This window comes from Fringilla coelebs (genome assembly GCF_963513975.1).
Source record: "Fringilla coelebs genome assembly, chromosome: 2".
NCBI classification, from domain to species: Eukaryota; Metazoa; Chordata; class Aves; order Passeriformes; family Fringillidae; genus Fringilla; species Fringilla coelebs.
In genome coordinates this window covers 66,827,698-66,960,381 of record NC_140029.1, presented here as the reverse complement: position 1 = coordinate 66,960,381, position 132,684 = coordinate 66,827,698, and the positions used below count along the sequence as shown (strand labels likewise).

Sequence of the window (132,684 nt, the reverse complement as noted above, 5' to 3'; positions counted from 1 at the left end):
CAGTATGGACTACATGGAAGCCAAATCCTATTTGTAAAATGATTAAATGTAGACATAAAGGAAAGGAAAAACTGCACCAAATTGACCAACTTCAATTTAAACCAAACAAACACTTGCTGAGCAAGCATCGTTACTAGGCTGGGAAAATCACCACACCTCTATTAGGGTTCCTCTCATCTATTTTGAATGCATCCAGTGTAGCAATCTGCATTTGAGCTAATGACCCTGAGTTCCCCTTATACTCAGTGGGAAGCATGCTCAGGTAGGAGTGTATTTCACCTGCTTGAAATACCTTGTGATGAAACAAATAATGCCCCAGAAGAAGCTGCTTCTCTTCACTGGCCATCCAATTTTTCTCTGCAGTATTGACAGAAAACTGAGTTCTGGAGCTGCCCAAGAGCAGACACACCTCAGAACATTTCCCTTTGCTCTCTGTGAGGAAGATGACAATGCTGGGAATGTCTAAAAGGAACTCCTAGGCTTCTCTCTATATTAAGAGGGAGCGAGGCTTCAGCCTAAAAGACAAGGAAGAATCTAGGATAAGAGACAGAGCTAGATCCTGGACAGTAAAGGTGATATCCTCTGTCCCTAGCTGCTGAAATAAAAAGAATGAGCAAAATCAAAAGGTGCTCATCCTGGAGCAAAAGTGCAACTGGAGAAGAGGGGCAATGAACATGCTAAAATACGTAACCAGTATCTGATCACTTAGAGCTGAGGAAAATGCATTTTTCCAAACTGATGTCTCTAAAGTCTGCTAAATAGTAAATGGCACACCTGGAATTTCTGTATATGATTATTATTGTTATTGGATTTCATTGCTGCAAGAGACTGTACAGTTTTTCCTATCTCGCAGTGACCCTGGTGACGTCAAATGGTGACAGAATAGGGTTCTTTGCACTTACAAATTTTCTATACAACTTGCTATTACTGCTCAAACTTAACAACAATTTATCCTGTGCCCTGCTAAAGCTGCAGGCAGCTGAAGATGCATTCAAATGAAATAACACTGTTAGTTTACTCACTGTCTTTCCGGTGAATGTTATTTCCTTTTGCATTTGTGATCCAGCTGAAGATTTCAGGAGTACTCTTCTAATTATGCAGCAAAATGTCTAGCACCAGATATTGTGTGAGAAGAAAAGAAGTATTCTGAAAAACATTTTTTTCCACTAATAATTCTACTTGTTCTACGGAGGAATGATGTTGCAGATGTTTTCAGTCTTCCTGACCCTTAAATAAAAACTATTTTCAGTGGACTGTTATGCTTGGAAAGAAATAATCTCAACTCTTTCAGCAAAAGGAAAGGCCATCAAAATGTAGTAAGAGTTTCACCTGTCTTCTCAGGAAAGGTTTCCAAGTGAACAGCATTTTGCAAGGATGGGATTAGGGTATGGCCAATAGGTTTCCCTGCTTACAGAAGGAGCACAGACAAGGTTCTGCACATAGGTTCACTCTTTACTTGTTCATGGCTTCACCATGCCTCACCATCCTCTGCAGGCAAGGCAAAAGCTCAGCAAATGAAGAAGCCTGTACCTAAGATGAGAAACCATCCACAGGGATGTATGGAATGGCAGGGAAGGAGGACTGGCCCAATACAGGGGATGGACATGGCTGACTCCCATCTCCTTCTCATTGCATCCTTTGAGTGTGGGGCTTTCTGTTCCCAACATGAATGATAAAGTTAATTATTTGCTTCTTCAATGCACAATTAATGTTCCTTTTCTGAATCACAGTTCAAATCCCTTTTAGGTGTACCTTGATATCAGCACAGCAGTCTAAATACAGACAGTCCTAACTTTAAAACAAACTACATCAATACTGTAGAATGGACAGGATTTAGTTTACATGCTAGACACATATGCAAGTATGTATGTACTTTGCAAAAAAAGCCCTGGAAGTTAATTAGTTTTTTTAACTCATGGCCATATATTTAAATTATTTTTTTTTTTCTTAGGAGCTTGTTGCTTTTCAGTGCAGCAGTACCATACCCTACTATGTTAGCAGTATCAGACTACTCAGATTGTCCAGAATGCTCTGAGATAAGGTTCCTGTGCTGAACATGCTCCCTTCTCCTGCCAAATCCCAGGAGAGACAGTGTGCATCAGCTCTTCAGAGGATTTGTTGTCTCATCGTGCTTTGCAGTAGGGAGACAGACTGGAATGGCAGTTTAGTCCTTCAGTTCACTAGATAAAAGTCATCTCTATGCATAAGTCCTGTGCACCACCTCAGGTCCTCTTCTGGACTTGAAATCAGGATGTAAGATGAATATTAATGGCACAGAGATCTGATTTTGGTTGCCTGCAGAGGGGTGAATTTCACCTGCTAGGAGCAGCGACAGACAGGTTTCTGAACCCACGTGAAAGTGCTGGGAATTTGCACCGTTTACTGGCTTGGCTGGGGAATGAAGATGCTCACAGGAAATGTTTGACACTTTTGCAGGAATTTGGCTTATTTTGTCCTAGAGAACAGATACGCTATACCTGAATTTCTAAACTTATTGTACTGGCATCAGAGTAACTAGAAACCACAAAATGGAAAAAAAAAATTTAAAAAAAGAGAGTAGACTATGTATAGATATATTTACATCTACATACATCTACATATAGAAGCTTCTGTTCATCGGAATTCTATAAGCCACTGCCTGCAATAGCATCCATCCTAAGGGAATTCTAGAGATGATTCTTAAGAGACTGAGGAGATGGGGTTGTGAGGTGAGCCCATCTGTGTCAGCACCTTATCCAGCCATTGCAATGGTCCATGCAGGTGGATCTCAATCCAGCAGGGCGTGCTTGTAACATCTTGGCGATGATACTCTGCTCCCCAGCCCTATAAAAGGACCAAAAAGTGAGGCGGGTCTTTTTTAAAAAACACTCAAAACATTAAATCATAACTCCAGTGCTGATAGTCTAACACAACTGCAGACAGTCCACCACCCAAGTTCCCAAGATTTGCTGCTATATCCTAAGGATAATTTTCTCTAGAAACTTAGCTCCTTTTTAAGGTCATTGTTATCATAATTACCAGGGACTCAATGCTATTAAATTAAAAATCTCAGTCACACTTCCAGGTGCAGACAACAACTAACATGGAAAGGCCTGTTTCCAAGCCTGGATGCCTGCAAACAGCCAGGAGAATGGTCCCTGTTGTTTGCACCCCAGGGACATGTCCAGGGAAGTCTGGCAGACTGCTGTCTGGCACCAGCAAAAAGCAGGCCAGCCTCTTTCACTAACAGGAACTAGGGATGGTCCTGGGCACTGCTTCATGTATTGGTAGAGATTCATCCTGTGATTCTAAGCATTTAGAAATTCTAAGTATTTGTCTAACCTCTGGAAACTTCCAGCAGTTCCTATGTACCATTCTTAGCCTATGTATAAATACTTTCCACAGGTTTTCTATCCTTGAACATGTCCTCTTTGCCAACAAGAGTTCCCGGCTCTCTGCTGTGGGAAGTCCTGCAGTAATTTCTCCAGCTCTCTTGGGGAAGATAAGGGATATGAAGCACCTCAGAGAAGGTGGGGATGGGGTGCTGGCAGGGAGAAGAGAAAACCTGAAGTATCCGTGCTTCAAGGTGCAGGTTTAAGTTAGGAGAAGACTTTTCTCCCAGAGGGTGTTGGGCACTGGAACAGGCATCCCGGGGAAGTGGTCACAGCACCAAGCCTGACAGAGTTCAAGAAGCATTCAGATAATGCTTGTGGGTGTGATTCTTGCGGATAGTGCTGTGCAGGGCCAGGAGCTGGACTTGATGATCCTGATGAAACCCTTCCAACTCAGCATATTCTATGATTCAAGCAGGCACAGTGTCTAAGCAGTGCTAAGCAGGCAGCCTGACGTCAGAGCAACACAAGGCATGCGAGTCACAGCCCAGAGTCTTGCAGCTCACCAGATGTCTCACTGGCAGAACTGATCTCAGATTTCCATAGGGCAATGTGCAAAACATGGTCCCACTAACAGGATGAGGATCTTCATTTGTGGGATGCTGATCAGACACTGAGTCATACTGTCATTATGATAAGCGGGCAGGCTGGTATTCTTGTCACAACAAAAGGACATGGAGGGATATTAAGATTGATGGCTGCCAAAGTCACCAAAATTTGAGAGTGCTGAGCAGCTCAGACAACTGTGGCTGCCAGTGCAGCTACTTCTTTAGACGATAGCTAGAAAACTAGGATCAACACTAAAATGAGATGTCACCATAAGTGGTCTGGATAAAATCCATGCTGATTAATGAAGAAAAGGGGAAAGAAAGCAGAAGAGTAAGATATGGACCCACCAAAGCCCAAAGAGTACTTTCAAACAGACAGCATTTTTCTGAACTGCCAAGCATTTATCAGACTAGAAAGAGCCTGCATTCACAGAACCTCAGATTGATCTGTAAATGTTTGCATAAAATGCCAGCACAGTCAGACTTCTGAGATGGTGAAGTCAGAAGTACTCAACTGCAGTGAAGATCCACAGCCAGGAGAGCAAGTGTCAGAGGAGCTGGCACACCTTGCTGACAGCCAGGACAGAAAATCTAGAGGTACAGCAATTACAGGACTCAAGACCAATGTGCCAGATTTAGGGGAGCCTGGCAGGTGGCTGGCCTCTCCCTCTGCTGGCAACTCCCAAACACTCCCAGCGATGCTGTCTCTGGCTGGAGCAGCCCCAGGGGAAATGCGAGGAGGGCAGGGACCCTGGTGCTCTCTGTATATCACTCTTGGGTTGCAGGTAGCCTCCTTCACCCCAGGACTGAGAAGAGCCCAGAGCTGGAGTTCTCTTAACAAGGGAATGAAGTGAGTACAACTTTCAAAGCTGCAGTGGTGTTTTCCACAGATGGTGGGAAGAGGATACTGGCACCCTCATGTGTCCTGCTGCTCCTGCCAACACTTCCCTCCTCCTGTGGGCAGCAGCTCTCTCCAGCCTAGGCTCCGTGTCCCAGAGTGCTGAGCCTTCAAGTCTGCTGGGTGTTCCCCTTAGCTCCAAGACCTGGAGAGATGTGGGAAGGATTGAGCTGGGTTCAGACCTCGGCTTGGAGAAACTCTCCATCTCTTCCCATTGTGCTTCAGCTGCCTCAGCTGTGGAGAGGTGGCAAGAGCCATCCTGATTTGGTTATCAGCAGTGCTCAGTGGGTGGAAGCCGCTCTCACTGATGATACACCCACATTTGAGCTCCTCTCAGCTGCTCTGTGGGCACAAAAAGGGCATCAGAGGGGACAACGCCTTCACCTCCCCCTGTCCTATGCCCTACATCCAGAAGATGGCACAGCCCCGTCAAGTTTCTCATATCTTGGTCCCTACCTATCCCTGCCTCCCACCTGGTAGCTCAAGCATTGGTGGGGTCAGAGGCAGGGTCTCCAGCCCTTTGGGCTGTAGGTGACCAGCAGTATCTGGACACGAGTCAGCAGAGAAGCCACAGCACTGCCCTGCACATTAGGGCTCTCTTGGACTATGGCTCTGACAGACAACAGGCCCCTCTTGGCACTGCATCAGCAACATCCAGGATCACTCCTGACCCCAGACTGAACACAGGAGGGCTCACTCCTTGGGAGGGAAATATTTTGGGAAGACTGAATAAAGGAAAGTGTATTTGCAGCTCAGGAAGAAAGAGCCTAGATGAGATTTGCATAGCAATTTTCCAGACGTCATGGGAAAGAGTTCAAAATAACTCCTTGCACTGGTCTTCTGGTGCCTGAGGCACAATAATAGCTGCTATTATTTCAACAAAGCAAGGTGATAATATGGCAGCAGCATTATATAGTGCATCAACACTGCCATTTCTGCTGCCATGCTGGGCATGGAGGCAGATAACACATCAAAGAGCTTGCCCCTGAATCGCTGAGATAATGAAAATATTGTGTAACTGGCTACACTGCCTTTACAAACAACATGTCCATTCATGTTTTCCATTAAAGAAAATGCTGTTTGTTGGGTTTCTTGCTTTCGTTTTTTTTTTTTTTTTTGCCCTAATGCTTGTATGTGAATAAGATACCAGCTCACTCCCAAGAACAAAGCAACAGCATGGTCATGGGCATGGAGATTTTGGCTTGGACTCCTGGGAGAGAATACAGGGCACTCCTAATGCTCTTGAAGACTTAAGAAGATGGGTCCCTAAGGATGGCTAGTAAAAGTTAGACCAGAAAGGACTCAACTCATCAGCTCTGTAGAACTTAAGGAAACTGGACTTGAGCCTCAAGCACTTTTTGGTACCTTAGATGAGAATTCAATCATCTCAATTCAGTCATTTGTATAAAAACAAATCTGCAAGACAAAGAAACATACTCAAGCCATTTTTATGGTACCTAGCAGGACCAAGAGCTTCAAATGGTGCAGCTGCTCTAGTTTCCAGGCTGAACATTGCTGCCAGCTCTCCCCTGCAGCGCTATAGCAAGTTGGTCTAGCATCATCTGGAAACTATCTCGAAACACTTGCCATTCTTTGGGGGTTAGATGCTACAACAGGCATGAAAATAAATCCTAAGTGCTAAAAGGAGTTGAGAGATCTTATTCTGGTGAGAAGGCCCTTCAGAAGACTTGGGAAAGTTCCACAAAGACTGATAGATTTCCCACAGAGCAGTCAGACTGTGAAATTCAAATATGAAGGACATCAGAACAAATATGAAGGGCAACAGAACATCGGATTTAGTAACCTCTTGTCTCTTCCAAATAACAGGGGGAAGGTAAAATATTCTTTTGGGTTTTCCATTCTGCTTGCAAGAAGCCCTTCTGGTTGTGTGGCTGGCCAGATGAACGTCTTCAGAAAGTAAGACAATATTTGTCAGGGATTGGGCAGATGGCAAACAACAATTCTCTGCATGCTCAGTGAGGGATGAAGAAGGACCCAGTGTTCCTTAATTAAGACAATACATTAATTAATTAATACAAGTCTGTGGTACTGGTGAGACTGTAAATTAGCCTAAATACATAAGGATATTCTTTTCAATGGCTCTTTTAAGCTCTATTGCAAACCAGTAACAATAGGAGAGATCACAACTGCCTAAGATATGTGCTACAACATTTATATGTTGCTAAGCTCTTCTGAGTTGAGCTTTTTGAACAATCAGTGGGGGAACACCACCATGCATTCTCTGCCTATTTTCCACAGAGAGTCTATGAAGCACCTGAATTTTGTAATCGAAGAGATTTTCAGGTTGACCACAAAAGCTATTGATTTTGAGCACCTGTAAGTTTAAGGCAATACTGGAAAACAGGCAATATCTACCTGCCTTTATATACATCCTCCCTTGGAATGGATTTGATGTGATCTAATTTTGCACCAAAGGATACAAGAGAAAGCAAAAGCAAGGATGTGAGAGAAAGCAAAGAATCCTTACTTTAACAAAGCTCATTCGAATCGTACACATCTTGGTCAGCTCATACACCACTTCAAAACCATGATTGACTGACTGGGCAAGAAGCTGGGCAAAGAGCTGGTTGTTGAAGATCTTGAGGCTGCAGCCACTGGGGATCTTGCAGACCGTGGCTGGATGGAAACCATGCTGGTAGTTACAGTTGCGGCTTTGCACAAAAATACTGCTGTCACTGACACATTCAGCATAAACCTCCCCACCGACGTAGTAAAGATGAACACCTTGAAAAAAAAAAAAGGAACATGTGTTATGTCTCCATTTTTCACAACACACTTGATGCCTGTAATTAATTATTTTGCTGGTTTGGGGATACAAGCCCAGGATCCTTCCAGGATCTTTGTTTCTCAGTGCTGGTTTCTTTACTTTTACCCAACAGCATAGTTGTACTAAAGTAGTAATTTTATGCCAAAATACACATACATAAACATCAAATACATGTCAACAATATCTTAAACATCAATCAAAACTATCCAAGAATGCAAGAATCACTATTGCATTACACAGCTAAATGTATTTTTGCTGTTAAGCAAATGCACACTGGCCAAGACCAACTTCACTGCACGCTGTTGTTTTACTACAGGATCCTACTGTCAGACATTTAAAACACATCATGGCTGTACTTAAAATACTTTCCTGTATTTTGCTTTATCTGCCACATCAGAACCATGTATTTGTATTTACATAATGTGACTTACTCATCAGATGGTGTTCCAAGTGACCTTTAGCAAGAAAATGACTGATTCTCTTCTGAACTTTTCAGTGACTTACCAATACTAACTCAAATTTTGACTGTGACTTGGGGAAATTAAGGTGGAAGCACTTCTATCCCTTCAAATATTTTGATCCACCAAGGATATCTGCTTGCATGAAAACATACCTGAATTGGTGGGAGAATTTATCTTAGCCTAATCCAGCAACCTTGAATTTGGGGATCATCTGTAAGATGATAACTATGTAGATGTCTTCTCTAGCTGATAGCTAGAGAGAGGCACTGTGACCAGATAATTCACTCCATCTGCTACAGAGTGCAGGCTCAGAGCCAGCTTAATGCCATGGAAATCTGTGCAGGTGCTGAAAAGGCTCTGCCATTCCCTGCCCCTGCTGACACACCTGCTCTCTTGCTGGCAGCGACAGCTGAGGATTGGGCTGCTGTCCAGGCTGAGGAACTGAACCAGCTAATAAACTTGAAAACAAACAAAACAAAATTTATTTTCAGTGAGATCTTGTGAGATCTTCATCAGTACAAGGGTGGCAATGGGCACCCTGACTGCTTGAAAAGTGAGCATGAAGCCACAAGCTGAAAGGGGACAAATCATCCTGTGAAAATGCCCAGTCACCCTTCCCATGGCTTGATTAGGGGAAATGAATCCTTCCCAGGGCCAAGAGAGGTGTAAAAACTCAATTCTTTGTTCTTGTAAAAACCACCACTAAATAAAAATAAAATCCTCCTCTCTAATACTAGGTATGCTCTTCAAACACACACAAATGTTCACAGAGCCTCAGCAGACTGCCTGCAAAGCTACTGGTAACTGGGCTTTAATAATGCAGCTGTAATTAGTTTTATTCCTGCTGTCTTTCTTACAAACAGACTGGTTACATATTCCCAGTCTGTTCATCATTCTGCAGTCATAACAACAAGGGGCAGCAGCACATCCTTAGGACAAAACCAGCCTCTAAACAGAAGTGGGAATGGCATGGGGGAAAGCAGGTTGAGTGGGAAAAGAATCTGGGAAAAAATAAACTCTCCCGTAGTCTTCCAGGGTGACTCAGATGGGAACCTTAAAGTCTGTCTTCAAGCCATCACTTGACTTCTGAGCAGCCGCAAGATCTGAAATGGGCTGTGAGTGGCAAGGCTGTGGCTCGGAGCACACTCTGGTGCTGCACTGGGAACAGCAGCGACAGGAAAGCATCGGCTCTAACTGCACCAGGCACTGTGGGGTGCTGCACACCATGACTGTTACCACTTGACCTTCCTTCCCATGGAAATGGATAAAAGGGAAGGACAGAAAGGATCTTTATGGAGTCCATACAGCTGTCTGAAATAATCAGATGAAGTGAGAACAGAGGGTAGGGACAGAAGGATAAGGACATAAATGTGCACCACGTTTCAAGTCTTCAGGAGTAGCTACTGACTTAGGGTCACCACAGGGGATGCTAAGGTGAAAAATTTTAAAGGCTGAGTTTTCAAAGTATATTAAGTAACCCATTTTCTGAAAAAAATGAATGCTTTCAAAGGCATTGCCCAAACATTGTGCTACAATAACAAAAACATCAATGCCACTTCTTAAAGCAGAGGTTACAAATTGTTTTCTTCTTGTGAACTTTTTAAAAGCAGTAAATACAACACTAATCAGTGTGTATTCCTATTATTCTAGAATTCATTCACCGGAGGAAAGCACCCTAAAGGAAACCAAGCAGTTAAATACATATTTGTAGAAGACCAAATCAAAGTTCATATGTTTTAGCTGTATTTTATTGCCTCTACAGAAACTGAAAATTCAGCAGTCTCCAAGCATCCACATCTTTTTGACATGGAACAAAAGTTACATTTTTGTCCTTGAAGTCTGACTGCTGAAACAGGTCCAACTGCTCATAGATGTTGCATTGTGTTCTGGATTGTTTTTAGCTTTGATGTGGTATTTCCAGGAAATGGTTTCACGCTGATACTCTAGATGACAATTCAATCACATATCCTTATCCTACTGAGCTAATCTTGTTTACTCACTCTTTTTTCTCCAGTGTTAACATGTGACAATTGTATCCATTTCAGCAGCTTTCATCTGTCCACCATGCCTTTGAACTATAGGCTTCTGGAGCTGCTCTGTGCTCTTCTGCAGGCCTGCACTGGTGACACTTCTATTCCACTTGTATATGTTTTTTTAGGATTTGTATAAACAGGGAAGAGCAGTAAAATTAAGGATCTCTGATATATTAAGCTCCTCTCTGGGCAGTCTGCTCCCTTCCCTTGGGCACATTCCTAGTGTAAGACTTTAAAGGACTTCCAATCAATTAAGACAGATCTTCACATTTAAATGGATGAAGACCATTAGCATTTACCTAACTTTATTTCTGTTCTGTCTCCTCATCTTTTGGGGCAGAAAGTCACAGACTGTAACATTGCCGCGTGACAGCTGGGATCTTTTGTCATTCTTTTAGGGCCAGGCTCAGCTTTGATCTACATCCCTCTGACGGCTTACACTGATAGGATGTAAGGCTTTGCTTTATTTTCTAAGTTAGAACTAGGTGTACAACACATTTGCACTCCACACAACAAACCACTATGGCACACACTTGTGGCACCTGCAACATAAGTGTTTTTCATCCTGGGGAAAAGTGCAAGAGCTTAGCACAGCATTGGCTGCTCCAGCCTTCAGGTTCACTGCTGTCTGCAAAAAATGTATCACATTTGTCTCAGAGCTTCCTCGTATTCAGTCATTCAACACTAGACTATCAAGAGCCAATTAAAATATTGCTCTAGGCCTGGGAAATGAGGTGAGGTTGACAAGATAATAGGAGTGGAACAATTAGAGTTAATTAGCCCAGTGGGAAATGCATTCCCAGGCAGCTACTGGTGAGAGGCTGGGTTGGCAAGATAATGAGTCTAGACTGGATGTACCAGAACAGGCAAAGCTTCATCTGCATGGAGAAGTGGCTGGCACAGGGCTTCTGACTCACCACCACAAACAGCAGTAAGTTCTGGGAGAGTATCAAACCCTACACATCCCTGGGGAGCTGGTCCGGAGTGTGCGTGTGTGCAGGTGTGGTCTCCTCCAGCTTGGCCCCAGCAGCATGTCACACTGCATGCTGAGGGTAGGGTATATGTGCACCAGAGCTGGAGCACACAGAGCTGCACCAGCAGCCACGGGTGGGAGAATACAAACCTTAGTTTTACCCGGGAAAAGCTGACAAAGCAGGGAATCGGACAAAGCAGGGACGGGGGGGAGGGGAAAGCTACAAACACAGTTCCACCAGAGTTCTTCAGCTAAGTAACTCGGCTACTAAGTGTTTCATCCATCTCTCTTTGTTATTTGGTGGGAGGAGAAGCAGCCCTGAGGCACCAGCAATTATCCTTTTAGTGGCATTTCAATGGCAATATTCCCAGTTGCCAGAAGCTCTAATAAATAAAATGAAAATACATACTGCTAAATTAGAACACACAACTATAAACAACATTTTTCTCTTTGCTGGCCAAGTAAATAGCCTTTGTAAGGAGTTACTCTGTTGATTGTTATCCACTCAAAAAAGAATCCTCTGCTTTTCTTCTATTTCAGAAGTAATGTCAGAGGTCTGATTTTAAGGCAAGCACATCTGATGAATCAGATAGGTTTGTTCATGCAGTGCATGGATCTTCTGAGCTCTGAATATTATTCCTGAGGAGAGGGGATTCCCTCTTACCTTTTCCTATGTGTCTCCTGGTGTTTTCTATAGTAGAATTGCGGTTTACATTTGAGAGCAGACCCAGGCAGAACCTGTTTTTGTTATTTGAAGGATCTGTAAATCCATCTATAAGGATACTTCGAGAGGAGGCCTGGAAAGTCTCCCCTACCCGGTTGTTGAGTTCATAGTAGGCAACTGAGCACCAGTGCTGGGGTTCCTCGTAACAAACAGGCCGAAAGTCTGTAGGAAAGAAAGTTAAGCAGCTGCTCAGGTTTCAGCAGTATTTTTTAAACAATCTTTCTCTGTTTTCTTTCATTCCCTCCCACTCTCAGCCCCCCATCTCTTTATCTAAACAGTTACTTATGTCATACTTTATCCCAACAGAAGCTTCCATTGCTTCTTGATTTTATGACTGAAGTCCCAAACATGCAAAAGGTTGGTGCATCAGCTTAACTCTAAGCCTTGAGGAGCCCCACTTCTTCTTAAAAGTGGAAACTCCACTGCATTAAATCAACGACACTGACATTCCTCACTGAACTGGGGCCCGAACTATACACTGAAAATAGTAAGGGATACATCTGCTCTGCACACCAGCAGGAGATAGGGATGACAGATGGGCTCAAAGCAAGTCAAAACTGAGCCAAGTTTTTGGTATTAAGCCTTCAGCCTAATACCAAACTCTGGAGTTCAGAAGTAATAAATCACTCCAATTTTTGCACGCTTTCAGGCTTTCCGCTTCCATGTGGGACCGTAAGCAGAAATGTCAGCAAGGTCATTTCTTTTGGATCTATCCCTGCCCAGGTTTTCTAAATCAGAGACAGAGAAAGACTCAAAAATGTAACAGAATCTCTGGCCTCATTTGTCCTACAGGAATTAGTAGGAAACTTTATCCTGCCTGCTCACCACAGGCATGTGAGCCCGCCTGCCCCCAGAGCACCTCTGTGCATAACCTCTAATAAACTTCCAACTAATATTCCCTAGGATAGTGATCAGGGATGGTAGGCTGTGATAAAGAGATTAAACTAGCTTGACAATTTATTTATAAGTATTGGTGTCTGATAACTTGTTATTATCCAGCCATTCTGTGTCCCCATCCATAATTAGCACCATCCCCTCACATTCCTTCTGCTCCAGTTCCATGCTACATACACACTCCTCACTGTTTCAGAAGGCTGGCAATATTTTTTTAAAGTGCATGTGTATGCAGTGCTCAGTCCTCATTCTAGAAATGACACTTCTTTAGGAACACAATATGATGGACTAAAAGAACAACAGTGATTTTTCATTGCAGTAGCCGGAAGCCAAAGCAAAAGCCAGCAGAGGAACTCCATTTTCCCTTCCTACTCTGCAGCAATGGGCTCTGAATGGTGGGGGCATCAGCACTAGCCAGTACTAGCCCAAAGGTAGGAGAGGCCATCAAGAGGAGACGTCATCAAGTTGTTTGAGGGGTGCAAACAGGGCCCCGGACCCTTCTTTGACCATTAATGCCTCTCCCACTAAAGAATTATTATAAGACTTTGGAGTTCTGTCAAAATATCTTTGGAGTTCTGTCAAAATATCTTTGTACTCCGCTAGAACATGTCCTTTTCTTTTCTAGCCAGCCAGTACCATAACATTTATACAAGGATGGCAGAAAAAAGGTCCCTACAATAAGCCTTTAAAGTACTTGAAACCTAGAGCTGAAGGTGATAAAGAAATGAGTTCTGATATTGATAATGCTTTTGTGTGTTATATTGCCCCACCGTCCCTGATTTGATATGTTTATCTTTACAATGTAGATAACAGTGTTTGCTTGCATTAACAGCTTTTTAACTGTAATACTTCATGGATGCAAATAAGGTCTAAACTCTGTAACTTTGCACATAATTCATGGAAATATTACATCGACCTCTCCTGCTAGCTAATGGATGGGTCTAGCACACAGCCTTACTGCAAAACTGACTGAAACTTATTATTACAGATCACTAACACTTCTTGTGCAAATAACAATTTTTTTTTTAAAACAATTTTTTTTTCTTAAAAGTTTTTATTTAAAGAATAGTACAAATGGTATTTACTTTCAGCTTCTCCATCGGCAGATTTACCTCCATTGGGCAAAGACAGCACTAGCTGACTTTCAGCTATTGCATCCATTGACCGTCCATTGTGGATTCCTGGAGGTTCTCTTGCATGGTAGGGCGGAGGTGGAGTTTCCACTACAGAAAGAAAGAAAAAAGAAAGGAGAAAGGAAGGAAGAAAGACACCTAAGTCAGTATGTTGGTAAATTCCTCCTGCTTTTTTTTCCTGGTGAGTATTTTACTACTTCAGTACTGTTTGGCTTGAGAAGACTGGAAAAAACACAAATCTGAATCTGACCTCCCTTCAGTCTCCAGATTCAGACCATTGCATGTTCAGCAAAGATGGGAAGGAAAAGCTGTCATGTTGGACATGCAGTGCTTGAAAGAGAGAGGGATGGTCACAATAGTGCCTCAGGCCTAGACCCATCTAAAATCAAGTTCTCTGTTAACACCAGTTGTTACCCTAAGAAAGTAATGCAGTTTCATCTGTTATTTCCAGAATTCTGTCTTTAATTTAAAACTTGAGGAGGACAATTTAAGAGCAGAAACTAACTTTATTTCATCCTCTGGGAGAAAGCTCTCTTTCTTCATAATCCATAAAAAAAGCCTATGGAAAGCTGTAGAAATCAGACTTGACAAAACTCCCTCCAGACTTGTCTTTTTTCCTCTGTCCTGCAAGGGATATCTGTCACTCTCCTGGTTTGTTCTGTCTCCCATCAAAGAGCAATAGATGTCAGGAAAACTTTGAGAGGAAAAGTATCAAGTCAGGACAGCTCAGCTCCTGATTTGTTTCATTTACAGCAACGTGAGCTAGAAAACAGAAGGTGACTCTACAGTGGGGATTATGCAGAAAGGCTGGAGGCTTTAGAAAGATAAATTAAAAAGGACTTCATTTTCATATTATAAAATGACAACATTCAGTGCATAAGCACTAAAAGTGTGTCGTTTTGCCTCATTTGAACAGAAACTCAAGGGGCTTATATGAAAATTATAGCCATGTACAAGTTTGCAGGACCAAGGGCTTCTTTAAGAAGGGTTTAACTTGGCTCCAGACTGAAATTCCCTCTTGTGTTTGGGGTCTGTTAGCTGGCCCTCAAAATAAAGCGACTTAACCTGGAGTGGATAACTAAGAACTGTATCATGAGACAACCACTGAATCTTCCAAGTAAGCCATGTTATTCTATTTTATTTAAGCACTGTTCAGGACCTAGGAATTTCATACACTACATAATATTTCTAACACTTAGATGACATAACCCTCCAACAAAAAACAGTAAAACAAAGTCAAGAAATAGTGGAAGAGAAAATAAGTTACAGAAAGGAATATAATCCCGGAATCATGTGGTTATATGGATATTTTTGATGGCTGCTTCTAAACTAACCACATTTAGGTGTCCTTATATCCACTAAAGAAAATTAGGAACCTGCAGGCACGGTGTATTGGACATATACAAGAAGATGCAATGAATCTTTTACTAGGAATGTCTGTTTTCCTCCACTGGTTACAGGGAGAGTATAGACAATTCCATGAGATGCAGAAACCTGCATTGCTGACACCTATATTTGGTCACAGCAATCCCTCTCAAGGTTCTTGATGTAACTCCAGTTTGCTTTAGATAGCCTTCCATCCCTAATTGTTACACAGGCAAATTATGCTTATCAGTGTGCCGGTGCTGTGATATACTGAAGCTCAGGTTGAGCCACTTCCATCATTAAGTAGCTTTACGAGGTCCCAGGTTCAGTTAAATGCACGAGTCAGAGTCATTACACAGCTGGAATGGGCCTGATTTACCTGTCAGGACCAGCTCCACTGAATCCAGCTGAGTTACACACAGGTGAAAGAAAATATTGGCAAGAGAAACAAGTCCTGCTACTTGATGAAATGTTTCAGTGTTGCTAAATATGATATAATCAGAAATAGAGATCTAGAGAAGAAATGAGTGAAGGCACATTCAATGAATGAAGAGGGAAGGAAAAACATCACACTGTGTTGAAAGTATTCAACTTAAAAGGAAGTTCAAATGCTACAAAAACCTTGTAAAATAAACTTCTTTCTTAAAATGAAATAGGCATATCATTAAGGACCTGAATTTAAATGCTTCATAGCTGAGACACTAAAATCTTAAATTACAAGATTCTGACCTGAATTCATCTTTGTGAAAAAGCTGACATAACTGAAACTATTTGAAAGTTAAAGTGCTGAAGTGAATCTGAACCACGTTTTGATATTAAAACTAGGTCTTAGCTGTGTTGCATTAACAGTAAAAGCACAGGTCAATTTTCAGGTAATTAGAGCTGTACTAAGTCAGGAGTTCACAACACAAACAATCTGAGTGACATAAGCCTGCTAACCTCAGAACTGTGGAACATGTTCCAAAGTCACAGGAACTTGCCTGGTGACTTTTCCAAGTGTTGGGCCAGTTTGTTAAACACCTTAACTTTCTGAAATTTATACAGTCAGCGGGATTGCCATAAACTTAAAAAAACTTTCTGCACACCAGTTTCCCCATTTTATCCTGTCTCCTTGATGGAGTTTGTAAACATTCGTACCCTGACCATCCTAGGTCCCTAACTTAGGTCTGGCAAGTGCTCTTTTCTGCCATGACTGCTTCTCTCCTCAGTTTTTCCCCAGAGTAATCATGACATCGCACCCAGGCACTTCTAGGAGAGGGACAACTACAATTCTCAATCTCTAGAGCATCTGTCAGAAGGACTGAGAGACAATATACAGGAGACAGTCATGAGAAATCACATTCCAAGTCCATTCTATCCAACAGTTCAATCTGCAGCTACAGTCTGTGGGGGAGCACAGAATTGTCACCTGACCCCAGGCCCTGGCACGACCCGCAAAAAGTGAGAGTCTCCCAAAGCTCATTCTTACCTGTGAGCTGATAGGGACTTCCTGGTCCAGAAGAGCTTTCTGGTGAGTTGGGGTAGCTGATGCTGTTAGGTGACTGGGAGAACATGTGGCTGGGGGATGATGGGAAAGGGGTGCACGGAGGATGCTGGAAAGAATCCGGATAAGTGGCATTGTGTGGCATCAGTGGCTCGCTGTGCAGAGAAGTGTTTCGAAACTTGGCAAGGAGGCTGAGGTGAGGGTTAAATTCACTGTGTCTTGGAACAAGTACAGGAGGTAGGACTGAAAACAAAAACAACAGGAAAAATGCTTAAAGTTGTGTTCTTGAAAGTATATCTTGTTGTAGGTTAAAAAGAGGCATATTCCATGATGCTCAATTATTGCTGTCTGCATACAAGTCGTTGAAGAGTAACAAATCTGTCCAAGCCCAAGAATCAAAAGCTGAATTCTTGGACATTTTTCTCCCGATCTACAGCCAGTTACAGCAATTCCACATGCAAAATAGAGAATCTTGACTTAAGCAAGGTACCATAAAATTCACAAGTGCAGCAGGCAGAAATTCAGGCGGTGCATCTCTCCCTCTCAAAATTACCTCTTCATCCCTTCTTCAAAAACTGAACACATCAGAAGTTTTCTAAATATTATCACCAGGATGTGCCAAATTCACAGCCAAGCTTAATAACAATTAATAGTGCTCTACAATACACTGCTTATTTTACTATCAGTGTGTTACAGATGGGCGAAAGGAAGTACAGACCTGAAGCCAGACACCAGATCTAAAATGTTGTCAGGTACTTGGAAATGCTGCCAGACAGACAGTGGCATCTTTGAAAGGAAATGTAAATGGCAATTCAAACATTGCAGCAATATCAATTTAGGTCTTGCAATATAGTTAGAAAAGATCTAGCATAAAAAGGCATATGTCAGTGGTTGGTATTTAAGACATGAAAAATCAGGCCAGAAAACTGAAATCCAAATTAACCCATTTAAAAATTATTCTAGTAGAAGATACTGCCTATCCACAAACTCTCTTCACTTTCATCTCACACTGTCAGCACTGCTAACAGCACTGCCCCTTTGAGAAACCCAAGGTTGATCCAAATTACCATGGATTCTGACATATGAGAAGCAAGAGTAGAATTAAGACTCAAAACACTTTGAAAATCCTGACTGGTGAGATACCTATGAAGATGCAGTCCCTAGGCTGGAACACAAGGAGGCTTGCTGAATAATTTTCCGTATGAGAGTTCAACCTGAGGCTTTAATCGTGTCTTCCATAGTCCTTGGTGGGGAGAGCAGCCCCTACAGTGGGTGATTCCTGTATCCCAAGATTCTCTATTAGTTACTTGCTCACATAGTGCCTAATTATCTTAGTTAAGGCACAGGTAGGGGGAACAGATTCCCAGTTGGTATCGTGCAGATCTAAAAGCCACCAAAGAAGATAAGGAGGAAATTTGAGTTATTGTGAGAAGGATGTATTGTCCCAGCATCAGGGAAAATTCAGCAGGCTTGTATTGACTGACCTAGTATCGAGAGCTCCTCTGGCCTAAAACCCAGCAGCACATCATCTTCCAGTCTATCCTTACTAGTATATGGAAACAAATAGCAGTGTACGCTCTTGTTTTTAAATGCTGATGGGAATATACAGTTTGAACATGTTTTAACATATTGCTTGGGCCAAAAAGCTGTCTAGGTAAGGCAAATTATTTTTAGGTAGGTTAGCTAACAGCTTTTAATTACAGCAAACTCTCCTTTATCCAGCTTAATGAAAGAGTGGAGCAATTGCTATTGAATAAAGCAAATAATGTATATATAGATAATGCAAAACATGTGCATGAGAAGAGGCTGCAGGAACACTGCTTGGAATGCACATCAGTTCCTCAGAGAGCTGGGGCATTTACAGTGCCTGGTACCAACAATGGGTTTACAGCTTCTTGCTCAATGTAGCACTGTGCTGCAGTGGAGGCAGGGTTAAACAACTTGTCTGCCCGCCTACTGGAATATACCACTGGGAATTTGCTAGTCCCCCACAACCTGAAGAACTGAGCCCTAACACTGCAAAAGACTGGACTGATGGCAGGGAGTTCACTGCAGAAGTTATCTCCTCTGCCTGGAAAAACAGGCACTGGGATACCTGTTAAGACACCACACACACATGGTTCTCTGGCCCAATGCATTGCTAATTATCTCTGGCCATAACAGGGATTGGTGCTGTGGAGACTACTTTCTTTCCTTCTGCCCCTCATACGCTCCTATTTGTGGCATGAAGAGTCTGCTGCCACTTTCTTAAGTCATTTGGTAGAGAAAGGTATTTCTGCTTCTCTTCTGCTCTTTTAGCTTTAAACATCCAGGTAGGACTCATACAGGCAATATAAGTATTCACATCTGGCATTCACTGCCCAGTCCTCTGTGGATCTCTTCACAGCCAGTGGAGAGGAATAAACTCTTTAACCGCTATATATGGGGACAAGACTAATACCATCACTGCAGATATAATTTTGGTGAGCTGTATTTCTCCCATCCCATGCTCCTGTGAACAGCTCCAGGCTGTGAACTGTTGCTGCTTCTGGAGTTTTCCTTTGCTGCTTCTGGAGTTTTCCACAGCAGCTCCATGAAACTGGTATGATGCTTCTCAGGTCTGCTGCTGATCAGCCAGCTCTGACCAGCAGCCTTCAAAACTGATGAGCTGGAGATCGCTTTGCACCCAGCAGAGGTGCACAGGCTGCTGTGTGTGCATCAATGTCCTGCAGTGTTGAGAGCTGTGGTACCCACCTCACTGTAGGTACCACAGCTGAGGGAGCTGCTTCCTTCAGCCCTGTGAGAACTCAGCTCCTTCTCCAAATGAAAGCTGAGAATCTGGATGTGTGAGCAGCGCTTGCCAGGGAAAGCCTTTGATTTGCCTTGAGTGAGTCAGCAGGAAGAATTTTCAAGCCTTGAACTCCTTCCTGGCTCTGACCATGGCACTCTTAATTTCTGCTCTGCTGAACAGTTTGTTTGCCACCTCATTCACTCTTTCCACTGACTGTTCTGTGACTGCCTAGAGGGATAAAGCCTCTGTGGTGGGGAGGCATTCCAAGATGTTCTTGTTTGTGGCTAAGAGTGTCCCCCAGGGCCTCGTTCTCCTTGTTCTTTTGGTAACATGTCACTCTCCAGGGCTCAAGCACTCTGAAGGAAGTGTGACCAGAGGCATGAAACTGAGTAAATGTGTTGGGACCTGTCCTCATAAATTACCCACATTTTCTCCACTCATTGGGGTCCTTTTCTTCTACATGCTACTGTCCACCAAGAGCCAGTGGTAGATCCTTCCTTCTGTGCTTGCTGAAGTGTTCATGATCTTCATCCAACTGAAGACAAATGTGGTCATGTCCTAAGTCCTGCCACTGCTTTTCATACCTTTCTCCCATTCCCTTTAGCTTCAACAGTTCTTGCTGGGAACCAGCTGTGCCTGTGACTTCAGATGCTAGCAAGCAAACTTCTCTACCTCATTTTAATTTCAGGTACAACATCCACACTGCAATTTCTCACACATTAATCCATCTCTGCATTGTTTACTACTCTTGGAGACCACTCACTGGTGAGATCCATCTCTTCCCTGGGCCCATGACTACTCCCAAACACATGGCCAACAGTGAAGCCATCAGGTGGTCTTCCACCTGGGAGCTATCACATCTTAGTCCCACTCAGGCTTCATGAAAGCAATCAGTTGGTCTAAATCAAAACTTCTGTCTACAACAATGGTGTGCCCTCAAATTTGCAATATGAATGATCTCCCATGAAAATGATAGGGTACATGTTTAGGCAGCTTCTGCTGACAACAAACCAGAGAAAAGCTCTGGTCTGGTCAACAAACCACTGAGGTCTTTGAAGGCGACAGTAAAGGGGGAAGCACAGCATAACCAACATACCTACCTCTTTCAGATTAGGTGGCCTAACTCCTCTCTGAAGTGGGATGTTGCACACATAGAGGAAATATTTTCTACTTTTTATTCCTAATTGGCACTTGCTATTCAGCAGACTGGAGAAGAAATCTGCCAGAAATAGTTGTAGCAGCAATAAAAGCCATGTGTAATCTGTGCAGTTTCAGTAGCAGAGCCTAAAATGGGACTGGGCAGCCTGAGGACACAGCAGAGGTAATGAAATCCTTGAATCTCTGACCAGATTTCAAAGCTGTACTCTAGTAACAGAGGTCTAGGGATTTACCAGGCTGTCAAAGAAAGGATGAGGTCCTCCCATCTTTGACACAATTCATTCATTCTGGATTGAAGTTAATGGATCTGGTCATGGAGTGGTTGACTCAGCAAGAAAGACTGCAGTGATGGAAAATGATCCCCAAAAGGGTGGACATTCATATAAAAATAATGCTGGTATGTGGATTATAAAAAATACAGTGTTGACTTATTCAGTGGGGGATTCTTCAGCTCCAGAGGATGAAACTCAGAGAATCTCATACAAGCCTAAGATCACCAACAGCCAAGATGCAGATTTCCCGCAGTTAAAAGAAGGCTGCTGTTTAAACAGACTGGCACCTAAATCACCAATTTCTGTGGTGATCTCACTGCCACCACTTTCTCATGAAGCTCATTTGTTCTCTTGCCTTGCCCACACCTCCTTGCAGCACTTCTTTCCAACTGGAGCTGCATTGCACCACTTGCAGTGGTGCAAGTTCTCTCTCCTGCCCCAGAACACCCGAGTGGGTTGCACTCTGCTGTACTGTACAAATATATACTACAGCTGTGAGCTTCAGCTTCTGAGTTATCCCTGTAAGCAGAGTTGTAGTAGTGAAAACAACAGCCTGAGAACAATTCCTGGGTCCTGTGGAGAACTGGCACAGCACAGCTTGTATCCTCACAGTTGCACTCACTTCCACCTCCAGAACAAGGTGGCCAAGTCCAGAGTGCCCAAAGTCCCTCCAGTGGGCAAACCCTGCACTCTGAGAGCTGCAAGTCCACACGAGTCTGCATGGGTGAAAGCCGCTCCTGGGATCATGTTACCAACTCAGCAGTACCCAGACCTGCACCTTGTCCCCTTCCACTTTACTAGCTCAGATACTGCCAGTCTGCTGCACAGACAATAGAGACACATTCACAGCTGAAAGCTTCTGAGTTTCAGGATCAGAACAACAAGCTTTGGCAGCCGTTTAGCAGCTGCTGGACTATTCCATTAGCAGTGTTTGTTAGCTGGCACTGAACAGATGAGAAAACCAGGGTTGAAATCAGCACTGTTCAGCGCTGTCAGCAGAGTAGACTCCATTAACTGCACCAAAGTTATACCAGAAGAAATGAGAAGACACTAAAGACTGCAGCCTGCAAATAAAGAAGTGCAATAAAAAAAAAAAAGGGATATTTTATGAGCATCTTTTCTTAAATTATTGCAGAGTTTACTTTAGCAAGGCGTGAGATCAGCATTTTCCACTGAAAACTGTTGACAACAAGCACCACTCAGTGTAGCTGTAAAATATAAAAGTTTTGACAATGTTTAAAGCAGATCGGATACAACTTCACAGTGACAGCTCTGCTGCACTGGAAGGATTATCAGAAGAGGAAGCAGCCCCTGGTGTTTAACAAATGTTAACAAATGTCTTTCCCTTATTTCATCTGTGCGAAAAGAAACATCCCACAGTTCACTTATCTGATCTTAATGTCACCTCAGAGTAAAATTCATGCCAGACAAGGAGTAATCTCAGAATAAAAAGTATACACTTACCAACTGTATCCATTAGTAAATGAAATTACCGTGATTTTTTGGCAGTAAGGGAGAGCTAGGTTAGACATTAGAAATAATTTTGATCTGTAAGGATAGAAGAGCAATAGCTTCACTTGCCTGGGGAGGTTGTAGAGCCTTTATCACATGGGATTTTTAGAGCTCATTAGGAAAATATCTGTCAGGAATGTACCTGGTAATTTGGTTTGGTTCAGGAGTCTGGGCAGAGGAAAACAGGATGACTGCTCAAGACCTTTGCCAGCCCTGCTTTCCAAGATCCTTATAGAAGTCAACACTGAACACTACGATTTTTTAACAGCTGTTTCATTGACATAAAGCCCAATTAAATGACCTTTCAGTGAGGTCGTAAGTTTTTAGCGCAGTCCAAAGAGGGCTATCAGTAGAAAATGTCAAAGTTTTATGGGAACCTGATGGATTTATTTCACATAAACTCTCAATTTAGGTAAGTAAATCCCACTTAAGGCAGGGCACCAGGTATTTTAGGAAGAACCAACTGACCTGGTTTCATATTCAGTGCAAAATATGCCATTTTACTGCAAACCTTATCTTTAAAGAGAGGGTGTTTCCTGGGGCTTAATGAGTTGAAAACCAACCAGACTGTTGGTTTTCAATAAGACATAAATCTCACCCCGGTGGTGAGGCCAGGCTGGTGCCCAGACTTCATGCAAACCAGTTCAGACGGGGAGGATTAAGGACCCGCGTCCAGGGAGAGGAAGATGCTTTCAGCACCTTGGACAAGATCCAGGCGCCCTCGGGGGTCCGAAGGGACGCAGACCCCATCGGGAGAGGGGCTCCTTACTCCCTCCCTAGTCCTGGCTGCCAGAGCTAGGATAGCAGCAGGCAGGGTAAGACCCAGGATCCTTCCATCAGACGGAGCCTGCCTTTTCACATTTCAGAGCACTGCTGTAGGATGCGCCAAGACTAGACCTGCCGGAGCAAGAGCTAACACAGAGATGCGAATCATCTGCAGGTGACATAATTACCTGGGGTTTCCACCCGCCGGTAGTGGTAGGGGTTGATGCACACTTCTTTCTGTTTCGAGCCAAAAGGGAACTCACAACATTCCAGTGGTTTCAGCTCATGGTGAGATTGTAAGTCAGGCCAGCGCCACACTCTGCAGTATATGACGTGGGGAAGGCCCTTGCGGTGAGACACCTGCAGCCGCCCGTCCAAGGAACGTGGGATCGTGACGCATTTACTGGGCTGACCTGGGCAGCTCAGAGCCCTCTCCAGTTCTTCCATGGCTCCTTTTTTCTTCTTTAACTTCTTCACCAAGGAATCAACGGCTTTTTCTGCCCACTTTTCTTCTTCATCTCCTTGTTTCCAGCCCAGCAGCCTTTTCACTGCTGGGCTGGTGAAGGAGAACAAGGAACTGATAGGGGTGCTGGAGTGCATAAGAAGCAGAGATTGCGCACGAGCGTCGACAGAAGCACAAACCGTTCTCCTGCCTTGAAAGGCCTGCACAGAGTTTCCACAGTGTTGTGATGGACACTTCCTTCAGAGGAAGGAAGGAAGAGAGGTTCTTTCACACGTATGTTTTTGTAGTCTTAGGCACTGGTCACAAGTAGTCCAACAGGGTGGGTCTCAGAACTTTCCAAACATCAAGAAACTGCTGATGAAGCCTGGAACAGCAACACAATACATGGTTAGGCTTCACACACTATTTCCATTGTTCCTTCAATAAAATGTTTTGAAAGAGAAATCATTCAAAATGTGTAGTTAATTTTCAGTGGTTTTCTGTTTGGTTTTTAATGTTTACTTTGGGCCCAAGCCTCTCTTCCACACTATCCACCCCACTCATTTTAGAGTTGGACCATGGAAATCGTAAAGTTTCCAGTCACTTTAACTTGTGTTTAGAGTTTAATGCACCAGGCAAATGGTTGCAGAACTAAGATTATTGTTAGTACAAAATTAAATTTACCCTCTTTTTTATATGCTGGTAGCTGTACGTTCAGTTCAATCATCTTCTATGAAAATAAGTCTGTGATATCAAATTCTATGGAAGCAATGAGTAGAACACTGTTCTGTTTTCAACTCACTCTCTGCCACTCCAATCTCACTGTACTGTCAAAAGTTGTAAAATATTAACTGCAAAATTAATTTAAACTTCTCCTAGATTTCATTTAAAGCTTTTGAAAGATTTACTAGTATTCTCTAAACTTATTTCTATTTTCTTACATGGAAGAGAAAAGCCTTTTTTGCCTATACAGTCTGTTTCTCTTTCTTCAACAGTTCACAGCTTTCTGGATCCAAATCACAGACTTTTGGACATGGTTTGTGCTGGATGGATCCTGAGTTATTTTTGCTAGGAGTTGACAAAGTCCAACAGAAAGAGTTTAGCTCTTGTAGCTCTTGAGGGCTTTTCCTTTTTTTTTTTTTTTTTTTTTCATATAGCTGGAGCCAGTCTAATTTTAGCTGAAAATTACATATTTCCACTGACTGGAACTCTGAGGAAAAAATGTCCTTGTATGTCAAGCTATTTACTGCTTTAAATATATTTCATGGACCCCCTGTGCATAGCAAGTCCAAAGGTCTGAACTACACAGAGGACACTTAAAACAGGAGATGGGGCCAGCTTCCAAATGCCTCTAGAAAAGCAGCTCTGTGACTGCCCTAGTCCACCCTTGTGGACCTTTTTGCCCCACCAATAAAGGCCTGCTCACAGTCCTCAGCACCACTTAGATGCAGCCACTGAGGAGACAGATGTTGCCCAGCACAGGGAGTGGCAGAGCCTTGCAAACCATATTTTTGTGCAATTTCCTTGAATATACAGGTCTTGTAAGAGTTCAGAGGGCACCTGGGGACACCATGTGCAGGCGCAGGTACAACACAGTGAGACAGGAGGCCAATCCCAAGGACTGGTTCCTTGGCATACTCGGATACCCTCGGCGCCACGCAGCTCTGGAGCATGCTGCAGTGTGAGCACACATGGCCCAGGGCAGCACAGCCTCTTGGACAGGCTGTGATGTTTACTGAGGACCAAGGACTGCCTAGAGCTGTTTTTCTCCCATCTCTTCTATTTTGTTCTCATGCCCATCCCTATGCCCCACTGCATTTCCCTTTGAGAGATGCCGATCACCCTGAGAAATGCAGATACATGGAAACATAACAAGCTTTTTCCCTTCCTCCACAACAGCAGCAGTGGTGGGGGAAGGAGCTCAAAGTCCCAAAAGCCTTCCACTGCACTAGGAGGATGGAAGCACTTGGCCCCACAGAGGAGAAATCATGATAGCAACTCTTTGGCAGCAGGAGCTGCTCTTCACCAACACTTTCATATGCCAAGCACCATGAAAATATGCACAGAGGAACTACAAAACAAGAAAGCAGAACAGGCACACCTTGCTTCAGGCACCCACTGGAGCACTGAGCTCTGGCTTATGCAATTTCTACATTATCAATCTATGTGTGTGCCCATTTGTCCTCGACTGTCAAGAGAGGCTCTTGACAGAGCATGGCAGAAACCCCTCACTCATGCCCTTCATCAGTCAAAGATTGATTCCATGGAACTGTGGAAAACCACCATGCAAAAAGAAACTTCAGATTCCAGATTTTTTTTCCCTGCTCTGTATTAGTAAAAGTCCAATGACCTGGAGTATTTAACTGGATAGTTACTAATGACTAGACAAAACCAAAGTCTATTCCAAACACTTAGAGGGTACATGTGAGAATGAAGGAAAATCAGTGTGATTTATCACAGGGAAAAAAAAACTCAATCTGTTTGTAAAACATAAAGTGGATAAAATTTAGGCAGGCAGGCTCCAGTCCTTGCAGGAACAGGCTCAGGCTACAGAGCCCAGCACCAGCCCCATCCAGACATCCTGTGCAGTGGAGGTGTCTGTCCCTCGCTGCCCTGGTGAGAACCTGTGGAGGACCCACCATCACACTCCTGTCATTGTTTGGTGGCAACAAAACCCATCCTCACATGAGAAAATAAAACAATGCTGGGATCACTGTGGATCAACCCTGAAAGCAGCAACAGAAGCAAGGAAAGCCTGGGATGAAAGCCCACCGGACCAGTAGCAGTGTAGAAGACTCTGCTCTATGCTGAGAGGGAAAACGGCTCACACTTCTTATCTGAGGGGGTCTCCTGGGCATTGGCATGTGTAAACAACTGCTTCTGATAAGTTAATCCAACATTACAATCATCAGATGTGAAAACATACATGTTCACATAAAAGTATTGTCCCGAGATTTTCTTTTCCATTTTGACCAAGGTTTTAAATAAACACATTAATCTCGTTCAGTCAAATTAAATAACTCAACAGTGACATCAGTATGAGTCTGAGCACTATTGTTGCTGGTGGGAGAGTCGCCAAGACTATGTGTATAAAAGAAAAAGCCGTGCTTTGCAGACCATGTGATGTAGTCTCAGATAAGTACATTGCACAATTTCCTACCGCGCTCCCCCCGGTTTCTTCTAAAATCTTTTTTCCCCAAATTCAACTGACATATCAAATATAAATGGTATTAAATAAACTAAACAGCTTTCAAATAATATTATCAGAACATCCTAATTTTATGTTATTAAATTATATAATACTGCACACTATTCACAGACTAAGCCCTGTGTTGCTACGCTTAGATTCTCCATTGCGAAACAGCGAGGCAGCCACTTTGCTCCAGGGCTGCAACGACAGAGATGTCAATTCACAATTCAATTTTAACAGTCTTTCAGGACAGCAGTTGCTTAAGCCATATGCCTTTGGTAACAAGCAACTTGACTACCCAACTGGAATGTTTCAAACCCACACTTGATATATTTTCTGTGCTGACGATCCATTGTGTTTCTTGATGCTCGATGCAGTTTAGAGTAGCAGTGGGGAGGGAAGTGTTACAGTTTTGATCCATACATCCCAGCACATGTCCATTATACAATGATGGAAGTTCTGGTCTGGTCAGCTCTATTTCCCTCAGTGACAGTATGATGTGCTATCATGAGGATGAGTCAGGCATCGTTCAGGATACATTCCTAACACAATTCCCTCCTCTGGGACTACAAGGAACGCTCTGTCTATCTGTCAGCTAATGAATGGGCAACACTAAACACGGTCAGTCTTCCATGCTGTAAATCTTCATTCCATCACTGAGTATAGCCTAAGATCTGAAGCTTGATTTAGGGAAGAGGTTGAAGACGTATGGGACGTGAGCATGGAGCCACCCTTTTTTTTTCTGTGGCCTGCAGGAGAAGGTGGGACTGGAAAGATGTCAGCCCAGTTCACTGGCTCCATTCTCCCTAAACATAGGGTTGCCTACTGTTGCTGTGCCGCAATAGTGTGGGAAACATCTCTGGACACAGGAACTTTATTACCTGTAGCATGTTGTTACCACAGCATCTGGAACGGCTTTGGTCTGTGCCAGCAGCACTACCCCAAACCACTTATGTGCATAGTTCAAGAGTTAGGAGGGAACAGGGGTCACTCCTGACAATAAGTCAGCATACAGCCACCACATTTTGAAGGGTGAGACAACCATTGCACAGAAGTAAGCCTCAAGGCCAAGAACAGTAAAAGGCATATTTCATTTATTAATATAGGAGCAGTCTTTCAGTAGGATTTACATGGCCACATAAACATGTCCAAATTTTTGACACCCATATCTGACCTACTCATCCCCAAGTCCCTAAATCTGTATTTGAGAAAACTATGTCTGTACATAGCATGGACCATTCCACATAAAGGTAAATATCTAGGGAAAAAAAAATCAAAATCAGACACTGCATGCAGCTCATGCTGTGTGAGATGAGGCACCTCAAGTCTGAATGACTGCAAGGCTAAGAGTCCGCAAAATGGACATGAAGTGGAAGGCGCTAGGATCTTTTCTCTTCCTCCTATGCCCATTTTTCACCTTCTGGTGCAGAAATAGCCTGTAGGTCCTCAGGTCAGCAGGAGAAATGTGTTCCTCCAGGAGCTTCACTTCAGTAACTTCTACTGTAGTACTAGAGAGCCTGACACACCAGGAGCAGAGGAACGCCCACCATTAGTGTGGGCTTACAATTTCCTGACTGGAGCCACGTCCTGATGAAGCCAATAAGAGGGGTTCCAGAGCTTATGGAAATTAAACATGCCCTCCTCTCTGTCAAGTGCAAACATGTTGACATCTCCACTATGGAAAGATTTTGTTAAGTTTAGATTTTATCTAGGGTAAAAACGATGCATCGTGTCAGGGAAGATTCACATCACGCCCCAGCAGAATGCCTGTGCAGTCCAACATGCTGATGAAGTTTCAGTTGTCACAGAATCACAGAATCATAGAATACCCTGAGCTGAAAGGGACACACTAGGGTCATCAAAGCCAACTCCTGGCCCTGCACAGACCACCCCAAGAGTAATGCCATGTGCCTCAGAGCGTTGTTCAAGCACTTCTTTAACTCTATCAGGCTGGTGCTGTGACCACATCCCTGGGGAGCCTGTTCCAGTGCCCAACCGCTGTCTGGGTGAAGAAACTTTTCCTGATATCCAACCTAAACCTCTTCTGACACAGCTTCATACCATTCCCTCTGGCTGGGGGAATTTCACTCCCATAGGCACAGCAGGGAAATTGTACCAGTCCTTGTTAAATTTCACTCTAAGCTTTCTGCAGAAGTCAAAAATGAAAACTTTCATGGATGCTAATGACAACAGACTTCAGACACCACTGTGTAAAAGCAAAGTGTCCAACATCCCTCAAAAGCGTATCTGTGTATGTGTATGGTGTAGGCAGATGTGTATCTGCTTCTGGTCTCAGCATAAAGCTTCAAGGTGCTGCCCCCACTCCAGCCCTTGCCTGGTGAAAGGCATGGCTGTCTGTTTTGAGAATGCCTGACATCATCAGTCTTGGTGTCACTGCAACAGCTAAGTAAGGCCACAGAGGGAGATTTCTCAGAGGGTCGTCTAGACATAAGCCATGCAGTTCTTGGAGATGCATGCGGCTGGAAAACAGAGCAGCGAGACAATTATAGCTGGAAGTCTGACACTCAGCAACTAAATCACAACAGAACTGGAAGGGAGAAAATTGTTTCAGTCGATCAGTGTGAGGAGGAATGCAGTGAACATGCTCTTGGTTAGTTATTTTTACCTAGCACTGAGACAGTTACTTCTACCTGCTATGAAAGAGAGAAGCATGTGAGGTTTCTTAAATTAAATGATTCTTGGTATGTTTTCAAATGTGCCCAGCTGGCAGCAGCCTGCACACATGCAGGGCTGCCAAAGGACCTCCTGAGTCAAATCATCACTGTTACTCATATGGGGATCTTCTACACATCAGCAGGGAAAAGGGTTTCAAAACAAACAAACAAAAGTGTGTACAAATACATGGGTCTTAAATGAGTGGCAAACCTCACCAACCTTGCCTTGGGCCTTATGCACCAACCCTTTGTTTTGTTTTGTTTTGTTTTGTTTTTATTTGTTTGGTTTTTTTTCCCAAAGAGCAACTTGGAGCTGGGCAGCAGATTTCACATTGTACTCTCATTCCAGAAGAGCAGTGTGAAAGCACAGCCTGAGCAGCACAGCCAATAATCAGCTCATGGCTCAGCAACAGTGGCCACAGGTTATTTTTGAAGCTTGTAAATCACTTGTTCCACTCATGGCACCCTCTGCATCAGTTGGAATCCCTCGAGGCTTCTTGTTGTTCTTGGGACCCCTCCTTGGGACAAGGGTGCTATTGTGAACCTATCTGAAACCACTGTCTTTCACACACAAGAAAGTACAGTGAATGAATTATTCATTACAGTGTTCCCAACTTCTTCCACAACCACAGAACCTAACACCTAGGGTTTTAATTTAATAGGATGAAAATAAGGTTGGGGTTTTTTTTAATTAAGAAATTAAATTTCTTCCCAGTTTGACCCTGGACTGCTCCAACTAAAAACAGATCCAATGATAGGAGGTAGAGTGTTTGAAGCTCAAATTTATCCATGTTTCACACAGCACAATAAACATGTTGTTTATTTGTATAAACTTAAATGAATAATGCAAACTTCTGAAACTAATTTCCTTGAGTACTTTTCAAGTTTTTTTAGAACTTTTATGTGCAGGCATCGATATCACAAAGCAAATCTCACAGCACCTCATGCTTCTCCAGCCACTTGTTCACCCTGTGGAGCCTTCACCTGAACTCACTGCCTCCCAAATAAAGTAAGAACAAAATACGATGCTAGTGACTAAAAATTTCAGGCATCCACATAATTGTTCTGAGCTCATGTAAACAATCAAGTATTACCTCATCTACTCAGCATCTTTTAGCTTCTCTTAACAGGAATAACACATTCTGATTTGATACAAAGGAGGAAAGATTCAAGTATATAAGCTGCACACTTTAACACAGCTATGTGCACTTCCACACAAACAAACCAACACCTGCAGAAGTGTTTCAGGTGCATCAATTCTGTCACAAAAGAAAATAAAGTACCCAGGTCATGTTTGGTATGCCCATGATGCCTGATTAGGAAGCAATTCCTGCTGTAGGACTGCTGTGGGACTGTGGATGAGCACATTGGCAGATGCTTCAACAAAGCTTCGTTGCTGCTGTCTGCGAGTGTATTTTACATAGCTTGCTTCAAGAATAACTGTGCTGGCCTTGGGGAGGAAGAAGGGACTGGAAAACCCCTTGAGATGAGCCATTATGACCCTACATTCCCTACTACAACCAAGTAAAAGAGTCTCTCTCTCCTGGTGTAGCACATGGCTACACTGGCTTTGACCCCTGGGCTACTTGCATCCAGCTGCTGAGGATGGCAACCCAAACCAGGGGGCTGGATGTTCCCACCAAATTTTGCCTTTGAAAATCTCCCACAATACCTGAAGGCACCCCACAAAATTACCACAATCAAAGTCTATGTAAAAATATTAAACTGGACCAATTTATCACTATGATCTCTCTCTGACTGCACTTCCTTCCTCTGTATTAATTTTTAAAGGAAACCAGTGACTGTGATGTTTATAAGGAGTGAACCACACAGTATTCCCTGTCTGGGCCACACCAAAGTTTCTAAGATGCAATCCCACAGGCACACATCCTCTTCTCTGCTGCACACCCTGCTCCCTGCAGGCAGGAAGAAGACCCATCCACCCAGTCCCTGCTTTACCCCTTCCTGAGGCTGCCTTGCTCAGACTCAGACCGGCACCTCCGAGGAAGAGCCCCTCTCCCAGCTGCTTTCCCCCAGCAGAGCTGCAGGCTAAGGAGCACTCATGCCCTGGAGGAGCTCGGAGGCTGTATCTGTGGGAGAAGGCAGGAGGCATTGGGGTGATGAGGAGGTGCATCAACCTGCCCTAGGATGACAAAATATCTTCTCGTGGCTCTGGCTATCCCCATTTTACAGCCAGTCGGTCCTGCATTCCTCACATACCCACCATTCCCAGAGAAACTGCAGCAAAGCCCATTGGTGTTTCTAAAAATGGAAGGGTTGGAAACACGCAAAAAATAGAATTCCTGCTTTTAAAATAAAAGCTGATTCATCTCTGATTTAAAGCATGAAGCCAAGTGCCTCCAGAACAAACACTTCACAAAGGAAGAAGGGGACTTGAAAAGAACATCAGCTTCCACACTGGTCTAAAGTTTACAGCCACACTAATCAGATCCTGTAATCCTTGTTATCAATCACTGGCATTCTTGGAGTCATTCCCAAATACTCATTTTAGGAAAAGGATTTGCTTAGATTTAGATGTTAAGGATGTTGTGAATAAGGATACATCTAAAGAAAATTACTTCACCAAGGATGGGGCACTCTAGTCCGACGGGAACCTATTCTGGAAATTTAGTGTCTAAAATTGTGAGAAGGTAATACACTTTTGCATACCTGGTTGTGCCTCTACAGTGCTCACAGGGAAAAAGGACCAAGCAAATGTTCTCCTCACATTGTATGGCAGCACATCCCACCTCAGGGAGGTCTGTCTGAAGCATTACTCAGTTCTGGTGTTAACATAGCAGATGTCTTTTGCAGATGATTTAGCGTCTCACAGCTTGGAAAGGGAAATACAAATCAATAGATCATATGGATCCTGGATAAAAAACTCAAGAGGAAGAACTTCCAGAAGTGCTTCTCCTCTGACTGGCAGCAGGCCTGGGGAGGAAGCAACAGTACTGCTGGCCACATCTCCTTCTCTGCAGGTGAGACAGCCTGGCCCAACAGCACAGGGGGGATAGATTTCACACACAAGACACTTTCTGTACACATCGCCCTAGCCGTTGTCCATGGAATCACATCAGCATTTCATTGTGTTCAAACCATATCACATTCAAATCTGTTTTTCCTAAAAGGCCTCCATTGTGGATCACTGTGGGAAATTGCTAATGCAATAAGATTGACATATGGATTCTCCTGCATGAACATCCGCAGTAATCTGTGCTAATTGAGCCCTCAGTGGCTTGTGAAACCCTGCAGGGGGGAGGAAGGGTGGAGCATCCACACGGCCTACATCTTGGAGAACTGCAGCAAGTAACTGTGTGGAGAAGAGATAAACACTAGGGTTAGTGTGATTTATCCATGTAAAGATCTGATTCAGTGGCAGGGATTGCCTTGGTCAAGGGACCAGGACATTTTCTATGAAAAATATCTGGATATGCTTGGACTGTCTGTGGAAGTTATTTCCCAACAACAGGGCAAAGAACAAAAGGAACAAGAACTTGCCTATCTAGTTCCCTCCTGTGGGGGAAAGAAGGAGATAGCTGGCCATTCCCAGTGACTTCAGCTGGAGATGTGGGTGCTCAGATTCTCTGTAAACCAGAACATCTTCTTAGGAGATTAAACAGGTTTCATATGCCTACATTTGAACCTGGGTATAAAAAAACAAAGACTGGATTCTCTTTAGCATGTAAGATGACATGTCATGTTAACTACCAGCTTCAGGAAACACTGAGCAGAAGGCACAAAGCAGGCCCTGAGTCTTTAAAAGAAATATTTTACTCTTCTTCAAATCCATCTCAGGATTCCAAGGAATACTCCATCTCTTCAATCTCTCCATGTCTGTTGCTGCCCTTCCTCTCCCCTCCTAACACTTAGCTCTGGCCCATGCAGCCCAAGGCTCCCAAGGAGGTCACCACCAAGAAGCCTGAGGTGGTCCTGTAGGACCATGCAGCAGGACAGGCATGGGAACTGCAGCTTCCCATGGGAACAGATTTTGGTTCCTCTACTCTAGATGTCTCTGTGAAGGTTTCATGCCCTGTGTGAAGTAATCCAGGATCTGTTGATGAGAGAGATAAATCAGCTACCTCCCATACGCTGCAGGGTGAGAAACTGCACCTTGGCAGCTGGGCCAGAGTAATTTGACAGAGACAAGTAGGTTTGGCTAGGCAAGACCAGCAAGTAACCAAAAGAGAGTTTTGAAAAGCCACATGAACTGCTTGTGCCTCTGGTCAGTTTTGTGCCCACTGAGCAGCATGCAGGATCGCTTCCTGCCACAGCCCTCAGGGTAAACAGCCTTCCCTCAGGTGCCTCGATTTCTGCATCTCTCCCACAGGTGCCCTGACAGGAATGGCTTTGTAAAGCATGATCTGATGAGTCATGCTGCAAAGAAATGCTTAAAAGAAAAAAAAGTAGGGTTTTTGGGGTTTTGTTTTGTTTGTTTGTTTTTTTGTGTGTGGGGGGGGGATTTTTTTTTTTTTTTGTTAAGGGAAGGCAAGCAAGAAAACACACATAAAAAAAGATTAGGCATTGTTAAAATGTATTGACCTCAGCTGCAGGGTTATTGACATTATAAAGGATCCTTCATTAGGTGTAGCTTTGCTGCTGGCTGACAAGGCCTTCTGGAAAGGGCACCTCCATGGCCAGCCCCTGCCTGCTGCTCTGCACAGCACGGCTGCATGACCCAGCTCACCAGCAGGCCGAGCAAACACAGAACCACCGCTATCAAGAAGTGGCCAATCTGGCTCCCATTGTGGCCAGGTAATGAGGGTGAAAGGAAGCCTGAAGCAGAACAAACTCTAATGACCCACGGGTCTGCTAATTTTCTTTCCTCCTCGTTTCTCTCTTTTAATGGACAGTGAGTTTGAGGCCAACAGTTGTGGGGAACTCAGGATGTGGGGAATATTTTCAAAACCTATACAAAGGCCAGGCATATAGAGAGACTCTAGAATGGGAGATGTTTCAGGAAGAAAAGCAAAAGATGCAGGATTTTGCATCTGGGAGCAGAACGTAGGTGGGAGAAGAGATCTTGTTGGGAAATGGGAGGTTGCAGTATCAAGCTGGAAGGTTGCCACAGTGTGGACTAATGCTTTGGCAGCTGCAAATAAAAGGAAGGAGGAATGTAAGAAGTAACACGAAGAAAAACTGTCAAGAGATATCTGGAAGTATCACAACCTGTGAGGAAACAGAAAAGGCAAAGATGATGCTAAGTTTGGCAGAGGGAGGATGGTGATGCCACTGACAAAGAAAGAGTGGGAAGGAAACAAGTTCTGGATAGAAAGATGCAAAAGATAAGGCTTTGCTTCTCCCAGTCAGAAACACACGTCGATCTTATGCTGTCTCAGAAAAACAGAGATCAATTATCAGATTTTATTCTTCTGGTTTTTTCTTGGTTTTTAATGTAGGGGTGGCTGCATAGATTGGAAAGTCTCCTTCACTCCATGTCCACCTCCACCATGTCCTAGCTGTGCCCCTGTTCAGAGGAACTGGACCTCAAAGAGAACTGCTCAACCTTACCTCTGTCTAAGGTGCAGAAACCTGCAAATGGTCCTGTAGAACAACCCACCTGATGTTTCACCTGCTTTAATTAAAATGCAAACATGTATTAGTCAGGATCTCTGTCTGGGCTCTGATCCTGCAATCTATTAAATCCACTCATCTGCAAAAGTACAACCAGATTTTAGCTGCTATAATAAATACACAGGGCCCAAATGTCTTTAAGTCACCTTTCCAACTGTAAAATTCCCACAGCATTAACCATTCAAACATGGCAGACAAAATATAAGATGGGAAATAATTTGGGATATTTTTGAAAAATTAATTTTGTTGCACTGTGTTCAAAGTCTAGTGCTTCTCACAACTGTTCTCAAAGACACTAATAGGACCGCAATGATTATCTCAAATTGTTGTTGCTATTACTATCCCTTGCTGCCCGTGCACAGTAACACTAATGGTTCTTTATACCCACCTGTACCAGGAAACCAGGCAGTTAGACAGAACAACCTTTACTACGTATATTTCTGCTGTTAAAATATGTTTCAGTTAAAATATTTGTGATGCATTATTTGGGTTTTTTTTGTCTTCCCCAGACCTGTAATTATTATTTGTAAAGGGTGTGTATTGCACAGAAAATGGAATCTCTCTATGCTATCACTGTGGGTTTTTTGCAGCAGACAAATGATAGAGCATGTATATAAATGCACATATATATATATTTGTCTCCCCTTGTTCTTTTAAGTTTCTTTGAAACAGGGTCCCCAGTACTGCTGATGCTGGAATTACTGTTAGTCAGTATCAGCACTGGTGATAAACTCCAGCTAGTGTTTTGGTTAAAGGTCACTTGTAATTAGTAGTCATTGTCCTTTGAATTTAACAATGGAAAAATAAAACTTTATAGCGACAGATTAGCCTGGCTATCAAAATTACAGCACTTTAGCACTCAAGAGAGAGGATTGCATGACACACTATCTCCCCGTCTGATAACAGCAGATAGCTAAGAATTCAAACGCGAGATGCAGAAAGCCTGTAAAAGAATAAAAGGAGAGAAAGGAGAATTAACTGTGCAGATGTTATGTGATACATTTTAGTGACACTTCCACACTCCTCTTTTAGTGAGCTGGGCCTCATCTTGTACCCACTGAAGCGAAGATGGAGCACTGCTGCCCGTTTTTATGAGAGTAGCTTTCAAACCCGAGGTGCTACCGAGTTCCTCTACATCACATCCCCGCCTTCTGTGGATACTTGGCATGTGTGTGCATGACTCTAGTGAAATACTAATTCTCAACTTCTTCACAAAGTTGTGCAGTTGACAGCTTTGTGCATATTCATTTCAGTTGCTGCAGGTAAATAAAAGCTCTCTGAACCTCGTATCAGTTTACAAATACTGACACGGATTCGATGCATCCATCAGGAAATCTCCTGGTTTGCATACATAATATGGATATGATAAGGATTTGTGATAAAATACACTTGACCCTTATTCCAGGCACTTTTCAGAATTACTGTTTATCAGCTTATGTGCAAGGTAATAAAGTGAAGAAGAAAATGTTTCTAATTCCATCACAAAGGACAGACGGGAATGGGAGCTACTGCTAAACCCAGTAAATACAAGATATCCTTCTTGATACAACTGACTTAAAATGTATTTTTGGGCATGTTTATTTTAGCTACTAAGTCAAATTAACTCAATATTTAAAAAACCAAAAAACAAACCACAAACATCCCCAGCGTCTGCTTTAGAATCTAACAGGAAGCAAAGATGAACCAGCCAGACACTGGTACTTATCAAATCTGAAAGAAGGGAGTTGTCTGGCTGGATTAAAACGGATGAGTTTTGTTTGAGTGATGACATTTGTCCTACCGTTGCTGAGGAGAAGAATTTTGCAGCCCTTTCTTCATCTTACGCTCCTGAAGATGGGAAGATTAGTCCTACCACACAAATACTTGCACATATAGAGGGGCACATTTCCACACATCAGAGATGCTGAAGAGTACTGAAACTTGCCTTATCTGCAGTGCCCTTCCCAAACCACTGCAAACTTGAATACATTCCCAAGCCGTGCACATAATTTCCCACTTCTGCCAAGTGAGAGCTCCTTCACTAAAAAGTTGACCATTCTGGGCTGAAATGTTTCTTTCACTAATTTATAAGATGCAAGTAATTAACAGCGGGTGTGTGTCTGCACGTGTCCATGTGTGAAAAGTACTTTATTTTTATTCTCACTAATGCCTCTTTTAAAGCAGACCTGGCTAGCATTAAATAAATTCACCCATAAAATCAAACTAGGAAAACACAAAGTTACCAAACAATATTCGAGCTGCTACCAATGAGCCGAACTCCGAATTTTCCCCCCACTTAGAGCTGCCTGGGCACGGAGATAAAATTACAGTGATTTGTAATTTACCATATCGAGGGCTATTGCTTTTGTAAATGTTGGTTACTTGCTAACCAACAAACGTGTAACGTTTTAACTTCGGAGCGAAAAGACAACAAGCCAATCAGAGTCACCGTTCGTAGTTGGAATAAAAACCCCGAATCCTAGCAATTCTGCTCCGTTTTGCCCGGGAGCGTGTCCAGGAGCGAGATTTCTTGAACAGAAAATAACCTCTGAAAGGAAAAGTACTTCCAAACGTGTCATGTGGGTTTCTTTTCTTTTCTTTTCTTTTTTTTTTTTTAGCCTCCCCTCTCCTACTTAAGAAAGAAAGAAATCCTGACAGCGGGAAGACTTGTCACCGTTTAGCCATCCATAAAAATGTTTTTCCCCGCGCTCCTCCTTTCGCTCGCCGTCCTGGCGTCGGTCTGTCTCATCTCGCTGCTCTGCGGCCCCAGCCCCCGCCCGCACACCGCCCCAGCGCAGCGGGGCCGGGGCCGCCAGCCGGGGGGACACCGGCCCGGGGCGCCGCCGGGGCTGCTCCGCCGGGCGCGCGGGAGGATGGATGCTGCGGCCGCCGCCGCCCCGCGACCCGGCACCGCTCGGGGAAGGATGCGGGACAGCCCCGGCGCGAAGTTTGGAGCGACGGCACTGTTCCCCGTCCCCTCTGCTTCCCCCCTCCGCCCTTCCCGGAACGCGACCGGGAGCCCCGGCTCTTACCTGCCACGGGCGCGGGCTGGGGTCTCGGCGCGCCGCGGGCGGGAGCGGGGCTGCAGCTGCGCGGCGGCGGCGGCGGCGGGGCCAGGGCGCAGCGGCAGCGGCAGCGGCAGCAGCAGCCCCGGCCGGCGTCAGTCAGGCGGGAGCCGCCAGGCTGTATTAGTGCGCCGGGCTGGAGCGCGGCCAGCAGCGCCGCGGCCGCTGGCCCGCCCCTCGCCCCCCCGCCCCCGCGCCCCCCCGGCCGCGCTCACACACGCTCACACACACACACGATCGCACACACCCGAGATCGCTCGCACACGCTCGCACACGCACAAGCGCGCATCCACACACTCGCACACGCTCGCACGCTTGACACGGCTGACATGACACACGCGCATCCACACAGATACAGATACCCACACACGCTCAAGCACCAGGATGAGCACCCGCCCATGTGAGTTACACACACACACTCACACACTCACACACTCACACGCACACTGACACCACGCACCTCCCCGCACCCTCACCCACCGTACGCCGCCCCTCGCCGGGCTCACCGCTCCGCACCCGCCGAGTTCTGCCCCTCCGGCGCACGGGCTCCCCGTGACAGAGCTCACCCGCAGGCACAGACACACACGAACCATCCCCGCCGAACCCGCCCTTCTCACACCCCCCGCTGCCGCTCGCCCCCAGCCCCGCGGGAGCGCAGCCGACTCGGGGGCTGCCATTCCGCCGGCCCGGGCTGCCCGCGGAGGGGGTCCCCCGACCGCTGCCCTGCCCGGAGCCGTGCGGGGCCGCCGAGGCGTTTGTGTGTGACCGCCGGGCCGCCCCGGGACAGGTCTTTCCCCCGCAGCCGGCCCTTCCCCGGGGTCCTTCGCGCCAGTCCCCGAGGATGGACACAGCGGCCAAGCGGGGCGTGGGCGAACTTCTGCCCCGTCCTGCGCTGCTACGGGTGCTGCTGACCCGGCTTTTGGGCACAGGAGACAAACGCCGGCTGCGGGTAAAGACTTGGAATCAACGTCGTCCCTCTGTGACGGCTGGACAGCACAACTCCAACGGGTTTGGGGATCAGACTGCGCCTTCCCACGCCGGGCTGTGCGGGGGTCCCATCATTTCTCAGACTGGTCAGAGAACACCAAACTGCAGCTGGCACTGATGAGCAGATGCATTTCCTGCTCCAGAGATTACCTATTAAACCCTCATATTCCCTAGAAGTAAGCATCTCTAGCTATGTAGTGTATTGCATTAGCCGTAATAAGGAAGGGCTGAAAGGAGGGAAGTCAAGTGCCTTCAAGGACACTAGACATAAAAGCTACTCATGAAATTGGGGCTCCAGGCAGTGCTAGGAACAGGTACTGTCTGAACCTGACCCTGGCTGCATTGAGGGGCTCCAGTTAAATTGCACTGTGCCTTTTGAGGTCAATCAATAAATATGATTAAAGATACCATCCTGCTGACATTTTCACCAAAATTTTTTACATTGTAAAACATGACAGCAAAGCTAATGTTGTTTGAGTAGACATCAAAAAGCCACAATGCAATTAGGGCTCCGCAGCGCAGTTTTATCCAAGCATGCCTGCGTGAGGACTGTGGTGCAATAGGGAGATACAATGTAATGCCCCAAAATATCTGTTTCCTGCTTCGGACTAAATCGTCTTCAAATACCGGCAGCTTCCCTCTTCCCCACTGCTTGTAAGGCTTCTCTTACAGGAGACTTCTCAACAGATGAGTGGCAGAAGAGATGCTGTTAATTTAAAATCACTGTAAATATTAATAAGGTGCCAATCAGACATCACACTGCAAATGTATACATGGGCAGTTGTGGAGGGTAGGGAGGGGTGGGTCGGCAGAGGCCTGGTGTGTAACTTACTGAAGCACAACCAAATTCTGCTGGGTCTATGCTTCTCTTTCAGGTGTTGAAACCTCTGGTTTCTCATGCCTCTGCTCAGAGTTTCTGCAACCAAAAAAAGGGGTGGCAGCACAAGGCAGGTTTTTACTCCTGCCACTCTGGTGCCCAGCCTGCTGTGTTAGCTCCAGTCTACCTTCATTGGCGGGGTACATTAAAATACCAGTACTGCTACTGGAGTGATCCCAACCAGCAGAGCTGCTGCCTAGATTGAGCAGTCTGTTCCTAAAGCTTTACTTTGATTGAAGCTTCCAGTTAAATAGGCATAAATTATTTGTGAAATTACTTAATTGCATTCCTATTAGTGCGGTGGTGGTTTCAACTATCCCATATCGTAAAAAACTTATCAAACAGAGGTCACACGTGTGTGTTTACACACACACACGTATATATAACTAGAGTTTGATACATTATAGATTATATAGCAAGCAACAATTATTTTTACATGCAGTTGTATTTCTGATCATGTGGCATGCACACATACATGTTTTATTACAAGAGCTGAATATATGCTGGTGTCACCTGTGATCTGCTTGGAACCTTTGGAATAAGGGATCTCCTCAGGAGCAGTGCTCATATATCCTGCCTGTCCTTTCCACTCTCTCCACACACACTTTCAGACCCCAAATCCCTGAGCCCAAATGTTCCTCTGCCTGGCTTTCAAAGCCAGGGTCCTCTTTGTAAGGCTCTGTTCCTCCTGCCAGGGTGACTCATCACCTGTCACTCCTCTGCACCACCTGGGCTCTGCTAATTCCATTTCTCATTTGCCATTATCTCTCTCCGGTGCCTCATTTCCCTTCCTGCCCTTTGTAAAAGCCCTCCCTTAGCCTGCACATGATGTAACTTTCTTTCTCAAATCCTCTCCTGTAGAACGTGGACCAACCTTCTTTACTCATAAAACAAAACCTTATTGGAGTATTCTTCTTATTTTGGTCTGTATTTTGTCTTTTTGTACGGAACAAATCTGTAAAGAAAATCATCAGTATAAGGTTATATAGAAAACAGTAGAGACTGGATGTAGCTGTAAAATGGATGGAAAGGTACTAATGTCTTTTAGCACTGATACTGTGTAAAACATAGAATAACATGAATTTTCCACTTGGATGGAGCTGCAAGTTCCTGAGAGCTGTAAATACACTGACTCTGTAGGTACTGCTCCAGGGCTCCAGTGGAGTACTGGCAGTGTCCACCACTGAACAAGGAGCAGCTGTTACAACAGCAGTGTTGTGTGCCCGGTGATGGAGATCACTCAAACAGCTCCACATGTGCTGCTGCAGGCACTAGAAGACTCCTAGCCACAGTATCTTGAATTTACTGCATGAGTTACATTTTCCTCAAGGGCTTTCTCCCGGCAAAGACACAACAGGCACTTGCCTCTGGCAGCAGATTTTTGGGAACAGCAACATAGTTGTGGTTCTGTTGCTCGCTTTCCCTATGCCAGAGCCCTGGAAAGTGAGGGCTTTTCCTGTATTGCAGGGTGGAGTCAGACATGTGGGGCAGCATTGCCGAGAAGAAGCTGATTATTCAAGCAGCAGCAGTCACCATCTCACTCTCTCCATGGGTGCCTGAACTACAAGCCCAAACCCTGCCAGGATGCCTAGCTCTACACCCTTTACTCCCCTTCCCAGGATAGGGCTGGACCAGCCCTAACTCCTTACCCTTAGGTTTGACTGCTTGATATTTCTTGTGATGTCTGGAAGCTTGGAGCTGACCCTGCTTCTTATTCACAGGCAGTTTGTGTATCTCAGTATCCTGACTAAGGTCCCAACAGTTTGGACACATCAGGTTTAAAAATAAGCACTTGAACCATCAGGGAGTCTTCCTTCACACATCATTTCCAGCACAAGAAGGATGAAACATTTGCTTTTACAAACATGTTTTGTGCTGCTCACATCAATTTCCTGCATGGTTCAAGATGCTAATTCTCAGAAGAAAAACAGGTGGAAAAAGCAGCTGCAATCTTGTGCAACATGGTGAATGCAGCATTGCAGAGACTCTGCTGGGCAGCTGGGTGATCTGTTCTGTCACAGAAAAGGAATTGCAATTGCTCATCTCACTGCTCTTTGCTTCAAATTCTGCAAGTGAAGCTATAAATCCAGAGAGGCAGAAGAAGGCTGTAGGCAGGCAGGTTTGGAGGTGCATGCCAAAAGGGAGAGAAGGAATAAAGGGAATCAGCAGTAGAGTGGATGGAGTAACAAGGACCACCTGAGAAATCTGAAAAACAATAGTTCAGAAATATTGGGAGACACGGAGGTGACCAGGCCGAGTGGCTTCAAATACTGCCACCAGGATGGGGATTCCTTTTGGGTCAGATGGCTAGTAAGATCTGCAATTTGTCATTTAGCTTCATGGCACTTTTCATCCAGGGTTGAAAGAGGTGTCAAGAATGAGCATACTGTGGTATGAGCACACTGTGGTATGGACAAATGAATTTATTCTACGTACCTTTCAATTACTAGATGAAAAAGACTCTGCAGAATATTTTGACTGGCCAGGTAACTACAGTTTTCATAAGTGGAAAGGAAAATTTCCTATCCAGCACCATAAGAAGATTTTTGTGAGTGTGTGCATGTAAATACTGGCTAAAAGAATAAAATCATATTTGTTATTAAATATTTTGGGGGCAATTTCTGCTCCAAGATAAAACCCTATAAATTCTAAGGAATTTCCAGGGAAATTTGTCTTCAGCTTACTATACTAAAGCTCCACATGATCCCTTGATTTTTTCCTTTTCTTTGGTGCACACACAATGACTTTAATGCACACACAATGGCTTTAATTCTCCAAAGCTTTTAGTGCACTGAGATCCAGCTACCTGTCTTGTTATTGGTGCTGAGTTGGTTCTCTGCTGCAGAGAATAAGACTTGAGATGCTCAGAACAATATGATTCCTGAGATGTCTTTCTATTCCAAGATATGTGGATTGATGCCAGACTAGCTTAGATTAGTTGGAAGAAGATGATCTTCCAGTTGACAGAGTTTGTTACTTTGTCCTCAAAACTGCGAGACCATGTGGAGGAAGAGGATAGAGACAACCTACTTGCACTTCTTGTTCCTTTAACATAGCAACGTTGATGACTTAGTAAACCTTAGAAGGCAAAGTCTGCAAGGATTCTTTCCACCCTTTCTAGCCATCACTGGCTGAAACCTGTGATAAATCACTTCCCTGATGTTTGCTTCACCTGGATGAAATATTTATGTGCCTCTGGCTCAGCTGGCATTGATTCAAGAACTGCTGTAATCCCCTGCCTTCACTTCACCTTCTGAACTTCACACCTAATGTTGAGAAGCATCAGATGAACTCTCAGCCATTTTATCTAAGTCCATTCTTTATCTTACTAATGTGAGCAGTTTTCTTGTTGCTGAGGACTTGCTTGGATGAAAAGACAGAGTATGGAAAAGAAACAATATGCAAAGATTCATTGGCAGTAAGGATGAGCCACTGTCCTTTGAGTTCACATATATACAGAGGTCCCAGGATTTCCCTGAACTTTGTCATCTGAGCCAACAGCTGTGGTTGAGCTAGAGCAAATCTTCTGGAAAAAGAGATTTTGAAATCATTAGTGATGGAAAACCCATTACAAGTCTTGCTAAGTTGTTCTGTGGTCAGGCTTATCCTTGGTTTACAAGGTAGCATAAGCACAGGCTGTAAAGAAAAATGGCTTTCTCTGCTCTGAATTTTTCTAGCTTTAGCTACTAGCAGTTTGATCTTGTGTCTTTACACATGGGACTAAAAGTTCATTATTTCTGCATGTTCCTTTACAGCCTGTGCTTATGCTCTACCTTTTCCTTCATACACTTGGCAATGGCCTTTAAATATCAGGTGATTCAATAATCTTCAGAGTTGCTGGATCCCCCTTTGATTCCCTTCCAAATTTTCAGCATTTTTTGAATGGTGGACATCAAGAACCCAGGATTCTCCGGCTCTACTAGACATCAGAGGACATACACAGAGAACAGTTGACTTTCTGTCTCTATTCCAACCTATGGAGATCACACCAGTATTTAATAATTTTGTCTCTTGCTAAGATGAAGCCCAACATTTATTTAGGTTCTAGGTTAGACTCCCCATCCTCTCACACCTTGACCTGCAAACATTCTTCACTCCAGCATGTAACCTCACAGACAGGAACAGAGTGTGCAGAAACGTGCTGGTTTCTTGACCCAGGCTTATAAGCAAGTACTAGAATAACTTCCCCATTCCTGAGGGAGAAGTTCTGCCTCTGAAGAACAGATTAGGCAAAAAATCTGCCAGAACAGCTGGTTCTTTCATGGAAATGGGGAGGGATAGAATGACTTTGAGGTCCTCACCTGCCCTACTGACAGTCTAATTACATATTCTCTTCAATTTTTTTTTCTCTTCCTTTTTCAACAATGCCATAATTTGTGTCATTGGCAAAGTTCTCAGTAACAACTTCATAGATTCTTCTGTGTCATTATCAAAAACATAGGTAAATACTGTTAGGTCAAGAAATTATCTCTTTGAGCCCTCATTAAAAATCCATCAAGCTGGTAAAATTTTCCCCGTTTATGGTGACATTTTCAGACTTAGGAACTAGTCAGTTTTTAATCAATTTAAAATAATACAAATTCAATACAGCTTACATTAATTTCTTAATTAAAATTTCAGGTAGCGTGAAGCTGAATACCTCTGAAAAGTCTGTAATATCAAGCTCATTTCCTTTACCAGCTAATCTTTTAATTCACTTTTAATTTCATCAGATGTATTTATTGAGTGGTAGTACATATGCCATCCTCCTGTTGTCCTCCCTTAATCCTTTAGCAACCATGACTCGCTTTAACTGTTTCATTGTTTTACCTGGAACTGTTTTTAACTCTGAAAGACCTCTAATCACCCCACATATTTCATATGTCTCAAAATGCTAACATAAAATTAGCTGTCTTCTGCTTTAATGTTCCTAACCTTTCCAAATCTGTTAAGTAGAGTGTGTTGGTCATAGAGCTCATTAGTGGTCACATTTAAAATGCTTGAGAACAAGGTGTTAGATGCTGAATTTTTAAGACCGGGAATCCAGTAAGCACAACTTTTCACAAGAAGCTATTGACCTGATGATTTCAAAATGTCTTTAGTCAGGGCTTGCTTTTGAACATTATCTTCAGTTACTGTTAAAATAAAAAATGTTATTACCTTGCAGTATAAGTAATTTAACTCTTTTGTTTTCCCAGATAGTTTTGAAATCTTTAATTTTATTCTCAGGTCTATAATTTCTACCTAGCACTGAACAAATAATTGTTTGAATTACTTTCATTTATCTGGAATACTTAACCCCTTTATTATTTATACTGTTACTTTTGCTATCCATGGATTTATTATCCCTTTTTTTCCCATTATGATTTTTTTTCTAAAATCTCTACTTTTTTTTTTGTCTTGCGTATTTTATAGAACATATTTGCATTCATACTCGTTTGGCGTCTGTCTGTTCTCTGTTAACCAGAATAGCCTCCATTCTCAGCTGGATTGTGGTTTTGAAAGTATCTCCTAGAATGTTTTAAGCAGTTCCTAATTATTATTTCCTTTCTATTTATTTTCTTTCTTTTCAGCTGATTTAGCTTCAAAATGCTTTCAGCTTTATAAGACTGAATTTCTGGTTTTGGTTTGTGGTTTTGTTTGGGTTTGGGTTTTTTTGTGTGTTTTTCTTTTAAATTTATTTCCAAGAACATGTAGAGCTGTCTGAACTATCTCCTGATCACACATCACAAATGCAATGAAGTCATGATACCTTGCAATTAGGCAATCTTTGTAAAGCAATCTCTGTATTTTAGTAATAGGCTTCTCTACCAGTCAAAACTTAGTCCAAGATATATTCCTTCCATGTTGGATACTAAATTTTTGAGGCCAGGGAAACCATCGTAGTGAACAGAACTTTTCATAAGAGGTCTGACAGGGTATCATTCCTGACCCTTTCTGGAAACAGATTTAAAGTGAGTCCATAGTGAGATTCTTTTCTCTTGTCCACATTGTCAATGAAGAAGAAGTATGAAGAAGATTGTGGAAATATTGAGTGGGGTCATCTTGATGTGTTAATTTCAGTTCTGATGCTCCTCCTTCTGTTTGAAACTCAGCTTGAACAGCTCCTTCGCTCTCCACAAGTGCCTGCAAGGAGGTTGCAGCAAGGTGGGGGTTGGCCTCTTCTCCCAGGCAAAGCTAGTGACAGAGTGGTTACACATTGGAACAGGCTCCCCAGGCAGCAGTGGAGTCAGCATCCCTGGAATTGTTCAAAACCTGAGAAAACGTGGCACATTGTGATATGACCTAGTGGGCATGGTGCTATTCAGTTGGAGATTGAATTTGGTGGTCTTGGAAGTCTTTTCCAATATAACTGGAAACTTTGTTTTATGTTTATCTGGTGCAGCAGTTATCTCTAAAATGCCCTTCTGAGTTCTGTTTACTTAGAAGGTATGGTTGCTTGGATTTTCACATTCTTATATGGTTTCCTCATATTCTTGCTCTAGGAAGGGAAAAGAATGGTCACAACAATAACAAGCCAGTAATTTCCCCCTCCCCCACCCTTTTTCTTTTTTATGGACTTAAAAGCTCATTAACAAATTTCTCAAAACAGAGACTGCAAAGATGTGTTTCATTTTTGGAGAAAGCCCATCTTGGAAGGTCATTTGAAACTCTTATCACTAAATGGTGTCCTCAGCCTTCCCTCTCCAGATGAAGACATGTAAAGATGTTAAAAATTAATGTTGATTGCAAACATCTCCTTAATAATATTTTATTTTAAAACACTCCCACAGTTTAAAGAAACAGTATATGTGCCTGCCAGGGGAGAAAAAAAAGACATCTTTATAAACTAGACTATTTAAAACTCAAAATATAATAAGGAAAAAACCCTCAGTGATACATGACAGACTAGAAACATTGTACTGATAAACATATCTTATTTGTTCAGTGTTGGCATTAAAGCAGGATGCAGCTATTAGAAGGGAAAATGCCATCTGTACTAGAAAACTCAAAGTATTTTAATTAAAAACTTGGTTTATATGGATCAGATTTAGCTGTATTTTTATTATCTGGCAGAAGGAAAAAGAACCTCACAAATTTACAGTTGCTTCAAGCAATAGGGGTCAAGCAGTGCATCATTTTACCCTGTGTTTTCTTTGAAACAAGTTGGGTACTGACTGAATATTTTGCTTAGGAGTTCCCAGAAGGAGACCACTGCACTCTAATCCACTCCTTGCAAATATGTTGTTGTCTTGGAGATCATGAAATTATTGCCACTCCATAGGACAAGTAGGACCAGTCTGCTTGGAGGTCTGTGCCTTTCACAGGGAGATGCATTTGGTAATTTATGCCCTGATTTAAAGTTGACTGCAGTTCATAGGAACTAACATTAAGTTATAGATCAAGTAGTTATTAAATAAGGATTGCAAGACTAAGCATGTGATAAATTCACTCCCCTGGGAAACACCTGGCACCAAATACCAGGCCTCATATTTAATCAAGTTATCAGGGAAGCTGAGATACATAAAGATCTGTTTTACTCAGCATCTGTTCAGTGACTATTAGACATCTGAAATGTACAAATCCTGAAGGATGTTTTTATACCTACAAATATTTTTAACCCATTCAATGCTTAGTATTAAATACTTTGAGATAGTTCACTAGTTTTACATTTTCTAGTCTTACCATAAAAGACCCCCAAACAAACCAAAAGAGAAATAAGGGGAGAAGAAGCTATTTCTTATGGAGGAAAGCAAATCAACATCTAAAGATCTGCCACTAAAGCATACCTGTAGGTATATCACTGCAAGGACTTCAGGCAGGAAAAGTACTTATTCCTTAAATCATAAAGCAGCTACTTATTTTCTAGAGTTTCACCACATTTGAATTACAGAGATGATGTACAGTACATGAGGCATATGCTGTTGCCATTTCATGATGTCTCTTCATCTTTTTCCATGCTCAAGACCATATTCCAGAAAAATTTCATCATTCCTTTCACAGAAACATCTGTCCAACTGTAAAACCGGCCCCTTTTTTGTTGTTGTTTTGTGGTTTCCATCACAAGACTTAAAGGCACCATATTTTACAATCTAACACATTTAGATTCAGTGAAACTCCATGTTACTGCACACTAATGTAATAATGAGAAATGTAATTAAAGTCACTGCTATAATAACATCTTATCGGAATGCACAATGAAGATAAACTTGCTTATTCCAGAGACAGAGAGCTTATTGCATAGGAAGCATTTTGTTCTGATGGGTTCTTTGATCTACAACCGGTATTTCTGTTAACTGGAGGGGTGAGGAAGGGCTCGGTATATATTGCCACATTTTCCTTTGGCTGCCAAAGAGAGGATAATTAAAACAAAGGGGGCTTCAGGATCAAAGAAATGGAAAAAGTTACGCTGCCTAGTCAACAAGCTGAGGGAAAAAGTTTTTTAAAAAGATCTTCATTAGTAAATATTTAGAAGGCACAGATGCTGAATAAACACCTCATTTAGCTACAGAGTTCAGCAGAACAATTACTGTATGAAAAAAGTCAAAAGATTCAAAAGAAAAATAAAACTGGGTTAGTGGCTAGTATGTAAACTGTGTGTAGAAATACCACAACTATGCGCAAGGTATCAGGTTTTCTTCATAAAGGGCGAGAAATTGCTCTGACTCATCTCTCCATATTTTGTACACAAATGAGACTGGATGGCAACTGAAAGCCTCAGAGAAGGCTCAGAAGTCAATCCCTGGGAACTGGGCGAGATAGTTTCAGCAAACTGGCCCTTGGCACTGTGTATCTCAAACTGGGGTGCCCAACTAGCTCCAGTCTCCTGCAAAGGAGGCACTAACAAGCACAAGGAAAGAGAGAAGAAATTGAGTGATTTCTTTATTCTGCACACGGCTTGCGAAAGCTGGAGGACAACATTAATTGTTTATTCCAAATACTTAAACACTCAGTGCAAGGGTCCATGTTTGCAGAGTCCAAGTGGAAATGACTCAGCATGCTGAAAAGAAAAAGAGCAGGCTGTCCTGTTGTAATTCACATAATTAAAATATTCTGCCTAAATGTATTACATCTCCCCACACACATCAAAGGCTTGTTTTTCCTCAAATTCTCCATTTACATTTAGGGAAGCAGAGTTCTTAAGCTCTTATGAGAGAGAAAATATGATGTGGTCTGGACATCTCTGCCTTGCTGTGCATAAGAAATCATAATACTGTGTAAAATACCAGGTCCCAGGCAAAGATGCCTGATTTTCAATGCATACTGCAGCAGCACCACTGCTCTGTTACCCTTTGCTGTATGAAGGGCCGTGTCTCTAATTCAGTTTGTGCATCAGCTTGTATTGACATGAGCCTGCCTGTGGGCCCACCAGCAGCACAGCAGGGCTGGAAAACTAGGTTGCAGGTCTTAAGGAGTCAGCAGGAATTTATCTCCTAGCTGGCATATTTTTAAAGGTTTTTTTGGTTTACTTGCTTTTTGAAGGTTGTGTGGGGAATTCCTGGGAAGCAGAGGTCTGCCTAGAAGAATGGCACTTGTGATGTGAATGGGCAAGGGCCTGCTGTGCCACTGTTGGCATTTGGAGAGGGCTGCTCTTTTCCTCTGTGGCTTCAGATAGCACTGATGAAGGCTTCATCAGCATATGTGAGGTATTTGCTCTCTGGCCTGGCAGCCTCCAGATGATGGAAAATGCAGGTGGAGAGGCAGCAGTTTAGACAAATAAGGACTCAGCAATCCCCATGATGGAAAGAGCAGCAGCTGTGGGCTTTGGGCCAGTAATAAAAGTGACAGTCATTGCAGAGGTGTCCTGAAAAGCAAGGAGGAGCCAGTAGTAATGCTTGTGTGGGCTGCTTGCACTGGGACTGACTGACCTGTGGGTGCAGCCTTGTGGGGACATTGACAGGGAAGATGAGGGGCAGGCACTTAGTGTTTGTTGTACCCTCTTGTATCATGCCCTGGAGACAAATGATGTAAGTTGAATGATCAAAAGTTTTAGAAGAAAAGGTGGTTGCTAATTTCCCTTTATACCCAGCTGGGCCTACAGCTGGCATGGTTTTAGGTTAAGGATGATAATGTGAAGAGAGTGAAGGTAGGGGCCAGGGCGGGGTGGTGTTGCCCTCTGGTCTCTGGATGCGAGCTCAGATCTTTTCCTTGGCTTAGGGGGCTGTATTCTGGCTGACTATGTGGTGGAGAGTGTCAGGACTCTTCTGATGGGGGCAGCCACTTCAAAAGCTGGAGCCTGTCACCTGGCCCACATTCTTCATGGCTGAAGCAACATCTCCCTTCAGGTTTCTTTAATGTAATTTGGTAGTTTCAGTGGGTTGGTGCTATTTACTGGGGTATTGTACTGTGTATCTTATGAACATAAAACTTAGGACTGACCACTATAAGCAACTACCACATAGTTCAGGAGATGAAGAAATGAGCATGTTTTAGAAAAATCTTGTTTGGTATTTTCCCATGATACACCCAATCTAGTTTTCTCTAGCAGCAGTAACCAACCATTTAGTCTTGTGCTACAAAACATTGGTTTCCCAATTAATTTTTCCTCCTAGTGAAGAGTTGGGGAATAGATCTCATTTCCACAACATGGGTGTATAATCCCTTTTATTTTTTACAGCTTTCATGAATTAGAGCAGTTCTCCTTGCCTGCCTCAGCCCCTCAGCTGAAAGCTGTTGGGCATAAGAGGTGGTGCTTGGTACTTGTAGGAGAGTGAGAACCAGACTGTCATCTGAGGGAGGTAGGAAGTAGGGGCTGTGTCACCACAGCAATATAATGGCTACAACAAAATGGAGTAGACAGGTTTTAGATCCTGCTTAGCTTAAAGGAATTTAACCTGTGGTATCTCCTTTCTGAAACAGTCATTGAGCTATGGAAAGGTCCAGCATGAGGCCACTGAAATCCATTGGGCCACTGTTCAGCAAGGAGTGCAGGACTCCTGAGGACACAGACAAAGTGGAGAGGTACACACCCTCCCTTTTAACAGAAAAATGTGCTTGAGAATGGGAAGTCTTGGTTCTTGTCCATGTGCTGGAAACTGCTTCACAACACTTGCCCAAGAAGCAATTGAATAAAAAATGACTCTGCAGCACTGGAAACAAGACAGAGGACTCCTTTCCCAAGGGGATATTTAAACTTTTCATTGGAAAAGATTTAAACTTGTCATTCGACATATTTTGTCAGCAATGATTTTATTACTCAGTGGCTATTAATCATGGGCCTTACTGTGGCATTCATATTTCAAGTCATTAGCCTTTTATTTTCTGGCAAAAATGTAGTAGATCTGTAAGAGTGACTGTTCCCTGCTGTTGAGAAAGCCATGGCATCATAAAACTTGAGAAGCCTTGCACTAATGTAATCAATCTACTAAGTGACAGCTATATTTGAAATACAATGTGCATGTACAATGCCTCACAATGGAAAGCAAAATACTGGTAGCACTGCCGTGTTGTGGCTCCACACCAGCAATTTGGGGAGTTTCTTGTGTGAAACTACTTCAATGCTGCAAACCCTTCTTTTTCTTGAAGGTCTCTTCCCTCAGACTTGGTGGTGCTATCAAACACCAAATGGTGTGGTGGCCACATAGCATTTTGATGCCAGGTTTGCATCCTAGCAAAATGACAACCACATCTTTTTTTGGTTGGTTAAATTACATTACCTCTCAGATATGAAAGATAATGTTTCCCATTAACTTGACATCCAGTGAATATTTCCTGTAAGTTTTTTTGCTGTGTTAAGCAAAGACGTGTGAAACCTGAATCAATTTATTTTGAAGTTCTTTACAGTGATACTAACTACAAAGACAACAGCCATCTTAGGAGCATTGCATCACGACCATTGCATACTTTCATCTGTCCTCTTCTTTGAGAATGAAGAAATGATCTCTACAGGACACAGTCCCATTTAGTATGGGATTCAACCCTGAGTGAATATAAATGCAGAATGAATCGGGGGAAAAATGTTGAGAAGTCTGCAGCAGCAACATGGAAGGAACAAACCTTTTGCAGAGCTAGGAATTTCCTAAGAAACTTTTAAGGTCCTCGTAAATTATTATCTAGGCACAGCTGAGAACATCAGTCTACGTTCCTGCTGAATTTTCCTAACTCTTCAATATCTCATTGAGTGCAGCAGTGGCTTTATGAATGACCATTCTGCAAATTTTTCCCCTAAACATCAAACATCTTGCTTGATGGAAATAAAAGCTCTTGCACATTGCTCGAACTTGTGCAGTGATATTATCCATTACATTTGCACTTAGTAGCAAAGACAGTATTCTCCCCAAAGTAATCACAGTGCATAATAAAGCTTCTTTAAAGTGGGGAGTGTAATTGGCTGCTGTTGACTGCACACCTACAGAACTATAAGCCTAATGCTTGCATTGATAGAGAACATCTCAGAAGGAGAGGAGCTAAAACCCCAGGATTCATAGAGCAGCCAGCAGGCAGGATAATTGGGGTCCCAGGTAGCTGACAAAATAACTTCATATTCTCTGTGAATGTTTGCTGTTCACAGTGAGTAGCTTCTGTTCTGACATATTAAAATCTTTTGTCCTACCACTGGAAAATTCAGCAGAGGTTTTTTGAGGGTAATAAAATTATCATGCCCATCTTCTAGATTAGGGGTAGACTGATTTACTGTATAATCTTGAGTAAATAAGGAGAAGCCAGGAATAGAAAGAATGCTTCATTATTTTACAACCCAGAGAAATCATTACATGTGAAATTAGATTCTTGTAACCACGCAGGTCTGTTCAAAGCACTCCTGAAATTCCTTTGTGATGGGCAAGCGTGCACACAGCAAGATCACTCTTCCCTCACTACTTTCTCCAAAGCCTTTCAGTATTGGAGCCAGAGCATCCATGGTTTCAGGGAATGAAGTGGGCCTTACACTGAATTTTCCTACCTTCAGTCTTCTAGTGTAAGATAAAACCCCATTCTCTTGCTTCTGAATGATTGTTCAGGGGTACCTGAGCAGTGTACCTGCTTTATCATGATCCTCTTCTACTTTGTGGAAAGGGGAATGTCCAGGATATAAAGTTAGCTGTTCCCTGGTTCTCATGAAGCTTAGGAAGGCACTGGCAAGTATGTGAAAGATAAACATTACACATGTAGACAAAATGGTGAGTAACATCTCCACTCTGCAGTATTTCTGTAGGATCTGACAAATCACAGCATTCCTTATTCTTTGTTTAATACTTAAAGATGAATGGCTCTATTAAGTTGTCTAGCTCTATTTATTCATTTTGGTAAACAGACTTTTTCAGTAATTAATTCGTTTGATAAGTGAACTGAAGTGAACTGAAAAGGTCCAGATTTCTTCTCCCATGGGATTGGGAGATATGAGTGTGGGTGCAAGAATTTTAGAGGTGTCATGGAAATTCAGGCAATACATGAAAACATGAGTAATGCATGCAGAAGTTGCTTAAATCTAATATATTCTTGTGTAATCAGCCATTCTTTTTTCCTAGCTTTCTAGCAAATACTGGAATGAAATTGCTTGCTGTCTCCTTTATGAGAATAATTTTTGTGTTTGTCCTTTCTGTAGTCCCCTTGCAGTACTCCTGCAAAAAATGGGCTATTTTTCATTCTGTTCCTGTTCTTATGAAGCATTTTATTGAGAAAATAAATTGTCAAGAATGGTAAAATTAAACATAATATCAGAAAACATTTTTGTGAGATCAGACTTTTACTCTTTTACTTTTACTGAAAACCAGTAAAGGTTGTTCTAATCTCATCTGCGTTTCATCTTTCATTATCACAAAACCTTCTACCAGGGCAGAACCTAGCCAGACTTGTAAAACAACCAAAGGGAGAGCTGACACAGTTGATTACCACTTCCAAAATGTATGACTTGGCTTAAAAACTGGAAGATGGCCATGGATACGGTTTTGGTTTTTTGGCAGCAAGATATGGAAGTTATCAGCAGTTCTGTTGTTGAGACCTTAAATGGCAGACCAAGTCAGCCAAAAAGAGTTACAAATTCCTTGTGGTTTTGACCTTTTTCCTAGTTTGACAGCAAATGATTGAGAGTATGCAGTGGGTAGTTTATGACAGCCTGTGCTGTGCAACTAAGGCTGTAGCATGGCTACAGGGTGAAGCCTGTCCTTGACATAATTAGCTAAACCTTTCTCTACTCTACAAAGATAGGAAGATAAGGATTAGTCCCACATGTGGAAGGCTGCTTTCCAGAGATGAGGCAAAGTGAATTTGCCAAAACTGTTTGCAGAACTCCATGATTCTTCATCATCCTGTGGTTCAAGTACCTCTTCTGATCTCCAGTCCAAAATCTGACACTCAATATTTCTCTTTGTTTTGTAATGGGATCTTTATACAGCACCAGAATAAACCCAGATGAAACACCAAAACATGGTAAAAACCAGATGGGAATGCCAGAGTTCATGTCACCTCATTCTTCAAGAATATTGCATATAATGTGCCAGCAACAAAGGCTTGGATTCAGTTTAGATATTGAAGTTCATTCTGCTAAAACAACAGATTGATGAAAATCCAATGGAGGAAAGTGATCTTGACAGCAGAGCATGAAGAACCAAGGAAAGCAGAGCCTGACTGATGGGAAGGGATGTACCTGAGGGGGGAGTTAAGGTCATGTAGGTAAGAAGGATCACCTGTGGCTAAGCCATTTTGGAAGGATGTTTGTTTCGTTTGCAGCTGTTTCTTGAACACCAAAGAGTGTTCTGGTACTTGGAAGACTAAGCCCAGCAAGCAGGACTGGAAAGGTTTTGTTTGTTCCTTTTTTACACCAGAGAAATATCTAATTATGCAGCCAGGGCAGTTGAACAGATCCATGAACGAAAAGTTAAGTGGATTAAAAAACACTGAGGGAAATGGAGGCTAGTTAGCCCTTTATTTTCTGATGGATCTCTTAAATGAAATCATATTCTAGCACACCCCTCTCAGCTATGATCTCACAACTATTACTAATGCTTGGTCATATGAAAATATAATTTCTTTCCCAGTAAGAAACAAAGGTTTGTCTGTAGCTTCTCCCCTGAGTCTCAATGACCCTTTGGGCTTATGCACTCAAGACTCCCTTATGTGCTGTTGGACAAAGCAATAGGCATGACTTGGTACCATCCCATTCTTAACCTCAGAATCTCTATCCCAAAGAGGTAGATAAGTTATGGTCCAGCTGGCAGGGTGCTGCCTCTAGCAGTGCTGGAATACTACTTTAATTCATGCCCCTTGAGCTATTACAGAGATGCCACTGCATCCCTAAGAAATGCACACAGATCATAAATAAGGTTAGCTGTTATTTTAAGTAATAAACACTAAGATACTGAAATTTCATTGCAGCCTTCTGTCTTTGTCTGTCTCTTCGTTTTGACTATTTTTAGTTTGCAGTCAGCATTATGACTGTGAACTCAAGGAACACTTGGACAATAGGTACATAAATAATTATGGATAGGTCTCCAGAGCCTTAAACATTAGCAGAGAGTTTAAGTTAAATACTGGCTGGTACTATTCCGTGGCTTGGAAATACAAACTGTACTTATACATATTGCTAGAATTTTATTTCCTATGACCTGGACATTGGTGGTGGTGGAAGGGTTTGCACAGAAGCTTTGAGAATTTCAAACTGATGTATTACTGAACATAATTCTGCAGAATGAACTGGTGCCATCTTCTGTGTTTATCTGCTTATACTTCTCAGCAGTCAACTTTGAGCTGTCAAAGAAAACATATTGCATATCCACAGACATGCCTGAGAGTAAAAAGAAAGATTTTTACTGCTTTTCCAATTGATATTTAAAACATGAGTTCAAAAAAATAGCTTGTAAGGATAAAATGTAAGTGTGTATCAAGGGATACTGCATAGCTAGTGCTTTGGGTTGTGATAAAAAATAGTAACAGTAAAGAAAACTCATGTAAACTACTAAACATTTTCTAGTAACTTGTTTTTTTTTTCTTTTGCATGTGTTTCTTAAAGAGGACTTTAAAATTGTTGCCTTTTGAAAAAATCTCTTGCTAGTAAAGTAGTGCAGAAAAGTAAGTTTTTTATGCAGAGATATAAAAATGTTTTCTTTTTTAAAATTGAAATCTGTATTTATAAAAGTGCTGCCTACGCAGACATTGATGTTGGTAAGAATGTTGCAGAATTACCATGCAGATTTTCTCTATTAGTTTTTATTTTCTTTTCACAGTCTGTGAGAATACTTTGAATCTTTGGAGAGCTGGGTCAGGACAGTGAGTAATACAGAAGACTTTCACCTCCTGCAGGTCACCCCTGCAAATGCAAGGCTAGGAAGAAATTGTAAAAGCTAAGACTCCACTGGGATACAAATAAATGTATCTCTGCAACTCTACAAAGAGAAGCATGAGGACAAGTTAAGCAGAGCACTGGTCTGAATGACAGCCTTGGTGATTAGGGAGGTTCTTTGTTTATGTCTGAGGCACTTAGTTCTCTACACAGTGTCTGCAATTAAGCAGGCCTGCATGAAATGTGAATCAATCAGCACTTCTCCTACTAGGAACGACTGAAACATTCTACTCAAACCTCCCATTTCAAGTTGTATCACTTTGTAAAACCAAGTGGGATCTCTGGAACACCTCAAGAGCCAGAGTCAAATCTTTCTTGATGGAACAGAGTAATTCAAGGTCTCATTTTGAGAGGGCAACAAGACCCCAGGTCTTGTATAGGTTTAAAAAAAGGAGGAATTTAAATTTACCTTTCCTGCCTTTGAACAGTGAACTGGTCTCCAGGGGACAAGTCAGTCTACACACTTGTGGTAAGTTCACAGCTACCAAAGGGGGAAGCTCTCCTTTTGCTGCTGCAACCTCTGCCAGCTAGACCACGCAAGGAGTCATTTCTGATCACTGAAATGGTAGAAAACTATCTCAGAAGAAAGGAAAAAAAATCAGGCATGTAGAAGATGGCATCCTGCCATTCCAGTGAGCTGAACTGGCTTCAGGGAGACTCTAAGCAGCCCTAGAACAGGTGTAGAGAGGGAGCAGGAATATTCCTCTTTATGCCTCTGTGCCATTAAACCAGTACATCTGCTTCCGAAATGGAACCCAGGAGAATCTTTCCCTGATTCTGGGATCGCTGTGCAACAATTGAGGTGTGCTGGGCCTGAAGGAACACACAGGAGAGCAAAGCAAAAATCTAAATGCAAGTGTGAGTCTAAAACATGCTTTAGAGCATGTGTGTGGTTAGTCCTGGTCTCCTGGTACCACCTGTGTGTCTTGTATTTCCTAATCTGCAAATAACTACCTAGGAGATGAGTATGCTACCCAGAAGACTTCTGACTGCTACATGAGTGACAGAAGGCCAAGCCAACCATCTTTCTCAGCTAAAGTAAATCTTCCATTTCACTCTGGCTTTCAACCTCAGCCCCACATCATGCTCATTTTCTATTTCTCCCCACTCTCCTTCCATCCCAGTTGGCTCCTTCTTTTATTCCAGTTCAGCTCTTATCCCCACTGCAAGGGAATGCATCAGGCTGCACCTGTAGAAGCAACCATTATGGGTCCCTTCCAACTCAGAATATTCTCTGATTCTGTGAATCCACACTGTAGCAGGTGTCCTGAGGAGATGGTACTTTATTCTATTAATAGCAATGAGGAGTCATGATTGATTCTGCAGAGGTGACAGACATGGATCTGGACAAGGAAAGAGAATACAGCCTGCGAAGTAAAACTGAATATGTTTTTTGAGAATTTATTCCAGCACTTTATAGAAAACTGAGGTAACCCTAACAGAAGCAAAACTCAAGTCAGTATTACAGAAAGAATAAGAAAAATCACCAGTGAATTCACATGTGAAAGTACAACCATACACTGTTCATTCTTTAAAGCTCTTCAAATTTGTACAAGTTTCAGGAAGACAGATTGGCTTAGTTTGTTGGCAATTCACAGCTACTTTGAAAGCACAAATGAAACTGTTACTATACTGTAATGCAGTGTGACATTAGTATGAAAGAGTCAAGACCCTCCCTCTGTCTCTGATCTCATTTGAAGGATGACAACATCAGACTGGCATTACTAATGCACAGGTCCCCAGTGTACACTTTTGCATGTTCTGAGCTTTCTATACCCTTTTCACTACAGATCTGTAGATGTCAAGGACTCCTAGCCTTGAGCATGCACTACTAAGTATGTATGAGCAAAACACATTTATAAAAGACATTTTAAAATTAAATGTGCTTTCTCTTGGACCTTCTACAGTCTGGAAAAGATCCGCAGTTGGATTTCAGGAAAACTATTTCAGCTTCAGACAAAAACATTTGGAATGTCAAGGGACTACTGGAAGTCCTGAGAACAACTTTATGAACATTACTGCTATAACTCAGTAAAATCCATTAATGTTTCCCATAACATTGAATCTAAACATGCATCAGCGTGAACCATGAATGATAATTCCAATTTGCAATATGTCCTAACATTTCCAGATATAACAGAAACAAATGGCTGTGGTCATTCACAACAGAACATTGCACAATGTCGAAGAGTGTCTCTTTTTATAAGGAGATTCCAGATGGATGATGAGACAAAAGCAAATATATTTATTTGAATGAATTAATAAGAAATGTTAAAGCTACTATTTAATAAAATAAAAACCTGATTACCACATAAGAAAATCTTTTTGGAAATGCTTTCTTTTTTCAAAATGTAGAAATTCTCTGCTGACAATCTTATAAAACACATACATGCTGCAAAAATGAAACATACAGAGGAGCAATGAAGAATTACCTCAGCTTTCACCACCACTTCACTTGATTGAAACTGTTCTTGTGTTCCATTAAGCATAATAATATATTTGGAAAATGTAAATAACCTAATTACATTTTTTTGCTTCAAGCTTCCAGGCACCAGTCATATATCGCAGTCGTATAAAAAGAAGATCCCTCCCCATCTGCAGCCAGCTCCAAAAGGGAACTAACTTAGAACCTGTGATTAATGAAGAAGAAAATCAGAACGACATTGTTAGGAAAAAATGAGCACCGGCAAGACTTACATTTAAGCAGTCATGAACCTCTGCATTCTCAGCATACGCAGCCCCACAACCTAGATCTTAACATTAATAAAAATATATATATTTTGAAAGCAATTGCTTTATAGTATTACATTATGCCATAGGCGAGACACTCTAGTTTGCAAGCAGCACAGTAATTCCATGTATGTGACAAGATGTGCACTGCTCTCTGTGACAAGCCTTTGTTCAAGTAAATAGGAACCTGAACACCGGTAACTAAGCAAATTATTTATCTAGCACCTTTAGAGAAGAGGACCATCAGCTTGTCTTACAACAATAATATGAAGGTACCTATCTTCAGGCAAGGCAAGGAACCCACAATACAAAACCAAGCCTTCTACTATCTCTGTTAATATTTGTATTGGGTGCAATGTACACATGGAACTGCACTGAAAGGAAACATTTCTAGTAAAGTTGGCTCAGGATATTCTCTACTTGCACCTTTCATCATTACTACAGTTCATTGTAATTTCTATTGTCTAGGGGTTGTGCTGAGGAAATCAAAAAAAAGATAAAAAACATGAAAAGGGCAAAAAAATAGAGGAACTGCATTTGATGGGGGGAAAGTGAGCCAAAGCAAGCAGTGCCTCTTAAGCTGGTTCTCCACTGAAGAAATATGCATGGAGCTATACTTCCCAGGAACTTAGTGGCAGAGACCTGCCTACAGTTCTGAAACAATATCACATCTTAAGAAGAGATGGTGCTCTAGAGGAAGCCTTAATAGCTGAGAATTTTGGAAGGCAAGATACAGAGAAATGGAATTGAAGCAGTAAGTGATGATGGTCAGACTCCCTGCACAGTTTTTTAAAACTGCACTAATTTATGAACACATTGCAGCAAGAAGACATGCCAAAATAGTGTTTTGTTCTAGCACTGTAATTCCTTACTTTTGTCTCCAGTGGGACTGCAGAGTTTTTCTGCCATGCTATCCTTTCACCTACGCTTTCTGAACCAAGCCGTAGCAATAGGCTGGCATGGACACAAAATTCAGAATTTGTATGGAAAGAAGGCTGTGTGCTATCAAAACCAGGTAAATAGGGCAATAACCTTGCATCTGTTATTCTGGATTGACATGTCAGGAATCTTGTAAGAACATGAACTATCTCCCTACCTTCTATTTCAGTCCAGTTGACAGCAACTTCTGCTATAGGTATTTTCAAGCGCTGGGCTATATAAAGAAGTTCCACGTCAAATGCCCTGAAGAAGAACAGGAAATACCAAATATAATCACACATACTTTCAGATGAAAGACAGTGGAAATGTTAATTTAATGACTGTTCAGTTAGGCAGTTGATACCAATGCTCTATGGGTCAGATACACATGGATGGGAAATTAATTTTCTTGACTAAACATCTTGCAACACAGCCAAAATACAGACAACAATAACAATACTTCACTGTATTTGAAGGTATAGATCACTCTGTGTTCAGCCCACTTCTTGCTTTTCCTTCCGTCACAATCACAATTTAAATGTTTTTGAAGACCATGAAGATCAAGCAGTCAAATGTACAGTGTCACACCCCATCTCTAGTAGTTTCATCAAAGAGGACATCTACCTGCTGTGACTTTATGCTGATCTGATGGGTGTTCCTTTTACTTTCTCAGTGAAGGAACTCAAGGCAGCAGAACAGAAGTGAGAAATTATTTATGTTACCATGCACAACCAAATCCAAACAACAGTTTACTGACCACTTAATGCACAACACAAAAACCCTCTTGAGAGACATGTGGGGTTTTTTGGCTCAATTTTTCGCAGGTTGTATGGCAAAATTAATTGGGGCAGTGATCCTGCTGCGTCAGGTGCTCCTTCCTATTCACTTTGTCCAGAATGCACCTTAATCCTCTCAGTTCTCTGCAAAGAGAATTGTCTGTGTTTCATTCCTGTAAATGCATTCTTAAGTAGGCCTTCTGGCTCTAAAACACCAGACTTTTGATAGGCAACAAGTAGTTTGGCAGCTTTTAATGCTCGTTTAGAAATCAACATATGAAACTGCCAGTAGCTAATATTGACAGGGTTGAACACAAATCACAGTTAAGAAGATTCTGATAATTTGCCTTAAATTCTTGTTGCTGAGTCGAAGACAGTTTTCTTTTGAAGTGAAAGAAAACATTTTGCCACTGGAGGAAATGTATGCAATTAAAAAACGCCAAAATTCTTCATTCATGCTTAAAGAGCTGCTTGAATTCATGTCTTTGGTAATTCCATTTAACACTAGAGAAAAGATGGAAAGGGACAAAGTGATCAAGAGCAGCCAGAAGACACACTTTAGCAGGTTGCTTGCCAAGTTCAGATGTTATTTCCTTCTACTTCAAGCCACCTTTTCCTTTTAAGTAGTGCATTTCTGTACAACTGTTAATAAATGCAACAACAGCAGCAGTCCACTCTGAAATGTGCATGTAGGTCTGACACACTCAGGTAGGTTCCCACTGAAGTGCAGACCACAGCAGGCTGGCTTGCTGGTAGAATCACAGGCATACACACACAGACCTGGACTCGTGCTCCCTGTGTACAAGACAGGAGAGCCACTGATTCCACATGGGACAGCATTAAAACAAGCAAAGGCAGCACAGACAGATGTTATCTACAGAGGCTACAGCTATTGTGCATAGGGAATTTAGAGCTGCTTTGCAAATCTGATTTTGATTAGGACACAGGCCTTTTCATTGTCACCAAAAAAGTTAGAAGAATAAATTATTTTTTTACCTCGGTGAACTAAATCTGCTCCAAGCAGCCCTGTCATTTCACTGCTGTCTTTCCATGAGGGTTGAATACTATTTTATTAATCACTCCACGGTCTCTTCTACTGAAGAGGTAGTATTTAATTTTTTGCTGACATTTTACATTTGTAAGCCAAAAACCCAATGTATTCACCTTTGAATGTTTATGAATCATGTGTATTAAGACTAAATCTAATTTTGTAATACTTACTTAAATGACTAAAAATCTTAAAGAGACGCAGAATAATTGTCTGATGAATTAAGACTGTATGAGCTGCTCTAAAAGTATTACATAAACTATTAGCCTAGTGAACTAATAGTTATTTGCAGTAATTCCTGTGGACAACTGATTACTGGAATGTCAGCACATACATCACAGAACAACAACATTAAATAGTTCTGTGAACTACAGGGCTCAAAGTAAGAGATTAAAAGCACAGGAATTAATCAGGTTGAATACTAATATTGTTACATGTGGTTGCCATTTGGGTAACAGTGAACATACCCTGAAATTAAAAAAAAAAACTTATTCAAAGCTGAAAGGAGAATGACTTCAGTAGAATACCACTGGGTTATCGTTTTTCATCCCTTTTCCCCACCACCTTTCAGTATGCCAGAATGGTTAGTTAGACAATACAGACTGCAGTGTGCTCAATAGACTGACAGCAGAACAGGCACACTGCAGACCACCAGATCCAGATTGTACAGGAGAACCATACAGAACCTGGGTATGTTAAATAGAGCCTACCCTAGAGGAGATCAAAGCCACACCCGTGGATGAGCTGTAAGTGCAATTCATGTGCCATTTGTGAGCAGTTAACCTGTGAGAGAACTGCTCCCAGAAACAGCAAGATATTATTCACGCCATGTACTTCATTCTGCTGCCTCTTGGGACGGGGGACATACAGCTCACAACACCCAAACTTGGCTCCAGCCTGAAAGAATTCAGATTCTAATCTAAGTATCCAGAGCTAGATAGCCAAAAACTATGGTGTGAATGATTTCCCCATCTATTTCTAATAGTGGCTCCATGATGTGCTAAATACCACAAACATATATTGTAAAGTAAAGAAAAAATTCTCCATGTGGTTGTGTTTTGGTTAAGTTACAATTTAAGACAATGCTGGCTAAAATTCACCTGAAAACCAAGTTGGTAGGTGTTTAATTGAATTCAACCTTTTTAAACTGAATCGTTAAGATGCTTGATCTTATAAAATAGCTATTCTTAAAAATTATTCTGTATTTTAAAATTGCACTAGGACTCTTTCTTTTTCTGGTCCAGTACTATGTGTTTCAAAAAACAAAATCAGGCCTTCAGCTGTAATGTTCTAAGTGGAATTTATGAGTTTTGTACATCCAAGATATGTTTTTCCAAGAAACTCTTAAAGGCAAAGAAAACAGCGAATGGTCAAAGAGGTCTAACCATGAAACAAGATGCCAAGTGGGCTAGACTGCAAGAACTGCCCTAGCTGAACTTGGGCTTTTGAAAGTCCACACGTCAGCCAAGAGAAGGACTTTTAAAAAGACAAAACAGACAGAGTTAAAACAGCAAAAATATTTTTGTGATGACTAGACACTCAAAGAATTCTATATGCCATGCACAAAACCAGGACAAAACCAATTCATTCCACTGCTTGTGTTGGTCTACAATGGCACAAAAGTGGGAAAAAAATCCCTGCAGCAATATGAATGCTTATTTTTCTGTAACTTTTATATAGCAACTCATATTAAGAGATTAGTGACAAATCAGAGAAACATTTTTTTTACCAGTTTCTTTCCCAGTTTTAAATGTGAAACAGCATGCTTTGTTCCGTGCACAAGGCAATTTTTATCAGTAAAAGTAACAGCAACAATTTGATCTTTTCATTGATCTACTGACTTGTCCAATGCCATCATAAATTGCCACTTCACAAAAATATGTCAATCAAACCAGGACTAGAACTACATTTTGAATTTCCCCTCCTTTTATCCTAAAGGTAGGACTGTAATTGCTATGTCTAGTTCTCCTAAGGATAGACACTTTCTGGCTGGAAGAAAGTTTATCTTTTTTTTTTTTTGTTGTCAGAAGAAATCAATGATCGCATTTAGGATAGGAAAACTCAGCCAGCGAGACCATTTAATTTTCCAGTATTTCTCCTGTGCATCAAAATTCTACATGAACAGTTACAATTTTTAAGGTCAAGACTGTAGATGCAGAACTAGATCTTTTACAGCCTGAAGTGACTAATTCCAACTGTCTCTGTTATGTTTTTATAATATCTCTTTTAATTTTCTTTTAAGTTTTAAATTAAAAAATCTGCTCCATCCATTTCTGAAAAACAGATTAGCTGTGTAATCAAATTCAGAATCTAAAACACAAAGCATACGCTCTCTGTTCAAAGGTTGCTTTCATTTCAAACCAATGTCAAAACTTTGCTATTTAGAAAGTAAATTTCAAGAATGTTTCGTTTATACTCATATATACACAGCCAAAGGATAGTTAAACAAAAAAGACAATGAGAAGACTCACCAAAAAAAGCCAGTTTAGGATGTAAGTATTGAATATATAAACAGTTTGTAGTATGTATTAATTTTCAAATGCCTTCTAAAATCTAGGGTTAGATTAAAAAAATATTCTAGGAAATATCTTGGTCTCTCTTTAAGAAGAGTTACATGATCCTTATTGCCATAATATTAAAACTGTATTTTTCCTTGTATGCTTCAGTTTCAAGATTTCTTAAATGTAAGCATCAATAAATCAAATTCAGTGGAGCAAGAAGAAAAATCTGTTTTCTAGTATTTTTAATATTAAAGAGGTGATATTCACCTCATATCAATGTCCACTGGAATGGAAAAAGCATGGTGAAAACATTAAGAAGTGAGGGTCTAAGCAGGTGGGAATTATTAGATAGCTGATTTTATAGTACTTTTGTATTAACTTCATGAGTAAACATGTTGTGCCTCAATTTTAGTCTAAATATTTCTTATGAACATTCACCTAGCACTGTAGTACCCCCACAAATCCAAGCCTGACTAAGCTTGAGCAGACAGGACAGACTATTTGGTTTGTGCAGAAGCCTGGTGCTCATTCCCTTCAGCAGCTCACCACACATTCCAGTGCAGCAGCTGGGGAGCCCTCGGCAGGCTCAAGGACAAGGGTGCTAAACTCAGATGGCTTTTATCCTATTAAATCCAGCATCCTGCTCCGTTATTCCCTGAACATCTGAGCACTGACCACAGAACTGAACACCCCTTCAAGTACCTAACAGACCTGCACCCCACTTGTGGGATTTTAAGATTCAATGAGAATCGAATGTCCATTTGCTCAGATGTCAAGTAGCCCAGTGCAGTGACACAGAAGTGGAAATAAATCCAGATTTCAGAGCCTCTTATCCAGTACCAAGGTAGTGGTTCCTCTGCTACTCCTTCCTGATGGTTTCAGTATGAACAAGTTGCTTTGTGACCCAGCTGGGGCCACATTGTTCCAGGTCAGAAGTATAATTCCAACTACTATTTCTTATTCTCCTGTCTCCATACTCATGATATGTACAGAACCTCTATGGCACAATGTCTAACCAGTTTGCATTTTCCTTTCTACACACGTTATGCAATAGAAAGATATCAGATTTGCTTAAAAAGAAGTTTCCAGCATTGAGCTATTTCAGATTCTTACACAATTACATACAAAGAAAACTAATGCTATGGGATGAATGTTTGATGTCCCTATATAATTTCCAATTGCAATTATCCCAGCTGTTGGTACAATGCTGACATTTCACTTAGGACTATTATTTCCCTGAATATATTCACTCTCCCCACATACTTATACCTCCTCATCTCCCAGTTTATTTCCAGATCTTTTGAATATTAACTGGGAAAGGGACAATACTTGATTTGTGCACTGACATGCTATCTTCCAGTTACAGATGCTAAATGACTAACTGTGGAGCAGAAAAGTAACTTTTGAGACCTTACCCTAGGGTTTTTTCTTCAGCAGTGGCAATAATCTGAGTTTCTCTCCTCTAAGAGGGTTTAATTTTCCACAAACCTTGCCAAAGATTTTGATCTTGAAATCTCTACTGTTCTGTCAGATTTGGTTTAAATCAGCCAATAAATATAAAAAAGAAGGCGGGTAAACACAAAGACTGTTGATTGAGAGATGAGCATGAAACCAGAAAATACATTGCCAGTTTGTACAGAAGTAAACCAAATTTTAAAAGACCCAAAAAATCCATAGCTGTTTTAGGCAATTTCTGACTTATGATTATCTGAAGAGCTTCTTTCTTGGAAGAACTTGAGTTGTTCTTTTTTTGACACACAAAACAAGCATTCTTCATCACATTTCAGATAAATAATAAAACATACAAGGGATAATTTTATGGATTACTGTAGATAAAAGAGCACCAATAGAAGGCTCATCTTCTAGTGGCACATACAGGGCTCAATGAACTAAGACATGAAGATCTGTCTGTGTGTTCCACACCAACGATATAATTACTATAAAATGTTAGCAATATCCCTTTTTCATTGCTTCTATTCCTGGATAATGGGGTACAGCACAATTGTTTTTACTCTTTCATTCTTTTGGTGCTAGATAATTGAAGTGGCAGAAGAAAGCTTGTTTTTATCTAGAAAGCACTTCATATAACCAATAAATCCAATTACAAAAAAATCCTTCATTTTAAAAAAGAATAAAATTTGAGATTGAATTCTTACAGCTGAAACTGTTTATCCTCATTATTTCTTTCAGTTTTCTTCTTTGAGTGCTTAATTTATAAAATGAAGTTATATAAGGCAATTTTGGGACGTGGCACTTCTGGGCCTCGCATATGAGTTTAACCATTTATTATTAGTACTTAGAAAATCCCTGTATGTGAAATTTGCAGAGCTTTATAGATCAACACTGGGTTTGGAGGTAGCAGCTCAAATCCTACTTCTGGCTCAGCCATAGTCTCCTTTAGGGCAATAAGCAATGCACTCAGGTGGGAAAGTGATTTTCTGACGGTTGACTGCTCAGTTCAATGCAACAATAGCTCTCTGTTCCACAGGAGATTCGTGTGCCCAAACACAACCTGCAGCTGTAACTGCAGCCTGGAGGGGCAGTACATCTGTCGGAGCTCAGCCTAAACCTATACACATTGCAATTGACTAGGACTGCAGGATTGCACACAATCCTGTTTGTGTTTGGGAACATCGTTCAGCAGTTCTGTTACCTGTCAAGCAAAAGGAAGCCCATGAGAGATTTTCTTGAATGAAGACAATAGTTTGAAGAAGTTTGATTACACCTAATTAAACTATCCTTTTTAGCAAACAATGTGGCATAGAAAATCTACAGAAATTATAGTATTTGTGTGAAAATAGTGCTTCAGTCCCACAATAGTAGTCATGGCTGTATCACTTACATATGGGAATTGTTGTAGCTAAATTATAACCAAAGGAGCTCTAAATAATTAAAAGGCCACACATAATTTTCAATTTTCTGAAATCAAAGATATCTGTCAACATTCCTCATCCAAATTACTTTAGCAAAAAAGTAAGTAAAGAATAAGTGTTTGTTTTCACTTCAGAGTCCTCAGCAATTACAAACACCTTATCAGATATTGATTTGACATAAAATACTTTGGTTAAGCATTACCAAATTGTAATGTATAAAAAATAACACTGATAGGAGTTTTGAATATGATTAATAACCCTTAACTTTTCTTATCATAATAACAGCTGCTCTCTATTTCTTACTCTGCTTACATGGCTTATATCTGTAAAAGGAGAGAGGACTCTCAGAAATTGGGAGTGAATTACAGCACCATGAAAAACTGTTTGTTTGAAATTTCTTCTGGAGGTGAAGAAATAAGAATTATTGGGATTTTCAGTTGTTTGAGGCCTTTTTCTTCTTTTTTTCCCTCTCCTCTTTCCTAATCAATTACCATTTCCTATGGCAAGGTAAAACCAAAGTATCTTACCGAGGGTTACGTACATCTTTTGAGAATAGAGAATGAAATTAAATAAAGGATAAAATTAAATACCCAACTACTTTCCTACAATGTATCTTAATTAGAACACAGAATTTCTAGCAATTACCAGGATACTTTAACATAACAAGAAATCGAAGCTGCCATGCAGGCAATACTATAATTGGCTAAACTGAGCAGCTGAGATGCATACACAGACATCACATGCTTCATCGTAGCTGCAACACTAAAATTATGTTTTCAAACCTATGTTCAATTATAAAAAAACACCACCAACAAAAAAGAACAATTTACCAGCGTTCTATGTGAAGGTTTGAGAAAGTCTGCAAGGCAGCTTCTCTGGTAAGAAGTTTAAATCCGCACTGTGTGTCCCGGATCTCTTTGACACAGAGAAACCACACCAGGAAGTGGAACCCATACATGAGGAGAGTTCGAAAGTAAGAGCGCTGTGGACAAAAGTAGAGAAGTTAGGTGGTTTTATTTGAGTGATGACTGAAGTGCTTGAAGAGAGCTGTCTTATAGGACAGTAACACTGTTTTGTGATAGCTTTCAAAGTTTGTAAACTGGTTGCATTTTGCATTGGAATGAAAACAGAATTTAAAAATTGTTACAGTACAAACAAAATATTGGCTGAAATAGAAATATTTTGATCTAGGGAAAGACTTGCCAGTCATGTGTATAGTCTAGGATAGGAGAAATCCAAGTTCCTTTTTCTCCTCTCCCCAGTTCAGAGCAGTTTTTCACTCTGGATTATGCTTTATTAAGTAAAGCAGGAACCTGCACCTGAATTTCAAATAATTAGTGGAACGGTCATAGTATCTTCTGAATGATTCTTTGGAAGTATATAATGGACTAAGTGAAAACAAGGTCTAAAGTAAAGGCTGCTGTGCAAGATATTTAATTTTATATTTCCAGCAATGTTACAGTAATCTCTTTTGTTCTTTTGATTTCACAGATATATTTTATATTCCTGATAAATGTACCCAGTCTACTAGTTGGTTACACTTGTGTTCCTGACCCAACAATCATACAGACAAGTCTGGCTATGAACTCCAGAGGCTGGAGTCTAGATTTGCAGAGGTCCCTCTCAGTCTTTTACTCAAGACAGCTCCTAAACAACTAGACCTGTGATCTAAAAATTGCTTCTGAACTCACTGCTGTTCTCAAGCTAAATTTAAGTGATTGCATCTATGACTGCAAGCCATATATCATGTAAAATTGTTAGGAACCAATGATTCAAGTGTTAAGTATCTCTCGGTGATAAGAGATGCCTTTAAACCCAACAATTTAGACTCTCACTTGAAGAATAGAGAAGATGCCTGGCTTATTATGTAGTAGCCTTTGGCTTAAGGAAAACCAAATTCATAGTTTGTGTCTTTTGAAAAGTGCTCCTGCCCTGGGTTAATGGTAGATCTGGTGTGGCTTCTTTGGCTCTTCTGGCTCTGTGTCTAAGAACACCAGGCTTCCACCAGGGCCAGACGGGAAGTGCTAGGAGGCTGCATGAGTGTCAGACAGTCAAACTGTGCAGTCACTTCACAAAGAGGAGTTCTTGGGTTATACTTATCACTCCTAAGACTATTTATGCAAGTCATAGTATAGATTAATTACAGGACATTAACAGTTCTGGAGGCAGACCAGAATTCTTGATGTATTGAGACTGAACATAAGGGTGAAATTCTGGTTTTAATAAATTCAATACAGCTGCTTATCACAGCTTCATTCTACTGTTTTAGATGCCAGTAAATCCAGAGGGAAATCCCAACATCTAAAAGATTGTTCTGCAACTTTTTTATACCTATTGCACTATACAATAGGTATAAAAGACTATAGTTACATTTCAAGCAAACCAGTACTACCTAACACGTTTGTGATTCCTCTTAAAAACTCAGAAATATGGGGAGAAGCAGGAAGCAAAGGATGGACATTTTCTAAAAATTATACTTTTGTAATAAAAGATGAAAGTCCTGTTCCAATTCCTCTCCCTAATGTAGCAAGACCTTCAAGAAATATGAAGGCACTGAGAAAAGTCTGTCCACATCCAGTACGTGACCATGCAATGAAACACTTTTTCTGGGCTCCACTTTATCAGCTACATAATCTCCCTGTAGTAGTTCCTACTTTCTGATAATGATGAAGGTTTCATGTTGAGGTCTTTTTTTGGTTTTGGTTTCTTTTTCTTTTTGAGGATGAGGATACTTTGAGAATGCATTGAGGATGCAAATATACACACAGCAATATTTGCAAGAACTCAGGAGAAGTGAAGCACTCCAATATTATCTTATAAACCAGAAGAAAAAAGTACAGATCTACAAGAGGCTGAACATTACCAGTGGAACTTCTTTTGAACTTCTGTAACTATTTTAGTAGTTGTGTATATATTTTAGAATAATTTCAAGTACTAAACAACAGTATAAACAAAGCTTACTCTTGAGAACATTCACCATGATGAGCATGTCCAATGACGCTAAAAAATGAGCCCAGCAACGTGTCTGTTGCAATAAAAGTTCCATGCCTGTGCTTTGTCAATTAATGTCTGCCAAGACATCAGAAAATCAGACAGAAGATAAAGCCATGTGCCTCTGCATCACTGTTTATTACACAAGAGTCACACATAGAACAGCACTGTCTGTGTGTTCAAAACTCAAAAATTTTACTATGAGTAATACAGAAGACTTAAAACCACTTTCCCATGAATAGAGGTACTCTTCAAACAGCTGGCTGCTAATTATTTCTAACTCATTTTAAACAGGTTTCAAGATCTGCAGGCCAACATCTTGCACTGGAAGGAAATCAATAATAATGAACTCATCAGCTGCTTTCCCTTTGAGCCCCAATACTGGTTACTGGCTACTAATTCTGTCAGAGTTTAGAAGCTCTGCTTGTGAAATATTCTCAACTATAAAAATTAAATCCATAAATTGGAACACTAACTGAAATAAGTTCAAAGTGCTTAAAATCTAGAACACATCCTTGGTATATGATGGAGGACATCCTGCATGTATGACCAGCTTTTCCTTATTCTTAGCTTCCATTCTTTAAAAAAATATTAATTATCTACTTGCAGAATCTGTAGAGCAGAAATAAATAACGGAAATATTTGGTTATTAATACACAGTAGGAAATGGAAACAAACCTTTGCTATTGAGTCCTTCTCCAGATGAGCTCTAGAACCACAGGAAATAGCCATCCCTTCCTGTATAGGAATATAAATTAAAGAGTTATTTCTTAAGCAAATATTATTTCAATTGGTGGAATCTTGTGTTGAGAACCATAAAATAAAAAATAAAAAAAACCCTTCAAAGCAGTACACTTTTCTGCTTCCTCTAGATGCACTTCTTCTACTGCTAGGTTTTGACCCTAAATCAGTCTTTTTCAATTAAGAGACAATCTAAAGTTTATTGCAATTTGCATAAGGTGCATGAAAATTGCCTCAATTTATTCAGGTCTTGTTTAGCTTTAAATTGTTTACTTTTTGCATATGGCAAACGTTAGCAGCACAGATAAGTATGCAGCATTCCTAGGAACTAAGTGTTACAATGTACATTTTCCTTATATATTGCATGATGGAAGCAATAGCAGAATAAAGCACTTGTTGCACTGATGTATCTTCAAATGAAAAAAATGCCATGATATCAATCAAAAATATAATTGCAAATTAAATCAACATGATCAAAATAAAAGGTTTACCACTATTCTCACACTACTTCCAGCATAAAATCTCTCAAATCTACTCTATTTGAGGCCAGTGCTGGAGAACCAGCAGCTGCTGCCACCCTGGTAGGGAAGAGTGTCAGGGTCACACGCTGCCCGCTGGGTCCTGCACTTGTGGCTCTTGCACTCACAGGCTGTGACCCCTTCCACAGGTACATCCCCTGCAGCTCTGTAAGGCTGCACGTCTCTTCTGGCTCTCTGGGAAACCAGCTACAAGTACCTCACCCATCTGCATTTAAGCAGAAAATAAACCTCAGGTCTTTCAAGTCAAGCTCCCTAAAGAGAATGACTATGCAGGGAGGTGTTCTTGTTCCACAGGTTCTTGAATTTTTGTTTACAATAAAAGTTCTTCCAAATATTGTCATTAAACTCAGGACCCTGAGAAAAGAAAGCCTATATAAAAGAGGGTGGAATTAAGATGTACCCTTAAAGGTATACAGGATGACATCAGATAAAATGAAAAAACAAAACAGTTCACAAAGAAAACTAAGTAGGCATCACATGGTATTTATACAGAACAGAACAACTTCAAACAATTTGCAGGAAGGATAAACAGCAAATAGAACATTCTGTACTGCCTTGGAGTAGGCACAATGGATGCAAAGGAGGTAAGAACTCAGTGAAAGCTCCTTCTGACAGCCCATTCTTGAGGCTTCTAACGTTACACTTAGGTCTTCAGACTTACACCTAGATCTTCAACCGGATCTCAAAACATTGAAGAGAACTACAAAAGTCTATCTTGTGTTTTAAAGTATGCATGTGTTGCAGTAAAAGTGTGTGAATTCACACTCACAGGCCATGGCTGGAGATTCTTTAGACCTTCTTCTACTTTTTCAATATCTGCAAATTTTGTAGCTCCATCTGCATCAGCCATAAGAATCGTTTTCCCCCGAGAGCTAAAGACACCCTGCAATGAAAACAGTCAATACAAAAATCAACACCTTTGTAATCAATTATTTGTCATAAGCTAGGTGCAAGACATTCCAAAAACCTATGTAGTAACAAGACAGTGACGTCTCACAGATTCCACACAACATGTGAGTGTTGTGCTACTAACAGTAATTTACCTATTTATATGGTAATAACATCTAGAGACTTCACACTCTGAGGGTCCACAGTGACAGACAATTCATGAACATGAAAGGCTAACAATCCTTCTCAGGAAAACCTAAATCTAAAAGGCAACAAGTCGCTACAGTCAGCTCTAGAGGGGAGCACCAAGAAGCAGTGATTGGCAGTTGCCACTGCAGTGGATGGTTTTTCTTTGTCATGTGTGCTGTGGAAAGGAGGATGCAGTGCGAGTTTTTCCTAGCACCATTTCATGAAAATTCAAGAGCTATTTCTCAAAACTAATTTAAGACTAAGTCTCAAGTCACAGTATCACTGCAAAACACTTGTGATGCATAGGTTTCACAGCTTAATTTGCTATATGCTTGGTCAGAAATATTTAATTTTTGAAGGGGTCCAGACAGGAAAACAATTAGCAGTGGGTGTGACAGAAGTACTGTTGCAACCAAGCATGTGCGCATCTGGAAAAGACTGTCAAGGAAGTAGCTGTACACACATCCACTCTACATCATGCATTGTGAAAGCATATCACACAGAAAATTGTTCTCCGTCTCTTGGAAAAACTTCAAAATTGTATCTCTTACAACAGTTCCATATGTTCCAATATTATGTTCTTTCCATTTCCGATAGTTAATAATTTTTCATAAAAAATAAACTGACATACTAAAGATAGAGCTGAAAATACAGATAAAGACACATCACTGACAATCAATAGATGATACCACCCTTTTTCAGAAAAGCAAGATGTCATGCATCATAGGAATACAAGGCTCCTTCTAAATGTGTAACATATTTCATATTTAGAACATGTTCATTTTATGATAATATCTATGTGAAAGCATGAATTGTGCTGTTTTGACTACTGACTGTAGGTGATAGCAGTGGGATTCAGTAAACATAAACTGTGCTGGATGAGTTCTTGTTTATCAGACATGTTAAAAACCACAGCCATGACCTGGAGAGTGAAGTTTGCCAATTTGGCTCTATTTTGTCTACAAAAGCTTAACTTTAATCTGTAACAGTTTTGGGTTATTTTTTTGGTTGGCTTTTATAAATGCAAGCATATTTCTAAGTAGAACTAACATGAATATGAGATTCAAGCAGATTTTTCCACTTTGAATTCTGGTATTATAAAGAAGTCTTTGTTACTGATCTTTCTGGAAAGACAACACTGCTACCAAGATCTAAAATAAATTTATTTTGAAAAATATTTTTGCTTTAATTTATAGAATCTGTACTCAGTTTTCTCCTAATAATTTTGTTAATGCATTGAATTCAAAATGTCAATCAGCACAGCTCTATCTTCTGTGTATTTGGGAACAGGTAATTCAAACAGAGAAGGAGATGAAAGTATTAATTACCGTCCTGACTGCTCCCCCTTTCCCTCGATTTTTTTCCAAAGATATCACTCGCACTTTGTCACTTCCATATTTCTTGCAGTACTCCTTTGCAACCTGACAGATACACAAAAAGCCAGCATAAAACAAAACCAGGAACCAAGGGAGAAGTGTACATTTGCTCACCCTTCAAAAGAAAATAAATTAATAGCACAGAGCTATAACCACTTCAGTCGGCACAAATACATTGCCAGTGTTCGCTGGAGTCTGTTTGGGAAAATAAAAAAACAGTTCACAGTCAAAACAAGAAGACTGAAGAAATGAAGTAATGCTCAATAAGAACAGGATATTTCCCTAAGAAATCTCAACCCCCATCCTCCCACCTCTAAAAACTCAATCCTAATTTAATTTATAGCATACTATTACAGACCTTTTCTATTAACACCAATAGTTCATAAAAGAAATACAATTTCCTATGACAGCCACCTATTTCTTCACTTGTCTTGCTGCTATTTGAGGTTTTGAAGAAAAATTCATATTGACCTAAAACCCCATTCACACTGCAAAGGTCTGAACATTTTGGTACATGTTGTGGGGAAGAGAAAGCTTAAGTTTTCTCCTAATTTTTTCTAAAGGTTGTCTTGAGTCCTTTTAAGTCCAGAGGCCTGCAGCCATTGTATGCTCAGTTGAAAGAGATGGTAGAAAGAATGCACAGCAGTCAAAAATATATACCAGCAATCCTTAAAGCAATATGCATTTTAATGTCTACCTCAAACATCTTCCAAGCAGTAGGAAAAAACCCCCACAAGCTGGCTAGCCTTCCTTGTCAGTGACATACATCAAAAGCAGAAGAAAATAGAACTATTTTGAAAATACTACTACTGGCACATGGATTTTTAAATGAACAATCCCACGAAGGGTGTGGGAAAGAATGGTGTCACCTGTTCTGTCAATCACAGTATGAATGAGGTATTTTAAAAGACTTTTTAGCTTCCTCAAATTCATATTCACATCATCACTATGCACATGTAGAGTATTTCAAGTGAAATTTCTTGAAGTTAGGACTAGAATTCTTAGAATCTTAGCTGCAGGAAAATGGCTGTCACAGTTGCCAATCAAGAAAACTAGAATTTGCAAAACACTTATATGCGTATTCATGTGCACATATGCACCATCCACAATGCAACCACAGAGGTAATTCAGAAATGTGATTGAACTACAACTGTCAACTGCTTCAAGGACTAAAATATAAATATAAACCACTGGTATATTCCATAAATATACAAAAATCCAAACAAAATTCGTGCCTCTGATTGCTTGGGAAGACATTACTTTTTCTTACCTTAGCAGTTTGATCTTTACTACCATCATTAACCACTATCACTTCATAAGTGAATGAAGGATCTTGTTTCTTGAAAATAAAAGCAGAAATAATGCATTTTATTTCATCAATTTAATCCAATTTCTTAAGTAGGCAGTAGGTCTTTCAGATGTCATTATTCTTTTCTCCCTAGCAGTCATTCACAGGTGTCAACAGATACTAATATGATGCAGTAAATTTGTTAGGATGGCATAATTACATTACAAGCCATTACACTGGCTTGTCATGCTATCATCTAGAACTGAAAAATCAATTTAGCTGTAGAAGATGGAAACTCAGAAGAACATCACTTTTAAGAAAACCCAAACAAAACAAAATCCACAAAATTTCACAATGAGCTTCTTCGCCAGAGAACAAATCCTAATGAAGAACAGATGCTTATGAAACTTGCTGGAACAAACCAGGACTTAGTTTAGAAAGTTAAATGCATGGTTAATCCTTAGCTCTGTCTTGGCCAGATTTCATGCGTATCAAGATTGTTTCATCCTACAGTAGCATATTAAATTTTTACTTAATTTAAAAATCCTTTCTGGCACTTGATCTAAAAATAACTGATAAGAGACAGAAGCAATATTTCTAAGTGGCCAAGTACTACTGTTTTAATGTACACTAACATAACAAAGTGACTACATCACTGACTTGACATAATACACAGAAAAACAATGAATTTTGAATGCAAAAAGAAAATACCTGTCTTTTTTCTAGATAATCCAAAGCTTCATCCATCATCAGTGGTACTAGAGAAAAGGTGGGGAAAGTCATGTTAGTAGCTTATAACACCAAAAGCACCTGCACAAGCAAGCTGAAAACAGCCACAAAGCAAGGCTGAGTAAATCAACTCTTTTATACAACACTACCTTCAGTAACCAAGCTTAGCAACTCTAAGTGCTGCCCTTTCTGAACACAGAAAGAGCACTGAAGAAAATCACACAGGTGGTAAAAAGACAGGATAAAAATATTTTCTGAGGAGCCAACTTTTCATTTTGAAGTATATAATTCTCTACACAATATTAAACGAGAAAAAAAATCCTTTATGACTGACCCTCTAAACCAGCACTGACTTTATCTATTTAAGCAAGCTGTAAGCTTGTGTACTGCCACATCAGCTTTAGAGCTTGATTATTTCTATCACATCTAAAAGCCTTCACTCAATATCAGGTACTCCTATGTATGGCCAAGTCAAACACAAACCCGTGAGATCACCCCTTTTTCTGATTGTCTGAAGCTGCTGTTGTTGTTTAAAGAGTGGGAAGCTCCTAAATCAATTTAAAAAGTATTTCACTACTTCTTGCCTTGCAGCATTTGCAGAGGCAATGAACAGCCATTCTTCTGGGGTTCATTAAAATTAAGAGGATTCTTACAAGTGCCCCATGCTATTTTTAGCAGTAGAAATCAAGTTACACTATGCCTTAATTTTGAAATCCAATGTACTTGGACTTGTTTTCTGGAAACTGTGTCCAAAATCTGATACATAATCTGGCCTGTCAGAAACTACTGCTAATTCAACTGACCTCTGCATTATTACAGTAACAACAGACAGATTTTCTTCTTTTTTTCAAAACTAGAAAAATCTTACACCGGTTTTCCTCATTGTATGAAGGCACAACGACAGAGAGTTCTTTTGTAGCAGGATCACGTAAATTTGGTGCAGATCCTTTCCTGCACTCAGCATCTTCGTGCGGCATGGTTTTGGCAGTTACATGAGCAATTACACAAATCTGTGATGAAGAAGAAATGAAAAAAAATTGTCAGGCATTCTGTTAGAAGTTTACCTAGCTGTTAAATGTGCTGCCAGGGGCAACCAAGTATATTTCAGTAATAAGGTGGGTAACTGTTGTGGAATTTCACACAGGACCAAAACCCTCTCACGCAGTTTGGTTACTCCCACTCTGACCACTGTCAGCATCATGGCTTGCTGCTGTTTTTAACTGCAAAGCATACAGGTGCCTCCAAAGTCACGGTCCAAGCTCCTTCCCCAGTAACCTTGAGCACACAAGCAGGTGCCACCTCTGATCCCCCACCAAGCCACTGATATCAACGGCAAGACTCACGACCGGCCAGCCATATGTGCTTGCAAAACTAAGGCTCTGACTGCTTTATGCATGGCGAAAAAAAAAAAGCGGCAGAACTTGGGTTCTGAAGCACTTTTACTTGGTGACATCACACACAGAATCACTTAGGCTGAAGAAGACCTCTGAGATCACAGACCCCCCCAATACCACCGTATCAATTAGGGCACTGCACTGAGTGCCACGTCCAGTCTTTCCTTAAACACTTCCAGGGACGGTGCCTCCGCCACCTCCCTGCGCAGGATGCATACGTGGCACTGGGGACAGGCAGCAGAATTTCGCTTTCCAGGGGGTCGATCTTCTTAATCTCGCAGGGCATTTCAGACAGGCAGGAACACCGCCACTTCCCAAATGGTTAACGCGAAGGCGTTACCAGGACATTTCCCAACACGTACTGTAAGGCTGAAATGCTCCGTCTTGGTGCCCTTTGCCAGGCACAGCACCCCACGCCTTGCCGAAACACGTTGCCCGCACAACCCCCCGCACAAGCGCAGCCCTGCCGGCTTCTGCCGCCCAGCCCGGGCCGGCCCTACCGCCTGCGGGGCGCGGCGGGACCGCGGGACCTCCGGGCAGGGCCGGGACCCCGGGCAGAGCCCCTGCCCCGCACTGGGGGGCGCCCACAGGGCAGCCTCGCACACCGCCCCCGCTACGGAGCCCCCCGGGCCCGCCGTGCGCGGCTCTCACCAGGACGAGGAGGAAGGCGGCGAGGGCCGCCAGGGCCAGCGCGGCTGCGGGCAGGGACAGGGGCAGAGACGGGAGCGGCGGCAGCGCCATCGCCCGCGGCAGCCGCGGGGCCCCAGCGCGCCGCGATAGCGACGCGGAAGCGGCCGCGCCGCCCGCCGGGTGCCGCTGGGAGCCGCCAGCGCCCCCCAACGGCCAGGGCCCGGCAGCGCCGCCGCCCCTACGGCCGCCGCTGCCGCCGGTCCGCCCGCTGAGGCTGCCGGGAGGGCGGGCCGCCAGGGGGCGCCACATCCGGGGCGGAGACGGCACCGCCATGGCGGCGGCGTTCAAGTAAGTGCTGGGCCGGGGGGCCGCGGTCCCGCCGGAGCCACGCTGCGGCTCCCGCCCGCGCCCCCATCGCCTCGGCCTCGCGGGGACTCTCGAGGGCTTTTTTCGGTCACCGCCGCGGCCGCTCGGGGACCCTCGAGGGCTTTATCCCGTCACCGCCGCGGCGAGGCGCGCCCCGGGAAGCGGGCTCTGCGCGGCTGGGCGGGATGGGGTCGGTGCTGCGGGGCTGTGGAGCCCCCGACGCGTGAGGGAAAGACTGAGCGAGCGGGGTTTGGCCAGCCGGGAAAACGTTCGGCAAAAAGCGGAGCTCAGTGAGGCCCGGAGCTACCTGGTATCAGAATGGTAGAGTATACTGAGGTGGATCTGTAGAGATCAGCGAGTCCAGCTCCTGGCCCTGTGCAGGACACCCCCAGGAGTCACCATGTGCCTGGCGCGTTATCCAAGTACTTCTTGGACTGGGGCAGTTTTGGTGCTGTGACCTCTGCCCTGGGGAAGTTCCAGTTCCAGTGTCCAATCATCTAGGTGACAAACGTTTTCCTACTCTCCAATCTAAACCTCCCCTTACACAGCTGATCGAATTATAAGGAAGTTAGAACTTTAGGGAATTCGATGACTTCCCATTTATAACTACTCGTTTTAGAATAGTAAAATGGTTTGGGTCAGAGGGGATTTTCCCAGATCATCCAGTTCCAGTGCCTGTGCCGTGGGCAGGGACACCTTTTCCTAGACCAGGTTGCTCAGAGCCCCATCCAGTGTGGCCTTGAACACTTCCAGGCACGGGCCATCCACAGCTTCTCTGGGTGGGCTTTCCCAGCATCCTTGATTCTATTGTATGGCTTAAAAGCTTCAAACAAGCTTTAGCAAATGCTGTTACATGAACTGGAAGACAGCAGACCTGTGTATAATCCTGTGATACAGTCCCAACACATGTGGAGCCAACAGGAGCCAATTCATGTTGGCCATTATGTTGGTGGTGCCTCTGTGTGTTAGTTTGCATTTGGAAAACTTGCCTATTCCATTTATCTTTTTTCCACCCCTGTCCCAGAAGCACTATTTTAACAAAACTGTGAATGCTTTGTTTAAATATTGGCAACACTTTTTATGAAAGTGTTTTTTTTACCTTAATGACCCCTGTTTAAACTACTAATAAGCAGATACTGTTACTAGTGTATGATTAATAATAAGCATCAATTATTTCTCATCTGAAGCACTACGTGAAACATATTTTGTAATTTTACATTTTCTTAAAGATTCTAGGAAAAATTGAATAATTAAAAATATTTTTACAATTTTTCTGCATCTGAATGCAGTCCTTGAACTAACACATATTTCACACAGTGTAGTAAAATTTTCCTTTTTGCATTCCTTGAAATGCACCTTCTTTCCTACATCCTTCTGTAACTAAACACTTCTTTTGATTTAAAGCTAATAAGATTATTAAAGTGAAAGCTAGCAGTTTTTGTTAAGTGTATGTGCTGGCACCTTCCTTGTATGGGAGAAGCATTTTGGAACTGAATTTAGGAAAACATCTTTTTTTAGATTAGTTTAAAATTTCTTCTTTGTTCTGTAATTGTACTGCAAAGCAGCTTTGTCAGGCATCTTAATTCCCAGATCTTTTTTTTTTCCCCTCTGTCTTGCCTACTCAGGAGCTTGCATTTGAATTTTTCTTTCTATTTGTTCTAGAACTGTGGAACCATTGGAATATTACAGGAGGTTTTTGGTGAGTGAGTGAAACATAAGATGCCTGTATAAGTTCCTTGCAGTGAATTTTTTCTTGCTTGCTTCTGCTCTTCTAACTTGTCTGTATGGAAATCTGAAACTGTGGAAATGGAAACTGAAAAAAACCCCAAAAAACTGTCTGAGCAGGTGATAAACATTTGTACTGTTCAGAACATGCTTTTCTTTCCATCTATGGTGATGTTGCTGTTCATCTTGATGGGTAAATGCTTCTGTTGGTCTTGAAAAGCATTCAGGTTAAATTTGACCAAGATGGTGATGCAGGTTTTTGCCTAGAACAAAATTATGTCAAACCAGGCTTTTAGATGCTACAAAAATTAGTAATAGACACTATTGGTGCTAACCATGCACTGTAACTGCGGAGGAAGAACACTGACTTTTGTTACCTTAAATTAGTTCAGCTATTACTGAACTTGTATTGACTTAAAAATGGGTCCAGTATTATTGCAAATTTTGGTTCTCATAATTGAACCAAAAGAGTTTGCTTTTGAAAAGCTTGAAACCGTGGTGAGTAACAATTCAGATCTAAAATGATGGAATATAGTTTCAGTTTTTAACATAAGGGTTATGTTTTGTACAGCTTCTGACTGATGGTATTTAAATGCTACGTTTTCTTTCAGTGCAGGGTTTTTCTTTTGTTTTCTTAAGTTCACTCTAATTTTAAGAGCTCCACTAAGCAATGCAGGCAGGTAGAAACTCTCATTTTAAGTTTACCAGTGTGTGTTCATTCTTGGATGATGTTCTGAATCTAGTCTGTAGTACCTACCCTGGAGACAATCAGTCTATTGTTATATTGTCTAAATAAATTTAAATGAATTTTAAAAATCAGTAGTTTTCTTTTGCAGGCCTACAACCACAAACTACATATCAGTTGATGAAAAGGCAGCTAGAGTGTGACTGAGTTTTCCCTAGCATTTTTGCTAGGGAAAACTCATATTTTTTATGAAGTTATGTAGCAAAAATATTACTGTGTTATTTGATAAAGTATGTTTTCTAATTTGAAGTTTGTAATTTTTCTTTAGAAGGAGAACTGTCGGCCTGATGGAAGAGAGTTAGGTGAATTTCGGACAACCACTGTCAACATAGGCAAGTGCTTATGTGGAATAATAATAATGGGGGAAGTATTATTAATATCAGGTTATAGTGGTGACCTGAATGACTTGCTTATTGGTTTTCATGGTTCTTGTACTTGGAAACCAGGAAGAGGAAGGATTTTTCTTTACAGTTTCAACAAGCATGAAAGAGGATGTGTGGTACAGTGGTATCCTTGAGCATTGCTTCCAGTCCTGTTCCTGGGCTAATGTGCACAGTGTAATTAGTCAGTTCTGCTCCTGTATGTGCAGCGCAATTTAGGTGCCCTCGCAAGTTTGCAGATGACACAGAACTGGGAGTGGCTGATATGCCAGAGGGTTCTGCTGCCATGCAGGGGGGCCTAAGCATGGAGGCTGGAGAACCTTAACCATTCTGTGTGACTGACTGCTTAATACAGAGATTCTGTCCCACTCTGGATTCAAGACTTTGCTTAGGGTGTGTTTAGTATAAAATGTTGGAAGGTAAACACTCCATTAAGGTTGGATGTTACTTAGCACCCTTTGTAGGGAAAATAGATTTTATTGAACAGTACTTTTTCTATTCAGGTTCAATTACAACTGCAGATGGTTCTGCTCTGGTGAAGTTAGGAAATACCACAGTGATTTGCGGAGTAAAAGCGGTATGGTTGGTTTTTATCTTTATTTATCTGTTAGCTGACTTTGTGCATTTGTGTTTAGAATTGATCGCCCTTGAAGTTACAATAATGTGCCAGTCAGATGCAATTACAGTCTTTCACCTGAGTTACTTCCAGACCTGAAAGTTAATATATAATGTAATTGTATAATCCTACCTGTATAGTCTGAGAACATGTATTTTTGTGATGCCCATTGTGTATGGGGAAAGGTGTGTACAAAACTAAAGTCATTGTTATTTCTAGATAAAAGCTCTGTAATTACAAAATTCCTGAACATGGGTCAGTAAGTGTAGTGGGAATGAGCTGGCTGGACTATTGAATACCTTGTAGCCTCAACTCTACTGCTGGCCTGCCATGATCTACAAGACAAATGACCATTCATTGCTGTAGTGAGTTCTTCCATAGGAAATTTACAGACAAGGACTGATTAGAAATGACTTTTGTAAATCTCATTGTAATAATAACTAGGAAGAAGACCATTTGTATATAGAACAGCTGAAAAATATTTTGTACAAAATTTTTAATTTGTCTCTATTTCTCCAGGAACTTGCTGCACCTGCAGTAGATTCTGCTAATAAGGGTTATATTGGTAAGTGTTTCAGTATGCATCTGAGGTTTTGTATTACTTCAGCTAAAAGGTTGTGGAAATTGTGTTCTGTAGATTTCTTAAAAGAATTAATTTGTATCAAATTTTATTACAGCTCTTCAAATTAATTTCAAAATTGACATCTAGGCATCTAGAATTCCCTTTGCTTTGCTTGTGAGTTTTTCATATACAGCTACCTTTTTGTTGCTGTTTCCAGGCTGGGCATGGAAGGAAACCTGCATCATTGTGTATATTAAGAGGGAGAAGGTACTCTATAAAAGATAGTGGCATGCATGGTTGTGCAAAGGCATGTTAACTTCTGTTTCAAAGTCTCACTAGGCAAAAAATGTAACTGTTAAAAATAGTGAAATAAAAACTGTGTATTTCTCAGAGAACTGTAAGTCCCAGCGGTACCTCCTCACTCCTGTTTAGAGTTTTCTTTGGAAATAAAATAATTCTGTGGAATTGAGAGACAAAATCCCCTTTTTTTAAGGCATCTCCCAAGTATGTTGTTTTCAGTAAGCTTGACTATGCTTAGGTTTTTTTCATGAATGTTTATGCATGTTTTTGCTTCCAGTCTAAAGCCTCAGGTTTTAATGGTTGATGGAAAGCAGACAGCATACCAGTAAAGTCAGGCAGTGGATAGAAATGCTGCTGTTTCTTGATCTGCTGAAAAGTGCTTAACACTTAAAGAGGTATTTGTGTGGGTCATGATAGAGAAGGATTATAAACAGAGAGTGGTAGCTAGGAGTATGTGCTTTTCCATGGAATATATCGTTTCTGAGTACAGAGAGTACTACAAGTTTTTTAATACAAACTCATGCATAACTTTATTTTTCAGGGGAGAATTAGGAAGGCTTGATTGAAAAATTCTTGGTCTTGCCTTTCATTTGAAGTACATAAAATAGTATTAATAGCATCTACTATTTTTTTATTTTTGATTACCCATTGCCTGCTTTCTTTGGTTTATGACTAATGATTCTTGCTATCTAGTTCCAAATGTGGAGCTGCCATCCCTCTGTGCAGAGAGGTTTCGCTCTGGACCACCTGGTGAAGAAGCTCAAGCAGCGAGCCAGTTCATTGCAGATGTGATTGAAAAGTAAGAACCATCTTAGTGCTGTTAAAGTACAAGCAACTCTGCAAGAGTGTTCTATTGCCTTGCTTACTCTTATTTTATTTTAGTTCACAGATGATAGTGAAAGAAGATCTGTGTATTGCCAATGGCAAGGTAAGTTGTATCTCAGAATGAAGAGGGAGATAGTAACAAGATCACAGGACCTCTACCCAAGTACAAATACGCAAGGTATTTGAGGTTGTTAGAGGGTTTTGTGTTGTTTTTGCTTTTCAGTCCTCATAGCTTAGTTTACATCCTAAGTGCAAATATCAAATTATAGAAATAAGTATCTGTATTTTGTATGGCCAGAATTTTCTTATATATTCACCATTTACTTAGCTGATGGAGTATCTCACACGTGCAAACCTTTTTGATAGCTTGCGTGGGTGTTATACTGTGATATCATATGTCTGGACTATGATGGAAACCTTCTGGATGCCAGTGTCTTTGCTTTGTTGGCAGCATTAAAAAATGGTAAGTCTTCCTTAGAACAAGAGACATTCTGATTAGTGTTGCTTGGAGAAATGCATTCGTTTTGAACCCTGATAAGTGGGTAACTAGTTCATGGGACTGTTTGTTTCCTATCATTTGAATGCAAATACAAGGTGGAAATGGTAGTGGGATGCCATAGGTGTGTAACACCTGAAAAATAGGATCTTTCTAGTAGACTTATTACTGCTTTCTTAAAGGACTAACTGCTATTCTGCCACGTGTTCTTTGGTGTCAGATACATGAGTCTTTCAGCACGGCCATTAAAGAGTTTAACATCTACATCAGGGTATTACTTTGATAATGTATTTTGTGTAGATAGAATGAGCTGTTGGAGGCTTTGCTTACACAAGTAGAGAATATTCCTTTCCTTAATGAATTACCATTTGTAGAAAAATGTGTGGCCTGACTGTTTGCAGGTGTGTGATATAAATGCATGGAGGCAGCAGTTTAAAGGGAAGCTTACGGCAAGGCTTCCCTTTCTAACTGTGAATTGCCAGCCGTGGATTCCCCTAGCTACTTTGCTCTTGTCTTCCTTGTCACCAGCAATGTATGGGTTGTCACAGCAAGAGTTAGCTGAAGGTCAGGTTGCACTGTTTCTACAGATATATACAATTCATGACATGAGACTACATTCCTACTTTTTCTGTGTCCAGGAGACTTGGGGAAAAATACTTTTGGTTAAATATTCTAAAATATTAGAATCTAAAGTACTAGAGTCTAAAGTATTTTTGTGTGGCATTTTGGAAGTAGAAAATATTTCCATGTAAGGAGAAAAGCTTCTGTTACCACCCTGAATACAAAAATCAAACACTTCCTTGAACAGGTCATTCTAAGCTAAATGCTTTCCTTAAATTCAAGATTTTTTTTTTTGTAGAGTGTACGATTAATGTAGGAAAAACTCTTCCGATTGATTTTCAGTGGGTTAAGAGAACAGCTTAAATATTTCAGTAGTTGTCAACATCTCTAGGCCTGCTAAACCCAGCATGTTTAATATTAGACCATTGTAATTTTTTCATCTCTTCAGTGCAATTGCCATTGGTTACAATAAATGAAGAAACTGGTTTATCAGAAGTTAATTTAAAACAGAAGAATCCTTTGATTATCAGAAAGCATCCGGTTGCCACATCGTTTGCTATATTTGATGAGTAAGTTCCAAACTGTTTTGTACTTTATGGAAACAACAGTGTCTGTAAAACAAATGAAAGACAGAGGATGCCACTGGTGATGTTTGTGCACTTCTGCCAGAGACAAGAGTGGAGCCTCAGGCAATGCTGCTCCACCCATCTTAAATCCACAGCCTCTCTCACTGAAGGGGCCTCTAGTTCTGTGATGTAAGGAGCGCACATAAAGTGCAGTCTGTACTCTGTAGCTTCTTCCTGTGGCTTAAAGCAGAAGTGGTTCCCAACCTAAAAGATAAGCTTAAAAGTACAGGGATGGGTACTGTTTTAGGTTTTTAAAGTATCTTTAAGATGAAAACGTTACCAGAGCAATTAATGTTTTAGAAGCCTGTGTAACAGATAGAAAAGATGGTAGTTTTTGAACAGCTTATTCCAAGGATGTAGTCAACAACGGAAGTAGGAAGTAACAGTCCAGTTAGAACAATAGAACCCCTGGATAACTGAAAACGTAATCACCCAAGGTGAAGTGTAACCAGCATGCTTAAGTCATTGTTCATGTAGGAAGAGAATCTGATTATGAGAATTCAAAGTAATCACATCTGATAACTTGACTCCTCATATGAAATTGTCTACTGGGTCTTCCTTAGGTCAAGAATGTTAAGAATGCGTTCTGCTGCTGTTTATAAGAAATGCAGTAGCTTCTGGTGACATCCATTTGCTAAGTAGAAAGTGACAGGATAGTGCTCACTGTGCTATTCAAGATTTAGGTCTGTTTGGAGATCTAGGGGGGTTATGGCACATTAATGTGTTTTCACAGAAATGATTAGCAGGGGCCTTTCAACCAAAAAACAAATGGTGTGGGGAGAGCAATAATCTCAGTTGTTGACCAAGTAATTATCAAAATGCATCAGAGCAGGTCATTATTGGTACTTCAGAATGCCTCTTAGTTACTTTAATACCATTTCTGCTGAGTCTGAAGTTTGATGTACACTAAGTGTTTGAGTAACATACCAGGCAGACAGCTGTCAGTAAGGTATTATTTAGATACAAATCACACATACTTACACATAAACCAAAAAGCTGCCTGGGGAAGAAGGCTTTCCATGAGTGTCTATTGGGCTTTGTTTCCTTCCCTGAAACCAATCAAACAGGTTACTGAAGTCTCCTTTTAGCTCCTAAAACTTAGTACTGAGGGGGTGTCTGCCTGTGTTGTGTGGTTTGCGTTTTTTTTTTTTTAATTCTGGTTAATAGCCCTTTCAATAAAATCCTTTACATACTTTGGCTTCCAGAGGCATTTTTCTTTGCATAAAAGGCTTCCTTGAAAAAATGAAAGTGGTAGGTTGTTGGTTAGTGGGGCCATGGCTGAGGAGCACTGCTGCAGGGCTGCTCCTGTGGCAGCAACCTGTACAACAACAGCCATGCACTGAACTGCTCATGTGACAGTATGACAGCCAGAATAAGCTGTCTTAAGCAACCCAGTGAATCTGGTTTTGAACTCTTCCCAGTTTGAGTGATGTTAGACTTCACTGACGACAAATTGAGGATCCCCCTGGTGAACTTAGCAGTGGAAATCAGTTTTGCTTTAAGGTATCTGGTAGAAATTAGTGAAGCCTACATCTAAAACCAATGCTAGTCTTCAGTGTGACTACAAAATAACAACTGCAGTCTTTCGTATTACAGACTGCAAATGGCAATTCAGTGGCATTTTCCTGCAATACACAGCTGTCACAAATTTATGAAACCACTTATATGCCTATTTTCCAGAGTCACAAACACATGATTATGTGGAATCTCCCACATTTTTTTTTAATTGGTGCATTTTGGTAGGAAAACAGATAGCCTGAGCACTAAATCCATCTACAAGTTATTTTGTATGACTACAGTAAAAATTGTATTGCAATAACATTAATGGAGCAATGTATACCAACATATCTGCATGCATTTCTTTCACAAGCACATTACTCATTGTTGATCCAACTGCTGAAGAAGAAGATTTAGCAACTGGAACAGTAACCATTGTAACTGATGAAGAAGGCAGACTGTGTTCTGTCCATAAACCAGGTACTTCTGAATTTACTACAAAGAAGCCTATGGGAGATGATGATGTTAGGTCAAGAAAAGATCGTGTACCTGCTTTGCTTTGTGAGATGCAGGTGCTTTATGGTAACAGTGTGTCTGCTTGAATAGTCATTAGATTACCTGCTCTTGAAAGGAGTTTTAAGATGGTGGACAGCATGACTAAAGTTCAAGAAGCAGTCACAGGAGAGGACTAATTCTGGGCATGTCTCCTGTTACAGCTCTTGTTTGTTTCCATTATCTTTGCCTGAAGCTAGGGCTGGGAAAGCTGTATGTTCCCCAGTTAAAGGTGCTGGTAATGACACTGTGTTAATACTCACATTTGGAAATCACAGTTAGATACACATAACTGAAGTATAAGTAGAAAATCAAATTGTTCCCTTCAATGTTTAGGTGGAAGCCCTCTTACAGGAGCCAAGCTTCAGGACTGTATCACCAGAGCAATTACAAGACACAAGGAAGTAAAGAAGCTCATAGACAAAGTAATAAAAAGTATAACACCCAAGTGAACAAAAAGAGAGCTCTTTTCAAAAATGGATTTGTAAAAATTGTATTTGTTACAGTGTTCACAAACCTTTTATACTAAATAAACAAATACCAATACTACATTTACAAAGTTCATTTTTTCTAAAATGTTTTTCACCCTCATTCTATGTACAATGTTGTTGACTGGTAAAAAATACAAGATAAAACATTCTGTTAAAAAATTAAGTGACTAGAGGAAACCAGATCCTAGCCACTTCATAGATGAAATTTCTAAGTTCTGTAAGGTTGGCTTTCAAAATCAGTTCATTTCTTTCAGTGTAATATCAAAAGTTCATTTTCCCACCAGTAATGTAAAACACTAATTTTATTTTAAGCCTTTTCCTTAACAATCTGAAAAAAAAATCCCCTTTCAATCAATTTTTTTGTGGGGGGAGGCAAGTCTCATGATTTTGGAGGGGCTGGTGTGCCTCTTTTCCTTTTACTTTTTGAGTGGCTGCCTGAATGTTGATGATGCAGGTGAGCTGCTTGTGCTGCTGCCGCTGCCATAGCCATTTGATGCTGCAAGAATCGCAACTGCTGCCATGGAGGAGAAGGGAGAAAAAGCTTGTTAGTGTTGACTATAAAGCTTTCACATCAGGAAGAATGAAAAGGGGAAGAAAAAGAAAAAATAAGGAAGCACCAGGTTGACAAAAGAAACACACCATGTACAGGGGCAGTGGGTACAGTCAAGCAGCACCAGTGGCACAGAAGCCTGTTGAGGGCACAAGCTAACATTTTACTAGTGAATGTGCACAGCTTTGTTTCTTTGCCCTTTCTCTTCATTGCAGTAACTGCAGTAACTCAGCAACTTCACTGAGTGTTTGGGTTACACAGTACCTTTTTAATGTGATAGCTTCTCAGTGTATGCATTGTATGAATTTTCTGTATATATTACAAACATGAGACTGTGTGCTAAAAAAATGCTAAAATGTTTTCATGAAGCATCTGAATTTGGTAAAGGAGCTTTGCAGAGCTCTTGCTTTCATGTACTGACTGTAGCAGTGCTACATTTGCACTTCCAGGTGTTACATCCATGCCATTTTGAAATCTATTTGCACCTGGTATAGTATTTAGATATGTGCCACAAGCACCCCTTGAATGTTTGCAAATCAGGAAGGTGGAGGGCTTAAACGAATAAAAATAAATTCAGTGCTCCAAGCTGAGAGAACCACAGATTTCAAGTCTTGCATGATAGAGTTTGCCAAACAAATGTTGGTTTTTTTTTCCTTTAATTTGGGAGACCATAACTGCATTAGTTAAAGAGAGAGCCCAAGAGGGCAGTATTTTTGATTTTGGAGCCAAGAATTGTATTTTTAAATAAATTTTTTTTAACACAGTCAGAGTGAAGTTGCTGGATTACTTGTATCTGTTGCTGCTGCTGCTGCAAGGCTTGTTGTTGCTGTTGCAAGGCAGAAGAGAGCTGGAGTCTCTGCTGAGGAAGGCTTTGCCCAGGTCTGTTCACGGCAGAGCCAAGCTGAGACAACACTGAGAAAGGAGAAGGGGAAAGCAGGCAGGTCAAAGAGGTCAGGTTGAGTTGGTCAGGCGAGGAAGACATAGGACAGGAAAGGGGGATCAATAGAATTAGTTTCAGAGTCAGATTTGGAACAGTGCAGAAAAAAGTATACATGATATACATACTCTGTTAGTTAAAACATAATTAGATCATGAAGTGCTTGTGGAGACACAAAGGTTTCTCACACTGGATGTTAAGCACAGAGTTAAAGAAACATTCCTTAATGAAGTCTGGCATGAAGTTCCCTGCATTTTCATTTTGTTTTAAGTGTAACTTGTTTTCATGTGATACTATCCATTGATGGCACTTAACTGCCAAACAAAGCAGAGAAGTGCATGCTTTAGAAGTCCAGTATTTCTCATAGAATTCATGTCCTGATAATAAGCAGTAAATCATTCTGATCTAACGTAAGACTTCCTTAAGACCAAACTTCATTTCAGTGTGAATTAATCAACATAAAGACTTCGCTACAAAAGGAGGCTCAGCAAGCACATACCTGTGGCTTGAGGTTGCATAAAATTCCCTACTCCAGTCAGGTTAATTACAGCAGCTTGTTGGGCAGATAATGCCTGATCTTGAGTGGATGGACATTGGTCAGACCCCTAGCAAAAATGAAAAGCTTGATCCTTATTACCAAACTTTCATATCAATGAATAAGCAAATAAAGCGAGTGTGAGGGCAAACTTCTGAAGTGTCATTTAAAAACATTTAATGCTACGTCATCCAGTGCGTGCCAGATACAGGCTATAGTGTAGTCACTAACAGTAGAACAAACAGATACTGAATACCCCAGAAAAGCTATGTTTTGGCAGAAATGGTATTGCTTCTGTTACTCAGCAGAAGTTCACGTAGTTGTCAATTTCTCTGCAGTCTAGCAGAGACTACACTTGATGTTTGTAATCTTATGACAATTTTCTGTACAACTCCCAGCCCCAAAGTCTTCATGGGACCCTGAGATATCCATGTGCAGAGGTCCTAATCAATCAAAGTGTGCAAAGGCTGACACATTCCCATGTTCATATTGTGCTACACACCTTAATTTCATAAAAATACAGACCCTGCCTTGAAAATCATATTTTCAGAACACAGTAGTTTTCACAGTAATTGCTTTAAAGGAATTAGTGGAGTCTGACCTAGTGTCTCCTGAAGTCAAAGGGTGCTGAATTATGACCTCTTTTAGAACTTAAATTATGCATTGATTTATAACACAGGGAAATAAAGCATTATATGCACAAGTCAAGAAAACTGCATGGCTTATGAGTCAGAAAAATCTCGTTCAGTCCAGGAGTTGCAATGCTTCTTTAGCATTATATTATAATGCTACTAAGATCTAGGAAAAGCAGACCAAAAGACTGCACATTGAGACATCATCACCTCCATGATGACTAAAAGTCATAAACCACCATGTGGGGAAAATCCCTAAGTATGAGAGAATGCCTATTTATATTATACTGGTAGCAGAGAAAATTGTTGTTGTTTTTGGGCCTAAGTTTTTCACTAAGCACTGTGAGCACATACATTCCTATCCTTATCAAAGCTAAGGAATCTAGTGTTCATAATACCTAATTTTAGCCAACAATCCCTTCCTCTATAATGCAAGGTATGAGAGAAGTTCCTTAGGGCAGTTTAACCAATGCAGGCAGTTCTCCAGAACTTCTTGCCACAAGAACTATGCTTACGTCACCCTTTTTATAAATGCCCTTGATGTTCAATATCTAAAAAATAAAACCCAACAGTACAAGGTGACATTATTTTTTTTTTTTAGTAGTTCAACTACTAACTGACATTCAGAGATTCGGATGCTGTGAACAAATTGGAAAGCTTCCCATTAAACCTTCCCACAATCCAGAACAAGGCCTGTGGCACAGGAGGCTATATACCATTAAAAAAAAAAAATCAGAGAGGCATCTTATTTATGAACAGTCTACAGTATCACAACTGAAATTATGACAAACTTGAGTATCTAGTAGAGAGTATTTGGTTAAGCAGAAGGCTTGTGTGTCTGAGGACACAAGCAGAACAGCTAGTTTTCTCACACTGATGCATCAATGTTGGTTAGGATTTTTAAGTGCTAACCTGGTACTTGCACCTTAGGATTTTTAAGGTTTAATTGACCACTCAAAATTTGTCATTTGAGGACAGATCGGTCCTTTAACACTAATTATAGGCAGCAGTAGAGCAAATGTTTTAAGATTACAGCTTTAAAGACAACTTGTATTTCCTTTGGTGCAAAGAAGATTCTGCTTAACTACAGCAGTGAGGTTTGTAAGCTGACTCACAGCAGTGTCAGTAACAAGTTTCTGTTTCTCTGTAATAATCCTGACTGCATTTTTTCTCTGTTCATCTGATATATCTGTTAGTTATGATAAACAAAGCACTAAGCTGATTTTACACCACTCATACAGTGGGGCTGGCTCTCTTCATGACAGAATCAGACAATGCTCAGCAGTTGTTACAGCTTTTCAAAGAAGTATAACCCAGCTCCAGCCATAGAAACAGAGCCACTGCACTCTGCTGTTTGAGAACATTTAGGAGGAAGAGTTTCCTCCCCCTCTGCTTCAGATCTATAGCGTAATGGCTCATTTATTTGTGGAGATGGGGAGAATAGGAACAACTGTTTCATCCATGCATCCCAGACTGAGGGCTCTTAGCACACACCTGTTTTCCCTGTTGCTGAGGACTACAGGTTGTAGGCTGCTGAGATTGCTGCTGTGGAGAAAACTGACAGCTGCTGCTGGAGTGAGTTAAAAAATAAGTGAACCACCTGGAAGCTGTTGAAGATTAAAAACAAAAGGCATAATTCAATCAAACTGCTGAGTTTCCTACTGTTCTAGGATGAACATAGTATTGATAGTAGTGTACTTCCCAGAGGCTTGATTTTTGTTTTGTAATGCCTTTAAAGTCAATCAATTTACAATTGTTGCTGTTTCTGAAAAAGGCTCATGCTCTGAAAACAAATTTGCATGAACTTAAAGAAAGGTATTTCAATAGGAAAACATAATTATTTTAATTAAAAAGTCATATACTGAACTGATACTGGAAAGATCAATGCCAGTCTTCAACAGCACTGTATATAATTTCCACTTTCAGAATATTCCACTGAATTTTAAAAGATAGTGAAATGGCCTTGATTCCTCTCCCTTACCCCAGCTTTAACTGCATTTATTTCAGCTGAATTGTTCTTGGTTTATATGAGCGGCAGAGCTAGCTTGAAAGAATGTCCTTCAACATGGAATCACTCAAATACAAGCATTTAATTCTATAGAAGAGCTCTACTCTGGCATAACTGCCTCCTGTGCCTGCCCTTTTCCATGTTTCTGGAGCGTACAGGAGTGGGAAGAGGAAGTAGCAAAGCTGGTAATAATTTTTTGAAGCATGGTGCAATCTATGTGGAACACTGAAGCTGCAATTCTGCACCTGCATCTGGCAGCCGGCTTCAAGGTCCAGGAACTCTGCCCAGTTCCACAAACAACCCCTGCTCTGCTTTTAAATACAACTCTGACATAATAAACATCTGCTCATGTTTGTATTTGTATGTATGCTTAGTGCAAATAAAGCATTTACAGACCTTCTAAACTCCCTATCTTACAAGAACTTCCATTCCTAAAACCTCTTTAAACCTATTACTGCACCTACCTGTGTATGCTGAGCTTGGCTTTTAGGCATTCTATGTGTAACCTCTGAGTGATTCTACTACACTATTTTGTACAGTCTAACTGTAACTTTAGTCTGTGATCTGCAATGAAGCCTTAGGCAAATCCTAAAAGATTGTATTTTAGGATTAATCTTTTGAATCCAAATATCAGCATCTTTATATTGTTACTGAGAATTATCTGCTTTTTTCTGAGCTAGGAATATAACTTCCATCTGGTATGTCTATGGAGATGTCTTTTCTCTTATTCTAAGCCTTTTAAATAAGCAATTAAGGTTTGCAGTAAATGGTCTGACCAACTGGCTCCAAAGATCTGTGTGGGGGCAGTGCAATAAGCAGCACTAAGCAGGTCTACAGAAAGATAAGAAATTATTATTATTGTGTCCAAGTATATCAATTACCTGTAGAAGATTTAAGGGTCGAAGATTTGATGTATTTTTCAAACCAAATGGGCTGCCTGTTAAAGAAAACATCTTTTTATTAGTAGTGAGTCTTTACTCAGTTCTATTTGTGTTTTGCAGTACACCTTTCCACTGGAACTATTTCTAAACATCTGGAAGTTGGAAAAGTGGCAAGTGTAAATTGAGTGTAAACTTAATACTAAGTGTATTATAATACAAGTATAATCAAAGTGTAATACTGGCAAGTGTAAATTAAGTGTAAACTTAATACAATGCTGCATTTTCCATAATGCAGTTCATAGTTATTCAGACTCAAAGTGCACAAGAGCTGACTAAATGGAAAGAAATCTGTATCACTACATACCCTGTGACCTATAACCTGTTCGTGCATTTACACAAAGGTGATTGTGGAGAACACCACTGCAGTTCTTCTCTTTCAGTGATCCTTCTTCTGCCTTTGAAAGGTTTACTGTTTGTACAGTAAATCCAAAAAAGTCCAAGGGCTCAATGAAGGAATACACTCTTACCAATCTTTAACAGAAAACAATCCCAACCCAACGCTCCAGTAAGACAGCAGCTATCAAACAGAAGCCCTCGAGGTCTTGCACAAACCTAGCTCAGCTCACTACTTGCATCTGTTGTGTGGGTGACACACAGCATGTACAAGTCTGTGACACCTAACTGGCAGAGGTTGATAGTGCTTGAAAGGACAGAAGTAGACTAAAAGCAATCCTCATGAACTGAAGAAATGGTCCAAAGTAACACTGATTTTAAAAAAGACAAATGACCAAGTACAAAATTGTAACTATCTTTGTGTCTGTACAGCAAGAAAGGACACGAGAAGTTACAGGAGGTCACAAACATGTCCAAATCATCCATATCACAAACTACAGAGCACACAAAAGAAAAGAACCTCTTCACACAGTTTACATTTATAAAATTCACTGTCACAAGATGCTGTAGAGATTCTGAAAATATACATGGGTTCAAAAACCAATCAAATAAATCCACAGAACAGAAATCTAGCACAGGATATTAAGCACAAAGATCCATGGGGATATTCTTCAGCTGAGAAAGTCTCAAAGCTGTAGATTGCCAGAAGAGGTACAGTTGTAGACAAGGGATGTTTCATTTCACAATTTTGCCTCATCTCAAACACTCTGCTCAGTATCCTCTAATGGCAACTGTCAGAGACAGAATATAAACTGGATGGATTTTTGGCCTAAACCAGTAAAGCCATTATTATGTTAAGGTAATGCTGTTGCAAAAAATACAGATAAAAAATAGGCAGACCTCATTTGGGGAAATGTTAACAGGAATGTTGTGAAAGAGATGAGATGCATTTATTCTGCTGTGCTCCACAGTGGTAAATCAGCCAAGCTCAGGCTTGTGTCCCGTTTTGGTTATCACATTTTAAGAAGGATGTAAGCAAATTGGACAGTCTAGAAAAGAGTGACAGGATTATGAAAGGTTTGAAAAATACGACCTATCAGAAAAAGACAAATGTGGGACATGACAGCATGTTTGATACTTAGAAGGTAAAGAGAAAGAGTGAACAACTATTTTTCACATCTGAAGGATACAGGAGGAAAAAAAAATGCAATTCAGGAGATGCAATATAATTAGAAGGAAACATTCTGCATGGATAATGAGCCACTCCAGGTAGCTACTGAGGAAGACTGGAATCTTCTTCAGTGAAGATATTTAAATACAGTTTAGATAAACATTGGTTCAGTATGGTTTAGACAGATTTAACTCTTAGCATAAGGGATGGATATCTTGAAGTTTTCTACTGTTCTCATTCTATAACCATACATTAGACTTTTTAAATTATATGTTCAGAAAAAATAAACTGATAATTTATGTGCATTTAAGATTTATATAGTTGCATTTGAAGGTAATAAGGAACTACTTAATTGTTGTACAAGAAAAGTAGTACCAGGGCCAGAATAAAATGCCCCACATATTTAGAAAGTGAGGCCTCTTTCTAAGTTCAATCATGCCTTTTTTCTGGCAGTCATCATTATCAAAATTTCATTTAAATTTGGAGTTTCTCTCGAACTTCTTACTGAGTGCACCAAACAATCCAAGTTTTGACCGTGTATCCCCAGCCTAGCTCACCAAAATCCAGCTTAAAACAATCTCCAACACAGCCTACACCTTGAAACATACAAAAACATGTATGTTGTTCCTGAGCTCCAGCCATCAAATACACAACCTCTTCACACAAAGGCCACTTCAGTCCATTTTTCTCACAAAATGTTTTCACACTGTCCCTGTCTGAAGGGTGGCTTTTCCACTCAGTCACACTGACCTGCTTGGGAGGCAGATTGCATTGCAGCGGGCAGCGCACTTGGTACCAGACCTCCTGGGGGTAAAATGCCACTCAGATTTATACCTGCAGGGGCTATGGCACCAGTGTTGCACCCCAGCATAGGGTTTGAACCACTCATCAGTGACTGTGCTCCACTGTAGAAGAGGAAAGACAACACGTCAAACCCAAGTGGCACAAGTAAGTCTGAATAACTAAATTGTTGCCCTCTGTCTCATGGCAAGTAAATCAGTAGCTTGCTGTAAATTATGGGACTATGGATAAAGCATCAATGCAGCTTAAAAAAATCATTTTGCCTAGAGCACGACATATATTTCATATTATGAGCACATACTGTCTTTTTTCTTCTTTGATATCAACTGTTAAAAATAAACCACAAGTGGTCCTTTCATTCTAGAAATACTAAAAGGTCAACAGTCTTCAAAATGGTTGTACTATCATAAAAGGAACAGGTTTGCATTTTCTTTTTTCGCTATAAAAAAAAGTCCAATTTATCAAGTGACCAGCTGCTGAACACCTTAGCTGGGTAATTTGAATGTATGATACCTGCATTGAAGCACACGATGTGTCTTACACTGACCATTGTAATTGCAGAATTTTCCTTAGTCTAAAAAGCAGTTCATGTTATACCAAACCATCTATTCTTGACAGCATTTATTATTTTCTTCAAACCACAAAATTATTTTTAATGATCAGAGTGTTTCACCTCAATGCTTTTTCAAATGGATAGAAACAAATCTGTTCCCATTTTTCATTTAGATTGGTCTGCATATGACATCTACCTCCCCTCTGATTAATAAAAAAATTTTCAAACTTACAGAGTAAAACCTCAAAATCACTGAAACTGAGATAAAGCTTTCAGAAATAAACCTATATGATCCACAAAGATGAAAGCAATAAAGGTCTTTCTTAATAGATTTTTTCAATAATCTAATAGTAGGTGACTTCTATTTGAAAAATACAAATAATTTCTACTGGTTCTTCACTTGGTAATTACAAACTAATTGATCTTTTTCTGTACTGCAGATTCTGAAAAATATTTACCCTAACGGATGGTGGACAGTCCTGGACCACAGCCCCTCCCACCAACCAACCAACCAACCAACCCCCATGGCAAATTAAGAAACCATCATAACAAAAGACTTACCACACAGAGCCCACTACATTGATGAAGTTAAGTCCTGCAGGGTTTGCCATGACCTGGGTGGAGGTTGTTCCTGTAGTAATGGATGTTACCATGGTGGAAAGAGGAATGGTCATTACAGGCAGTGCCTGGCTCAGAGACATTTGCTGCTGAGCAAATGGGGTTAACAAAGTGGGCTGAGGGGTGAAGCCTGAATCTTGGGGAGTAGGGGTGGCAGAAAGGGTAATAGGAGTTGAGCTCTGAGCATCAGGAGGGTGTGGGGTCGATGAAGGGGTGTTGGTTGGAGTAGGAGTAGATGGTTTAGGAGTTCCAGACCCTGCTCATTGAGAAAAATAAAAAGTGCTAGTTTGTTATAAAAGGCCAGTCCTTTTTGTATAAGGTTAATGGAATATTACTTAGCATTGACAATTTCTTCTGTTTTTTAGATTGCAAGTGTTAATTTCTACATGACAAGTGTTGCAGCACACACTCATTGTTAAGGATGCAGTATAATCACAAAGAAAATCCATTCTCCATGCTTCATTCCTTGTGGCATACACCAATTCCTATTTTCCTTTAAGGCTTCCATAATCTATCATACATCAAGTCATAATTCTATTCAGGAATACTAAAAATAATTTCTTAGTGACCATTTTAACCTAATTAATGTTTGCCCTAAACTGTTAAACAAATAGTATCCATGTATTGCCTGCACAATAGGTTTTGTTAAAAACTTATCATGGAAAACAAGAGTCAGAAAGATCATGTACAATTTCAATGATCATGGGGCTGATCTAAATTTCATCAGATAGTCAAACTTTTCCACGTATCAACCAAATAAAAAGCAGCTATCTAATATTTAAGAACCATAGAAGAGGATAATACTGCATAAAAATAAAAAGCTACTGTGTAATTCTCTCTACTTAAAATGTAACACATACAGCTGTATTTGTTGTGGATGCAGCAGGCAAAGTCTATCAATAGAAAAAGAAAACAAAACAAAACCCCCAAAAAGCTTGAGCTATTTTTTTCCTTTTTTTTTTTTAGCTTTCATATCCTGCAGAAAGAAAGGAAATAAATATGAATGGTGACCAGAGCCTTAAAGTAACTGTGTGCAGCAGATTTACACAATTCCTAGCACTAACATAAATCCAGACTCAATATTTTGGAAGAAAACTTAAGTTTTCTTTTTTATCTCGTGCAAAACAAGAAGGCAGAAAAGTTACACCTTTTGAGCTACCCAGATTTTAAATTATTTAATGGAAAAAGAATATTATAATACCATGCAGGATACTGGAATGTGCAGTATACAATTATTCATTAAAAAATTGAGAAGCTGCAGCTATGGTTTCCTCTTTATACAGATCTGTTCACGAAATGGCTCAAGACACATACATGTTTTAAAAAACATTTACGATCTACAGCTAAGATTACAATGATCCTGTCAGTGTTAAAGAAAATACTTTAACTAGGATGTTGCTTCTGATTGAAATTTGCATTTTTACACCTGAGAATATGGTGCTATCATCAGCAGCATCACCACCACACTTGCAATCAGCAATGATTTGTAAAACAGTGTAGGAGTGTTTTTAAAAAATCATCTTATCGTTTATTGTATCATCACCTCGGGACTGATCAGATTATATACATACACAGATACACAACTGCACCAGCTCCTATAACATTTAAAAAACCAGATGCTTAAATAAGGTAAAGGCAAATTGATCTAACATACTGTTTTTACACTGGAGGCAAAATATCTACACTTTGGAATTTATCTCATCACATCATCTACCAGCCTTTCATATATGAGGAGATCATGCTAATTGCATAAAATGTATTAAAACGTATACACAGAGGGTGCATACATATATATACAGAAAACGAACACAGTTACAATAAACATAAAATACATACAGTGAACAAGAGACCTGCCTAAAGCTGCACAACTTATACAATTTAGGGTACACTGTACACTTAAGTTTCATCATTCCACAGGTTAAGAAGTTTATCTCAGGAAGCATTTATGCAAAAGCCTAAGATTTAATGGAGAATTTAGGTCGTGACTCACTTTGTGAAGAGCTTGCAGGAGACATGGCAGCTGGAGAGAGCATGCTAACTTGATTAAGATCCATAGATTGTTTCCGAGAAAGACCAGGAGGCTTAGAAGGAGGAGGTGGAGTTGGGGATTTTAGATGGCCACTTGACTGTTGTGAACTAAAAATATTACCTGAAAAAGCATAATTAAAACACATTACTATTCTGTGAGTACATGTTAACTTGAATATCAGGACAGAATTTTGTGAATATAATCAGAAATTAAAAAAAAAAAAAACAAACAAAAAACCCCATGCTCTTCTCACAGGTAAGATTCTGGTATTTTTAAATTAAATCTTAACTAAAGGGATATCCTTTCATTTTACAACAGGCAGATCATGTTAAAATTAGATGTTTGAGTCAAAAAATAATTACCTGAAGAGCTACTTCCTGAACTTGAAGGTAATTTGATAGGAGGAGGTCGGTGTTTTACACCTTTCCCCAGTACTGAAGACTGAACAGAGCCTGACACACTTTCTGGCTGCTGGGAGGAAAGAGAAATTAACACTACCACAGCGATGACAAAAATTTTCACATAGCTGACAGAAAAGACAACTCAACTGATTTGTATGAAGGCTTCTAAGAACCATGACAATATTCCTTTCAGCCATTTCAGATGCTTATGGATTTAAAAAAAAAAAAACCTATGATGAACTCTCTTTAGATAAAGTCTTTACCACCAAGAAGCAGCATGAAAGTACTAGTAAAAATTTAAACTGAGCAAAGAAATAAGTAATATAATTAAAGAGTTTGACTTTTCTCCATAATTCTGGAATTTCTTGTAGTAATTTTCACAAACACAAAAGTGATGCATACACTTGAAATAATAAAACATTTAGGTTTTACTTGAAAAATGACATCATTTAATTAATTCATTCTCTATATACCTGCCATTTTCAACCAAGACAGACTTAAAGAACAGGATCAGAATTCTTTATTCTGCGAGCAGGATTTCAAATAAATTTAGGAAAATCTTGAATGCAGAGAAATCAAGACACATTTCCCCAGTGGCTTCAGTGGGACCAGAATTCATACTTTTAGAGGGAAGATACAGCCTTTTTGTTTGCTCTTGTATCCTAATCATCAGGTTGTCTGAACATATATCTGCTTCACCTATTTGAGTCTGTAGTTCTCAGTCACTCGCAACAGACCCTAAATCCGTAATTCCAATAGCTGACACTGTCTAAAGACTCAACAGTGAAACACATTCACATATATTCTATGTGGTTTTACCTTACAGCAGATATCCGTAAATTACAGTACTGTTTAAACAAACATACAGTTTGCAAACTGCTGAAACTAGGAAATGAGGCTGGCAATTTAGTGAACAGAGTATTTCAATACTGGAGTCGCAATTAAATGTGCATGAGCTAAGAAATCGGAGCATTGTGCAGAATTACCCTTTTTTCTGAGCTTAACTTCCACGGATTCTCAGTGATAAGTGACAGTCCCTCTACATGTTTCTAATTGCTTGCTTATAAAAAAGAATCTTTTGAGGAAAATTCTGAGGATTACCTTTCTGTTCTTTTATTAAAATCTGCTTTCTTGATTTTGAAAATAAAGACCAGTACCCCATTCCAATGGTAACTAGATCATTAATATAGTAAGCTGAGTAACTCTAGTCCAGCTTTTGGTAGGGGCTTGGACAGGCAGACAAGTTGACTTTGGCAAGCAGCCTTCCACCCATTTATAATGTGATTTGAATGTATATATACACACATGCATGTACATGTCTGTATGTGTGCACACACACAGAAACATCCATATTCCTTTCTGCAACTGCTGGCCTTGGAATGCTGCTGGTCTGCTTGACACCACGAACCACCTCCTTCAGAAAAACATTGCTGGAGTTTTTAAGTAGATATTTAGGGGAAAGATGTCAAAGAAATACCCCAGGGGATACAAATCTCATTTACTAGCTGGAGTATAAGATATAGCTCACTGCTGAAGTACTGACTCTGACCAAACAAAGCCAGAAGCAAGTAAAGTGCAAGGCAATGCCAAAAGGCAGGAAAATTTGGGAATGCAAGAGTTTATACTGGAAGTGTAGAAATGTGTGTGCATGTAAACATACACACTTGAAAGCTGTTAGGGTTTATGTTTTGGAGGTTTTTTTGGGTTTTTTTTTAATATGTTTGAGCTTTTTTTTTGCCTTTGGCTTTTTGTTTCTTTTGTTTGTATTGATTTTTGTTTGGGTGTTTTTTTAAGTTTTCCTCTTCAAATTGAAAAGAAAATAATTTGTATTTCTAAAGGTAAAAGAAGTTCAGCTACTCCATCTGCTTCTGTGTTTACTGACCTGCAAAACAAGATACACAGCTGCATTTTACTATACTGCTCTATGAAAGGTTTACCTGAACAGGGCAAAATGCTGAAACAAAACTTTGGAGCTATCTAGAGCTGATACAGAGCAAACCCTCCACCCCTCAAAACAGCTAAAAGACAACATCTAAACATTGAAAACAAATGCTTTCCACTAATTTTTCCAATATACTCACATTGAAGGATCATGACCATAATGCATTTAAAAATTCATTCAGAAAAACATTTTTAGGTTATTTTAGGTTAAATGTAGATAGCAAAACTTTTTCTAATAATTCAATAATTAAGCATAAATAGAAGAAATTTGTAGCTTTATAAACTCACTTCCATTTCCTTCCCTGGAGAAAGATGACTGACTGATCCACTTGAATTATGAAACATTTTCACAGTACATTTAGCTTCATTTTGCACTAACTCCTGGTACTGGTTCACCACCCTGAAACAAACAATAAGGACATAAAAAGATTAACAAGTTTGAACTTCCAAAGATACTTACAGATAAACACATCATTGTATATGTTATAGTCATATATTTTATATATTGTGTAAGCATATCTCTATGAAACATAGAGATGCACATATATAAAACGTACTTATACCTCTTTGGATCTTTTTACATTATATTCCTGGGATCTTAGATTTATTCCCTTTTAACTTTTAATCTTTTTTTCCCCTAATACAAAATACAGTGTAAGAAACACTCTACTGGAGGAATATAGAAAACAATAGAACAGTTCCATTCCCAAAAGCAACTGCAGATCTTTGGGATGTCAGTCAACAGGGATCCCATTCCCCCTTTTATACAGAGATCCAGAATATTTTATAAAAGTGTCTTTTCTGGTTATGCTGCCTGTGAAACAGTCAACCCTCCTTCAGCTTGAGGTCTATGTCAGAGAAGGAGTCTAAATGCAAGGGCTGAACAATCACTCCCCTAGCAGCATTATGACAGACATTTGACAAAGCATCAGGGAAACAAGTTTAAAATATTGTTCTATCAAATTGAATCAGATACTACATCTCTACTAATCTAAGACAACCAAGCTGAGGAAATACTGTTTCACAAACACGAGTGAATATACAAAATGACCTTGAAATATAAAGCTGAAGTGCTGTGGTCACTTACACTCTGGCAGACTAGGCCTCAGTGAAAACCAGCTGGAATATTTCCATTACCTCACACCTAAATGTGATGAAATTCTCTTTATTTTGATGTAGCCCTGCTTCTGTCATATGCTGTTACTTGGCTAATGCAGACATAAGCAAGGGCTTGACACACACAACAGAGGAAAGGGGGCAGTGCACTTTTTGTAGCAATTAGATTTTAGACTGACTTATTTAAAATTTGGTGGAATCAGGGTAGTAAAATGCCATGTACTCAAAAAGGTGGTCCTGCAGTCCCCTACTGTTTCTTCTTGTCCTTGTCCCTGATGAAAGGACTTGTGCAACCCAGTGACAAACATGACCAGGAAATCAGTCCCAGTTAAAACTAGGCTCTTGTAATATTGTTGTTTTACTTTTCAGCCAGCCAATCTCCCCAGTTCAGCTTACAGAACAAGCAGCAAAAGTATCAGCACAAAGGAGGCAGGAGAGAATATAAGCAAAGAGTTTCTTGATCAAAATTACCTATTTAAAAAAAGAACATTATTACTGATTTTTGATCAAATCAAAGACTCATTTCCCTGCCAGGCACTAAGTGTGTGTGAAGATAAGAGCTATGGCATGTACATAGCCAGGAGTATCCTAAAGAGGCACAAAACCACAATTGGCTCTAACAGAGGTTGCTTTTTAAGGTTCTGTGCTTATACGCACAGGCAATCTAATGTGATGTACTCTGACAAACACTTAAAACCCACTTATTTTGCTACCTCAGTTATCCCTGAATTAGCTACTCCTACTCGTTCTACAACTAAAATATACTGAAAAACTGGTTTATTACTTGCTTCTCTAGGATAAAGCTGAACAGAGACATGCACAATACACAAAATGAAGGTGTATAAATCTTAAATTCTAGATTACACTTCAAATGACAAGTTTAAATGAACCATTTCCATGATTGCTAATTTACCATGCCAAATGTTAGGATGAAATTACTGCTAAGTGGTCTCAGAGTTCAGGTGTACTTACGTATTTGATGTCCTCTATTCTTCCTTGCTTGTTAAATACAGAAGCTACACACTATTCTACTTCTTGATATGATGACTAATTCCTCTTATTTTTTTTCATTTGTTCTGCATCTGTTTCCATAACCATAGCACTGGCAGTCATAACTGCCAAAAAGGAACAAAATTTATTATTTGTCATCAAGCCAAATAGCTGTACAATTATATTAATTTACCTTTCAGCATCAGTCTTCGAACCAATAAGGAACCTAAAATGTAAAGTACATTTTCAGTAATGAATTGGACTAAAAGAACATATTTTTATAATCACAAGGCTTCAAACAAATGGCAGTGCTGTGTTTTTTTCACACCTGCTTGAAATATAAATGATAATGTATCCATTCAATGGACTGAGTATCATTCAGTATTTGAAATACACACTTGACTTCCTAACTATAGGTACAATATACACACATGATCTAATATGGTCTCCTCTAACAGCAAATTACCTACAAAGCAAAAGGCAGAATATAGAAGTTTTGGATTTTATATTTTTTTAAAAAAATGTAACTGTGTAACTGCTACAGAATTATTTATGTAAAAAGTACAAAGGAAAAGTTATGTATAAACCAACACCACATCAGTACACTCAGACTGAAATACAAGTGTGCTGAGGGGAGGTCAAAAACAGTCCTATGCATAAGATTTTAACAAACATTTAGTTTCCATTGTTTGATTTCACTTTTGCCAATTCCAATTCCCCATGATTTTCCAGACCTCCTAAATAAGTATCTCTCTTTTGCATTAACACTTACAGCTTGAAAACTTATTACTATGTTTCTTTAACTTTACAGAAGTTTCTCTTTCACCAGCTCCAAAAAAAACCCCAAAAAGTATAAAAATATTTTATTTTACTGAACAACAGAAATGTTTACTTCACCTTTCATTTCATATGACAGTTTGCCAAGGATGGGTTATCCAGGTTTTGATGAACTTTAATTGTTAGTGTCTTAGCCATGATTTCCAAAACCCTCCAGGCATTTAGTATCTCTAAATTAATTTAATTCCCAGCCTTATTACGCAACTCTAAGCTAGCACTGTTGTTCCAAAAAGATCAGCACTAAGTATGTGTGCTGATTTTGGCTAGGGTAGAGTTAATTTTGTCCATGATGGCCGACACAGGGCTGTTCTGGATTTGTGCTAAAAACAGTGTTGGTAATACAATTTAGCTATTCCTAAGCAGTACTGACAAAGGTCTCTCACAAGCAAAAGGGCTAGCTAGGGGTGTTCAAGAAATGGGCAACTGACCCTGCAAGGGCAGCTGACCCCAAGTGACCAAAGGAAAGGATATTCCATACATACCATATGGCAACATGCTCAGCATATAAACGCAGGGCAAAAAGGAAGAGGGGTGGGGGAAGCACTTAGAGAGAAGGCACTTGTCTTTCCCAGTAACCATCAGGTGTGATGGGGCCCTGCCCTCCCGGAGACAGGCAAACACCTGCCTGCCCATGGGAAGTAGTGAATGAATTCCTTATTTTACTTTGCTTGCATGTGTAGGTTTTCCTTGACCTATTAAATTGTCTTTATATCAAGCCACATGGTTCCTCACTTTTTTCCTTGCTATTTTTTCCCCCATTCCACCAGGGAGGTCAGGGGAGGAGGGAGTGAGTGCTTGCACGGTGCTTAGTTGCCAGCTGGGGTTAAATCACAACAGTATGGAAACAAACAGTGAATAGCTCAAGTCTAGGGATAAAATATTCTTAAAACTCAGGATGTTTTAAGATTTTCATAAAAAATAAGAGAATGATTACATACTAGACGACAAAAATAACTTTCATTAGCAGAACTAAAAGGTTTGCTCAGTCTCACTGCTCCTTGCCTTAGTGAAATTTATAGGCTCTACTCTGCTGCATGGGTTCCTTCACACAAATAATCTAGTATATACAACAAAAAGACCTGACAGCAGAGAATCTTTGTAGAACCACAGCCAAAACCAGCATATTCCAAACAATTCAAAATTATGAAGCTTCTCAGAAGCTCATGTTTTTCTTCATTTGTTTAGTTCAACTGGATCTAAGAGTAAACAGAATATAGTCACATCTTACGTTTTCATGACATAAAGCAAATTTTGAGAACAATCAAGATTCTGAGTATCACCAAAAAGGAGTGCAACAACATCTCACAGTGTCTCCACAATTTTCATGACTGGATTTGCTGGTGGTCTTATTTCTCCCCCAATGTATCTTTAATGTAAAAGATGTACCAATTTAACATAAAAGTACATTTGAAATATGATGGTTGCTGGTACACATTTTTGTTTGGGTTTTTTTTTTGGTTAAAAAATTTTAAGTCAGACTTCTAGCTCTAGAGTATTTTTGTGACTGAAAATGACAAGTAATGTTTGTTTTCCTCCACCTACTGATCACAGCATAGTTTAAAAAAAGAACATGTGACTTACTGTGATGGAGTTAATAGGTTGTCATTTTCCTCATCACCTTTGAGCGTCTGAATTTTACCATAGTACAAGGGATTGCCAAGAGACTGAAAAATGGTCAGTTTTGTTTTTTGAACCTGATTACCAACTTCACATTCAAACACATAATCATCCTTCATTTCCTAAAAAGACAGAATCACCTAGTAAGTCTTGAACAAGCCTTAGCCAAAACAGCAAGTAAAGCAGACCAACTCCATATTCAATACAGAGTAAGAAACATTCTGTAAGTAACTTTATAGGAAGGGGTGCATTATCTAATATGAAAGTGATTCCAGAAGTTACATTAATAGGATGAGAGGAAAAGGATTTATTGCCTCTTAAAAATACCAAGTTATTGCACATCCCAACAATCATATTAGACGTGGAAATGCAGACTGGGTAAACACATATAGAATCGGTTTTATATGAATTATGACAATGCAAAAAATGTTGAGGATAAAATGCTGGAACTGACCATGAAATTCTACGGGGAAGTATTACTTTTTTCCAACAGGCAACTACAAAAATATCATGATACATGCTGTTAGTAAAGCTACTACCTTGCCTCTGAAATTATAAATTAATAATAAATTATGTGATTTAATCACATAACTAATCAATGAATTAATAATTATTAATGTGAATTGATCAGTGATTATATTAAATTACTACTTCTGATCAATCACAGTTTGTGCCAAAAATCCCAAAGTTCAACTTAAACATCGCAGAAGGAGTTTTTTTTGTAAGAGGCATTTAATACTGACCTCTTTCAAAATGTAATATTTTGATTTCGATAAAGCTCTTTCTAATCAGCCTTTGAATGTCTGAGTAAAGAAAGCAGTTTGTTGCGCAGAGTTTCATGTAAATTATGATAATTTCTTTAGTACAAGCTGCTTATGCTTGTATTTCTGGAAAATCTGAGGAAATCAGACTGATCACATGTTTGCTTTACTGTATAAAATTACAAGTGTCCCTGGTAATCTTCCCATGTCTCTGCAACACATGGAAGATTAATTAAATTGGGGGAGGGAAGATTATTCCACATTAAATTGATTTTGTTGAAATAAGAAGCATTTGAACTAGAGACAGTGAAGTTTGGCCAAAGGTCTAAAAAACTCACGTGTGCTGGCCAGACAGTTGGTTGTGAGTCATCAGACTTGATAGACTTTTCCACTTTGGCATATTTTTCCACCTTAAAGAAAATAGAGAGATCAGAAAAGAAATCCCCTATGTTACCTCCTATGTTTCTTCAAGGAAACTTAATTGAAGAACCTTCAGAACTTTACATTTATAGAGTTATACCACATTTGCTATGTTAAACTTAACAGAAGAGTGAAACATGGTTTCAGACTACAGATTGAAATCATTGTCTGCAATGTGGAACGGTTAAGTAATTTCACAATAATAGTAATTCCTAAAGCCTCTGATTAAGTCAGGTACAACACAGTTGAAGTAAAAAGAGAGGTTTGTTTTGTAGAAACTTACACTGTCATTTCACTGTCATTTGCATTCTTGGCAGCCCTATGATGTTCAGAGCTACAGTCTTGTCTAGTCTACAGTCTCTTAAAAATCTCAGCATAGTAGAGAAAACTTGTGGAAAGGGACCTGACATCCTGGTTGGTGGCAAGTCAAATCTGAGTCAGCAGTGCCCTGGCAGCCAGGAGGTCCAGGTGTGTCCTGGGGGGCATCAAGCACAGCATGGCCAGCCAGGCAAGGGAGGCAATTCTGCTCTGCACCGGGGCTGCCTCACCTCGAGCACTGGGGACAGTTTTGCACGCCACAATATAAGAAGGATATAAAGCTACTAGAGAGAGCTCAAAGGAGGGCAAGGAGGATGATGAAGGGCCTTGAGGGAAAGCTGCATGAAGAGTGGCTGAGCTCACTTGGTCTGTTCAGCCTGGAGAAGAGGAGACTGAGGAAAGAGCTCATTGCAGTTATAACTTCCTTGTGAGGGGAAGAGGAGGGGCAGGCACTGATCCAAACTCTCTGGTGACCAGTGACAGGACCCCAGGGAGTGACCTGAAGTTGTGTCAGGGGAGGTTTAGGTTGGATATTAGGAAAAGGTGCTGGGCACTGGAACAGGCTCCCCAGGGTAGTGGGGAGTGGTCACACCACCAACCTGACAGAGTTCAAGAAGCATTTGGATAAGACATTATATGATTTTGGGGCTTGTCCTGTCCTGCAGGACTAGGAGTTGGACCTGATGATCCTTGTAGGTCCCTTCCAACTCAGGATTTTCTATGAGTCCCTTCTGTACACTAACAGTATGTGTTCTGACAGTGCCAGAAATGAGGAATATGAATGCCCCCAAGAGAAAAATGCACACAGAGTGAAAAAAACAACTCTCAGCTACAATTCTCTGCATAAAATCTAAAACTTTTCAAAATATTAATGTCCCATTGTATAACATTTTAAAAGACAGGAATTTCTACCAAGATGAAAATCAACTCATTTTTAAACAATCTACAAACCTCATTTGCTTTTTGGGTTTTTATACTATCAGACAACTTCAAATAGAGATGTGCTCATTGAGCCCACATAAGAACAATGCTAACAATTTGTTTGTACTGATTACTTCATCCAAACTATTCTGATACAAATGCAATATATTACAGTGTGGCTTAACTTCTGTTTATACCTTATGGTACAGAAAAGTAACGGTAAATGCTAAAGTCACTCCCATTTTTTAAAGGTCATTCTTTGACACTGGTTACTTCTTAGACACTTCTTCATAGAATACAATTTCTAATAATTGCTAATTATACATAACAATTGGTGGTCTTACATCTACTTCAGAAGGAGCAGTCAAGTAGCAAGGGTTCTGTTTCCACATATCTACGCACTGGAAAATGAAAAATAGGATTAATATATTAAATCCTTTAATTAAAAGGTTAGAAGTATATTACTTTTCAGAACACTTACATTTCCAGCTTTTGAAATTTTGAGGTCATACTGCTGGGCTGTTTTCCTCTCCTTCCTTTTCTGTAAGTAGTCAAGTAGTCTGAGCTGAGGTGGAGTTGAGTAGTGAGCTACTTCCTGCTGTCTGTTCAAAGAGGACCTTGAGTACCTTTTGAAGCACCTAAGGCAAAATGACACCAAAGCTTGTAAAACCATCAACATTAACTTCTCCACTGCTCTTGTACAAAACCAAAAATATGCAGGGAACTGCTACTTACACGGAGACTAATGAGTTTGTAAATACTAATTTAAAATTGCTTTTGGATTGTAATTGGATTACACTGTACAACTTTAAATTATGATTTCATATTTATAAAATGTACCACTATTCTCTTCATCTGTTTCAGCACTAAGAATGTGGTTATTTTTTAAATGCCTAATTTAAGTACATCATCAAAATGAGTAATTAAGAAGCTGCCGAGCTTAAAATATTTATGTATTATGATAATTTCAGTTCCATCAAGTGATCCTTGTCCTACTTATGTAACTATAAAGTTACAATGACAGTAAACACCCTCTTGTCTTTGTTTCATGACAATCTCATGGGTTCAGTAATGCTGTTCTGGACATTCATTTATTCCCTTTTCCTATTTTTCTAGTGGAGTATTTGTTGATCACCAAGCTCTAATTTTAAGGACAGCTTGATCAAATTAATTATTTATATTTTTTCAGAAATTGCTGCTGGTTTGGTACTAGCATAGTATTACAATGCAAATTTATGTTTAAATATTTCAGTAATTGTGACAGACCATTAATGCATTTGCTATTTACAGAGTGAATGCAACTCTTGTGATAGAACAAACACGTTGAACAAATGTTTCAAGCTTCTGTAGAAATAAAAAAGGGCCCAACCATGCACAAAAGTGAAATAATTTCAGTATTTTTTAAATAGTGCATACTACATTAAGTTTTTCCAATATTCTTATACACTTACACTTCTGTTTAGCTTGAATGTCAAATATAAAAATAATTCTTTTCATTTGCTCATTCAGGATGAAACTTATATGTAGCTTTTAACAAATTAGAGACCAATATGCAACATATCTATTTATATATTTTACATTACTGAGCTGCCATCTGACTCTGTGTACACAAAACCTATGCAAAAAAAAACCCCAAATCCAAACTGCAATTAAACTGATTCTGTTAAGAAAATATATATATATACTTTCTTTTGATAGACAAAAATGAGCACACTACAGTATCTACTAGTAACCAAAATAAAATACAATATTGAACACTTAAAAATATTATATAATTTCTTGACTGTTTCTCGCACATTCCTGTTTAAGTAGGTATTACATAGGAGGATCTAAATATTCACATAAAGCATTACTTATAATTTTCTTTGAAAACATATTTCATACTGAAAACTACCGTTTCATGGGGCGAGTGTTCATCTTCTGCTTGTTGTACAGGAGTCTGTTTGTAGTACAGGTCACTGCTATTGAAGGATCAAGACACAAAGGCTCTGCTGTAGCCAAAATAAGTTGGCTCTCAAGTAGGAGTTTGTCCTCCTGTAATATACACAGCTACTAATAAATATAAAAATAGGAAAACTTTTACAGTAGTCAAGTTCCTATATACCTATGCATGTAGACATTATCTTAGAAAAAACTGAAAAAAATTATTAAACAAATAAAAAATGTTAATAAATTTTTGTTTTGCATTTATGACATCACTGTAAAGTTTTTAAATTACCTCTAACCTACCTGTGTCCATTTGTGGTTGTCACTTGTTATAGAATGCACATCACAAATTAAAGTCTGAGGAAAAAGACACAATGGTAATTATGAATAATAGGATTTAATAATACATGTTCAGCAACTGTGCATATCCAGTCTATGAACTACCATAACACTGACAAATAACTTAAGGCTCCTCTTTACCTGCATTGTAGGTCGCAAAAGAATGTGCTTGCTTTGGTAAGTTGGAGATTTCATGTTACCAGACTGCCTGTAGTCCCGTATTTCTGCTATGACACATCCACAATGGAAAATATTAACCTGGTTGAAAGAAAAACACCAGCTTTTGAATAAACTAACATTTACCAATCTTCCCCTGCCTCTATAAAGAAGTTTGCTATATAACATATAAAATTCAGTGCAACTAGGAATAAAACTCATGACTAAGTTTTTCAGACCAGCAGTCCTTTCTGCAAACACAGACCTGTTTGTCCTAGGCATACCTAAAAAACAAGCTCCAAATGTGCAGTGCTTTCTTATGCCAGCAATGCAGTTGTAAGAAATTCTCATGCCAAATATTCCATAATGACAAAGAACAAAGGAAATTTTGCTAGAGCAGAGCTGAAGATGTTTCACAGTTGTAATCACAGCAATCTCTCTTTTATCTCCTTCTCCTCAATTGTAAGTACTGTTTTTTTCCTATATATCAATAAAATATTTATTTGGGGCATTAAATGCTACAGTTTCATATGCACAAGTGTCTTGTGCTTACAATCATCTATGTGAAGCACTCAAAAAAATCAAGGTCTGTCTGGGTGCAATATGTAAGTTCTTTTTGAAAAGAGAAATTTCAAACCTGAGATTTTTCTAAAAGATCAACCAAAATAGGTGGTAGTTCCTCTGCATCCAAATATTCAAGCAGTTCTCCTTCTTCATAAGGCAGACGAATGGTCTCAGAGTCTGAATTTAAACAAAACACATTATCTTTGTGTTTCAAAAAAATTAAGAAATCTAAAACCTGCCACAGAAAAAATCAGTGTTGACAGAAACCTATCCACACATACCATTTTTTTGGATAGTATTTTGGATAGTATCTATTTCTGCACTTAAGAGTTTTAGTTTGCTCTTACTGTGCTAGCTTTTGCTCCCAGCTGACATAATGTAAGCTCTTGTTGCCCATGGCAATACAATTGGCATGAAAATGCACCAAAGTGGAACAGAAACGCCTCTGGGCAGATCTAGACATGAGGAGCAGTGAAAGAAAATTTGACAGAAGGAACCTGAAGTGAGTGAAACTTGCATATGCAGCTGCAGAAACTAAGGGGAAATAAGAGACTGGAAGGCTATAAAAAAGACTTGTATCTACAGATTTTGTCTGTAGATAAATAGCTCAGAGCTGTATGCAAATTTTTAGCTCAAGTACAGTTGGTTGTTCTCCCACCCCCCCACTGGAATTATATTGGAAGTGAAACAGATAAATATAAACAACAACACATTCTAAAAATTTATACAGCATTCTGAGTATTTTTAAAAATTCAAGAGAAAAATATTACCTGAACCATTTTTTCCCCTGAGCATCAGTGAATAACCCTCATTTCCTGGATAGAGGTTTACCACCAGACATGACAACGTCTCCTGCATAACCAGCTTCTCAAGTAAGTTCACATTTCGTCTCAGCTTCTGCTTTAAAAGTAAACATTGCTCATGAACATAATACTATGAAATAATTAGCAGAAATAAAAACAAAAACAATTGTTTTTATTAGACTGTTCCTTAGATTAATGACAAATTACACATCTAAACAAGCCCAGTTAAATTTAACTGTACTGTAGTCAGCAGAGTAAACATAGTATGTATTATCATGCATGCTTATAGACACAGATTTTTGTAAAATATCCTGCTCATTTAAAATTACAAACCCTAGAATTGGAAGTTCACAGACAGAGTTAATAAAAATAACATTATGCTAAACTGTTGTAAATCTACAGTGCACCATTATTTTTATAATTTCTACGAACATCATCAATCCAGTACAACTCGTTTGATAACAACAAATATTTAGTACTTTCAGATATTCCTAATGGAAGAAGGCATTTCTCTCCAGGATTAAAATAATGAGCATTTGGAAGCTTTCTTAATTGCATTTTCTTGTCTTTATTTGCTGCAATCTGATCCAGCAGCCACAGACACTATTCCCTTATTTAACTATAAAACCATCTTTTTGATGTATAACAGATTTTTATAATTATTTGGTGTGTTTCAGAGACCACATAAACATCCTACAAATTGTAACATTCGAAATCCCCTTAGAACTTAAGACAATGAATTCTGAACCTCAGATAATTTTACAGCCTCTGGCTGGAGACCATATTTCATCTCTATCAGCTCTGGGTACAACCATCAACTGGGAGTTAACGTGAGTGCTCATTTGTCTTCTTCAGTCATTTTACTTCCTTGAAAGCAGCAATACAGCAGGTTCCACAGCTTTAGCTTCTTGTTCAATTTGACATTCAGAGTTTAGCCAAGTAATTTGTACCTTTTACACCTTATATTTAGAACTGATAAGCCTCTTTGAGTCTCTTTGCTAACATTATGAAAACTTTTCACAAAACTTCTTAGCTTACCAACAATTGGAATAATAGATCAGAATTTACAACAAAACTACAGGGTCTGAAAAATATTCCACATTTTTCCAACTGATTGTGAAACAGCAATGCATATGGCATTGACACAGGCCTGAACTTGAACACAACTTCCCTTTGGTGACATGGGATTAAGACAGAATGAACAGCTGACTAAACCAGTCTAGGCCTTACTATTCACATTATATAGTCTTATCTTTAAGCAAGTACTTCAGTAAGAAAGGTTTATACTTCATACAACAAAGCAATTAAGTGGAATTAAAACCAAAATACTTTCTAAACCTGCCTGTTTAGACAGAAATGAAAAGCTTTCCAGCAATTTCCACTTACCTTTATCTCAGGCTCTTTTTCACATTCTTCAATATATAAATCATAAAGTTTTTGAAATACAGATTTTCTGAAATTAAAAAGACTCAACATGTAACCAAAATTAAATCAAAGAAATGCTATTAAGAAACTAAATACTGAAACTCTTGGTACCTTCCACTGGATAAATATTTTCTTTTGGGAGGTCTCTGACGGGCACTTTCAATGATATACTAAAAGAGAAAAGTAAACACGAAACCAGCATACATTACAAAGAAATTGAATTCTAGTTAGCACACAACTAGAGATCGTTACCAGACAGCGTTCCACATATACAGAAAGTAATTAACAGTTATGGTAGATGACTGTTCCAAAAGTGCACTAAACACAATCTGGTTTATGTTAAAGTCATCAAAAAGAACACAGCTCAATTTAGCTGTTAAAGACAGCATTTCACGCCCATGGCATCAGTTCCATGCAAGGTGTTGATTCTACACTGAGATCTTTTAATTACAGTAGTAACTAACACTACAACACTATTGTACTCAGCTACCACTACTGAAATTCATGTGGTTAACACACTAGGGTACAACCAAGTTTATTCATACTGGCTTGACAACATTTACAAATCAAATACTCTACAACATTATAACTTCAGGAAGTTCTCCCTTTGCCTTTTGCATTTACATTATTTTTTTCCTAAAGAGCTGTGCATTATAAATACAATTCATGTACATTAACCATTTGAATTAAAAAAGAATAAGAGAGACAGCAATCTCCAGTAAATGTGATTTATATTCTAACAAGGTTTTTCCAAATCTCTATTGTTTGAAGTATTTCAATTAATAGCTTCATTCAGAATTTATGTTCTCTCACAGGAACATTCATTTCCCATAACAGGGTTCAAGGTAACTTATATGAGATGATAGCATTAAAGAACGTGAACGTGAAGGCCCTTGCCTCTTCATTCTCACTGGGCTATCCTTAAAAACACAAACAAGATTTTGCCATATATTTCTGCCTGCTTATCTCACAGCACACAGATTTGCTGGTTTAGAAAGGGAAAGCTCAAGTCTTGCACAGTTTATCACCATAGTACTTGATGTTCTCAGTACAATGGGTAAGAGACAAATACATGACAGCAATTTCAGTGAGAATTCTATAAACTCAGTGTTACAAGTATAGGTGATTAAACATGTATGTATTTACATAATGTGGTTTTTTACTGCTTTTCAGGAGAAATAAAAAACAGCTGTTGTGTTTTTATAACTCTAAGACAAATAAATTACGTACAAACAAGTAATTTAGCTGCTACTTACCTCAGCACGATCCAATGCCAGTTCTAAAGCTTGTTGCTGCAAGAATGACAAAGGGGTTTTTAGAAATTATATGACTTATGACTTTTTTTAACATCTTCATACATTAAAAACACCCCAACAACCCTACTACAACTGATATGAATTTATAATTAGAAGATGGGCCCAAAAAATTCTTTGACACATACTAAACTTAACTAAAACCTCATGTAACTGCATCACAAGGCTTGGTTAAATTATGAAGCCTTAGAACAATGAAAGGCAATTAGAATTAAAAGCAGGAATGGAAATTACACCTAATAAAAGCAGTAATAAATACTACTCAGAACAATCAGAGATGACAACCAGAAAACCAAATCTCCTTTGTTATGCTGGTCACTAAGTCAACAAATAGGACAGGCCAAAATATCCCCAAACAGATGTCCAGAAGATACCAGTGCCCAAGTATCAGCACAGTTATTTTTCACAAAGTGGAAACAAAGATCTTGTGCTCAGAACTTTACTTCTGCACATAATACAATTTAAGAAGTGCTCCTTATGATATACTGTTATGTGGCTAGGAAACAAAACCAGCTTCCACTACAGACTTTCTCCAAGGTAGGCTAAAAGTCTGCCCAATCCCGTAAAACACAACAAAATCTGCAAAAGCTTCTCAATATTCCACAGCATATGGAATAGCATTTATTTTAATGAATTTAGCTCTTTTGGAATGTTTTTTTACTTCAGTACACCTGCATCTGATATACTTTTATTTCAAAAAGAGCCCACAACTTCACAGATCAGAATTGTGAGTTCTTGGATTAAAATTTGACAAGTATTTCAAACCAGAATAAACAAGCATCAGTGTGGAGAAAAAAAAAAAACAAAAACTCAAGAAAGTCTTCCTTGGTTTCTAATGTTCCTTCTCTGGCACTCACTTAAGCTCTGACATCCTTTGGACAGGAATAATATGCAGCTGCTAAATGAACCAGACAATGAAAGTGACTTGGGGCAGGGAGGAAAAATGAGGACACTATTAAGAACCAAAGCATTGTAGGAGAATACCACGAGCTTGATTCATCTCCAGGTAAGTCCAGGGAAGCAATGTATTCACTTTAGTGGCAGCTGAATGAAGTCCAATGTACTCCTGACAAACCCTAATATTTGGTGAAGCTTAGGAACACTGGTAATAGGTACCTCTTCCCAAACATGCATTTGTCCTATTCCCTCAGCTAAAACCATCCCTATCAGCTGCTCCTAAAAGCAAACACCTCTACTTGAGCCTCAAGGAACAGAAGACACACAAGCCATGTCCAATCCAAGGTAACACCAGTGATTACATAGATAATATTTTATTAGAATAGAATCCAGCGAAGAAAACCATACTACACAACAACAAAAGAACAACAAAGAAATATACAACAAAACCACTCATATAATATACCTAAAACAAAATTTCTTACCTGTTCATGAAAATCCCCCCACCTACTTAACATGCTACTGTGTAGTAGAACCTGCCATGACAGAACATTATAATTTTCAAGTGTCTAGGTGTTTTTATGAAAATGTCAAATACTGATGCTTCCTAAATAAGAGAATATATCTAGTAGATACTTCAACAATACCTATGTCCAGGTATGATTTAAAGTATTCAATTCACTGACTGTTTAACAATAGGTAAAAATCCATCGCAATATTAGCATCTGTGAATAAAAGACTACTATGTAGAAGCAGGATTTATATAGACCCAACCTCCTGACTGAAAGCACCACTAGCTTGATATGGCAATTCCTATGCTGCACTGGCCAGTGAGTAAGTGTTTAGAAGTATCCGAAAGCTATGAAGACACTCATAAAAAGGGAAATACCAGAATTCAGCAGTAACAAGGAAAACAATTTTTTAAAAGAAAATGTCAAATATTAGCGGCATTCTCCTCATCAGCCAGCCAGCTAGCAGACTAAAGCAAAAAGATCTGAAAATATATGACCGAAATCCTAACTTACCATTGTAGTTGAAGCCATGTGGCCAAATGGCAAAACAAGTACTTAAAGAGTTTCGTGTAGCAGGCAAAGAATCATATTTGATGGTCAGACTTGGGGTACTGAAAACAAAAAATTCAAGGAAAAAAAAATACCATTGAGAAGTAAAATGAGCATTTTATTTAAATACAACCTTTCTGGTGGTTAATTCTACTTTAATTTCATTTGCATAGTTTCCTTCAAGAGTAGGAACAAGTGTTCCATCAGCTGCTAGTGCAAAGACTCTCACTCCAATGACTACTACTACTTTTCACAATCATTTCACATTAGTTTTATTCAACGGTAAAGCAACAAGCACGTAAGTATACATACACTTTTCTCTATCACAGCAGTCTACCTAGGCTATCCCAAATGTCACAACCTCAGATGCACAGGAGGCTAAAACACTTCATGAAAACCAGAGTGTTTAGCACACCGCATCAGCTCTTTTGTTCTGCTTTTGAGAAGGTGCTATTAGCCAACACCATAGCAAACATAGCCAACACCTCCACTAGCGGTGTCTTCTAGCATTGTTTGGTTTAAAACTGACTCACAGCAAGCTGTCAATCAAGAAATAAAAAAACCTGCTGCCACAGCCTCCGCGGCCCCGCCGGGGCGGAGAGCGAGCGGCGCAGCCCCCGACGGCAGCAGCCGGCCGGGAAGGGCCGGGCCGGGCCGGCGCAAGCCAAGGGCGCAGGCCGGGCCCCGCTTCCCTTCCCTTCCCGCCCGGCCCCGTCCCGTCGCCCCCGCCCGGATTGTGGGTCCCTTGTGCCCGCCGGTACCTGGCTGCCTCTCCCGCGGAGCCCCCGGCACAGCGGCCCCGCCGCCCACCCGCGCATCCGCCCCGCCGCGGCGCCCCGGCCGCTTCCGCCCCGCCGCTTCCGAGCCGCGGCCGGAAGGGGCGGGCGGGTCGCCGTGGAGACCGGGAGGGGCGGGCGAAAGCGGGGAGCGGCCCCCGGCGCCGCCGTGCGGGTCAGGGTGTGGGTAGGCGAGGGTCACGGATGGGCGGCGAGGAATTCGAGGGTGTTAGGGGTGGTAAAGAGCCTGGAGTGCGCTGCAAGTCACAGCTTTTATGCCCTATGTGTCTCCGGGATGCTGTAAGGATATTTGGTACGTCCATCTCCTGGCCCTGCGCAGGACCGTCCCCAAGAGTCACACCGTGTGTGTGAGAAAATTGTCCAAACACTTCTCAAGCTTGGTGCTTCAGTCCCTTCCCTAGGGCGCCCATGAGTTGGTGGAGCACATGAGCATCCATACTCAGAGAGCTCTGCCAGGCACATCTGCACCACGCATTGTACATTACGTCCCTGGGGACCGCAATTTCATGACTTGTAGCACGTTATTCCCAGACCTTTCTAGCGCTTCTGGCTGAGCCATAATATTTTTGTTCACAGCAATGAGCAAAAGTGCTGCCCTGTGATCCAGCAGCTAGTCCTATGGAAAAACAACTACCCCAGGCCAGGGGTGGTCCCGAGTAAAAAGCCGCAGCCATATTGTTGCAGTTTTGCACTCCCCTTGGGATGCCTTTGGCAGCTGCAATGCGCCTGAAGCCGTGGGCTCTTTGGTTTCCGAGACGCTAACCCTAGGCGTAACCCTAACCCTAACCCTAGGCAGGAAAATCGGTTTAGGGCCAGGGCTGGTCCCGAGTAAAAAGCCGCTGCGGCAGCCATGTTGTTGCAGTTTTGCACTCCCCTTGGGATGCCTTTGGCAGCTGCGGTGCTCCTGGAGCCGTGGGCTCTTTGGTTTCCGAGACGCTAACCCTAGGCGTAACCCTAACCCTAACCCTAGGCAGGAAAATCGGTTTAGGGCCAGAGCTGGTCCAGAGTAAAAAGCCGCTGGGGCAGCCATGTTGTTGCAGTTTTGCACTCCCCTTGGGATGCCTTTGGCAGCTGCGGTGTGCATGGAGCCGTGGGCTCTTTGGTTTCCGAGACGCTAACCCTAGGCGTAACCCTAACCCTAACCCTAGGCAGGAAAATCGGTTTAGGGCCAGGGCTGGTCCAGAGTTAAAAGCCGTCAAGGCAGCCATGTTGTTGCAGTTTTGCACTCCCCTTGGGATGCCTTTGGCAGCTGCGGTGCGCCTGGAGTCGTGGGCTCTTTGGTTTCCGAGACGCTAACCCTAGGCGTAACCCTAACCCTAACCCTAGGCAGGAAAATCGGTTTTGGGCCAGGGCTGGTCCAGAGTAAAAAGCCGTCAAGGCAGCCATGTTGTTGCAGTTTTGCACTCCCCTTGGGATGCCTTTGGCAGCTGCGGTGCGCCTGGAGTCATGGGCTCTTTGGTTTCCGAGACGCTAACCCTAGGCGTAACCCTAACCCTAACCCTAGGCAGGAAAATCGGTTTAGGGCCAGGGCTGGTGCAGAGTAAAAAGCCGTCAAGGCAGCCATGTTGTTGCAGTTTTGCACTCCCCTTGGGATGCCTTTGGCAGCTGCGGTGCGCCTGGAGCCATGGGCTCTTTGTTTTCCGAGACGCTAACCCTAGGCGTAACCCTAACCCTAACCCTAGGCAGGAAAATCAGTTTCGGGGCAGGCGTGGTCCCGAGTAAAAAGCCGCTGCGGCAGCCATGTTGTTGCAGTTTTGCACTCCCCTTGGGATGCCTTTGGCAGCTGCGGTGTGCATCGAGCCGTGGGCTCTTTGGTTTCCGAGACGCTAACCCTAGGCGTAACCCTAACCCTAACCCTAGGCAGGAAAATCGGTTTCGGGCCAGTGGTGGTCCCGAGTAAAAAGCCGTCAAGGCAGCCATGTTGTTGCAGTTTTGCACTCCCCTTGGGATGCCTTTGGCAGCTGCGGTGTGCATCGAGCCGTGGGCTCTTTGGTTTCCGAGACGCTAACCCTAGGCGTAACCCTAACCCTAACCCTAGGCAGGAAAATCGGTTTAGGGCCAGTGGTGGTCCCGAGTAAAAAGCCGTCAAGGCAGCCATGTTGTTGCAGTTTTGCACTCCCCTTGGGATGCCTTTGGCAGCTGCGGTGTGCCTGGAGCCGTGGGCTCTTTGGTTTCCGAGACGCTAACCCTAGGCGTAACCCTAACCCTAACCCTAGGCAGGAAAATCGGTTTAGGGCCAGTGGTGGTCCCGAGTAAAAAGCCGTCAAGGCAGCCATGTTGTTGCAGTTTTGCACTCCCCTTGGGATGCCTTTGGCAGCTGCGGTGTGCATCGAGCCGTGGGCTCTTTGGTTTCCGAGACGCTAACCCTTGGCGTAACCCTAACCCTAACCCTAGGCAGGAAAATCGGTTTAGGGCCAGGGCTGGTCCAGAGTAAAAAGCCGTCAAGGCAGCCATGTTGTTGCAGTTTTGCATTCCCCTTGGGATGCCTTTGGCAGCTGCGGTGTGCATGGAGCCGTGGGCTCTTTGGTTTCCGAGACGCTAACCCTAGGCGTAACCCTAACCCTAACCCTAGGCAGGAAAATCGGTTTAGGGCTAGAGCTGGTCCAGAGTAAAAAGCCGCTGGGGCAGCCATGTTGTTGCAGTTTTGCATTCCCCTTGGGATGCCTTTGGCAGCTGCGGTGTGCATGGAGCCGTGGGCTCTTTGGTTTCCGAGACGCTAACCCTAGGCGTAACCCTAACCCTAACCCTAGGCAGGAAAATCGCTTTCGGGGCAGGCGTCGTCCAGAGTAAAAAGCCCCTGCGGCAGCCATGTTGTTGCAGTTTTGCACTCCCCTTGGGATGCCTTTGGCAGCTGCGGTGTGCATGGAGCCGTGGGCTCTTTGGTTTCCGAGACGCTAACCCTAGGCGTAACCCTAACCCTAACCCTAGGCAGGAAAATCGGTTTCGGGGCAGGCGTGGTTCCGAGTAAAAAGGCGCTGCGGCAGCCATGTTGTTGCAGTTTTGCACTCCCCTTGGGATGCCTTTGGCAGCTGCGGTGTGCATCGAGCCGTGGGCTCTTTGGTTTCCGAGACGCTAACCCTAGGCGTAACCCTAACCCTAACCCTAGGCAGGAAAATCGGTTTTGGGCCAGGGCTGGTCCAGACTAAAAAGCCGTCAAGGCAGCCATGTTGTTGCAGTTTTGCACTCCCCTTGGGATGCCTTTGGCAGCTGCGGTGCGCCTGGAGTCGTGGGCTCTTTGGTTTCCGAGACGCTAACCCTAGGCGTAACCCTAACCCTAACCCTTTGCAGGAAAATCGGTTTAGGGCCAGGGCTGGTCCAGAGTAAAAAGCCGTCAAGGCAGCCATGTTGTTGCAGTTTTGCACTCCCCTTGGGATGCCTTTGGCAGCTGGAATGCGCCTGGAGCCATGGGCTCTTTGTTTTCCGAGACGCTAACCCTAGGCGTAACCCTAACCCTAGGCAGAAAAATCGGTTTTGGGCCAGGGCTGGTCCCGAGTAAAAAGCCGCTGGGGCAGCCATGTTGTTGCAGTTTTGCATTCCCCTTGGGATGCCTTTGGCAGCTGCGGTGTGCATGGAGCCGTGGGCTCTTTGGTTTCCGAGACGCTAACCCTAGGCGTAACCCTAACCCTAACCCTAGGCAGGAAAATCGGTTTCGGGCCAGTGGTGGTCCCGAGTAAAAAGCTGTCAAGGCAGCCATGTTGTTGCAGTTTTGCACTCCCCTTGGGATGCCTTTGGCAGCTGCGGTGTGCATCGAGCCGTGGGCTCTTTGTTTTCCGTGACGCTAACCCTAGGCGTAACCCTAACCCTAACCCTAGGCAGGAAAATCGGTTTCGGGGCAGGCGTGGGCCAGAGTAAAAAGCCGTCAAGGCAGCCATGTTGTTGCAGTTTTGCACTCCCCTTGGGATGCCTTTGGCAGCTGCGGTGTGCATCGAGCCGTGGGCTCTTTGGTTTCCGAGACGCTAACCCTAGGCGTAACCCTAACCCTAACCCTAGGCAGGAAAATCGGTTTAGGGCCAGAGCTGGTCCAGAGTAAAAAGCCGCTGGGGCAGCCATGTTGTTGCAGTTTTGCATTCCCCTTGGGATGCCTTTGGCAGCTGCGGTGTGCATGGAGCCGTGGGCTCTTTGGTTTCCGAGACGCTAACCCTAGGCGTAACCCTAACCCTAACCCTAGGCAGGAAAATCGGTTTTGGGCCAGGGCTGGTCCCAAGTAAAAAGCCGTCAAGGCAGCCATGTTGTTGCAGTTTTGCACTCCCCTTGGGATGCCTTTGGCAGCTGCGGTGCGCCTGGATTCGTGGGCTCTTTGGTTTCCGAGACGCTAACCCTAGGCGTAACCCTAACCCTAACCCTAGGCAGGAAAATCGGTTTCGGGGCAGGCGTGGTCCCGAGTAAAAAGCCGTCAAGGCAGCCATGTTGTTGCAGTTTTGCACTCCCCTTGGGATGCCTTTGGCAGCTGCGGTGTGCATGGAGCCGTGGGCTCTTTGGTTTCCGAGACGCTAACCCTAGGCGTAACCCTAACCCTAACCCTAGGCAGGAAAATCGGTTTCGGGGCAGGCGTGGTCCCGAGTAAAAAGCCGCTGCGCAGCCATGTTGTTGCAGTTTTGCACTCCCCTTGGGATGCCTTTGGCAGCTGCGGTGTGCATCGAGCCGTGGGCTCTTTGGTTTCCGAGACGCTAACCCTAGGCGTAACCCTAACCCTAACCCTAGGCAGGAAAATCGGTTTAGGGCCAGGGCTGGTCCAGAGTAAAAAGCCGCTGCGGCAGCCATGTTGTTGCAGTTTTGCACTCCCCTTGGGATGCCTTTGGCAGCTGCGGTGTGCATGGAGCCGTGGGCTCTTTGGTTTCCGAGACGCTAACCCTAGGCGTAACCCTAACCCTAACCCTAGGCAGGAACATCGGTTTAGGGCCAGGGCTGGTCCCGAGTAAAAAGCCGTCAAGGCAGCCATGTTGTTGCAGTTTTGCACTCCCCTTGGGATGCCTTTGGCAGCTGCGGTGTGCATCGAGCCGTGGGCTCTTTGGTTTCCGAGACGCTAACCCTTGGCGTAACCCTAACCCTAACCCTAGGCAGGAAAATCGGTTTAGGGCCAGGGCTGGTCCAGAGTAAAAAGCCGTCAAGGCAGCCATGTTGTTGCAGTTTTGCACTCCCCTTGGGATGCCTTTGGCAGCTGCGGTGTGCATGGAGCCGTGGGCTCTTTGGTTTCCGAGACGCTAACCCTAGGCGTAACCCTAACCCTAACCCTAACCCTAACCCTAGGCAGGAAAATCGGTTTAGGGCCAGAGCTGGTCCAGAGTAAAAAGCCGCTGGGGCAGCCATGTTGTTGCAGTTTTGCACTCCCCTTGGGATGCCTTTGGCAGCTGCGGTGTGCATCGAGCCGTGGGCTCTTTGGTTTCCGAGACGCTAACCCTAGGCGTAACCCTAACCCTAACCCTAGGCAGGAAAATCGGTTTAGGGCCAGAGCTGGTCCAGAGTAAAAAGCCGCTGGGGCAGCCATGTTGTTGCAGTTTTGCATTCCCCTTGGGATGCCTTTGGCAGCTGCGGTGTGCATGGAGCCGTGGGCTCTTTGGTTTCTGAGACGCTAACCCTAGGCGTAACCCTAACCCTAACCCTAGGCAGGAACATCGGTTTAGGGCCAGGGCTGGTCCCGAGTAAAAAGCCGTCAAGGCAGCCATGTTGTTGCAGTTTTGCACTCCCCTTGGGATGCCTTTGGCAGCTGCGGTGTGCATCGAGCCGTGGGCTCTTTGGTTTCCGAGACGCTAACCCTAGGCGTAACCCTAACCCTAACCCTAGGCAGGAAAATCGGTTTAGGGCCAGTGGTGGTCCCGAGTAAAAAGCCGTCAAGGCAGCCATGTTGTTGCAGTTTTGCACTCCCCTTGGGATGCCTTTGGCAGCTGCGGTGTGCATCGAGCCGTGGGCTCTTTGGTTTCCGAGACGCTAACCCTAGGCGTAACCCTAACCCTAACCCTAGGCAGGAAAATCGGTTTAGGGCCAGTGGTGGTCCCGAGTAAAAAGCCGTCAAGGCAGCCATGTTGTTGCAGTTTTGCACTCCCCTTGGGATGCCTTTGGCAGCTGCGGTGTGCATCGAGCCGTGGGCTCTTTGGTTTCCGAGACGCTAACCCTAGGCGTAACCCTAACCCTAACCCTAGGCAGGAAAATCGGTTTAGGGCCAGAGCTGGTCCAGAGTAAAAAGCCGCTGGGGCAGCCATGTTGTTGCAGTTTTGCATTCCCCTTGGCATGCCTTTGGCAGCTGCGGTGTGCATGGAGCCGTGGGCTCTTTGGTTTCCGAGACGCTAACCCTAGGCGTAACCCTAACCCTAACCCTAGGCAGGAAAATCGGTTTCGGGCCAGTGGTGGTCCCGAGTAAAAAGCTGTCAAGGCAGCCATGTTGTTGCAGTTTTGCACTCCCCTTGGGATGCCTTTGGCAGCTGCGGTGTGCATCGAGCCGTGGGCTCTTTGGTTTCCGAGACGCTAACCCTAGGCGTAACCCTAACCCTAACCCTAGGCAGGAAAATCGGTTTCGGGGCAGGCGTGGGCCAGAGTAAAAAGCCGTCAAGGCAGCCATGTTGTTGCAGTTTTGCACTCCCCTTGGGATGCCTTTGGCAGCTGCGGTGTGCATCGAGCCGTGAGCTCTTTGGTTTCCGAGACGCTAACCCTAGGCGTAACCCTAACCCTAACCCTAGGCAGGAAAATCGGTTTAGGGCCAGAGCTGGTCCAGAGTAAAAAGCCGCTGGGGCAGCCATGTTGTTGCAGTTTTGCATTCCCCTTGGGATGCCTTTGGCAGCTGCGGTGTGCATGGAGCCGTGGGCTCTTTGGTTTCCGAGACGCTAACCCTAGGCGTAACCCTAACCCTAACCCTAAGCAGGAAAATCGGTTTCGGGCCAGTGGTGGTCCCAAGTAAAAAGCCGTCAAGGCAGCCATGTTGTTGCAGTTTTGCACTCCCCTTGGGATGCCTTTGGCAGCTGCGGTGCGCCTGGATTCGTGGGCTCTTTGGTTTCCGAGACGCTAACCCTAGGCGTAACCCTAACCCTAACCCTAGGCAGGAAAATCGGTTTCGGGGCAGGCGTGGTCCCGAGTAAAAAGCCGCTGCGGCAGCCATGTTGTTGCAGTTTTGCACTCCCCTTGGGATGCCTTTGGCAGCTGCGGTGTGCATCGAGCCGTGGGCTCTTTGGTTTCCGAGACGCTAACCCTAGGCGTAAACCTAACCCTAACCCTAGGCAGGAAAATCGGTTTTGGGCCAGGGCTGGTCCAGAGTAAAAAGCCGTCAAGGCAGCCATGTTGTTGCAGTTTTGCACTCCCTTGGGATGCCTTTGGCAGCTGCGGTGCGCCTGGAGTCATGGGCTCTTTGGTTTCTGAGACGCTAACCCTAGGCGTAACCCTAACCCTAACCCTTTGCAGGAAAATCGGTTTAGGGCCAGGGTTGGTCCAGAGTAAAAAGCCGTCAAGGCAGCCATGTTGTTGCAGTTTTGCACTCCCCTTGGGATGCCTTTGGCAGCTGCGGTGCGCCTGGAGTCGTGGGCTCTTTGGTTTCCGAGACGCTAACCCTAGGCGTAACCCTAACCCTAGGCAGGAAAATCGGTTTAGGGCCAGGGCTGGTCCCGAGTAAAAAGCCGTCAAGGCAGCCATGTTGTTGCAGTTTTGCACTCCCCTTGGGATGCCTTTGGCAGCTGCGGTGTGCATCGAGCCGTGGGCTCTTTGGTTTCCGAGACGCTAACCCTAGGCGTAACCCTAACCCGAGGCAGGAAAATCGGTTTCGGGGCAGGCGTGGGCCAGAGTAAAAAGCCGTCAAGGCAGGCATGTTGTTGCAGTTTTGCACTCCCCTTGGGATGCCTTTGGCAGCTGCGGTGTGCATCGAGCCGTGGGCTCTTTGGTTTCCGAGACGCTAACCCTAGGCGTAACCCTAACCCTAACCCTAGGCAGGAAAATCGGTTTAGGGCCAGGGCTGGTCCCGAGTAAAAAGCCGCTGCGGCAGCCATGTTGTTGCAGTTTTGCACTCCCCTTGGGATGCCTTTGGCAGCTGCGGTGTGCCTGGAGCCGTGGGCTCTTTGGTTTCCGAGACGCTAACCCTAGGCGTAACCCTAACCCTAACCCTAGGCAGGAAAATCGGTTTAGGGCCAGTGGTGGTCCCGAGTAAAAAGCCGTCAAGGCAGCCATGTTGTTGCAGTTTTGCACTCCCCTTGGGATGCCTTTGGCAGCTGCGGTGTGCATGGAGCCGTGGGCTCTTTGGTTTCCGAGACGCTAACCCTAGGCGTAACCCTAACCCTAACCCTAGGCAGGAAAATCGGTTTAGGGCCAGTGGTGGTCCCGAGTAAAAAGCCGTCAAGGCAGCCATGTTGTTGCAGTTTTGCACTCCCCTTGGGATGCCTTTGGCAGCTGCGGTGTGCATCGAGCCGTGGGCTCTTTGGTTTCCAAGACGCTAACCCTTGGCGTAACCCTAACCCTAACCCTAGGCAGGAAAATCGGTTTAGGGCCAGGGCTGGTCCAGAGTAAAAAGCCGTCAAGGCAGCCATGTTGTTGCAGTTTTGCACTCCCCTTGGGATGCCTTTGGCAGCTGCGGTGTGCATGGAGCCGTGGGCTCTTTGGTTTCCGAGACGCTAACCCTAGGCGTAACCCTAACCCTAACCCTAGGCAGGAAAATCGGTTTAGGGCCAGAGCTGGTCCAGAGTAAAAAGCCGCTGGGGCAGCCATGTTGTTGCAGTTTTGCATTCCCCTTGGGATGCCTTTGGCAGCTGCGGTGTGCCTGGAGCCGTGGGCTCTTTGGTTTCCGAGACGCTAACCCTAGGCGTAACCCTAACCCTAACCCTAGGCAGGAAAATCGCTTTCGGGGCAGGCGTCGTCCAGAGTAAAAAGCCCGTGCGGCAGCCATGTTGTTGCAGTTTTGCACTCCCCTTGGGATGCCTTTGGCAGCTGCGGTGTGCATGGAGCCGTGGGCTCTTTGGTTTCCGAGACGCTAACCCTAGGCGTAATCCTAACCCTAACCCTAGGCAGGAAAATCGGTTTCGGGGCAGGCGTGGTCCCGAGTAAAAAGCCGCTGCGGCAGCCATGTTGTTGCAGTTTTGCACTCCCCTTGGGATGCCTTTGGCAGCTGCGGTGTGCATCGAGCCGTGGGCTCTTTGGTTTCCGAGACGCTAACCCTAGGCGTAACCCTAACCCTAACCCTTTGCAGGAAAATCGGTTTAGGGCCAGGGCTGGTCCAGAGTAAAAAGCCGTCAAGGCAGCCATGTTGTTGCAGTTTTGCACTCCCCTTGGGATGCCTTTGGCAGCTGGAATGCGCCTGGAGCCATGGGCTCTTTGTTTTCCGAGACGCTAACCCTAGGCGTAACCCTAACCCTAGGCAGAAAAATCGGTTTAGGGCCAGGGCTGGTCCCGAGTAAAAAGCCGCTGGGGCAGCCATGTTGTTGCAGTTTTGCATTCCCCTTGGGATGCCTTTGGCAGCTGCGGTGTGCATGGAGCCGTGGGCTCTTTGGTTTCCGAGACGCTAACCCTAGGCGTAACCCTAACCCTAACCCTAGGCAGGAAAATCGGTTTCGGGCCAGTGGTGGTCCCGAGTAAAAAGCCGTCAAGGCAGCCATGTTGTTGCAGTTTTGCACTCCCCTTGGGATGCCTTTGGCAGCTGCGGTGTGCATCGAGCCGTGGGCTCTTTGGTTTCCGAGACGCTAACCCTAGGCGTAACCCTAACCCTAACCCTAGGCAGGAAAATCGGTTTAGGGCCAGTGGTGGTCCCGAGTAAAAAGCCGTCAAGGCAGCCATGTTGTTGCAGTTTTGCACTCCCCTTGGGATGCCTTTGGCAGCTGCGGTGTGCATCGAGCCGTGGGCTCTTTGGTTTCCAAGACGCTAACCCTTGGCGTAACCCTAACCCTAACCCTAGGCAGGAAAATCGGTTTAGGGCCAGGGCTGGTCCAGAGTAAAAAGCCGTCAAGGCAGCCATGTTGTTGCAGTTTTGCACTCCCCTTGGGATGCCTTTGGCAGCTGCGGTGTGCATGGAGCCGTGGGCTCTTTGGTTTCCGAGACGCTAACCCTAGGCGTAACCCTAACCCTAACCCTAGGCAGGAAAATCGGTTTAGGGCCAGAGCTGGTCCAGAGTAAAAAGCCGCTGGGGCAGCCATGTTGTTGCAGTTTTGCATTCCCCTTGGGATGCCTTTGGCAGCTGCGGTGTGCCTGGAGCCGTGGGCTCTTTGGTTTCCGAGACGCTAACCCTAGGCGTAACCCTAACCCTAACCCTAGGCAGGAAAATCGCTTTCGGGGCAGGCGTCGTCCAGAGTAAAAAGCCCGTGCGGCAGCCATGTTGTTGCAGTTTTGCACTCCCCTTGGGATGCCTTTGGCAGCTGCGGTGTGCATGGAGCCGTGGGCTCTTTGGTTTCCGAGACGCTAACCCTAGGCGTAATCCTAACCCTAACCCTAGGCAGGAAAATCGGTTTCGGGGCAGGCGTGGTCCCGAGTAAAAAGCCGCTGCGGCAGCCATGTTGTTGCAGTTTTGCACTCCCCTTGGGATGCCTTTGGCAGCTGCGGTGTGCATGGAGCCGTGGGCTCTTTGGTTTCCGAGACGCTAACCCTAGGCGTAACCCTAACCCTAATGCTTTGCAGGAAAATCGGTTTAGGGCCAGGGCTGGTCCAGAGTAAAAAGCCGTCAAGGCAGCCATGTTGTTGCAGTTTTGCACTCCCCTTGGGATGCCTTTGGCAGCTGGAATGCGCCTGGAGCCATGGGCTCTTTGTTTTCCGAGACGCTAACCCTAGGCGTAACCCTAACCCTAACCCTAGGCAGAAAAATCGGTTTAGGGCCAGGGCTGGTCCCGAGTAAAAAGCCGCTGGGGCAGCCATGTTGTTGCAGTTTTGCATTCCCCTTGGGATGCCTTTGGCAGCTGCGGTGTGCATGGAGCCGTGGGCTCTTTGGTTTCCGAGACGCTAACCCTAGGCGTAACCCTAACCCTAACCCTAGGCAGGAAAATCGGTTTCGGGCCAGTGGTGGTCCCGAGTAAAAAGCCGTCAAGGCAGCCATGTTGTTGCAGTTTTGCACTCCCCTTGGGATGCCTTTGGCAGCTGCGGTGTGCATCGAGCCGTGGGCTCTTTGGTTTCCGAGACGCTAACCCTAGGCGTAACCCTAACCCTAACCCTAGGCAGGAAAATCGGTTTAGGGCCAGTGGTGGTCCCGAGTAAAAAGCCGTCAAGGCAGCCATGTTGTTGCAGTTTTGCACTCCCCTTGGGATGCCTTTGGCAGCTGCGGTGTGCATCGAGCCGTGAGCTCTTTGGTTTCCGAGACGCTAACCCTAGGCGTAACCCTAACCCTAACCCTAGGCAGGAAAATCGGTTTAGGGCCAGTGGTGGTCCCGAGTAAAAAGCCGTCAAGGCAGCCATGTTGTTGCAGTTTTGCACTCCCCTTGGGATGCCTTTGGCAGCTGCGGTGTGCATCGAGCCGTGGGCTCTTTGGTTTCCGAGACGCTAACCCTTGGCGTAACCCTAACCCTAACCCTAGGCAGGAAAATCGGTTTAGGGCCAGGGCTGGTCCAGAGTAAAAAGCCGTCAAGGCAGCCATGTTGTTGCAGTTTTGCACTCCCCTTGGGATGCCTTTGGCAGCTGCGGTGTGCATGGAGCCGTGGGCTCTTTGGTTTCCGAGACGCTAACCCTAGGCGTAACCCTAACCCTAACCCTAGGCAGGAAAATCGGTTTAGGGCCAGAGCTGGTCCAGAGTAAAAAGCCGCTGGGGCAGCCATGTTGTTGCAGTTTTGCATTCCCCTTGGGATGCCTTTGGCAGCTGCGGTGTGCATGGAGCCGTGGGCTCTTTGGTTTCCGAGACGCTAACCCTAGGCGTAACCCTAACCCTAACCCTAGGCAGGAAAATCGGTTTCGGGCCAGTGGTGGTCCCGAGTAAAAAGCTGTCAAGGCAGCCATGTTGTTGCAGTTTTGCACTCCCCTTGGGATGCCTTTGGCAGCTGCGGTGTGCATCGAGCCGTGGGCTCTTTGGTTTCCGAGACGCTAACCCTAGGCGTAACCCTAACCCTAACCCTAGACAGGAAAATCGGTTTCGGGGCAGGCGTGGGCCCGAGTAAAAAGCCGTCAAGGCAGCCATGTTGTTGCAGTTTTGCACTCCCCTTGGGATGCCTTTGGCAGCTGCGGTGTGCATGGAGCCGTGGGCTCTTTGGTTTCCGAGACGCTAACCCTAGGCGTAACCCTAACCCTAACCCTAGGCAGGAAAATCGGTTTAGGGCCAGAGCTGGTCCAGAGTAAAAAGCCGCTGGGGCAGCCATGTTGTTGCAGTTTTGCATTCCCCTTGGGATGCCTTTGGCAGCTGCGGTGTGCATGGAGCCGTGGGCTCTTTGGTTTCCGAGACGCTAACCCTAGGCGTAACCCTAACCCTAACCCTAGGCAGGAAAATCGGTTTCGGGCCAGTGGTGGTCCCAAGTAAAAAGCCGTCAAGGCAGCCATGTTGTTGCAGTTTTGCACTCCCCTTGGGATGCCTTTGGCAGCTGCGGTGCGCCTGGATTCGTGGGCTCTTTGGTTTCCGAGACGCTAACCCTAGGCATAACCCTAACCCTAACCCTAGGCAGGAAAATCGGTTTCGGGGCAGGCGTGGTCCCGAGTAAAAAGCCGTCAAGGCAGCCATGTTGTTGCAGTTTTGCACTCCCCTTGGGATGCCTTTGGCAGCTGCGGTGTGCATGGAGCCGTGGGCTCTTTGGTTTCCGAGACGCTAACCCTAGGCGTAACCCTAACCCTAACCCTAGGCAGGAAAATCGGTTTCGGGGCAGGCGTGGTCCCGAGTAAAAAGCCGCTGCGGCAGCCATGTTGTTGCAGTTTTGCACTCCCCTTGGGATGCCTTTGGCAGCTGCGGTGTGCATCGAGCCGTGGGCTCTTTGGTTTCCGAGACGCTAACCCTAGGCGTAACCCTAACCCTAACCCTAGGCAGGAAAATCGGTTTAGGGCCAGTGGTGGTCCCGAGTAAAAAGCCGTCAAGGCAGCCATGTTGTTGCAGTTTTGCACTCCCCTTGGGATGCCTTTGGCAGCTGCGGTGTGCATCGAGCCGTGAGCTCTTTGGTTTCCGAGACGCTAACCCTAGGCGTAACCCTAACCCTAACCCTAGGCAGGAAAATCGGTTTAGGGCCAGTGGTGGTCCCGAGTAAAAAGCCGTCAAGGCAGCCATGTTGTTGCAGTTTTGCACTCCCCTTGGGATGCCTTTGGCAGCTGCGGTGTGCATCGAGCCGTGGGCTCTTTGGTTTCCGAGACGCTAACCCTTGGCGTAACCCTAACCCTAACCCTAGGCAGGAAAATCGGTTTAGGGCCAGGGCTGGTCCAGAGTAAAAAGCCGTCAAGGCAGCCATGTTGTTGCAGTTTTGCACTCCCCTTGGGATGCCTTTGGCAGCTGCGGTGTGCATGGAGCCGTGGGCTCTTTGGTTTCCGAGACGCTAACCCTAGGCGTAACCCTAACCCTAACCCTAGGCAGGAAAATCGGTTTAGGGCCAGAGCTGGTCCAGAGTAAAAAGCCGCTGGGGCAGCCATGTTGTTGCAGTTTTGCACTCCCCTTGGGATGCCTTTGGCAGCTGCGGTGTGCATGGAGCCGTGGGCTCTTTGGTTTCCGAGACGCTAACCCTAGGCGTAACCCTAACCCTAACCCTAGGCAGGAAAATCGGTTTCGGGCCAGTGGTGGTCCCGAGTAAAAAGCTGTCAAGGCAGCCATGTTGTTGCAGTTTTGCACTCCCCTTGGGATGCCTTTGGCAGCTGCGGTGTGCATCGAGCCGTGGGCTCTTTGGTTTCCGAGACGCTAACCCTAGGCGTAACCCTAACCCTAACCCTAGACAGGAAAATCGGTTTCGGGGCAGGCGTGGGCCCGAGTAAAAAGCCGTCAAGGCAGCCATGTTGTTGAAGTTTTGCACTCCCCTTGGGATGCCTTTGGCAGCTGCGGTGTGCATCGAGCCGTGGGCTCTTTGGTTTCCGAGACGCTAACCCTAGGCGTAACCCTAACCCTAACCCTAGGCAGGAAAATCGGTTTAGGGCCAGAGCTGGTCCAGAGTAAAAAGCCGCTGGGGCAGCCATGTTGTTGCAGTTTTGCATTCCCCTTGGGATGCCTTTGGCAGCTGCGGTGTGCATGGAGCCGTGGGCTCTTTGGTTTCCGAGACGCTAACCCTAGGCGTAACCCTAACCCTAACCCTAGGCAGGAAAATCGGTTTAGGGCCAGGGTTGGTCCAGAGTAAAAAGCCGTCAAGGCAGCCATGTTGTTGCAGTTTTGCACTCCCCTTGGGATGCCTTTGGCAGCTGCGGTGCGCCTGGAGTCGTGGGCTCTTTGGTTTCCGAGACGCTAACCCTAGGCGTAACCCTAACCCTAGGCAGGAAACTCGGTTTAGGGCCAGGGCTGGTCCCGAGTAAAAAGCCGTCAAGGCAGCCATGTTGTTGCAGTTTTGCACTCCCCTTGGGATGCCTTTGGCAGCTGCGGTGTGCATGGAGCCGTGGGCTCTTTGGTTTCCGAGACGCTAACCCTAGGCGTAACCCTAACCCGAGGCAGGAAAATCGGTTTCGGGGCAGGCGTGGGCCAGAGTAAAAAGCCGTCAAGGCAGGCATGTTGTTGCAGTTTTGCACTCCCCTTGGGATGCCTTTGGCAGCTGCGGTGTGCATCGAGCCGTGGGCTCTTTGGTTTCCGAGACGCTAACCCTAGGCGTAACCCTAACCCTAACCCTAGGCAGGAAAATCGGTTTAGGGCCAGGGCTGGTCCCGAGTAAAAAGCCGCTGCGGCAGCCATGTTGTTGCAGTTTTGCACTCCCCTTGGGATGCCTTTGGCAGCTGCGGTGTGCATGGAGCCGTGGGCTCTTTGGTTTCCGAGACGCTAACCCTAGGCGTAACCCTAACCCTAACCCTAGGCAGGAAAATCGGTTTAGGGCCAGTGGTGGTCCCGAGTAAAAAGCCGTCAAGGCAGCCATGTTGTTGCAGTTTTGCACTCCCCTTGGGATGCCTTTGGCAGCTGCGGTGTGCATGGAGCCGTGGGCTCTTTGGTTTCCGAGACGCTAACCCTAGGCGTAACCCTAACCCTAACCCTAGGCAGGAAAATCGGTTTAGGGCCAGTGGTGGTCCCGAGTAAAAAGCCGTCAAGGCAGCCATGTTGTTGCAGTTTTGCACTCCCCTTGGGATGCCTTTGGCAGCTGCGGTGTGCATCGAGCCGTGGGCTCTTTGGTTTCCGAGACGCTAACCCTTGGCGTAACCCTAACCCTAACCCTAGGCAGGAAAATCGGTTTAGGGCCAGGGCTGGTCCAGAGTAAAAAGCCGTCAAGGCAGCCATGTTGTTGCAGTTTTGCACTCCCCTTGGGATGCCTTTGGCAGCTGCGGTGTGCATGGAGCCGTGGGCTCTTTGGTTTCCGAGACGCTAACCCTAGGCGTAACCCTAACCCTAACCCTAGGCAGGAAAATCGGTTTAGGGCCAGAGCTGGTCCAGAGTAAAAAGCCGCTGGGGCAGCCATGTTGTTGCAGTTTTGCATTCCCCTTGG

At 42.2% G+C, this 132,684-nt stretch overlaps 4 protein-coding genes across 13 annotated transcripts; 1 reads left to right on the top strand and 3 right to left on the bottom strand.

Annotated features, from left to right (window-relative positions):
* Positions 1–2,076: 2,076 nt before the first annotated feature.
* Positions 2,077–23,748, bottom strand: SMAD9 (SMAD family member 9; the record flags this gene model as incomplete). Of its 3 annotated transcripts, none has more annotated exons than XM_084226524.1 (6): positions 2,077–2,823; positions 7,306–7,562; positions 11,737–11,958; positions 13,776–13,913; positions 16,657–16,914; positions 23,337–23,748. In XM_084226524.1, 6 exons carry the CDS (start codon positions 23,746–23,748, stop codon positions 2,680–2,682), a joined length of 1,431 nt encoding a protein of 476 aa, XP_084082650.1. In that variant the 3' UTR covers positions 2,077–2,679. The 3 variants fall into 3 exon arrangements, with proteins under 3 accessions (XP_084082650.1, XP_084082651.1, XP_084082652.1); XM_084226525.1 differs by having other exon boundaries at positions 13,803–13,913; XM_084226526.1 differs by lacking the exon at positions 13,776–13,913.
* A 33,804-nt stretch (positions 23,749–57,552) lies between these two features.
* On the bottom strand, positions 57,553–77,955 carry ALG5 (ALG5 dolichyl-phosphate beta-glucosyltransferase). The gene is made up of 10 exons (XM_084226702.1): positions 77,804–77,955; positions 76,627–76,768; positions 75,741–75,787; positions 75,012–75,080; positions 73,694–73,786; positions 72,058–72,171; positions 70,687–70,746; positions 67,848–67,999; positions 59,998–60,083; positions 57,553–58,801 (listed from the first exon to the last, which is right to left on the bottom strand). The coding sequence occupies exons 1-10, from the start codon at positions 77,891–77,893 to the stop codon at positions 58,689–58,691; spliced, it is 966 nt and encodes a 321-aa protein (XP_084082828.1). The 5' UTR covers positions 77,894–77,955; the 3' UTR covers positions 57,553–58,688.
* Positions 77,956–78,000: 45 nt separating this feature from the next.
* EXOSC8 (exosome component 8) lies at positions 78,001–87,509 on the top strand. Its single transcript, XM_084200891.1, has 11 exons — positions 78,001–78,130; positions 79,811–79,847; positions 80,887–80,950; positions 81,502–81,575; positions 82,134–82,179; positions 83,170–83,275; positions 83,359–83,404; positions 83,668–83,764; positions 84,807–84,927; positions 86,855–86,961; positions 87,370–87,509. Exons 1-11 carry the CDS (start codon positions 78,114–78,116, stop codon positions 87,483–87,485), a joined length of 831 nt encoding a protein of 276 aa, XP_084057017.1. The 5' UTR covers positions 78,001–78,113; the 3' UTR covers positions 87,486–87,509.
* A 369-nt stretch (positions 87,510–87,878) lies between these two features.
* Positions 87,879–117,301, bottom strand: SUPT20H (SPT20 homolog, SAGA complex component). 8 transcript variants are annotated; one of them, XM_084200884.1, is made up of 23 exons: positions 117,200–117,301; positions 116,403–116,500; positions 114,424–114,459; positions 113,279–113,337; positions 113,129–113,195; positions 111,710–111,839; positions 111,013–111,116; positions 110,361–110,477; positions 110,184–110,237; positions 109,849–109,988; positions 108,436–108,592; positions 108,299–108,355; positions 106,634–106,705; positions 105,499–105,656; positions 103,274–103,306; positions 101,263–101,374; positions 98,995–99,103; positions 98,594–98,752; positions 96,547–96,859; positions 95,382–95,536; positions 93,068–93,123; positions 89,511–89,616; positions 87,879–88,038 (listed from the first exon to the last, which is right to left on the bottom strand). In XM_084200884.1, the coding sequence occupies exons 2-23, from the start codon at positions 116,418–116,420 to the stop codon at positions 87,941–87,943; spliced, it is 2,310 nt and encodes a 769-aa protein (XP_084057010.1). In that variant the 5' UTR covers positions 116,421–116,500; positions 117,200–117,301; the 3' UTR covers positions 87,879–87,940. The 8 variants fall into 8 exon arrangements, 7 of the variants coding, with proteins under 7 accessions (XP_084057010.1, XP_084057011.1, XP_084057014.1 ...); XM_084200885.1 differs by having other exon boundaries at positions 87,879–88,035; XM_084200888.1 differs by having other exon boundaries at positions 96,547–96,616.
* Between the last annotated feature and the right edge of the window lie 15,383 nt (positions 117,302–132,684).

Bases quoted from the DNA above. Each gene is read 5' to 3' on its own strand.
- ALG5 (XM_084226702.1), bottom strand. From the start codon at position 77,893: ATGGCGCTGCCGCCGCTCCCGTCTCTGCCCCTGTCCCTGCCCGCAGCC. The intron at 75,788-76,626 runs GTAAGATTTTTC...CCTTTTCTCTAG, and splicing joins ATACAATGAGGAAAACCGGT to TACCACTGATGATGGATGAA. The intron at 70,747-72,057 runs GTGAGTGTGAAT...ATTCCTATACAG, and splicing joins AGAATCTCCAGCCATGGCCT to GAAGGGATGGCTATTTCCTG.
- EXOSC8 (XM_084200891.1), top strand. The intron at 80,951-81,501 runs GCAAGTGCTTAT...TTTTCTATTCAG, and splicing joins GACAACCACTGTCAACATAG to GTTCAATTACAACTGCAGAT. The intron at 83,765-84,806 runs GTAAGTCTTCCT...TCATCTCTTCAG, and splicing joins GTTGGCAGCATTAAAAAATG to TGCAATTGCCATTGGTTACA.
- SUPT20H (XM_084200884.1), bottom strand. The intron at 98,753-98,994 runs GTAATTATTTTT...ATGCTTTTTCAG, and splicing joins TTCAGGAAGTAGCTCTTCAG to GTAATATTTTTAGTTCACAA. The intron at 93,124-95,381 runs GTCAGTGTGACT...TTTCTTTAACAG, and splicing joins GCAATCTGCCTCCCAAGCAG to GCAGCCCATTTGGTTTGAAA.